This window comes from Parasteatoda tepidariorum, chromosome 6, assembly GCF_043381705.1.
Source record: "Parasteatoda tepidariorum isolate YZ-2023 chromosome 6, CAS_Ptep_4.0, whole genome shotgun sequence".
NCBI lineage: Eukaryota > Metazoa > Arthropoda > Arachnida > Araneae > Theridiidae > Parasteatoda > Parasteatoda tepidariorum.
In genome coordinates, this window is record NC_092209.1 from 81,761,999 (window position 1) to 81,870,706 (window position 108,708).

The 108,708-nt window shown below is 28.9% G+C and overlaps 6 protein-coding genes across 10 annotated transcripts; 3 read left to right on the forward strand and 3 right to left on the reverse strand.

Annotated features, from left to right (window-relative positions):
- Window positions 1–4,015: 4,015 nt before the first annotated feature.
- LOC107455330 (ribosomal protein L6) lies at window positions 4,016–10,371 on the forward strand (the record flags this gene model as incomplete). Its single annotated transcript, XM_071181644.1, is given in 6 exon segments — window positions 4,016–4,086; window positions 5,173–5,404; window positions 5,482–5,625; window positions 7,098–7,146; window positions 8,071–8,258; window positions 10,177–10,371. Coding segments are annotated over 5 exon segments (774 nt in total). The 3' UTR covers window positions 10,339–10,371.
- A 4,932-nt stretch (window positions 10,372–15,303) lies between these two features.
- LOC107455325 (epoxide hydrolase 1) lies at window positions 15,304–34,616 on the reverse strand. Its single transcript, XM_043052899.2, has 7 exons — window positions 34,361–34,616; window positions 30,710–30,996; window positions 28,031–28,199; window positions 27,219–27,351; window positions 22,244–22,443; window positions 17,934–18,165; window positions 15,304–15,896 (listed from the first exon to the last, which is right to left on the reverse strand). Exons 1-7 carry the CDS (start codon window positions 34,509–34,511, stop codon window positions 15,695–15,697), a joined length of 1,374 nt encoding a protein of 457 aa, XP_042908833.1. The 5' UTR covers window positions 34,512–34,616; the 3' UTR covers window positions 15,304–15,694.
- Window positions 34,617–34,662: 46 nt separating this feature from the next.
- Window positions 34,663–47,730, forward strand: LOC107455326 (HAUS augmin-like complex subunit 1). Of its 3 annotated transcripts, XM_043052900.2 has the most exons (9): window positions 34,759–34,911; window positions 35,268–35,330; window positions 38,458–38,632; window positions 40,675–40,798; window positions 42,872–43,006; window positions 43,117–43,240; window positions 44,105–44,170; window positions 45,118–45,189; window positions 47,484–47,730. In XM_043052900.2, the coding sequence occupies exons 3-9, from the start codon at window positions 38,473–38,475 to the stop codon at window positions 47,610–47,612; spliced, it is 810 nt and encodes a 269-aa protein (XP_042908834.1). In that variant the 5' UTR covers window positions 34,759–34,911; window positions 35,268–35,330; window positions 38,458–38,472; the 3' UTR covers window positions 47,613–47,730. The 3 variants fall into 3 exon arrangements, with proteins under 3 accessions (XP_015928331.2, XP_042908834.1, XP_015928332.2); XM_016072845.4 differs by lacking the exon at window positions 35,268–35,330 and having other exon boundaries at window positions 34,663–34,911; XM_016072846.3 differs by lacking the exons at window positions 34,759–34,911; window positions 35,268–35,330 and adding an exon at window positions 34,971–35,021.
- Window positions 47,731–56,421: 8,691 nt separating this feature from the next.
- Window positions 56,422–57,619, reverse strand: LOC107455327 (PHD finger protein 7-like). The gene has a single exon (XM_071181646.1). It carries the CDS (start codon window positions 57,427–57,429, stop codon window positions 56,446–56,448), a length of 984 nt encoding a protein of 327 aa, XP_071037747.1. The 5' UTR covers window positions 57,430–57,619; the 3' UTR covers window positions 56,422–56,445.
- A 109-nt stretch (window positions 57,620–57,728) lies between these two features.
- On the forward strand, window positions 57,729–84,582 carry LOC107455322 (endoplasmic reticulum-Golgi intermediate compartment protein 3). 2 transcript variants are annotated; one of them, XM_043052901.2, is made up of 13 exons: window positions 57,729–57,953; window positions 60,753–60,911; window positions 63,700–63,819; window positions 66,634–66,662; window positions 68,914–68,981; window positions 71,924–72,089; window positions 73,238–73,295; window positions 75,617–75,648; window positions 76,771–76,867; window positions 77,880–77,944; window positions 79,599–79,735; window positions 80,943–80,998; window positions 84,205–84,582. In XM_043052901.2, the coding sequence occupies exons 1-13, from the start codon at window positions 57,854–57,856 to the stop codon at window positions 84,279–84,281; spliced, it is 1,164 nt and encodes a 387-aa protein (XP_042908835.1). In that variant the 5' UTR covers window positions 57,729–57,853; the 3' UTR covers window positions 84,282–84,582. The 2 variants fall into 2 exon arrangements, with proteins under 2 accessions (XP_042908835.1, XP_071037746.1); XM_071181645.1 differs by lacking the exons at window positions 57,729–57,953; window positions 60,753–60,911 and adding an exon at window positions 63,218–63,409.
- Window positions 84,583–87,289: 2,707 nt separating this feature from the next.
- Window positions 87,290–105,229, reverse strand: LOC107455324 (tribbles pseudokinase 2). 2 transcript variants are annotated; one of them, XM_016072843.4, is made up of 4 exons: window positions 105,036–105,229; window positions 103,383–103,840; window positions 95,514–95,806; window positions 87,290–90,491 (listed from the first exon to the last, which is right to left on the reverse strand). In XM_016072843.4, exons 2-4 carry the CDS (start codon window positions 103,653–103,655, stop codon window positions 90,038–90,040), a joined length of 1,020 nt encoding a protein of 339 aa, XP_015928329.1. In that variant the 5' UTR covers window positions 103,656–103,840; window positions 105,036–105,229; the 3' UTR covers window positions 87,290–90,037. The 2 variants fall into 2 exon arrangements, with proteins under 2 accessions (XP_015928329.1, XP_015928328.1); XM_016072842.3 differs by having other exon boundaries at window positions 104,742–105,195.
- Between the last annotated feature and the right edge of the window lie 3,479 nt (window positions 105,230–108,708).

Genomic DNA, 108,708 nt, shown 5'->3' on the forward strand with positions numbered 1-108,708 from the left:
ATATAAAAAAAGTTGCTTAATGTGCATTATCTATCTGTAATACTTAATTATTCTTTATCTGTTAAGCCAGGTTATCTGAATGATTAAAGTGATCAAGGTTGAATAAGTGGACTACGTCACCAAATTAGAATTCCTAAAGTTATCTGAGGCCGCATGTTTATTATTTTTTTTTATATAGTTTGTGTTTGTCTTACGATTAAAAATTATTTATCTTACTTTTAACTTATTTATTCCATTTTGGGTTATAACTTAAGAAATCAGCGAAATAAGAGTAGCATTTGTCTGAAAACAACTTATACCAATTGAATTTCGCCAATTGAAATTGTCATCATTTTCAGGCACAAACAAACTGATACTAAATTAAAACGAATAAATAATAATAATAAAATAACCATTTTTAAATCTGTATCTTTAATGTAAATTAAAATAGAGAAAATGATTTTTATTTGACAGACCTGCGGTAAAAAAACTTTGGTAATGAACTTATTATTCCCATTCAAAAGTGATGACCTCTAAATCTGACAAAAATTAAAATTATTTTCTCCTTTTAAGTCTATCCGAAAAACAAAGTTTTTGAAATGTTTATTTTAAGACGTTAAGTTTTAATCAACTCACCCACTTGCATAAGTTTTCAGATCAGCCCTGAATTGTAAAGGTACATGTGACATGTTTCTCAAAATCTCAATGATTGAAAGCCTTGAGGCATGTTTTCCCTGTGCAGCATGTAATGAAATAAAATCAAATCAACATTTCATCTTGTATCTCTAAAGAAGTGTGCTTCTAAAGGAAGGATAAAGAAAAAAATTAAGAAATAATATTGAGAAATTAATAAATAATCTAAACGCAGTATGCAATGAAACAAAATAAAATAAAATCTAGATTTCATCTTGTATCTCTAAAGAAGTGTGCTTCTAAAGGAAGGATAAAGAAGAAAAAAATAAGAAATAATATTAATAAATAATCTAAACGCAATATGCTATGAAACAAAATAAAATTAAATCTACATTTCATCTTGTATCTCTAAAGAAGTGTGCTTCTAAAGGAAGAATAAAGAAGAAAATAATAAGAAATAATATTAATAAATAATCTTAACGCAATATGCTATGAAACAAAATAAAATAAAATCTACATTTCATCTTGTATCTCTAAAGAAGTGTGCTTCTAAAGGAAGGATAAAGAAGAAGAAAATAAGAATATTAATAAATAATCTAAACGCAATATGCTATGAAACAAAATAAAATAAAATCTACATCTCATCTTGTATCTCTAAAGAAGTGTGCTTCTAAAGGAAGAATAAAGAAGAAAATAATAAGAAATAATAAAATTAATAAATAATCTAAATGCAATATGCTATGAAACAAAATAAAATAAAATCTACATTTCATCTTGTATCTCTAAAGAAGTGTGCTTCTAAAGGAAGGATAAAGAAGAAGAAAATAAGAAATAATATTAATAAATAATCTAAACGCAATATGCTATGAAATAAAATAAAATAAAATCTACATTTCATCTTGTATCTCTAAAGAAGTGTGCTTCTAAAGGAAGGATAAAGAAAAAAATTAAGAAATATTGATAAATTAATAAATAAGAGCATCAATTAAGAAATAAGATAAATTCTGAGTGACCTCATTTTTTGCAAAATAATAAACTAAGAAACGGAATTATTGAAGTATTCTTTACAATAGATGTAGGTAGGTCATATAAATACCCAGATAAGGTAGGGTACACATAAATGAGTTATAACGTGACCCCTTCCTTGAATAAATACCCAAAATCAGAATATCTACAATTTTCAGTCATTTGTTATGTCACATGTTAGAACATAGAATATAACCATGATCTGTCTTGATTACACTAAGAATAATATAGGTATACAGGGGTCTGTCCAGGCCAAATTTACTACTGTTCAGTAGTACCTTAACAAATTCAACTTTAGAAAAAACAGAAGTTTCACAAAATTTTATTTTTGTATCCCATAAAAAACGATAGATCCATATTTTTATGTTGATTTTTTAATATAATTTTTAATTTTCACAAATTGTCTAAATTTTCACAAAATAGGTACCTCTTAGAAAAACCTAGACAGAACCCTGGTATATACTGTTATGGAATATCCAGGGGTCTGTCGAGATTTTTCTGAGAGGTACCTATTTTGTAAAAATTTAAGACATTTGTGAAAATTAAAAATTATATTAAAAAAGCAACACAACACAAAAATATGGTAAAAATATGGATTTATCGTTTCTTACGGGATACAANTTTTTCTGAGAGGTACCTATTTTGTAAAAATTTAAGACATTTGTGAAAATTAAAAATTATATTAAAAAAGCAAAAATATGGTAAAAATGTGGATTTATCGTTTCTTACGGGATACAAAAATAAAATTATAAGAAAAAGTATTTTGTAAAATTACCCTTTTTCCTAAAGTTGAATTCATGAAAGGTACAGCTAAACGGTAGTAAATTTGGCCTGGACAGACCCGTGATATCATCGTACTAATTTATGCTAACTATGATTGCTAAGAACTTCAGTAATCACAAACAATTTTTAAAAAGTATGCGGTGGCTTGGTTGCAGTGAGTTAAACCACTCAAGTTAATTCTCTACTGTGAGGGCTTCCGTTACTTCAGGGCAGTGCCCCAAAACAGAAAAGTATTACAAAAGAGGCTCAATTTGAAGAAGTTATAACTTAAAATCATCCCGCCCCCAATAAACTACTACACCCTTGTTTTAAGATATTTACTGGTTCAAAAACTCATAGATACTCTGGTGATTGTATTTGAAGTGAACAAGTAGGGGAGATTTCCGTATTGTGATCTGTGGCAGAATAATCGCAAAGTCTAGGAAATTTCCAGGTAGTGGCCAGCGAGAAACTAAAAAAAACATCACAGAAAGGGACTAACTCAAAAGGTATAACTCATAGCCACCCCCGGGCAAACATCAAAATTCTTTTTTTTTTTTTTTTTTTAAATTCGCAAGTTTAAAATATATTTAGCATCTTGGCGATTGTAGTTGGATACAGATCAAGATCACCTAAAAACTCATAGGCCCTTTGGTGACTGTTGCCGTAAACAAGTATACGGAAAACGATCGACACAGAAACTATCCTGAGGATAAAAAACATTTTCACACATACAGTAAACAAAATTATATGAATAATATATTGTGATTGCAAATGTTTACTTTAACGTTATTTCGTCTCCATCTTCTTAAAATAGAATTTACTTCTTGAATATAAGCTCCATGGTATTCAAAATAGTGCATTTTAACTGTTGTTTCGTCAATATAAGGCTCCAATTCGTCAAAGGTATACAATAATGGTGGTAATTCATATTCGAGAACAGGGCGCTCCAAGCCATAAAATGCGGGAGCTATTTCGCTGCATTTTACAAAATTATGAACTAAAATTACGAAATTAAAAAGAAAAAGCATATCTAGGCACATCTACAGTGACTAGGTTTCTAGAAATAAACCATATAAACATAAAGTTGCTCATCAAATCTTAGAATTAAAGGCTCTCATTTTAAATTGCGTTGCAAGGAATAACTGCTGCAACTAAAATCAATTCTGAATAATAAAAAAATTTAAATTTATAAAATATATATCAAAACTATTCTTTTATAACAGTTTTTTTAACATTTGAAAACAAAGTCAGAAGCAGAAGAAAAATAAAAGACACTGTTGCCATTAGCAACCAGAAGACAAAAATAATGGACGAATTCGTGTGTCCACGTACACTGGCTGCGTGAAATGCATATGCGCTGACGACGAAATTTCTACGCCGCAGCATCGCTCGTGCATATGCGAAACACATGCAGTGAGAATGCTTAATTGGATCTAGAGATTACAAGCGATTTGTTTCTCGTCGCAGCCTAGATACAACTCTACTTCCACTTTATATATGTTTATGGAATCGAGTGTGTAAAATAATTTTCTGGTTTGAGCAGGTAAGGTCTCAATTTTAAATGTATGTTAATCCTTTTTTTAAAACATTATTTGATCTATGTAATTTTAGTTTCTAATTTATTAAGCTTTTCCTTTTGATAATTTTGTATTATTTATTTACTCCTTTCTAAATTCTCGTAAAGTAAATTATCGGCAGTTTTCCTAATAACTATATTCAATATATAAATTGCTCATTTAACTAGTATAATACTAATTAGTTATGCTTGTGTATAATGAATGAAGCAATTTTCTGTAAAGTATTACGGATGGAATTATTGCCTTCATTATGTCTAGTTTTATATATATTGTGCTATGTTCATGTGAAATATGTCAATATTTCGAGTCATAACCTGAGATAGTAGTTAGCAGTTTATTGTCTGTGTGTGCTGTTAAAAGCTAACGATGCTGTTTCTGTTCTTTTACTAGAGAAATTAGAGTTGATAATTTAGGATTTGTTATGACTATCAATATCAGAGAGTTAGTTCTTTTGGAAGCAAAGTTAATTGACAAAACATTTTTGAATGCTGCACAGATCGAATGTTTTTGCGCCTTAACTATCTTAAATTTGCTAGTATTTTATTTTATAACCCGCATTGAACAGCTGACCAATTTTTTTGGCTTATGACTACCCATGTTCCAACTGTATAGCCTTGTAATTTAGAACTCTATCCAGAAGACAAGGGACTCCTAACTGAGACTGGGTCAAGTACTGGGAGAAATTTATCCTAGTGGAGGACTATTTTGATGGTACCAACCCACATATGTGTTACATGGAGAGGAGTACCACTAAAACCTCCCATGATTAGCCTGATAGCAGGGGGACTTTGATCTATGATCTGTCTACCAGTGAGAGTATTATATGTCAGCACTGTGGTTGGTTCTAGCCAGATGCAGGATCAAACCCGGCTCGTTTGTTAGCAGCAGTAATTTTATATGTAGCAGTTAATTTTATATGATCTGTTGTGCATGCTTTGACATGCACGTCCTAGATTTCTGCCTTTGTAATGCATTCCATTGTAATTGGGCTTCCATTGTTTTTCATGTTTTGTAAAAAATTTAAATAGGTTAGGGATCTGCTTTTACTTAAGAAGAATCCTGGCTTTTCTATTATATCTTAAGCTTCTTTTTTTTTATTTGATTTTTTTTTTTCCTTTTTTAAAAAAAGATTGATGCAGACTAGTCAGATGTTTTTAAATCTTGTGACTGATTAAATGTGAAATCTTTACAGGATGGCAGAAACAAAAGTAGCGACAAAGAAACCTCACAAGCCAAGGAACTATAAACTTCCTGGCGGGGTATGGAGGTATTCAAAATCAACTATGTACAGTCGTAGACGATTGATGAAAGTAAAAAAAGTGGCTACCCCAAAAGTCAAGTCCACCAAGAAACCAAAGTTCGTGAAGAAGCCTATTGGTGGAGAAAAGAATGGAGGCTTCCGAATTGTTAAATTGAAAAAAGAGGTAAACTAGTGGATAATCTGGTTCAATTTTCCTGATTGTGTGTAAATTTATATTTCAACTTTTATTCTTTCTTTTAGAGGAAATTTTATCCAACTGAGGATAAACCTAAACTGAAGCATACACGAAAGATGAAGGCCTTTAAAAATCATAAGAGGTATTTGAGGCCAAACATTACTCCTGGCACAGTACTCATTCTTCTGGCTGGTAGACATCGTGGAAAGGTAAGTCTGCTGATCACTGGAATATTTTGGTAATGATATCCAGAGTTTTCACTACAGCTCGAGAATCACGCATGTTTTTTTCTTTTCACGCAATAAAATTTTATTGTGAGAAGTTCGCGCACTCTATTAATCAATTTCAAAATTCACGAATTATGAGGAAAAGATCCATCTTTTGCCATTTTAAATAAATTCCGTTTAACTTTTCTTCCCTGATCTTTCATTATTTTGAACATCGGACCTTGTTATCTAGCTTCCCTATTTACCGTAGGTAATCATTAAGGTTTCTTCATCTAAAATGTTTACATTTATTGTGCATAAATGTAAGGTGGACAGATACCTTGTTAAGGCGACATCTTCTACTCCTTGATGGACAAGTGAAAATTAAACAAGTGTCGGTGGAAACGATCAAAACGAAACAAATACAGATATTTTTCAGCCAAATAAATATAATAACTGGTGAAAAGGTAGGTATAAAACACTTTCCACATGATGATGCAGCAAAAATATTAAACTAGAAGATGTTAAAAAAGTATTATAATTAAATAAGTAATTTTTTCCAAGTCTCACTTAAATCTCACTTAACTTTTTGAAATCTCACCCTGTTTTTGAGAAGGGGTGAGGAATTCTCTCCCATTTTTTACTGTATTGAAAACACTGCTTATCCATAGCTGCCAACTCAACTGGATTTTTCCAAATTCTCCTAGTTTACTGGTTTAATAAAAGTTAGCCAGATTTTTGTACATTGAAGGAAACTCCTTTAAATTTAGCAAGTTTTCTATAAAATCCCTATTGAAGTAGAGTTTCTACACTAAGTGTTGCTTGTTTGAATATTAAAATAAGTATTATATACAAAAGCTAGATTCATTTATAAAAATCAGTTTTAAAACTGTTTTTGTCCTTATAATTTTGATTGCTATAAAATTCCTTATGTGTAAAATATGTAATACATTATGCAACATTTACAATGTTTATATTTGGTAAAATCTGCTAGATTATTTTCCTATCCATGTTGGCACCTATACTTATTAATAATCACATGTTGAACCCTGCTCCTTTGATTGCAACAAACTTCAAAATTTATAAACATAGTTCGCTCAATAGGATGATTGTAAATAATGGCTATAGAGTTAAATGCGCCACATAGTGCGGCTTTGAGCAAAACTCCTGCAGGCTAAAATCTGGGGCTGTCTGCTGCTATGGTAACAAGTGAGAGCACATTTCTACTGGTGGAATGAAGATGTTGATTGGTTTACTCGCGCTGACCTAAGCCAAGATCACGGCGAAGCTTTTTTCCCGCTCCCCTTTTCGAACCCTTTTTCTCGTGGCCTTAGTTCCAGCCATGGCATGGGACTGATGTCTGAAGGAGTTCTGAAATTCGCATTATATTAAAAATTTATTTATTATAAAGAGTGATTTTTATTTGATTCACATTCTTAACTATTTAAGGTTAATCTTGTTTTTATTGTTTACAGCGTGTTGTGTTTTTGAAACAGCTAGAGACAGGTCTTCTTCTTGTCACAGGTAATATTCAAATTTGTTATTTATTTAACTCTTTAATTAACTTTAATATATCTTTTTACTTACCAAGGGCTGATTGTGCTCCGGATTTTATGTTAACCATGATCCGGAGATCAAAGGTTCAGACGTTTCAAATAATCATTGATCACAAAGGTTACCGGAAATCAAATTTTCAAAGGTGGAACTTTAAAACACAGTTTATTTAATTTGTTTGTAAAGGAGAGCCAGATACTTTATAAGCTTATATTCAAGATTAACATTTATTTTTTATCGGTAAATAGTTATTATAATCATAAGCTCCAGAAGAAAAAACGGCTTTTTCGCTAACTGCGATTCGAAAGTTTCTGGAAATCCAAGTCCAGACTTTTCAAGAAATCATCGATCACATTTATGTATAGAAATTCTTGGATATTTTATTTAAATTATTAGAGCTAAAATTTATACTTGGCATTTCTTTCATTTGATAATATTTTGTTTGGTAGAATAATAAATGTGATTCGAGATAAAAGTAAACTTATACATGATTATTTGTTAAATTATTTTGCATATAATTTATTTAGAAATTCATAGTTTGAAAATTGCAATGATTTATCTTTATACAGACATAAATTTTTTCAAATGGGTCATTAATGATTTTACTCGAAATTTTCAGGACTATTGAGTTTGGGTCACATCACACCTGATTATTTTTGTAGATTTTCTTTTTATTTATTTTTCTTTTAAATTAATTCTGGTTTATTAGGACTTAGTGTGCATTATGCATATTTAATACCATTTAGTGCTTCATATCTGTTTAAAGTAGAAAAGAAATTTGTGTGAATAATAATTTTTCTCTCTGTGCAACAGAGGCAACAAGTTAGTGTATTAATTCATTGAAGAAAAAAGCAATGCAGTTTTGATTGATGTGTGCTTTTTATTTGTTTGTAGGTCCCTACCAAGTGAATGGCTGCCCCTTGAGGAGGATAAATCAAATTTATGTCATTGCCACAAGTACTAAGTTGGACATTAGTAGCGTTAAAATTCCAGATCACGTGAATGATTTATATTTCCGAAGGAAGAAGCCACAAAAGAAGAACAAGAAGGATGAAGAAGAAATATTTGATACTAAGAAAGAGGTATAGTGTGCTTTAGTTTTTTCTAGTCTGTGGTGCATTTGAAGGCCATGTCCAGTTTTGCTTTTTAATTGTTTTGGCTGTTACAACTAAATTAAAGTGGCATTTTTAGTCTATTTTTTAACAAAATGTGTCCTTAAATGTAGCACGAAACATCTAAGGAAGTCATATACATCAGGATTAAAATTTCATAACTCAGTGAGGGGTAATTCTCGTAAATGGGAAGTAGAAGATTAAATCTGTTGAAGAATAGGAACTGCCCCTTTTTAATGAATACCTCTTGAAGTGCAAGAGAGCATAGCATTTTTAAAAGGTGCTTATTTTTTATTCGGGGTTTGTAAGAAGTGCTTAATTTTGCTATCTTTTTTTTTTTTTTTTTTTAAATATTTTTTCTTTACCGCATCGATTGTTCTAAATTACAAAAAAAATGTGATTTTTCACAGGTGTCTCTGCAATATTTATCAGAAACTGGTTATTTTATCATGATTATGTAACATTTTTGAAAATGTTTCTAAATTTTATTGTTTTTATGTTTATAAATTAAGAACTTTAGACGATAGAGGAAAAATAATTTTTATTACTGCACATCTCTTGATTATAATTTTTTTTTCTTTGGTTGTGTGCTTAAAAAGTACTTAAAAGGTGTTTATTTTTTGTTGATAAAATTGGCTACACACTCTGAATCACAGCATTAAAGGATGATTTTATTAATCATCTTCCTTAACTTAAATTTTCTTATCTGCTGTTCAGCAGCCAGGGACTGAGTAATCTCTTTTTGACATGTAATTTCGCACATATGTTTTTTTTTTTTTTTTTCGAGTTTTTCCCACTTACTACGTGCTGCTTTTTACGACTTGCGAATTTCAAATTTGAGTTTTCATGTTTGACGCATTTGATTTCGTTGTAGATTCATTTAGATCCGTTTTATCAGTTATGTTTGCTTGCTTTTTTTTGTTGTTGTTGTTGTTTTTAGTTTATATTTAATCAATGCAATGTCGTTACGTTGATTTCAGTAATGACTGGTTGTTAATGATTGCTCTTGGGGTGTATTTAATTCCATCATAATTTCTGTTTTTTCCCCTATCCTTGACGTGTGTGTTAATTGTAAAAGCTACATGTACAAAAAACTGCTCCCAAGCTATTTTTTCCCCCTTTTTGAAGTAATAACTTATTTAATGTTTCTTCAGCTCTCCTCATCATGTATTACACCATTTTTAAGCTCTTAAAAAGTCTTCCCTAATCAGGGTTGGAAACACTGATCAAATATGTGATTCAGCACATACATTTTTTTTTAATTTTTAAAAAAAAGAAAAGAAAATCGTTCTGTTCAGAAGCTTTTGTGGCCGCACACCAACAGTCTGCGCCCTCCTATATTTTATGAAATTCACTAAAATTGCGTAAGTTTTCTGAACTATATATATTTTAAGTATAACTAATATATAATTAGGTGGACCTCATTTTTAATAATCAGTTTAAAACTTTATATTGATCAGTTTTTTTATTCAGAGCTTCCTTTATAAATTAATCATTGAATCTTTTTACTATCAACAATGAATTGCTTGTATATCGCTGTTTATAATTATAATTTTGAAATATTCAAATTCAGTGAAAGTCAGTTATGATGAATGGAAAATATTGCAGACCATTTATAGTTCTTAGTTTAATAAATTATTGTTAGTGAAATATTGATGTCTAAAAATCACCGAAATTCATTCCTTTAATGGTTCTATAGTTAAGATAGACACAGGAAGGCAAACTACATTTTATTACTACAGATATTTATTTTGTTTGGTTATTAAATTTGTTTGATAGCATGCTGTAAATGTTTTACTGTGCATAATACGTAAAGAATAAATTTGGAAGAAATTGAATTTATTAACCCAGTTGAAGGAGGTTAACTGAGATTGTTTTATTCTTTCAGGAGTATGCTGTAACAGAACAGAGAAAGAAAGATCAAGTAGAAGTAGATCGCCAGATTCTAAATGTTATCCGCAGCCACCCTGAAAAGAATGTGATGCTACACTATTTAAAAGCTTTGTTCTATCTACAAAACAAAGTATATCCTCACAAGATGAAGTTCTAGCTTTTTCCGTCAATAAAAGAAAATTGAAAAATGGTTGTCTGTTTTTTTTTTTTTTTTTACTTCTAATGATCTTGTTCTCATATTTACCTTGGATAAGAAGGTTCACGGTTAATCAAATCTTCACTTCCGTGGGTCGTCACCTCCCAATAAATCTTCGTTTTCAAATTATTAGGTTTTATCTTTGAAGAAAAAATTAGACAATTATTTTTTAGTAAATAAATTTAAAAAATATTACTTTTTGTGTAAACATTGTTTTTCATAATTTTTGCAAAATGATCAATTATGTTGTCACACCCACAGTGAAAGAATGGGACTAACCTCTATTTGTCTTAACAGAATTACTTTTGTTGAATCTGAATTCGCTTGAGTTTGTATTTACACCTCCAATATTTTAAAATAATGGGCTAAGTTGGTTTAGAGTTATTTTTTAAAAAATCAAGTTTAGGACAAATAATTTATAATGACAAATGGTGAAAGTAGAAATATGAATAGCTCCAAGGAAAAGTTAGTGGTGTAATTAAGGTATTGGTTCAAAAAGATATACAAGGTCAGCTATTTAGTCATTCATTTTGAGGAATGCTATTTCTAATGTTCATGATCTTCGTACCCCCACTCGGAAAACATTTTGAGTAAAGAGGAACTTTGCGTACATGAGGAAGGAATCATTAAAGAAAATGTGGAATCTTAAATGATGATGAACATAGAGAATTTAGTAATTCAAGCAAATTTCACACTTTTTAACTTTTAAAATAAAAATACAGAATCAAGGAGTTTCAGTTTTCAATCAAAGGAAAAGAGAGCCCTTATTACTATTTCTACATCTAATTTTTAATGGTGTTAGTTAGTTTTATTACTTGCAGAACTTTTAGAATTGATCCCCAAGATTCCTTTTTTAATTTGATCCCTGAAGCCCCTTTTTTTTAAAAAAAAAAATAAATATATAAAACGACCAGTATATGTTGGTGCCAATGTTCCAGAAGAGAAGTTGTTCCATTTTAGAGAGATTGATTTTGATGTGATTTCGAATCTCAGGCCAGTTACTGCAAAAATTCTTGTAAAGTACTTACTAGAATATTTTTCTTTTGCATTCTAATCATTCAGTTATAATCAAGTTAGCAAAGGCTTGGTCTGAAAGATAATTTTAAGGGGGACAAGGTTTTTTTAATTTAAAAAAAAGACTGTTTGCTTTATTATATATATGTACGGTGCGAAATTTCCAATGTTCAATTTCATTTTCTCCAAATAACCATGGATGTGCCACTCTTCAGCCTTTGGGAAAAAGTTTTAAGGAAGATCTGGACTGAAATTTTCTTTTTTTTTCATTTGAGATTAAACAATTTTTTTTGTTGTTAAAAATAAATAAAATAGCATTTTTAATGAAAACAGTATTTTTTTACAAGTTGGTACTCACACATGTGACCCATGACGTCAGCACCAGCTAGTCATTTTTAAGCGAAGTGACAAGTTTCTTCGCATAAATTATGTTATTTAATGTGAAGCTAATTATATACAATGCTGTGATGCACGTAAAGTCTTAGGATTGGTTAAACTTTAACATTTGCTTGTATTAAAAAAAAAATTGCCCACAGAATCTTAATAGTATGCTGGAGTTTGCTTCAGAACAAAGTTGTTCAGTGATTCGTGTAAAAAGATGCATAAGGTTAGTTATCTTTGTTTTGTTTGCTGAAAAATTTAGCAAAAATAACGAAGTGATTGATTAAATGTGTAGGCTGTTATCAAGGAAAGGTAAATTTTGGTTTCAGTGAGCTATACATTTGGGGCCGTTCAAAAAGTACGTACACAAAAATGGAGAAATTTTAAACCCCCCCCCCCCTCCGTACGCGTATTGACAAAACATACCGTAGATTATAAAAGGGTTGGCGAAACTTTCAATTGGCGTTAAACGAACGTTCTCGCAAATCGCCAAACAGCTGTGTGCTTATGTTTTTGTTTTGTTTTTTGGTATCATGTATCTATCATTCACCAAGTTACATATGGGTGTGACACTTCAGAGTTTCAAATAAGCTGATCTTCATTAGATTCTTCTGCATTATATGAAATATAAAGCGCATTTTTTTGTTATAGCTCCGACATAATCGTTTGTATCTATTGACATAATTGTGTTTATTAGCGTTTTTTAGAAGGTCGTAATAAAACTAAGATAAAAAATTTTATATTATTACCTCCATAATTCTGTATTTTCATAACTTTCATTAAATGTATATCGAGTAGTGAACTTCTTTACCTACTCATCCACTAATTAAAATTAATAATTTCACAATAACCTCTAATCCTTAATAATGAAATGATTATTACAATAAAGTTTGTTTACTTAAAAGATTTTTAAAAAAATTATTGTTCAGCAGAGACTTTGTTACTAATTCTGTATTCATTAATTAAACTTAATGGTTCTGCTCGATAACCATTTACAATTTTTTTAAAATTTTATTTAATTTTCAGTTATTATGGAATTTCTTAAATATTTTTCGACGTAGAGATTATTTAGCAATTATGCGAAAAGCTGAAATTTATAAATGTATAATATTTATAAATGTTTAAGAGAATTTTTAGCAGCTATTTTGTACTAATTATTTTAACTGAAATGTTCATTATTCACAGTTTTATAAAAATAATCGTAAAATTCATTGAACGATTGAGTATTACATTTTAAAATGCAAGTAGAATTCAATAATTATTTCATTTTATAATTGTAAAACGGTAGATAAGTAACTTCGCCATAAAGTTTTACATGATACCAGAATATTATGCGATTGCTTTATAATGAAAGAACAACATTTTAAGTTTTAAACTTTTTGTGGAAAAGGAAAAAAAAAGAAATTTTTTTCCTGTCATCGGTTTTAGTGATTAGAGAGTGTTTTATCGTATAAATATTCAGTCAGCACTGCTCCATTTTAAATAAAAATGCATTTTGCTCCGGAAAAAAAATTATTTCAATTTGTCAGTAAAAATTCCTTAATTATCGCAGCAAGAACTTTTAAATTTCTAATCAAACTTTCCTTTATTATAATTTTGTGCAAATAATTATTATTAATAATATAAATGACTATTAAAAGGAATTAATTGAGAATATCCAATTTTAATAAATTAACTGTTTACGCAATCAGATTAATAACTTTTTTCATAATTTACAAATGGAGAAAAAGTCTTTTACAGTTTAAAAGTGAAGAGAAAAATAAAGTTGAGATTAAATTTATAAAGTAAGCATAACTCGAAGGAGGTTGAAGTAAGGGCATTAAAATCAAAATTTCAAAAGAAAAAAAAAATCACCTTTTAGTGTACAGTGAGCAATAAACGAAAAATCTAAAACTAACTTTTGATCTAATGATCAGATGTTTACGTTCTAGGACTCAAACTTTAGATTTAGAATTTCCTTAATTCCCTACCACTATTGTAGATATTTACTTTTCACCTAACTTGTAAAATTGTAAAGTTTAGAATTTCTTACAGAATCACTCAGACGAAGTGATTGTGTTTTATTTAAATATTATTTAGAAAGAATTTTTCTAAAAGTATTTCTTTTAAAGTTTTTATCAAACTTTTGTTTTTTATTTATCTATAGTTATTGAAAGTTAAGTTGATGATTTTTAAGTTGAAATGAATGCCGCCCTGCTTTGCATATTTCAAATATTATTTCTAAAGAAATGTATAACTTAACATTAAACACCCAGGACCTTACAATTGTAAATCAAACAATCACTACATTTATTTATTAAAAAACACTCTTATGACCTGATAATAAATTGATCTAAATCTTAAATGTNCCCCCCTTAGAGTACGTACATTTTTCATAAAAATTAAAATAATTATGTTTTAAATAAAATTAAATATTTACTTAAGGAGTGTGTAGGATAAAGTCAAATTTAAATTTGGTGTATGTTTATAAAGTACGTACTTTGTATAATACCTCCCCCCTCCCCATCGTACAAAACCGTACATAATAGCAAATCCCCTCCCCCCCCCTTCGGGATGTACGTACTTTTTGAACGGCCCCTTTCTAAAAGCTCTGGTACATAAGGCTAGACTAGGAGTGCATGCATATTTAGTCATGGTGGCAAATCTAATAATTTTTATCTCAAAATTGGTGCTCTGAACAATAAACATTTTCCTAAAATTAAATACTTTTAATTATTAAAATTCAGTCAATAAAAAAAACTAATATTTTTTTTTCTGAAAATATTTTTCTTTTTAATATTTAAGGAAAAGAGATATTATAAACTCTAACAAAAAAAAAAGTATAAAGCTCATAGATAAATATGTAAAAAAAACTACATATTTTAATGAATAATATAAATTTTAACTAAATATTTTAAAAGAAAATTTATAGGGTTTAAGCAAAAATTAAAACTTAACTATTACAGTACATATTATGATTCCATATTTTCTGAAGAGAAATTAAAAAAATTCTCAATTTTTACTTAACAAAAATAAAAATATTTTGTTTAGGAGCTCTCGCGGGTCGCACATCGGCAGGCCGCATGTGGCCCGCGGGCGGCAGGTTGTGCACCCCTAGGCTAGACAGTATTAATTGTTCAAAAATAAATTCTGTCTTGAAATCATTTTAGAGAAGCACCCATTCAAGTAACTGGTTTCAAAATTAGGTTAAAGGTAACTTCATAATTATAATTATGTTAGATTCTCTTTCTTTTTTAAGGATCGCATGAACTGTGTTAAAATATTAAAATTCAGATATTTACTTCTACAAGCATAGAATTCTTATCAAAATGTTGATCAAGAACCAGGTGTAACACAGTATAATTGATAAAAACTTTTTTGAAGAATATGAAGATGGAAAAGTCAACATGTTGAAGTAGATGAAGTTTTTATATTTTCACTTCAGTATCTTGGGATTATTCAATTAGTAATGCAGTTTTCACTTTAGCCATACCATTTTTCACATTTAAAATAGTTACTTTTCTTGTAAATACTGTAAATTATTCCCAATCCTTAAAAGAAATTTAAATAATTTTATTTTAATAGAAAAATACAATTATAAATATGAATATAATAAGTAGCAAGCCTTACAAAAATAATACTCAGTAACATATTCAACATAAGTATACAATAGGAATCACCAGTCTTATAAAATTTAAATAGATTTGTGACTTAATGCAAGAAACAACCCATTTTGAGGCTGATGGAAACTAAGTTTCAAAATTTCCAGATAAAATATTTTCCGTTGATGACATAGTAAACTGTTAGATGAAATGAATTTTTCTTCCATCATATCCTATTCTGAGTGTTTTTTCTTCTTGAAACAACACCCATTTGCTATTCATCTCAGATTTTTTTCTTTACGGAAATGGCGACATTGATTGTTGCATTAAGTGATATAAAATTATGATTTTTCCACTGCTTCCACAAATCTCCAGACATCCTTTGCAAAGATTTCTGGTTCTTCCATGGCAGCGAAGTGACCTCCTTTAGGCATGTGGGTATAGAAGAGTAGATTTTTCATCTGTTGGGACATCAACAGCTTTGGAAGCATTAATCCTTCATTAGGGAAATGGGCGACAGCACTTGGAACAGTCACTGGTACTCTGCAAAAGAATTCAAATTATAAGTTATGCATTTTTTTTACTAGCAGTCAATCACAGTATGGGGAACACATAAGGGTGCTTTATGCATGGGGAACACATAAGGGCAATGCCCGGGGGGCTTGAGAATCTTAATTTTTATAAATTGTATTAAGAATAAAAGACTAAGAATAAACAACATTGCACTATGTATTTTTTTAAAAATATATTCTTGTGTAAAAAGTATTTTTTTCCAACAAAAGTGTTTGATTATCATGCAAACACCATTAATTTGTATAGTTTATCACAAGGAAAAAATTTAAAGGGCAACCGAAATCTAGTTTTCTATGTAATAATAAGTTAATAAAGTAATGAGTATAATAAGTTAATAATATAATAAGTTAAATAAAGTAATGAGTGAAAGAGTTTAGAATTACACAGCACTATGAGACAGCAACTTTTAAACTGGTTATGTCTAATGTGCATTTAAAGATGTTTAAACAACTGACTTTAATAGTTTGCCGAAATAATTCATACATTTTCAATTTTTTTATTTTGTTATACCCTTATGTTTTTTTTTAAATTTAATTATCTTAATTTGCGACTATTCCATGTTGCTTTTTAAAAGTTTTACCAGCAGCTATTTTTCATTTTTGCACACCCTTTTCATGTGGTTTTCCAAACTAATAAATAATCACCATTATGTATCATACTTTTTTATCATATTGTAATATATCTTAGCCAAAGTTGCATCAATAATCATAAACTAAATGATCACCTTTTGATTCACTCAATTTAAAAAGATTCCGATCGTTTCTTGCTTTTTCGTCTGTCTCCATATGTTTTTTTTTTTTTAAATAGGTTGTTGATAATATGACACATGAATTTTAAATTTGTGTAATCACTTTTTGTCATGCTAAATTCGTGATCATGCTGCCGTAAATGATCATTTTCCAAGTTTTGTCGGCTTTATTACAGTTAATTATTTTTCTTCATCAGCCATTTCCATATAATTTTTTAAAATTTCTATAGTTTATTTTTTATTCTGTCGTTGGCCTACCTTTGGCGATAAGAGGAATATAAAAAAGATAATAGTTCATAAAAAGATGATAGTTCAAACTATGTGCATTGCACAAAGAATGATAAATTGGTGAAGATAATACAAAAAAGAAGATTGCTTAAAATTAAGAAACAATTTAGATTCAAATATGGGCCAACCGATCTGTGTAGGGGTCAAAGAACTGGCCTTGTTCTGGGCTTAAATCCCAGGCAAGGCATGGATGTTCTTTCATTCTCTATACTATCTATCCTTACTGCGGGAGCAACGTTGATCCACCTAATATGATGCCCCTGAAAGAGTGGTAAAAAAAAATCTGCCCTGTAAATGCCTTAATTGACAAAATGTTAACAAAAGAGGGCAATGGAAATACAAAAATAAATATATTATTAAAATAAATAAAAAATTTACCTAACTCGCAATGATGTCATTCTTTTTCTTGCCTTCTGGAATTTTTAAGGTTTAGAATGAACTGTAATCTGTGATTCACAGTGTGGAGGATGTACAATGGGGGGGGGGGGACATGCGGCAAACTTAATTTAAATTAAGTGAAAGTTAAATTTACTTCATTTGGACAAATCGTTATTAAAAAGTTTTTGTTAAAATTCTGAGGGTTTAAAAAATTTAAATTTCAAAAGTGAAACAATACTTTCAATATCTGTGGCGTTATATACCAAAAAATCATACTTTTGATGTCTCATATATATCATACTTTTTGATCATATTGCATTATATTTTAGCCAAAACTGCATTAATAAGGAAACAAAACATTTTTTTTTCTGAAACAAAACCTTTTTTTCTTGAAAGTGTCAAATTAAGCGCATAATTTTGGTTTACTGAAACATGGTTTACTTTTTTTTGTTTACTTATCCTTTAAAGTTACAAATTTTAATTAGGTAGGTCTTTGATTATTACTTTATTGAAATATTTTTTCTAAGTCAATATATTAATATTATTTGTTATTCACACTCAATGTTACATTTTTGATTAAAGAAAATATTTACTTTTCATGTATCACTTTAAACATTTCAGGTACATTTTCTTTGTAAAATCTTGCAGCAGAAGTGAAATTGTTGTTAACCCAATAGATCATGACTAGCGTAAGAAGTTCATCGAGAGAAAATTTCTGAGTCAGGCCACCATCAGGCAAATCCAAATTCTCTGCATTTGTTGCAACAGAAAACTTCTCCAATAAGTAAGCGGCCGCTCCTATCGGGCTATCCGACATGCCACAACCTGCAAATAAAATGCAACCAATTTTATTTCCTTCAGATTAATAAGTAAACATTACAAGTTACCCACAATCGTCGTAATTGCAAGAAAAAAAATATATTTCCAACTGTCTTTTAAAATATATAAAACATGATGTAATTTACTTCTGTGGAATTGTAATGGTTTTAAGAATTTCTAAGTATGCCATTTTTTTCCCCCCCAATAAGGTAAAAAAAAAAAAAAAACATTAGCATATTACATTCAACAAATTTTTCTACATATAAAACCGTTTTATGTGAAAGATGGGTACATGAATGAATGATACAAAAGTGAGGTTGCAGTGCTGGAAAATTTTCACTCATGATAAAAAGTAAAGTAACAAATAAATTTGAACTGTTGTTATCAGCTTTCGTTTCTAAATAAAAGGTAACCTAACCGAGAAAATGAACTTCATTCTTAAATGTGGGTTATTTTGTAATTTTTTCAAGTCATTTTATATTTTTATCACTTTGAAATTTGGCATTGATTATTAGGATCTTCAAAGTAGTGAACTGTAATCTTTACTTCTGCTTACTTTAATCCTTAATTTGGGCATTACTTAGTATACAGGCTGGCCACTGGGCGAATTTTATTAGTCAGGAAAAATTTTATAAATAGCAGGGAATCTAATTAATACAACAACAAAAAGCAAGAGAAAAGGAATTAATTGTAGTTTGAAGCATAAGTGATATGCAATAAATTTTACATTATAAATGATATAAGTGATATGCAAGTATAAGTGATATGCAATAAATTTTATATATAAGAAATGACATAACTGAAAAATCAGTAATAAAATGTATGCCAACATATACAAAAGTCTAGGAAAATCGATAAATCTTTTATCAGCACTATTATCTCTCTGTCATCATAACATCAATGCTGCTTTCATTTAGACAACCCTTATGCATCAGATAAACCTTTGTGGTTTTTCCTTCTTCTGAAGCAAATCTTGATTTTGTACTATCAACTAAATAGATCTTTCAAGGTATAATGCTAACTGAAAAATATAGTGTGATTGCAACAATATGATTAATTTATCAAATATATATAAACTTTTAGCTAAGAAATGAGAATAGGCCTTATTCTCAACATTTGAAATAAACATAAATAAATAGTTTCTCTTCATGCATAATTATATTTGAGGCATCATTTGAATGCCGCATTTGCAAACTATTGCTCTAACTTGTAACTTCTACTACAACTTTCGAAATTTGATGTAATTTGTAAATTTTTATCCTGCTTGTAGCATAATTGATCATATTATAATTAATAATAATTAAAAACAACTACAATAATTACAAAAATTTAAAAAGGATCTCTGCTAAGCATGAAATTAAAAATTTTACGATCAAAACATTAGTTTAAAATCATATGTTCCATTTTTGGAACAGTGGCATTTCAAGTGTAAGTTTTTTTTAATTTTAAGTGATTCGTTGAGTTATGTGGTGAGCATTTTGTTCAAATGGTATTATGTTACTTAGGTATAGTGATGTTTAAATGGAAAAAGGTGGTGTACACATTTAGATTCAACTTTTTTTACATGAATTTGCAGTAGCTGATAATAGAGTGATCAAAACAGAACACTTAGAATTTAGCAAAATATGTAATTTTAATACTCAGTGTTTTTCTCTTTAGTTGAAATTCTAACTTATGAAAAGAAATTCGTTCTGACCAGGTAATTACTTTAGGGGATTGTTAAATTCTAAGTTATTTGACTCTGATTGGGTTAAAATTTAACATCAAAGAGTTTTTTCAATGTGTTCGAAATGTGTGTTTTCAATCGATTTTTGACGATAGTTTTTCCTTTCTAATTTTTGGATTTACTTTACTTCCCTGATAAATATGTTGTTACTGAGTGAGTCGAAAAGAGTGTTTCTTTTTTATTCGTCTCATTTATAACTTTTGCTTATACTTAGTCTGAGATAAGCATAATGATACATGATAATAATGGCCTTGTTAGAAACATATTTCGATCTAGATTTGGAAGATCTAGAGATTTGTCAGCTAGAGCCTGAGAAACCAGGAGTTTTAATTGATACAGAAAACATAGATGAAAATAACTTAGAGCCAGTAGAATTTTGTTTTTAAAAGTAATATTGGGGAAGACGAGGTGAAAAATCTTACAATAAAAAAACCAGGGATGGGAGCAGTTGAAAAGTAAAAAAGAGGAAATTCAAGAATGAATATATATATATATATATATATATATTACAANCAAAAAAGTGCAATTTTTAAACTTGTAAACCATGTGATTATAAATCCCGATGATTTATTTTAAAATTGCATGAATATAAAAATATGAATCACATGCATGATTTTAAATTAAGAGAAAATGAATCCCGAAATGAGGCTTTTAAATCACGTGAATATGAAACTCTATATCGAATTTAAAAATTGCGAAAATACAAATCATGATGCGTAATTTTTAGATCACGTAAATACGAATCACGATGCGCAATTTTTAAATAGCGCGAATACGAATCCCACTGTCTAATCTTTAAAGCACGTATATATAGGAAAATCGATATTTGATATTACAACCGCAAAATTTTAAGATTGGATTTTAAGCTCGCGTGAATACGAATCGCTACATAGGGTTTTAAAAGGGCGTAATTACAAATCGCGATATTGGATTTTTAAATCTCGTAAATAAGAATCGCAATGTACGACATTTAAATCGCCTGGTTAAGAATAGCAACGTTCAACTTTTAAATCAGGTAAATACGAAAATCAATGTTTGAGGGGGGAATGAGGACTTCAATACTTTCGCTTCGCGGAAAATTTAATTCCTCATAAAATATTTTAACTTGTGCAAAAAAAAAAAATAATAATTTCAGAGGAAATTTAGCGGGAATAATCTGAAAAAAAAAAGCGGAAATCCGCTAATCCGCGGAAGAATTACATCCCTGATAAACAAAGGTAAAAAAAAGTTAAAGCCCAATTATAAAATTGAATAAGAAAGTGAAATTTGATGAGCAAACAGAATTAAAAAGCCGAAAATAATTTAGTAACAATATCAAGAAGGGGAATCAATATATAGTCATTTTATGCTTTACAATTTTTTTTTAACTATTCTGCATTTTTTAAAATATTTCACAGTTTCATGATCTTCTAAGAAGATAGCGTTTTGTCTTGAACATAGGAACATAGGTGAAGCAAATGTAGCAGCCTCCTGCCAAACATCTATAAAAAATGGAACATTACAAAAAACATTAAAAAAATTTTTTACCTTATCTCTTTATTTTACTGTTAGATGCTCTTAAGTAATAATTTATTAAATATAAAGTTATTTGTTTACCCTTTCTTAATTTGGTATTCAAATGGTTAAGAGCAATAAGGGCCCAAAAAATTTCTCTACTACCCTATTGTGGTATTTTGAATTATAGTGCCCTTTTTTTTCGGAAAAAGTGCATTTTAAAATATATCCATGTGGTAAAGTTACCATTTTTTTTTTTTTTACTTCATAGAAATTTAAATATTTTTTGCTTCTATGATATGAAATTTGCAACAATGGATGGTTGTATTAACCACATCAACTAATAACACAAAATATTCTCAAAAATAGTGGGATTGTTCTTAAGTTTAATGAAGGAAAATTTTTCAGTATTTTTTGTTCTTACGTTTTATTTCAAAGGGACTACAGATGGCAAAGCATGTGATTACAATTTCAAAATACTTCATTTGCTTTTACAAACAACTTCTTAATTCTGTCAATTTTAAAGTCCAGTGAATACTGACATGAGAGTGGGAAAATAAAATAAAAAGTCTGAATATCTATTAACTCAAATTACGAAAAAGAAAAAAAATCATCAGAGAGTGAAATTATTTTGCACAAAAAGGAAATACTAACTATTGGCATACTTTTTTGCAAATTTTCTTTTACTATATGTGTACAATGACAGTCCAGTGAAATGTAAAGCTTTATATATAAATCCTGATTAAAGAGAACCAAATAATAATAAAATAAAACAACAAAATAATTTAGAAATATTAAGAAAAAAGTATTTTCTTTCATTACTTTCTCTATGAAATTTTTTTATTTTTTTAAAATATACTTTACCAAGTGTATCAGGTTTAGTAGCATTCATGTGAAAGTAACCAGTTTCCCCTAAAAAGAAGCGCAATGTTTTCTTTAATGGAAAAAGGAGTTTGTATTCCTCACGACTCATCAGGAAGGGAAAAACAAAGAGCAGAACAAAATTTAGCTTTTCGAGAGAAAGCATGTTAAACAAATACATATTCACATGCAATCCAATGATCCTTCAATAAAATAAATGAACATAATTAGGAAGCAAAATTATAAACATAAAAAAAAGATATTAAGAAACCATACAGGGTAAAAACACTATAATATATTATTAGATTAAATATGAAACACTCTAAAACGTGCTATTAGGATGAGAATGAAACATCATTGTGACATATTACTAGGATGAGAACGAAGCAATACTGTTACCTGTTATTNTTTGCATAATTTCCTCTATTTCCAGCTCAGTTAAAAATTTTCGACGCTTCGACAGTCTAACGGTAAAAAGAAAAAAAAAATTCAAGCCTACAAGATCTAATTATCCACTAAAAACTAATCCGAAAATCGAAAGTAGCGAGAGAAAAAAAAACTCCCTTACTTACTGTAAATAAATATCACGTGCTAATTTAAAAAGCCCTCATAAAACATTCCCCCCCCCTCAACTCCTCCCCCTAAAAACCACGTGAATGTACTTTCATCTTGAGTAGAAGGTCAAATCTACATGTATCTGAAACCATATGGACATACAATGCCATCTTTTGCAAGAAATTTCATTTTTTAAAACGTTCCGAAACGCTGGCACAAATAAGTGACGGTCGGGGGTGAACGAGAAAACTCTCTGACACGCGGGTGTGTCGGCCGGGAAGTGAGCGCGTTTCTTGCTGTCACATATATGTGACAGTCGGCTCGAAAGGGTTAAATAGGAAACACTCTAAAACGTGCAATTAGGATGAGAATGAAACATCATTGTGACATATTACTAGGATGAGAACGAAGCAATACTGTTACCTGTTATTAAGATAAATTTGCAACATGTTATTAGGATGAATATGAAACTTCACTGCAAAAGGTTATATGAATGAATTGAAACAACATTGTAATATTTTATTTGATAATGGAAAAACTTCGTTAGCTTCAAAAATTATTAAGAAGGAAAATTTCGACATGTTTGAAGTACTCAAAATGATATGAAATAATATTTTTTTTATTTTATTTCTAATGACAGATTATGAACTGTTAGAGCAGAAAACAATAAAAAGAAAGAGCATAGAGAACAAAAAATGCTGAAACAGAGTTCATTAATCTAACATCTTTAGTGTCCCAATAACGCTCGGTGAGAAAAGTCGTGCCCAGAGCAGGAGTCCAAGAGCTCTCCAGAGCTGCACAGAGTGCATATCGGGGAAGAAACAATTTTGAGACTGTAAAGCAGCCATGTCCAGTAGCTAGGTGGAATTCAGTCACTGCTCTACGCCTTGGGTCATTACACAAATTTGAGATGGCATTTTTCCCAGACTTGTGGGAAACACGGTTATAGAGGTCTTCCTAAGCACGGGCTTTAATAGATATATTTTAATAAGATTTTTAATAGTACGGAAGAGCATAGGATGAGAAATTCTTTGCATAATTAAAGCACCCTCTTTAGCCTGGAAGTCGGCTTTTTCATTGCCTGAAACTTCACAATGGGCAAATGTTGAATTCCAGGCCATTCAGCATCATTGTAACTGAAATTCGTTCCATTAAAATGATGCTAAATGGCTTTGTTTAGTCGAAGTGTAAGTTTGAAACAATTTTATTCCCGATAAAATGAAATCCACCTTAATAATTTTTAAAGCTAATGAAACATTTTACTTATTAAAAAGAATATCTCAGGATTATTCATTTCAAAACAATAACAAGTTATTAGATTAAATATGCGACATAACATTGTAGTATGTTATTAGGTTGAATATAAAACAATTTAACATAAGATATAATACTCCCATACATATATTAATTTAATTCATCGTCAATTAAAATATATTCTGTTCTTAATCAATCAGGTCTATCAAATTCATGATTTAATATGTCAAGAAAATCACAAACAGAACAAAGCCATTCAGCAGCATCGAAACAAGTGAATTTTCAAGTTTGATGGAAACCTTCAAAAATTTGTAGAGTAGAAAAAATTCTCAAGTATTTTTGAATAATAAAATGCACGTCTTGGTATCTTGCCTCTTACAGAAATCAGAAGGAAGTGAATTTGCTATTTTTTTTTAAAATCAATTTCTACTAAATAAAATTATAAATTATATAATTTGTACAAAATAAAAATTGTCACAAAACATCATCTACCGTAAACATCTGATAACTATTTCAATCCCTAAATATTGTCGCGAATAAGCATTTAAGCATAATGGAATATGGCTTCATTCTTTTTTGATTTTTGTGCTTATCATTGAGCTGTGACATATGATTGATTAAGTAAAGAAAAAATGAAAATTATTAATAAAAATGCCATTTGAAAGCATAATGTGGGATATCTGTTGAATAGTGTTTTGAGTTTAGTTATGTTACGTATATAATTTGTACTTAATTAAAATGTACAACAATTTTAAAACTACTACATGATTATTTATTGGGAGAGATGAACTAATTAAAACTAAATCTTACAAGTGCCAGGATAAAGTGAATTAGCAATAAGATCTTAAAACCATCGTTCACTGCATATATTTCATAATTATATCAGTCCTGTAATAATGTTTAAGTATAAGTTAAGTTAAACACTCTAGAGTAGGATTTTATCTTTCTACAATTTTTTTGAAGCTAAATATTGTTAAACAGTAAAATAGGGATTAATAGTTAAATTAGTTGATGTATCTGAAAACACAGGGCAAAATATGCAAGCTTTGTATCTTTTAATTTTCAATATTATTCAACTCCAATTATGAGACTAAAAGAATGCACTATTTAATGCAATTTCGGACAAAAAAGTAGTACTTTTTTTAATTTCTAAATAGATTGTTCTTCTCGATCACTCATTCAGTATCTTTACCAAGAGTAGGAATTGAACAGTGCTGAATGAGCAGTGACATAGACAATTTATTTTAATTTAAAGCTAACTCATGATGAAGAATGTCTCCTATTGATATTTTAAAATAATGGAGTATCATCATATGTTGTTTTTCCTCCTTCCACACACATACAAAACTTTAACAACAGAAAGAAAAATATTTTATAAATAAACATTAAAATTATTTATTATTGATTTTCAGCACTAATGTTCAAGTATTATATCATGTTCAAGTATTATCTTAGCTTCATTTCATATTCTTAAAACAGATTAAAAAAACCTTTGCTTTGTCAGAAATGTCTAATATTGCAAGGGATGCAAGGTGAAATTCAAAAAGAATTCTTTTTTTAGTGAGGAATCAGAACATATATATATACAGTAGAGAACCATTTATCCGGTATCCAGATAACCGGGAAACCAGAAAACCGGGAAAAATTTTGCTCGATTTTCCCGCCATTTTAATCTAGAACGAAAAAAGCGGAAATTGGACTCATCCTTGAAGTTGAGTAGAGGAAAAATGTAAGGAAGGGGAAACTTTTTTTTCCCGTTTTCCCAGAGAAACGTCATTTCCTCCGTGACCTTGAAGGCAGGGAAGGGAGAAATGCTTTATTTTTTTCTTTAGGCCGTCAATCAAACTCTAGGGTGTGGCATGCTGATTTCGTTTTCTGCCTGATTTACGAGGGGGGTGGGGAAAATGCATTGCAAGCATATCAGTGAACAGAAAAAGAAAAGAGAAAAATATATTTATTTGACATCGACTAATAAAAATAAAATCTTTTTCTTTTGAATAAATTCTCATTCTTTGGAAGTGCGGTATCAATTGCAAGTTTTTCTTGGTGTGGAATCACATCTGCTGTAATTAAAAATCTTGTTTTTATCAACAAAAAAAAAAAAAAAAAAGGAGAATTGTTTATTAATTTAAACATAGGATTATTTTATGAAGCAGATTACAGTTTTGTTTTTCTGATTCCACTACGTTTGATTTTTTTTCTTTTCGCGATAAATTTCGCACTCAATAAATTAATTCTTTTTATTCATAAATTTTATCATTAGGTTTTTTTTTTTTTTTATTCTGTTGATCTTGCCTTGTTCCGGGTTTTAATATTTATGCTAGTGCCTTTTTTAACTATCGTTTCGGTTCGATAATTTTCAAGTGTTTTTATTTAGATTAATAAGTTTTCCTTTTATTTTATCGTTTCCCCCCGTATAATTAGGTATGAAATATATTGCGTTATTTAATCATTGGTTTTGTTTATATTATTTAATTTAGGAATTGTAATTATTTTTAAAAAATAAATATGAGAATTTTGTATTTTTTAAACTTGATTTTCTTGTCTAAACTTGCAAATTTTTTTATTCTTTTAAATGTTATATTTCTACCATTTTTTTTTCTTTTTAAAGTTAGGAGTACCTTTCTTTTTTCTCTTACTTTATGCATTACACTTTTTCCTTGTACTTCGGGTTCGATAAAACATCGATTAACGACACTTTTTGGTCGATCCAGAAAACCGGAAAATTCAGATATCCGGGATAGCGATGGTCCCGAGCATCCCGGATAATTGGTTCTCTACTGTATATCATAATAAAGACAAAAAGGATAGAAAAAGAAAAACGAGAAAAAATTATAAAGTTTTATTCACCGTGCATAAGCTGCAGGTATATAGAACTCATAACATAAGTTCAAAATACAGGGAAAACATGGAAAATATTAAAGATTAATTAAAAAAAGAAGAAGAAAAATTATTAAAATAAAATATAATAATATTTTAATAATAATTAATATATAAATAATTTAATATATAAATATATCAATATTTTATTTTAATAATTTCCATGCTTTCTCTATATTTTTAACTTATATACATGTATACATATTTAAAAATAGAAATAATACATGCAAATACATTAACATGGAAATTATTTAAGCAACTTATTAGAAAAGAAAAAGCTTTTTGTTACCTTTCAGGGTAGTATCTCGCCATTAGAGAAGCAATGCAAGAGCCCCAATCACCGCCCTGAACATAAAACTTTGAGTAACCAATTCTTTCCATTAAAGAAATGAAAATTCTAGCAGCAGCACGAGCATTCAAACCTAAAATAAAATTTTTTAAACATTTAATTTCAATATGAAATCTTAAATATAGATAGATTCAATTGCAAATAACAAATAATGCATGAAAAATATGTGTAATAATATAAATTTAAGGTTTTGTGAAAATTTAGACATAATTTGTGAAAAATAAAAATTACATTAAAAAATCAACACAAAAATATGGTAAAAATATGGATTTATCGGTTCTTACGTGATACAAAAATAAAATTTTAAGAAAAAATATTTCGTACAACTACCGTTTTTCCTAAAGTTGAATTTGTGAAAGTACCGCTAAATGGTAGTAAATTTGGCCTGGACAGACCCCTGCTTAAGCAATGTTGAACACAACAAAGAGTGAACTAAAAACAATCTTATTTACAGTTTAGGCATAGTTTTCTATATACAGTTTTTATAAGTATTCTAAAAGCACAGATGAAACATCTTGCCTCAGTGCATTTCACTAAACATCTGTCATAACTTTCTCACAATAGCTCGATATTAGCAGTGAATATGTTAAAGTGTGGTCATTTTGGATCAACCTACATATCTTATTATCATCTCTCTAGCAAATATTTTCCCATTTCTTTTTTAATACATCATAAAAACTTGTAACTGGAAAAATACAACAATTAAAATAATAAAAATTACCTGTACTCATTTATACTAGTAATTTACTTGCCTTTTCGATGAGGAGATTCGGAGAAACCAAAACCTGGTATAGATGGACAGATAACTTCAAATACAAATGGACAACCTGGACGTGGTGTGGTTAAAAGAGGAGATACTTTCATGAATTCCATAAAACATCCTGGCCAACCATGAATAATCATCAAAGGTACAATTTTAATCTGTTAAGAAGAAGAAGAAAAACAATAACATGCATATGTCTTCTGAAGCTTGGACAATGACAAAATTGTATCGCAATATTTGAGAGAAAGATTCTGCGGGGTATACTTGGTAGTGTAAATGAAAAGAACTGGAGAAGGAGATTTAACTTTGAACTGTACAAGATTTATAAACAACCTGATATTATTTTATACATAAAAATAAATAGAATGAATTGGATCGCCCACGTGATTCGAATGAGTGACGACAATGCTATGAAAAAGATACTGCTTTTTAGACCCGCTGGAAAAAGAAAGCGGGGAAGGCCACGGTTGAGATGAGCTGACTCAGTAGCCTAATTTTCTCACAATTAATGAAAAAAATTGGAGATCAAAGATAAATCGGAAGTCGTCATGGAGAAATCCTCAGAGGAAGGCATTGGCTCACATTGGACTATCTAGCCAACTATGATGATGATGAAGCATATTTATGAAAAACCAGAACAAATATATACTTGGACCCTTGCGATCCAGTGGACTATGCAAGGTGAGGTCATCCCCGTAGCAGAATCGAGGCGACATTGTCGTAAAACTTTACGAAGTTCTTGCAGAAAGATTTTTCTTTTGGAAAGTAAAAACTTTGGTTTGCTTGCACATTATTTTTTGATACATAAAATTTTAATTACTGTACCATTGATTCCAGCGAAATCTATTCAATTAAGCGGGTTATTTGATTAAAAGGTGAGAGCAATATTCAATCTTAAGTTCTAAATGTTTGCAAAATTTTACTATTAATGGTATTTAATACATAATATATAACGTTTTTATTAAATAAACTCAGTTTTATGATCAATAAAACAATTATAATTAAAACTGTCTGTGTTAGTATCATAAAATNTATTGATTCGCACACTGTTTCCAAACTTGCATGACCTATATGTCCTCCTTTCGTAAAGGTTTTCTTGCCCTCCAACGTCCAAATGTTTCACTGTTTTTTTTTAAATTGGCTTTAAATGGTTTGTTTAAGCATACGTCCAATAGCTGAACTAATAGTGTCAATCCACCCGGAATAACTGCCATATCGGTGTTACATTCTTTCAACAATTTTTTTGTATTATCTGTAAGGTGGGACCTAAACATGTCCCACACTAAAAGGCTTTCTGGTTATCTATTGATACTAGACGAGATATTGCACATGTACAGTCCAAATTTTCGTGCGCGTTATACGAAGAGTATATCTTAAAATTTTAAAAAAGTTATTAGAAATTATGGGTGCGCGCTATACGCCAGGGTGCGTTATGCGCCGGAATATACGGTAGTATTTTTTTATACATAAATTTTTAATTACTGTACCATTGATTCCAGCGAAATCTATTCAATTAAGCGGGTCATTTGATTAAAAGGTGAGCGCAATATTCAATCTTAAGTTCTAAATTTTTGCAAAATTTTACTATTAATGGTATTTAATACATAATATATAACGTTTTTATTAAATAAACTCAGTTTTATGATCAATAAAACAATTATAATTAAAACTGTCTGTGTTAGTATCATAAAATATTTTAAAGTTACATAAAAATAAATCAATGTTAGCGGGAAGTATAATATAGATACTAAAATATTATTTCATCCCTTCTGAAAAAATCTAAAATGTTTTTTATACCCGTTTTTAATCCGTATATTTATCAAAATTAGATTTTCCCTTTCAGTTTCTACTGAGACTTTTATGACTTGCGTATTCCTTTCAAATACATTAGGATTTTTTTTATTTTATTTATTTATTCATTTATTTTTTTCCTTATCCTCGAAACTTGAGAAATTCCAAATTCTTTTGCTATTCTAGTTTGAGATTTTTTGAAATTTATTGTCACTAAGATTCATTGTTTTTTTTCTCAGATTAATTAAAATCAATCCTTTTCAAGCACGGCTCTACTTGCAACCAACTCAGAGTTATTCATTAGATCAAGCAATGATTATTCTACTTAAGAGAAAGACACACTGTACACTAGTGTGTACTTTTTTCTTATCAAAGCTAATAGCGCACAAGGAGGGGACCATAAAACAAATCACTCTGCACCTTTTTTACATTCTAAATGATGTGTGTGAGTGAAGTAAGTCAAAGAGGGATAAAACCCCTTCCTTTACATCAATGTATAACTGGCAGCAAAACTTTATTAATTTTTCAACTTTAACCCCTAACATCTGCTTAGACCAACTGCCTATTGAAATGATCACCTATTGTATCCTTATCTTAACTGAAAAACGGAAATTCCATTTTAGTTGGTGACACATTTCTCAAAAATAATTTTTTATTTTAATTTCAGTACCTCTTCTTTATGCAATTAAGTCGGGGGGGGGGACAACAAATATCTGTTTAATCAGGGAAGTTTAACATTAGTTTCATATAAAATGATTTGGCTAAATTAAACTTTATATGTATAAGCATGTTATTCGACTACCTGATGTACAATTAAACAGAGAATGACTGTACTCAAGTTTAAGCTTGAAATGAGAAGGATGAGAAAGACACTCACCTTAGAACCTTCTGGTAGATTTGGTTTAATATGCATAAAGTGTATATCCAGTCCTTCAATTCTGGTCTTGAAATGTGAGAATTTGTTGAGCTCCTTTTCTTGTTTCCTCCAATCATATTGCGTCTTCCAGTATTCCACAACTTCCTTCATGTAATCTGGATTGAAGCCATAGCGGAAGTTTGAGTCTTTAACGGGCGTTTCATACCTTGGATTTTCTAAACGACGCTTCAAGTCGTTCAAGACGTCATCCGAGACATTTATTTTAAAGCTGTGTATGGCTTCATCCTCTAAAAACAGAAGATACAGTTTACATCCAAAGCCAAACAATTACTTCATTATAAAGTGCTCTCCCTAAATGTTTTTTGAAGGGTGGTCCTTCTTGCTTGACCTTTGATCCCAATTAATGCGCCCTTTTTGTAAAAATAAGCAGACATCCCTTACAAACACTGCCTATTCATTCATAGGGATGTAACGAATATTCGGCCACTATTCGGTATTCAGGCCTCTTGCCGAATATTCGGCCTAGCCGAATACTGAAGTTATTCGGCCAAATAGTGAAGTATATGCTGTTATTAATTATGCTGCTATTATTAATTATTTAGATTTGTGAAAGCCTTATTGTTGGCATCAAGATATTTAAAATATTACAAAAAATACATCAAGTTGTTAAATTTTTTTTAAAATATGGAAAGTTTAAAAAAGAAAAATTTTTAATATTTATTTCATTTTTAATTTAAAATTTGAAAATTATTTAATTACAAAATTAAAATTTCAAAAGTGAATATTTTTAAAAAGTTCTTAATTTTCTGAGTTTTAATAATTTTTCTGACAAAAAAGAAAGTTAAGAATACACTTAACAGTAGTAAGTAATGAGTTCTTATCTTAAATAAAATAGCATATAAATTACAAGTATAACTATAACTAAAATATGCTATTATTAATTATTTAGATTTATAAAAGCCATATTGCCTTGTTATTGGCATCAAGATATTTAAATTATTACAAAAAATAAATCAAGTTGTTAAAATTTTTTTAAATATACAAAGATTAAAAAAGCAATTTTGTTAATATTTATTTCATTTTTAATTTAAAATTTGAAAATTACTTTAATTACAATCAAAAGAGAAATTTTTAAAAAGTAAGTATTCGGCCTAAAATTTGGCCGAATATTCGGTATTCGGCCCCATCACTATTCATTCATATTCCAATTTGAAAAAAAATTAAATCACTATTCAAGTAACAATTACACACTGGCCCATAAGCAGAATATTTTCAAATGTTCTGCAACAGGACTTATTAATTTATAAAAATGTTCTGTAAGCATTTCACAGCAAAAAAAAGTAAACTTTACGTTAAAATACTATATTTTCATTTATTAAAATACAGAATCATACACAGATACACTATATTATTTTTTAAACAAAGGCAAACATTCCTGATTTATTAGTTTTTCAATCACTTTTAAAGAACAAAATTTTGTTAATGATGATAATGATGATTTGAATGTCCGAACATTAAAATAAGGGTTGCCTTAAAAATCTGTAGAAGAATGTATAAGATTAGGATTCCGGATTGTTCTGCAAGACCACCAGAGGCAGATGGGCGGGGAGGGGGTTTCACAAGAAAACGCTGACACTTATTCAAGTTACAAATTGTTCTGCAGGATTTCGTTTGTTCTATGACATATGTCACAGTTTCAGGCACTTTCTGTTTCCGGGCACACTGGTGAAAGTTTATGGGATTAATTCTGATTAATATTTACTTAGTTAGGATCATTCTCAGCTAGTTTAACTCTTACAAGTATATATATAAATATATATAGTACAGAACCCGTTATACGGAAATCAGAAAACCGGAAAACCAAAAGACCGGAACGAAATTCGATAAATTTTCCCGCCTTTTTTTAAAAAATATTTTGTTTTCCTCATAAGATTTTAGGATTTTTCTTTCTTTTTTGAAAGATGTTTACCTTCCCATCATTTTGGAAATAATCATTAGTGTATTACTTCATCGTTTTTTCCTCATTTTGAGATTATTTCCAAATATATATATTTTTTTAGTTGGGTTTAACAATAATTTAAACGGCTTTTTCAGAAAACCGGAAAAATCAGTTATCCGGAATAGCGATGGTCCCGATCATTCCGGATAATCGGTTCCCTACTGTATATATATATTTTTTTTTGGGGGGGGGGGAGTTATATTAATGAATTTTTGAAGAGATTTTAAATTTTAAAAGTATTTTTTTAATGTATTTTTTTTCATTAAAAAAATCCACTTTTAAATGTTTATCTTCTTTTAATTTTCAGTTTAAATTTAAGAAAAAAAATTCAAGTTTTTTAACAATTCATAATTTTTTGTTAGTTTATTTATTTATTTATTTTTTTCCTTGAAAAAAATATGCACAGAGCCTTTTAGCCTCCTTTAGTTATTTTCATAAACTACACATTCTTCTCTTATTTTGATAATGAGAGAAATAATTTTAAAAATATACACATAAAATAGTTTAACAGGGTAATTTAAAAATTGTTATGCTCTTCAAGTTAGTCCCTTACAGTGCTTTTTTTTTTTAGTTTCTCCAGGGCTACTAGAAACAAAAAGAAGCATTATAGAAGGGGACCAACTTGAAGACGTAACTTGTAGTGTAAATATTTCAGTATCATGATTTGTCTTGCTAACTCTACAACTGCCAAACAGATTTTAAACTTACAATTTATAAAAACAAAGGGGAGATTTCTGTATCGTGATCTGTGGCAGAATAATCGCCAAGTCTTGGAAACTTCCGGGCAGTGGCCTGCGAGAAACTAAAAATTTAAAAAAAACATCGCAGAAAGGGGCCAACTCGAAAGGTATAACTCATAGCCACCCCCTGGCAAATATCGACATGTTTTTTTTTTTTTTTAAAAATTTCAAGTTTAAAATCTATTTGGCATCTTGGCGATTGTAGTTGGCACGATAGATCACGATACGGATATATCCACAAAACAAAACACATCAGGGGTGACCCTAATGTTTTTTTTTTTTTTTTTTAAAGTTTCTCGCGGAGGAGCGAGGGCCTAATTGGACTGGACTTGGCAATTATTCTGCCGCTGATCACGATTCGAAAATCTCCNAAAGGGGCCAACTCGAAAGGTATAACTCATAGCCACCCCCTGGCATCTTGGCGATAGTAGTTGGCACGACAGATCACGATACGGATATATCCCCAAAACAAAACACATAGACGTTTGCTCAGGGGTGACCCTACTGTTTGTTACCCCTGATGTTTTTTTTTTTTTTTTTTTTTTTTTTTTTTTTTTTTTTTTTTTTTTTTNTTTTTTTCTTTCTTTTTTTTTAATGTTTCTCGCGGAGGAGCGACGGCCTACCTGGACTGGACTTGGCAATTATTCTGCCGCTGATCACGATTCGAAAATCTCCCCAGTCTGTTGTCAACCTAGTAAAAACCTACAATATAATAAAGAAAAATATTGGAGATTTCCGTATCGTGATCTGTGGCAGAATAATAACCAAGTCTGCGCTACTGTGGGTAACCACCACTATAAATATTGGCAATAATATACCAGCCCATTACAATTTCTGGGCAGTCTGTTGTAGTTGGCGCTACAGATCAGGATACGGAAATATCCCAAAAATATTTCTAGAGAAAGTGCATACCACTATCATCAAGAAGTGGTTCTTCCTTTCCAAACCATCCTTTATCATAACCAAGATCTTCTTTCCAAGATTTCTTAGAAAAATACTTTGAAATATATTTAATAACAAAGACAGCCAAAGCAATGGATGCACTAAGAATAATGAAACACATACTTGAAAGAAAAATCAATTTGGGAATACTACAGTTTGACTCATATAAGCAGTAAAGTATGGTTAGTTCCTCTATGAGCTGCTTGACAGAATGTAAACTTATAAAGCCGGAAGAAATTTAGAAATTTTCCGGTGTATCCTTCCGCTTGTTTGACATTGCCATTCCGTAATAAAATCTATGGAAACAAAAGAACTAAAGCCTTTCGTTCGGTTCTTGATGTTGGCAAGAATAAACAACAGGAAGCGTTGATAAATTGAATTCAAATTTAAATTTATCAAAACCAAATAAAAACTTTATTTAATTAATTGTTTTAGTATTCTTTCGTAGTGGGTGTATATAAGTCCGATGAAAAGCAATGTCTAAGTTTGAATTTAATACTCACAAACGTGTGTTAAATTATGTATGATTTTGTTTGCTTATATTTTACAATTAACTAGCAATTTCTAACTTGTCTTTAATAACCAGTATAATTTTATGTATCTTACACGCCTTCTATTTGTAATTCAAACAGTATAGTATCTTTTGATAATTATTATAAAATATAATTGACCCTAAAATAAGCATTGTATTATATTTTAATTACTTATTTTAATTTAGAATCATCATGAAATGAGTTATAGTTTGTGCTCGGTTTATACACAATCTTTCTTTATTTTAGGAGTTAGCAGATATACTTTGTGCTAATTTACTGTAATTGCATGAACTCTGATCAACTTTCACATATCATAATAACCTATTATCTCTCATCTGTTTCAGAGTACATTAACATGTATTCAGCTGAAAAATTTCACAGAAAGGCTATCTTCAGACTGCTCATAGGTTAGCCCCCACTCCAATAATTTTCCTAAACTTTGGACTTTCTTTAAAAGTTTTTTAAGCCCCGAACAACTTATGTATTAGACAAAATGCTTTAAGAAATCAAGAATGTTCTACAGTTTATGTATAACTAAACCAAATTATTTTATGATTATCACTTTTTTGTGTAGGCTATCTTTAAAACTAGTTAAAGATTTTTTGGTACTTTTCTATTCATCAGTGCAAGTAAATTGTTCTTTTTTTTAAATTTATTTAGTATTTTTTTTAATAAAACACAACCAAAAAATTTAAAACAGTTGAATTTACATTAACTTTCATTGGAGACTTAATCGCTTAAGTCAGCTAAATAAAAAATATCGATTTTTTTTTAAATTTTTAGAGTTTACAGTTAAACAATTTTTCAATTAAACAAAATTTAGTTTTTTTTTTTTCAGATTATATTTGTAGGTAGCAGTTATTAATATTATTTTTTTTTTAGTTTTAATTATTATTTAACAACAGTTAAGACTACTGTCAAATGTTTTTTAGTATCATTAAAATAATCCTATTAAAACTTAATTATCTTTATATGCTATTAAAATTAATATACTAGGAGGCCTTAAAAATCTGTAGAAGAATGTATAAGATTAGGGTACNAATATTATTTTTTTTTTTAGTTTTAATTATTATTTAAAAACAGTTAAGACTACTGTCAAATGTTTTTTAATATCATTAAAATAATCCTATTAAAATTTAATTATCTTTTTATGCTATTAAAATTAATATACTAGGAAGCTTCGTTTACCAACCATCGTTGTTGCCTTTCAATCATTGCTGTCTTTTATTCTCAAAAGTTTGCTTTTTTTTAAAAATTGTTTATGTAATCTATAAAGACAGTTTTGTGTGTTAATCTCAAAAAAATTAACGATTACTTGGAATTAAGAAATATTCAACTGTACATGAAAGATACAAAATGTGTTATATACCAGAATAAGAAAAAATAAATGTAAAGTAATTTTGCTTGTTAATTATATGCAATATATTACAGAGGTTGGACAAAAATGCAGAAATAATTTTTTCAGAGTTTGGTTTTTTTATGTTAAAAACAGGTTTTTGACATGACATGTCAAAAACCTGTCATGTCATGTTGACATGGCAAGTTTCTTTTTTATCATTAAGGAAATTTTATTCGATAATAAATCATGCACAATACTTTCATTATATACTACAATTATGATTTTTATTATAGACCATTAATAAAAATATCTAACCAAAATTATTGAAACTATTAATTGGTTTTTCTGTAAACATGATAATCTTAATACTTTAAGATCAATGTTATTTTCTATATTATAACCGCTCAGTTTATTTTACAAGTAATATGTTAATTATTATAAATCTTATGATTTAATTCCTTTGAGCTATAGTTTAGGAATTTTTTTTTTAAAATATCGCCATAATAGTCGAATCTCAATTGATAAAATTTTATTTTGATTCTCAATTTTTATTGTAATTACTCATAAAGAAGCAGAATTTGTTTGATTGAACAGGCAGCCATGGAGAAATTTGCAGTTTGAAAAAATTATTACAGAATTTTTTAATCTTAAGAAATGTGTCACTTTGCTAAATATTTCCTTGTTATGAAAACAAATTATATAAATTTGTGTATTTATTAGTTAAAACTCCTTAAGTTCATGAAAGGGATTTCAAATTTAATTTAATAAATTATTTCAATACATTCTACTATTTTTAACTCATTGGCTCATTTATTCAAGAAGTATGGAAAATCAAATGAATTTCTTCCTTATATAAACTTTAATTTTCAAAAAAAGAGTTATTGTTCTATAAAAAATCAAAACTTAAAAATTTAAATTTTAGAGAAATTTTGATTTAAAAAAAAAACTTCATTTTGCGGAAATATTAGGCTTTTAGACTTTTCTGCAGTCTTGCTTATATGTAGATAATAATCATGTTATATGTAGGTACATAATTACCCATGCTTATAGTACCTACTTATATGTAAGCCATCACTATAATTCATTCCCTTTTAAGTAAATTAATTATAATTTACATATAGGGGTGCACAATCTTATGGAGTGAAGGACCACTTACACAGCAGGTAGATTAACGAAGGGTCGCATGGAAATTTAGTTATGTTAGCAGCAAATAATTTTTTTTTAAACAGTGTTCTAAGCACTAAATATTTTTATCAGTATACATAATAACATATATTTACAGAAAATTAATTACTTTTAATTATTAGAATTTATTTATAACTAAAAAAATTTATACATTTTTTAAATTTTTTTCCATTTTTCACAATAATTAATTTACTATTAATAATTAGTTTATTATATACAGGGGTCTGTCCAGGCCGAATTTACTACCGTTTAGCGGTATCTTCACAAATTCAATTTTAGGAAAAACGGTAGTTTCACAAAATACTTTTTCTTAAAATTTTATTTTTGTATCGTAAGAAACGTTAAATCCATATTTTTGTGTTGATTTTTTAATATAATTTTTAATTTTTTACAAATTATGTCTCAGAAAATTACCTCTCAAATTACCTCTCAGAAAAACCTAGACAGACCCCTGATATATAGGTATACATAAATATTGGGGGATGGATATAAATTCTAACCAAAAAGAAGCTTACAGAATGAAAGTTCAGAAAATCTACACATTTTATAGAGTAATATAAATTTTAATTAATGAAAATTTATAATGTTTAAGCAAAAACTAATTTTTTTTTAATATCACCCCTAATTTACAGAAAATATGTTTAATTGAGTAAATAATTTTTAAATCCTTCAATGGTTTCATTAAGTTACTATCAATATTTAGTTCAATTTTTAGAATCAATTTCTTAATTGTTATTTAATTATGTTATAATAGTTTTAGTAGGTCTACATTTTAGTCTATGCAACTCAGCATTACTTGAAAAAATAGTTTCAAATTTCATTCTTATTCATACAAAACTGAAAATGTAAATCTTTTATGCTATGTCTATGAGGATGCTTAATTAGAAGACGAGTATTTATGGCATAGTTTATTATGTTTTGCATTGTAATTGGTTACATCTTTTAGTTAATGTGATAGTTAATATTAGTTAATGTATATTTTATTAATTAATTTTTAATATCTCTTTAAGCTCGAAAATTGGCTGATGCAGTTACATGGGGATGAAGTGTGTTCAAGTCTGCAACCTGATGCTCATGACTTAGAATATCTTTTATCACTTAAATCACAAAATGAAGAATCAGAAAAAAATGTGAGAGAGGAAATTAAGTTGAAGAGAGCTCGTATTCATTCCTTCAACACAAACAGTATTTTTTTTTCAACCTTTATAAATAATATTTGTTCTATCTTTGATTATAATTTAGTTTCGAAATGTGTCATCCAATTATTGTGTTCTGTGCAGTGACCGCTAAGTATCTCAAGAGTGGGGGGCTCTCTCCTTCCCTGTATGTATATATGTATACCCTAGCAGCAAAATAGCATAGACCTTCAATGGACCAATATTCACGAATCTTGGCTGAATAAGGATTCTAATGGCTGATATTTTTCCGATATGGGCCACGTACATGGGTGCAAGTCTTCCATCCCCAGGACGGATTTCCGTCTTTCGAAAATGTCTGCGGACGGAAACAAGACTGACTCGAAGACGGAAATCAGAAAAAAAAATTTCTGTCCTTATAAATATTTTTTAGGTCTACGTTATTGGTCTACTTTCTTATGTCCTGTTGTTATTTTATCAAAAGACAGATGAATAAATATTTTTTGTACAGTACTTAAACTTGATGTATTATGGTCAAGCTTTCTTAGATAGTTTGCATATGTCGAGGGGGTATTGTGTATGTTAGGTATTTCAGTCAAAAAAATTTCAGTCTTGGCCTTTTTTCCAACTTGCACCCATGGCCACGTATAGAATGTTCGATTGACCCAATATTTTACTGCCACTTTACAGCCAATATCAGCCTTATATAGAATTTTCAGATTCACCCGATATTTTGTAATCATTATTCAGCCAATATAAGCCCAATATTGACCCTATATAGGCCAATATTGACACTGCATAGGACCAATGTTAAAATCTAGGCATCCCAATATTGGTCCCTCGGAACATGTTCATTGAGCCAATTTTGAGCCCAACTTGGACCAAGGTATAATTGTTGCTATGGTATATATACAACAACTGGGTCCAAATTATCTGAGCTTCACAAAATAATGTGAACTTGCAATTTTAACTTCTACGAATTGTTTTTGTTTATCAGTAAATTATTTATCTAAAAGAAATTGTTTACCTGTTAATTATTTATCTCTCCTTTAACGGTATATTTTTTTTATTCTGTTTTACTGTTGCTTGTTTTTTATTCTGTTCGCTGTGACATTTAAAACCAGGAATTTACCCCATCTGTCAGCAATAGGGACGTGTACTTCCTCTGCGAGGGGGATGAGTAAGGGATTATTTGGTAACAGTTTTCACGAAGGACACATTAAAGCTCACTCGAAATAGACATTATTTTTTAGAATTCAGACACAAAAAATTTTTGTTGTTTTTTAATTCTAAATTTAATTACACAAATATTGTGAGTTAAAAATATTAGTCTTAGAAAGGGATGTGTGCCTTCATTTATAAAATGTGAGGGGGCTAAGGCCCTAAAAAATAATCATCATGTACAAAGATTGTACATGAGTGTTAGTACAAAGATTATACAAGAGTATTCAAATAGTTTATGTAACAAACTTATAAACATAGTCAGGACTTGTAATTTAATTTCATTCTTTCCAGAATACAGAGAATTTCTAATCTACTTGAGAACATTTTATGATGTTTGAACAAATTCGAAAATACATTTACTTAGTTCAAACATTATTATATTTAACATATTAAATTAATTCTGTTAAATTTTTATGATTATTCTGCTACTGATGATGATGTTTTCTGCTAGAGCTGTTGTTTTTTTCTTTCTAACAACTTCAATGATTGCAAGCTGTATCATTATGTTCTTGCTATAGTACGGCTTTCAGGAGAACTTTTCCAAACACCAGGTGCACATAGTGGGGGGGGGTGCCAAGGTTACGAGGAAAAGTCACTTCAAATAGCGGTGTGGGGTGAATATTTTTGTCTTGATCTTTGCATAGGTCAGCATGAGTTAACACTTTCATTTCTCTATTGCACCTCCATTAGAAATGTGCTCTCAATTGTTACCATAGCAGCAGACAGCCCCAAACTTTTCTTCTGGAGGAGTTCTCCTCAAAGCCGCTCAATATATTTCATCTTATCTAGTCTGTCACTGTGAGATAAATAGTAGAGAAGTCACTATTATTATTTATATTTATTTAATTATTTATTTATTTCTAATAGTTGGGAAACTAAAAGCTCTTCTTAATAGTGAAGATGCATCTCTTAGTGAGGATACATGGAAACAAATTGACTGCGTAGCAGGATTGGCTGCAAAAATGAATATAGAGGAACTTGACTTAACAAAGTAACTTACCAATCCAAATGAAAATTCTTATTTACATTTAATATATATGTATATATGGCATTCGTGGGCAAATGCTGGGTGTATAAGGAATTAAACAAAGTAGACAGAAGGCGCTCTTTATTTAGATATTATGATGAAGAAAGTGAAAATCCAAGTCGCACAGATTTGAATTGCCTCCTTTTTTAAAGTTAGGAAAAATCCTGCAAACTTGTCACGAACTGAATTTTTAAATCACATGCAAAAGAGAGTTATATTTTGCATTCGTTGTAATTAAATTTGGTAGTTTTTTTTATCATCTTTTTTTTTTAAAAAAAAATAAAAGTTCTTTCAATGCATTTATGTCTAATAATTTTATAGAATTACATTAAAAAAATTAAAATAAATCTTATATTTATTTTTTAGACTTTGATGTAGGGTTGCCACTTGTATCTAAAAAATTACTGTTTGCGAACTTCCTTTGACTTTTTTGAGCATTTGAAAACAACTATTTTTTTTTTTAAAAGTCGCGACTTTTTGAAGATTTAGCCTACTGTTTCCTTACGTATTGTGGTAAAATATAATCAGCAATAGGTCCTTATGCCTCTTTTAATTCCCCCCAAAACCAAACGGTTTTTATCTACAATAATTGAAGTATAATAGTTAAAAGGGTAATGAAAAAGCTAGTTGCTGCAATATGATCTGCATCTGGTCGACAGATTTTTTTTATTATGCTGATAACCTTAATCAATGAAAATGCATCATAGTTAGCGGAATTTCTCCCTACTAATTGCTGTTTTTGCTCATAACTGATATTTTGAATACTTAACTGTTAGTAGGGCACTGGGCCCATGTCCAAGAGTTCATGGGTTTGATCCCCGCTGACCAATGACTTCCCATGTAGTAAATGGTGACTGATGCACGCTAAATCTGTTGAGTTGCAAAATTCTCCATGTTCCCATAACAAAGCAATACCTCTGGGGGTACTGATCCAGGAATTTCCTTGTCTTCTGGATTGGTTCAAAAATTACAAGGCTACGGAGTTGAACATTAGTAGTCATAAACCCAAAATTGGGTCAATGACGGATATAAAATAAAATACTTAACTGTTAGTCCAGGTAATCAAGGATTTTGCATGAAAATATTTGATAAAAAATTTCATTTTTTGTACATTTTAGTTTTTTCCTTGTTGACTTAAAGTTCCGCAGTCTTTGCCTCATTTTCTAATTAAGAAAGAATCTTTGAAGAAATCTTTTTTTCTTCTTTCGAAGTAAGAATTCTTTGAAGAATTTATAAAGATTTTCTTAAAAAATTTAATAAAATTGAATCTAATAAAATTGACTAATATAAAAATGATTAAATCTAATAAAATTGAATCACCTAATCTTCTTGAAACATTAAATGTTTTGTTTTACCTAATTTTAGCTTTATCTTAGCTTTGCCTAAGTTTTAGTCTCTATACATGGTGCGTAGCAATTTTAAAAAGTGCTTTTTTTCAATTTTCGTCTTTTAAAAGCCCTTAGAGGTGCTTTTTTCATTGGGCATTTTTAAAAAGTGCTCAAACTTCCCTTCTCGAAAATTAAATTTTTTCTGTTCCATGTCAATTTTCACCACATATTATGCAAAAGAGTGCTTTTCACATTGTTCTATTCGACCTTTTCACAATTCATTTAACTACAATCTATTTTAGCGTACCGTCGGTCCATAGCGTATGAAGGCGCCAATCATTTTGCGTGTTTGATGAAATACTCGGGAGTACACGTGTGCATCTACTGGGTTCGGTGAGATTCTTGCCCTCTCGCGTGCAACTCTGCTGCATTTTGCATGATATTCTCAATTTCAGGCTTCATTTTCCACCGGCTGATATCGTACCGAAAAACCTCTTCATCTTTTTATGATGATTAATTTAATCAAGAAAAGAATTCTTTATCAGAAACTGGTTATTTTATCATGATCATGTAAAGTCTTTGAAAATTATGTTGCATTTTGTTAATGTATATAGTGCTTAAAAATATTTTTTGAGTGCTTAAAAGGTGCTTATTTGTTGTTGGAAAATATGGCTATGCACCCTGTCTATATATATAATGATTTTTTCAGTTTCCTACTGGCGATTTGTGAAATGAAAAATGAGAATTTTAAAAATGAAGAACAGAAAATGATTAACTGTGCCTTGATGTCTTCGTATAGTCAAAAAAGCTTAAAAATAAGAAATTCTAATGATATTCTTAAAAGGTATAATTTGTTTAATATTGTGTAAATAAGCATGTTATCCTTTACCATAGAATTTCGAAAAAATAGTTGTGTATAAATCGTCTTTTTGTGCTAATTGTATTGTATTTCAGTCAATTAAATGCTTTGACAGAAGTAGTTGACACTCAAGAATCTAATAAAGAGAAGATGACTGGAAGAACAAAATTCTTCAACACCAAATCTGCAGAGTATGAAAGGGATATTAAATTATTTAAGGTATTTCATTATGTTTTTTTTAGTTAGCATTATAAATATCAAAATTTAAATACATATCTGCCAACATTGGAGAAATAAAATAACAAAGACTAGCCACATTTTTGAAGCTACATGTAAAGTTTTCATACATGTGCATAATCATTTAAGTCGAAATTGGTAATAATATGAGCAATTACATTTAGTGAAGTAAAAAATATGTATATAAGTTTTAATCTAAAGAAGTTTTTTTTTAAACCATAATTTATAATTACTTTTAAAAAAAACTACTTTTTTTTAATTGTTTGGAACTACCAAAATGTACTTGAAATTGTACTTATTACAAAATGTACTTTGAAATTTTTATACTCCCTCACCCCAGTTTTTAAGCTCAGCATATTTGTTCACCATATACAGTAGAGAACCGATTATCTGGAATGATTGGGACCAACGTTATTCCGGTTACTGATTTTTCCGGTTTTCTGAATCGCTACAAAAAGCCTTTTTTTTTTTATTGTCAAACTCAACCAAAAAAATATATATTTAGAATAATTTAATAAAACTCTTACTTCTTTTGACAGTGTAGGGAACTAATGATTATTTCTAAAATGATGGCAAACATCTTTTAAAAAAGAATTCTGAAATCTTTTGTGGAAATTTTTTTTTTTTTTTTAAATGGCGGGAAAATTTATTGAATTTCGTTCCGATTTCCGGATAAGAGGTTCTGAACTGTATTTATTACTTTTAACATATGGTGACAGTTCAGAAGAAATTTAATATTTATCAAAATTAATAATAAATTGTTAATTTCTCATTTATCAAAATATTGACATTTGGAAACTTTAACTTTTTCAAACATAATTTTTTATAAATCTTTAATTCTTTTAGGAAAGATTGAAAGTGGTCAGCTTTGAGGAATCATTACAACACAGCAATTTAGTTGAATCTTTAGAGGTAAGTAAAGGTTAATTTCTTTACAATTATTTTTGAGATCATTATTGTAGTAGTTATTTCAGACAGGGGTGATGGAATTCTGGGTTTTTAGTATTATCCTTCCGGGTCTAAAAATCAGAAGCAGAGCATATGATTTTTCTGGGAATATTGCGTAGTTTCGTGTTTCTCAAGACTATTGGTTCGCTGACTTTCGCTTATCAGAAACCTATAATCTGAAGAAATTTTCACAATCTTTCCTCAATTTAATTTCGAAACTTTCGCCAATTCCTGTTTTACATACACGCGATTCTTCCACCAGTGGGCTGAAATCCGCCAATTTGATTCTTTTGGTTTAGCGGATTTTTGCCTTTTTGGAACTATGCTTGATGATTTGCTTGGGTTTTGTTTGATAAGAAAAGGTTAGTTTAAAGTGACAATACCCAGCTTTTGAAATTGCAGGATGGTATGTTGATTGCTTCAGAATTTATATCTTTCGTCAAATCCAATTGGTTTGATGCAAATATTAAAGAAAAAGCTAATAGGAAATTTCTGAACTGAAATACTAGATTTTTATCTGACAATTATGTGCCATAAAAGACAGGGTATTCATATTCATTTAGCATTGCTCATAAAATAAGTGCTTCTTAAAAAAAAAATTTCAATTTCAACACAATTTCATGTATGACAGCTTTTTTGAACTGTTATCTTATTATCAATCATGATCTTTTGTAACTAAATAAAATCGAACACATTTTGCATCAATAGATAGGTTAAAAATTGAGTAGTTAGAAGCTCATTTTAAGATATTTATGAGCAAAAATATGTATGCAAAATTTTTCTTTGGAAGACTGTAAAATAAATCTGGCTATTGAATTAAACCAAGCATATTGTAATATTTGATTTTCTACACTGGGAAAAGAATAACTGCTTCTCTAATGCCATTTTTAAAATAAATGTTTATATTTTAGGTTATTAAAGTTTTAGAAGAAAAACTAAAAGTTTCAAAAGATAAACTGAAAAGTTACATAAATCTTCCTCCTGTGAGTATTTTTTTTTTCTTCCTCCTTTTTACATTTTTTTCAGTAAATCATTTCAAGTTCAGATCTGTTTCTTTCAAAAGCATGTCATTTGCAGAAAATCTATGTTTTTTTTTGGATAAAAATAAATATTAATAAAATGTCATAATCCTTTTTTTTTTTATTGAATTAACAATTATGATGAAACTCCTGTTTCAATTTAAGTATTCTGATAATGCAATTATGAATAGTTTAATGCATTTCAATTCATGTTAAATTGAACTAAAAGTCAAAGAGAATTAAAAGCATGTTTCAGTAAATGTTAATAAATTCTGTGTTAAATTGATACATAAGAAAAGATTATAACTTGCATGAAATCTATTTAATATGTCAAATAATGTGTTTTGAATTTTCTGCAATTTGGTATTTCAAAATCTCCTAAATGTTTTCATGACTCTATATTAAATATGCAGCAAGATGTTATTTTTCATATTCTTTTCGCTTTATTGTTTATATTGTTCAAACTTTAAGTATAATTAAAAAAAAAATAGAAAAATTCCCATTTTTAGCCATTACAAAAATCTACAGAACTACCTAGAACAATGCCCTACAAAGTAAGCAAGAATTCTTTCTTCAGATCTCCAACTTAAAATTGAAGGAAAAATATGACATATACTTTTTCATGAAGAAACAAACAATGAATTTCAACCTCATCCGAAATCACCTATCTACTGCCCCACAGAGATCATAATATATATATATAGTTAAGAATCAGATTTAGCTGTAATCACCTAAACAATGTAATTGAAATATTCAGTGATGGCTCTAAATTGATTAATGTACAAACAGGATGCACATTTGTTGTAAATTAAAACCGGTAGATCATCAAAACAAAACTGTTCAGACTAGTCTTCAAAGTAAAGCTCCGGGTCATTCTCCAGTTTATATACTAGATTAAAGGTCACAACATCTAACAGAATATTAAAATTTTTTGACTCCATGTCAGTTTTATGAAAGACTAATGATGTAGAATTTCTAACCACCACCATAAAAATTGTCATAACCCCAAACATCAATCTGAATTGAATGGATGAGAAGAGATTGGATGGATGAGTTAGATAAGGGTAATGAGAAGACTGACAGACTAGTTTAACTGGACTACAGGAAACTAGCTTACAGGAAAAACAACCAAGAAAACAATTAGACAAATTCTCTTAAAACAAATGAAAAAAGACTGGCAGACTAGATATAGCAGCCCTGATACCAGAGTAATGTATTTACTAATTTCCAGAAATAAGAAAATATACAACCTATTTTATTTACAAATTCCTTACAAATCAATAGGGCTTAACATTGCACCAACATAAAATGTATCAAAAACTATAAGAGTGCAGAAACTGCAGCCTAATAGAGAACCTTGAATGCATATTAATGTACAACCAAATTAGAAACTATTTTTCTAAACATAATTTTAACTTACAATATCATGAAACATAAAATACAGGGAATCCGATCTATCATGGAAGCTATCTTCAATAACGGACTGAATATCCGTATAAATTTTTTTTTTGAGTTTCCTGGCCTCCAACGAACAATGTTCAGATTTTTATTTTTAGCAATTTATAATGAGCTTCTTAAAGTAAAATGTATCTTAAAGTAAAATGTAGAAAACTTCTTATCATCAGTAACACATATTCTGTATATCACTAGAAAATTATATGAAACCAAAATTTCATTGCAATATCTGTACTGACACTTCTAATCATCACAATTATACATTATTCTATTGCAATCAGTACATTCAAATTATAACCTACTTCAGTAAACCTCAGGTGCTCCCTAAGGGGGCCAGTCGAATTTAGGTTAGAATTCTTGTTCACAAGCTCTAAATTGTGATAAAAATCTCTTTTTTTTTTAAAGGAAATCACCATTCCTACATTGCTTAGAAATACATTTATTGTTTTATAGTAATGCAAAGCATACTACAAACAGATTGAAAATAATAAAAGTTTGATTTGTAATAGATGAGAATTAAATTTTTAATAAATTTTCAATAATTACTTAAAACAATGTAAATTTTTTATCATATTTCAACACTTAGTCATCAATGAATGACATTACACTCACCATGTTAATAATGAGTGATAAAAAAAAGACTGCTGAATATACTATTTGTAGTAAAAAGTTATGTTACATTTTTCTAGATGAAAATACATCTCCTAGGTGTAGAATGTGGAAACTGATCGCCTTTTCATTCAGAAATATTCTGACTTTTTTTTTTCTAATCTTGCACTATCTCTTTTTTCTTTACTTTTTAGAATGAAAGCCTGACAAGATTAAAAGTTGAAGAGAAAAAAGAAGAGTTAAAACAATTGGAGTTGGAGTTTATGTCTCTATTAGAAAAGTGGGAAAACCGTAATGATAGTATCAATAATACTGGTACTTAAAAGTTTTAAAGTGGTAGATTTTGTAAATACTTGCACACACACCATTTAATTATGTTCATCTGTTATATTAAATAATTCGTATGCTTAAGTTTCTTTAATAAAACAAATTTTTATTAAATTTTTGCATTTAGTCACAGCATTATTTCAATTTATATCCAACTAGTTATCAGAAAAGGGACTTTTTGTTTGTTAAATATTCTTCCAAAAATTAGTTACAACCTATTGATTTTAAAAGTAAATTTTTATCTGTTATGAGAAAAGTAGTTCTTAGTGAAAAATTAATGACAAACTATCTGACAAATGATCTAGTTTTTGATAAGTCTTTCCCTTGATCCTCAATAGTGATTTGCTTTTTATATAAATTTATTAATAACCTTTTATTTCATATTAATTAATCTTAGTATCAATATTTTCTGGCACCACTGCTTATTAAATTTTTACAAAATATAAGTAAGTATAGAATAGTAAATAAATTTTGGAGCGCAATATGTACAGACTAAAAATAAAGTATATTAATGTAGTTATGTAAATGAAGTTTATTGATGCTATGAGAGTTATTTTTTTGATATAAACGAAAGAAAAAAAATTATATTAACATAAAAGATTACCATCTCATCAAAAAATTTGAGTCTTTTTCAACATTTTATGTATGTGAGCAAGTTATTATTACTTTATAAAATTAGACATAAAAATCAAGTTTTTTAATTAGATCTCTTAAATGTAGTGTGAAATTAAGTAAATTATTACCGTCCAGTGACTAGTAGTAACATTTTTAATAAGGGCCACTTTTTCCAAAATTCTCAACTGTTAAAAAAAAATATTGATCTAATGCATTTTAAAGCATTTCTTATAGCATGAAACACTAAAGGTTCATTTGTAATATGAAAAATTAAGTCTGAATTTTAAACTAATAATGCTATATAAATTTACATTTTACATAAACTTTATAAGTTAAAAAATAAATCTGAAATAAAAATATTGTATGTAGTATAGTAAATACTATAATATAATGATGAAATTACATTCATTAGATTATTTTTAATTATTATTTATCATAAATTGAAAAAAAAATATTAAATTTAACTTGAAACTTTTGATAAGTTTTTTTGAATCATCCTAAAATAACCTGAACTTTCCAGAGATGATTACAGATATGAGAATTTATTAGCACATTACAACAAAAATATCTGTTGACGATAAATATTATATAGCTCATACAAAGAGACAAATCATCGCTCAGTATAACAATATTATAGACTTGAAATTAATTTTATTTATGAATTTTGAATTCTGCTTCAAAAAGGGTGGACAATCATATGCAATCACCAACCTTGATTTAAACTGTATTGTGCAAAGTTATGTTTATATTTGGAATCATGAAAAAGAAACATTATTTAAAAAATGTTTTCAGGTGTTCTGTAATCTAAATCTTTTTTTTTTTTCTGCACAATTTTACGAATAAGTTTTGTTATAGAGCGGCAAAGCACCCATATTCATAGTGGGAGGGGGTAAGAGAAGAGATAAAGCATCAGAAAATCACTTCTTAGGCTTTTCCTTATTTTCAAAATAATTTTAATTAATATTTATACAATGAAAAATTTATTTAAAAAGAAAACTCGATGTTTTAACATATTTTATGAGTAATAATCACCAGTGAAATTTTGTTTCTTTTATAATATTTATGAAAATGGGTTTATTTCTGAAATACTATTATTGCTTCTCAGCCCACACTTAATATTAATTGTTCATAAAATAAAAATGAATTTTTTGCCAAAAAAAATTTTTTTTTTTTTAAATATATTTTCTATTTTGAAACAGTTGGAATTATAATTTCCTTAGTTAAAAGAAAAAATTAGAAGATTATTTACTTCAGGCTATATTTAAATAAAAAATCAGCAGCTCCATTTTGATTATACTTGTTCTTTTTAAAAACAACACTAGCTTAAATAATCACTTATTTACGCTTTCCCCTTTATTTATTTTAGATCAAAAATCTAAAAATGCAGGTATATCCAAGGCAAGGTCATGTCATGACCATTAACCGGTCCTTAAATTCGTCAATGTCATTAAACAGTCAGAAAAAATTTTAAATTCTTCATATCAAAACTCAAATGATTCTCTTTTTTTTTGTAGTATTGCATAGATTCTCTTCTGATGCTTTTTTTTCTGTCGCTTATGACACCTCAGAACTACTTTCAGTTTTTAATCCATATCACTTTACCATAGCTGCCAACTCAGATAGGAAAAAAAAAAACAGAAGATTTTACAATATAATTTAAATTTCATAAGTGTTGCAAAATATACTAAATATTTTACACAAAGGGGATTATTATTATTATTGAAATAGAAAAACTGCAATATTTTCCAGTCATGATTTCACATTAAATGAACTAGAAATGTTATGTATTATTATTATGTATAATTTTGGATAGTAATAGGCATTTAATTCATCAAAGATAGTTAACTAAATTTCATAAATGAAGCTCGCTTTATAATTATAAGCGAGCCCTGTCGTATTAGTCACACTCTTTTAAATATTTAAGCAAGAAATAATCTGCACAAAAATTCTATTTCAATAGGGATTTCAGGCAACTTTCTCAATTTTAGGGAATTTTTCTACAAAAATCAGAATTTTTTTTAAACCAGTAGAGCAGGAGAAACCCTGCTAAATCCAGTAGAGTTAGCAGCTATGATTCACTCATTCATTTTTCTTAAAATTAAAAGTCCCGCAGTGGACTGATCGTTAAGACACGGTTCCCAGCAGATCACTGAAGTCAAGCATCACTGGCTACGGTCAGTGCGCGGGTGGGTGACCACTTGGATCAGTCTGCGTAGGGACCGAGAGTGTGCGGTATTGGTCCTCGTTAAACTGTGCTACCGCAAAGTGTTCGACTTCGCGCGCAGGTCGTCGGGCTACCGAAGCGGGGGTGCCATCCCCTCCGCAGAGGATCAAAATTGTGATGGCATGTCTTCGGATCATCCTCCGGGATGTTTCCCAGACCGTCGCCAATAGCCCATTGTGCAGCTCTAGTGCGACGTAAATTAACAACAACAACAAATCTTAAAATTAAAATAACATTCAAAATGAAATAATAGTAACATACATTTATTTAGAAACTAAAAAGGGAAATTTACATCAATAAATTGTTATTTCTTTTTCATTTCTTTAATTTTTATTAGATAGTAAATACATTTAAAGTATCAAATTCAACTGTGAGGAAAATTTTAAATAAGGTATGTATGTTTAAAAATTCAAATTGAAAAATAATTAAAGAAAAAATAACCTGACCTTCTCACCTGTGTGCAGATCAGAAGTGGAAAGAAAAAAGAGATCAATAGAAGATCTTTTGATGTAAATGTTAACATCAAAACTCCTGATTAAAATATTCCCAGTCTTTTCTTAAAAAATAAAAAGAGAATGTATGGCTTTAGTTTTGTGTAAAAGACAAAAAATATGCATATTTTATTACTCTTTCAGGACAGCGTAACATATATATTACTGATAAATTTAAGCTTTCTGAAATTTATTTGCGCCAAAACTAATTCAAAATTTTAAAAAGCTTTTTATCAAACTTTAAAATGATAATTTTGTTATTAATTTCATGTTGAGCCTGCTTGGAAAATTAATGGTTTTATTAAACAGAAAAGTTTATTTCAGAGACAGAATAAAACATTTTATAGCTATAAAGTCAATTCAGAGTTGGCAGTATCTATTTTTAAAGAGAACAGCTGTGTAGTTTTAAATTTTTATTTTTTTTAAAAGAGAAAAATAATAATTTGCTTTTTTTAAAAAAACTTTAGATGTTTGCAGGGCTGTCAACTTTCTACGCTTTTTGTAAAAAATTATTTTTATCCAGGCAGCTAAATTGATGTTTAATTTTTTCTTTAAACCTATTTTTCACACTACTACATATAAATGATTTAAAAGTTCATTTGCAACGCCACTTTGTTCCAGATCCTTCGCGATGAGGCTTTTAAAAAGGTGACAAAATTATCAAAAATTCTGAGAAAGCTTTGGTTCTAAATGTCTACCATTTTATAAAGTATTTTACAAAAAGCACAGTAGTTGGCAGACCTGTTTTTGTAACTTTACATCATCTAAATTTCTTACCTAATTTTTTTAAATTACATATTTTGAAAAATCATCAGTCAGCAAAGAAATTTCACTTTTAAATAAATATGTAGACTCTTTGCAAAAATGAGAAGAAAAAAAACTAGAAAATAAAAAGCTGATACAAACGTGTATGATTTTGACAGATATAATTTGGTTTTAAAATTTTTGTTTCGCACATGAGTTTTTGAATAAATTTGAAGTTTTTAATCATTTTGTGCTCATGACCGATTATCTCGCTTTCCATCTCTCGAGTAAAATAATTGCGGATTGTGTTGGGACAGTGCTTAGACTTTCAAATTTATTCTAATGTTTGTGGTTTTAAAGAGTCTTGGAAGCAATATTGTCCACAAGGAAAAAAATTTCAGATTTTTATTATCAACATGGTGCCTCTATCTATCAACGTTCTCTTTAATTTTATAGACCATATTAAAATTTCAAAATCATTCAGAAATTAGTTCTTTCTTACATAATTTATCTTCTTTGTATATAATTTTTTTGGGGAAGAGAGGTTTAAAATAAGGATAAAATCAACAAATTAGAAATTTAGTATTTTTTTTCCTTCAAAGTATGGATAATAACTAAGTATTTTTTAACTGGAAATTTTTTTTTTCATCTAATAGGATGGAGAGACACTTAAAAATTTGCTAGATTAAAAATTCTTTTCGGATCGGATTGAGAAATTCACATATACAATATTGAAAGTTTAGAAAAACACTGCTCTGATGAAAAACATATCGCTCAATTGAAATCTAAAGAAGTTTGAGTCACTTCTGAGAAAAAAGAACTTTTCTCAAAGCAGAAGATTCCAGACATTAAGTGATGCAGCATTATTGTTTTTTGAAGGAGTTAGCAAAGGAGACAAATGGATTGCTCTCCTAATTTTTCACCCCCTCATTCCAAAAAAAAAAGAGGCCAAATCCACGTGATTTTTCAGAAGTGACTGACTCTCATTCTTAACCCTTTGACGGTTAGGGAAATGAGCAGTTTCCGTTTCACTAATTCGCACAGTATCACGAGCAAACAGCAGTTGAAATAAGCAGCTGTTTTCCCCCGCCATACTTCCGAAAATTTCACCCTTCTCTGGCGATACCGCAGATAGCTCATCTCACACATTTTAAAAATTTCTTAAAGTATTTGTAGTACATAAATAACACTTTTTACGTACTTAAAAATAATTAATAAATGATAATTAGTAATAGTAAATTATAAATGATCATAATCAATTATATAAATAGCTAATTATAAATATAAGACAAATTGAAAGGACTAAATAAATACAGTTAATGTAAAACTTTATGAAGCATTTAAATACAGTAATTACCTAAATACTCTGAACAAAGTCTTCATCAGACTCAAAACTAGATAAGCTTTCTATATCATAATTATGTAACTTTCGCTTTTCAGCCATTTTACTTTACAAACACCTTAAAAAATACGCATAAAAAGAACAAGGTAAAAAAATTAATTCCCCCTTCATTATGAAAAAGAATTTTATGGAACCAGTACTGCCATCTGTAGGCAGTGAAACTAACTACGCTTCGCAAGTATGATTCGTTTTTAACATGATCAATGTAGATTAATAATGGCAAACGAGCTCAGCTCGTCAGCGCACACTGGGGAAGAATTTCACTATGCGAGCAGAGCTTATTACTAACCATTTTGGTCAAAATCTTGCTCCCGAGCGGAACTCGTTTGTGTGCATTATGAAGCACGATTTGATTGTGAGCCGAACTCGTTCATAACCGTCAAAGGGTTAATGAAAAAATTTAAATATATTACTAATAGAATTTTAAACAAAAAGTGATTAAATTTGAAGAAATATAACAAAGAAAATCCAAGCATTTTTCTCTTTTGTTACATAATTGATTGAAAATAAACTACAACATAAGTACATTAATTTAAAAAAACAAAATTTATAATTAAAATATCTTAATATTATATATACATGATCAATAAAAACCAAAAAACACATCATAACATCATAAAAACAATCATAAGTAATATCAATTTTTGAATAAAAGAGTTAATTAAGTTAAAGTCAGTTTAGTTAACTGTAGTTGAAATGAATTAAAGCAAATAGCGCAAAATTTTATAAAACAGAATTTTTAATAGGTCAATAAATTTTAGCAACAAAATTAATTCAATTGATCTAAATTACTTGAATTTTTTTTTAAACAAAGAAACATTGATTTCTAATAAAACATAACATAATTTTTTTTTTAAAGTCATAAATAATCTGGAAGTTTTTTTAAAAACTGTAATTAATAAATATATTATTTAAGGTGAGATTCTTTTAAATTTACTTTTTAATAATCTAATTTCAATGATATTGAAAGTTCTTTACTAAGAAATATGAAAAAATACATTTAAATCAGCTGAGCATTCCGGAGTATCTTGGAAGATGATGCGGTTGCGATGCTCAGACTTTGTACCCGGCATGACTGTCTGATTGACATCTATTTTTCATTGGTCTCCTCCTGCCCATCTTTTGTGTTTTCTGTGGGGATCACATCATTCTGGATGGTCATCACACTGCATAGCGCTGTTGGGAGTTCCTTTGTGGAGTGTTATTAGGAGGCTCGAGGCTGAATGAGACAGACTTTTTTTACTTTCATGTCTTATATCCCCTTTATTTCAAGTTCTCTGCCATTGAAAATGAAAAAAATATGAAAAAGAAAGGCCTGAAAATCATATTTCAAAATAATCTAAAACAAGACCAAAAGTAGATAAGAGTGACATTAAATCTATAATTTTTCATTAAGAGTATGTAAAATAATTTGCTGGTTAATTACATATTTCAATTTTACCAATTTAGTCTTAATGTTTATTTAAATACCATAACCTTTTTCACACTCATAAAATCAGAGTTGGGATTTCGGACGCCCTAAACTGGTTTTGGACAAGACACATGGGTTTTACTGTCTTAAAGTGTCAAATAAACATATTTCAATTTTACCAATTTAGTCTTAATGTTTTCTTAAATACCATAACCTTTTTCACACTCATAAAATCAGAGTTGGGATTTCGGACGCCCTAAACTGGTTTTGAACAAGACACATGGGTTTTACTGTCTTAAAGTGTCAAAAACCTCGAACATTGGTAAAAGGTAAAAATCCTATATGTGTAACCATTGTACATTTAATAATAAATATTTGTCCTACTTTTTTATACAATTAGCTTAAAATTATTAAAGGAAAATAATATAAAATAATTTGAAAAGATTTATAACTTTAGAAGTCCCATATTCATTGAACAACATAAGTGAATACCTTATGCCTTAAATATGAATAAATATGCTTTTAATACTGATAGATTATGTTTTTGCATAAGTATAGATAAATGCAATTTTAAAAATTATAATAAGCTTTTTTAATAAAAGAAAAATTGGTCTTCTTTCTTGTTCAAAAATTAACCTTTTATTTTTCACAATATTCTTTTTAAATTGTGACATAATTTAAATAAAAGGGTTTCGGACAGGACAGTTTAAACTGTGAATTAATCCATTCTGCCCTAAACCTTGCCAACTCTGCATGAAATAAATGGCAAGACTTCCATATCGTGATCAGTGGCACAATGATAACCATGTCTTTCAACTTCCGGGCAGATGCCGTCAAGAAATTTTGAAAAAGGAAAAAAAAAAAAACACATCACAGAAAGGGACAAACTAGAAGGGGGTGTAACTTCCACCCCAAGTCAAATCTTGAAAAGTTTTTTTCTTCTTTAAATCAAGTTTAAATTCCATCTGGGATGCATCTTGGCGATTGCAGTTGAAGCGACAGGTCACAATACAGAAATAACCCCTAAATAATATATATCAATAATGAAGGGAGACTAGTACTGTCCAGAGTAACTTGGGGGAGAAAAAAATTCAATAGTTTTCTTCATAGGATATCTAATTGGCAAATTATCTGTCAATTTTTAACATTCTTTTGCAAGTACAGTTTGAAGAAAATAAACTTTGATTTTGTTAATTCATTTATTAGTTTGCAGTAAATAATTCTAACCATTTTAGCCAGATATATTTAACATTTTAGCTATACTATGTTTTAAGTAATATTAGCAGGGCTGGCTTTTTGCCGGCAGAAACTGGTTTTTGCCATGCCAGTGGTAGAAACTGGTTATAACCGGTAAAAACTGGCAGAAACTAAAAAAAATTCTGTATTAGTTCTAGTAATTGCTTAATGACATTTTGTTTCAGTAAACTGAAAAATTTAACTCCATGTAACTGTAACAAACTTTTTAATTCATTGTTTGTAAATATATATTATTTTGTTTATATTAAATATAAAGAGTGCAGTATATCAAATATTTATATAAAATAAGGAATAAAGTATTGTAATAATAAATATAAATATTAGATTTTAGTTTACCACATTAAACTCTGCAATTCAGTAATTATTATCATTTAACTCTTAACATAACTGAATAGAGTTATTTTCAAATAGTTTTTTTCTTTTCAAGACATAATTTGTATGGCAACAATCCAATTATCATAATAGTAACAGTTTTAATCTTTTGTGGATGGCAATGCCTGGTAGTTCTGCTGGACTTGAGAGAATCTTCTCAAATTTCTCGTTCAAAGTATAGCAAACTGAGAAATTGTTTAGGTTTAGAAACTGCGTCTTTTGTTATAGATTACTGCAGAGTGCAAACAATGCAATATTTGATTTTGAATGGTGATAATTTTGTAAATAAATTGTAATTTGCTGAACNTACAGGTCATAATTTCATAATTTTAACTATAGGTCTGCGCCTAAGGAGCTCATGTAAAAGTACTGAATCACAAGTATAAATGAGAGACCCGTCCTTGCATTCAGAGGGTTGTTTGTCAATGGGTTTCTTATTACATTTTATTTCAGCTTGAAGTAGTACACAGTCATTACACATCCATGATTCAATATTATGCAAGCCTCTGCAAAGCGGATGCGTTGCGTGACTCCCACACACTGAACAAGACAACAATTTCCAACCCCCAACTCCGTCATAATCTTTGCCCTTCAGACACCTGCACACTGATGCATCGCATCCCGGGCGAGAGTAAAGTTCTTCGAAAGCGTTATTTTCCAATTCCCATTCTGCATCTTTATCAGGAATATCAATACCCAACTCTAACATTCTATCCAAAAAATGAGATACATTATTACAAAGAGGGCACTTGAAGAAATAACGGCCAGCACTCAGGGCATATTGCTGCAGGCACAATCGATGGAACCAGTTGTTTTTGCAACAAGGTGAATACAAGCACTCCTCAAGATCATCTTTTGAAATGGGTGTGTAGCAAATGTAACAGAAAGGATCATTCATAGGACCGCTTTTTTGCTTTGGCTTATGCGACGCACAGTAGGAAGAGAAGTTACCAAAATATTGATGCAATGAATGATACTGAACACCACAAGGAAAGTGAAAGACTCTCCTACACATTTTCACTATGCATCCAACTGTAGCCCCGATTTTTTTACAGTAAAAACATTTTAATCTCTTTCCACGCGAAGCTTCGGCTTGAATATCACTTAAAAGAAAACCAAGAATCCCATTTTTACTAGGTTTTGAGCGCTGAACCAGCCCGCTAGTAAAAAACATACACTTATGATGAACTGATAAAGCACGTCTGTGGTAAAATTTACCATACAATAGCTCATCGTCGTCTGTTCTTCTACATAAAATACAAGCCTGCATTTTTGAAAGTTTGTCTTTTTTTTCCATCACAAAAGTAATGAAAAGCAAATAAATTCATCAAAACATCGATACACAAGATCGTCAAAAGTTAAAAAAAAAACATAAATATAGAATTTATAACGCTTTTAAAGCATTAAGGATACATATATTTTTTGTAAACACTACATATCTACTTATTTTGAAAATCTGCTCTTGTTGCATTGGATTGGCTGGGGCTTTGTATTTCCCGGTCAAAGCTTTAACAGTTAAGGAACTTCCTAGCAGAATATTTAAAGAACTAATTTGGCAGCCGCTCCATTACCTAACCTTTGCGCTTGCGCATTTGCTCTGCCAGTTGTAAGCGGAGAGACTGGCTACGGATAAGGACTGGCAAGGGATAAACATTCATCCTGTTGGGTTGTGGTCTTTTTTAGATTTTTAATGATTGGGAAAATTGTTTATCGGAAACATAATGTTTAGGTTACATAAATTTTCTGAGCAAATTAGAAAGTTTGACGCCTATCCTAAAACATTGGAAGACTTTCGAGTGAAAACATATTCTGGTGCTTTAAGTAAGCTTGAGACAAAAAATTTCCCTGGATGTTATTTTTAAATTTATTTGATATGTTCTGTTATTATTACCTAATCTGTTAATATTTTAAAAATATACAGAGTGTAAAGCTGTCTGCTTTTCTCATTAAATTGGAAATTCTGTGTTAAAAAAAGTTATCTTTACACTTTTAATTTAGAACATTTTTATCAAAAATGTTTTAAAAGCCATACTACCTAGTCTTTTGTACTTCTTTTCAATATGTGTCATAAGTATAATATATAAATAAAAACTGTATGTTTAATATGGTCTGCTTTGGGAAATAGAGCAGTGAATTTTAACTGCAAGCATTTGATTCTTTAATTTTGGTTGGTGTTCTCCATTTGCACTATTCCAAACAGTGTAGGAATCAGCTAATTTTATTCTTCAAATTCGGTATTTAAATTTTTTTTTTGAAATTTTCCGTAAAGAACTAATCTGTGAAGTGATTGCACTGTTCATAGGATGTTGCAGTTTCGCATAGGCGATACTCATAAGAAAGCAAGAAATATTTCAGTTGTAATAAATTAAAAATAATTATTCTTCCTATTTAAAATGTCATCGTCCTGTAAATAAATTTGCTCTTGTCTAAAACAACCTGTTTCTTCTTGTGAATCATAGTCCAATATTGGTATAAAATTCAAAGTTCGACTTCGCAACATAGGAGATCCTTATCGCAGAATTTTTTCGAGCTGTCTGTGACAAAACTTTTTAGCACTAATATTTTTCTGCAAGATACTTTGAAAAATAACAAACATATATATTACTAATTTAAAATAACAAAAGCGCTATGTTTATAGAAAAAAAACTTTTTAATTGAATGGGCAATAATTTTTTATTCTAATATTATGTGTGATGTTCTTGCATTTTATTGTGGAAATGACGCACAAATTATTTCTATCTTCGCATTTTGTAAATAATCATTACAATAGGAAAAAAATAATGAAAATCATTAAATCTGTAGTAGTAATTGCCGAAAAAAAGATCAAAGACGTTATCATACGAATCATACTCCTCAAATGCGTATTTCGTTTCGAGATTAGGTTGTTGTAATAAATAATATCGGATTTAAAAACTATAGAGAAATTTAAAGCAATAACTGCCATTGAATTATTGCCTTTAAAAGTAAATACACAAATACACGATTTGAATTTTCCATATTGTTTGAAATACATCAGGATATAAAAAAAAACATGCGAAAATCAATATCAATAACTGCCGAAAATACGATCAGAACATTACATTGATCGCGCGTCAAAAAGTGATTATCTAAATGCATGATTCAAATGTTACCTGTAAAATTCTGTAGAAATGAAAAGTTATTATTTTTTTATTCCCCTTTTCAAAAGAAAAATCAGTACTTTTCCATTATACCTGCGCAAATCTCGCCAAGCAGACTTTTTAGCGACCACACTCAGTCGCTGGAACAAATCACACGAAGCAGACTTTATTGGCCACAGCATACACATAAAATACAGTTAATAAATGATTCAAAATTTTTTTTTACTTTGGATGCTTAAACATTTTAATACAGCTTAAAATTTTTCAAATCGGTCCTCCGTTTGCCTTCTCCACATAAATTCTGCAAGATAACTTTCGAGATGATGGCGTACAGTTTCTCTTTGTTTCTTATTTCGCCATTTAACGCTGCCCCTCAGTCACTCAATTTTTTGCTTGTGTGTTCCAGTTTCCGGATCGACTAAGATGTACTTATGGTTCACTTCAAAATGTTCGAAACTTTCATCTTCCAGCTTGCTAGTCAGTATAATTTCCATGAATTGGAATATATTATAGTTTCTTTTTCGATATTTTTTCCTTTATTTCCAACTGCTTTTCACACTATTTAACTGAGGTTAATTCTTCGCTCCAACAATAAATAAACTTTTCAGAAAGCTCAATTTCGATGACTGAAACCATGTGCATTTACGGATGCATTTCTGTTACAGTAGACAAGATGAAAGGTTGCAACGCCATTGAATTTTATCATCAATATGCAATTTCATTTCATGATTCTTATCAGAAATTGCAATTTCAGCCGAAACGACTTTCTCTTGAAAGAATCTGACCGGTTCTTTCTCTGTTTTGGGCAAATCCCAAATTTTCATTGCTTTTTGCGTAAATTTTTCATATTAAGAAAAAGACGTTACTGATGAGGGGGAAAAGGCAGCAACTTGTAAGTAAATGTAAGCAAACTAAGTTTTGTCTTCGGCAGACGCTTCTTCCTTTATTCGTCTGAAATGAATATTCTTTGCTGAGCAGTATAGGCTAAATACTAAATATTTGTATGTTGCATCTCTAATTTAATAGCAGCAGTTGCTGTTTATTTTTTAAAATTTAATTTTTTTTTATTATAATTTTACTTTGTTGGGCATAATCTTGTATCTATTTACAATTTAAAAACTCCTTGAAAAAGTTTTTTGTACTAACAGAACCCTATTTGCACAAATTCACAAAAGCAGGACCCTGGTTGAAAGAATGTGACTTAACGTTTATTTTATATTCACAAATTATGAGTAATTTTTTCACAATTTTACAAAAACGGAGCTTTCACAAAATGTCTGGACAGACCCCTGTTAATGTATATAGTACTTAAAAATATTTTTGTATAAATATTTTTAAAAATATAATTTTGTTTAAATATTTTTGTAAAAATATTTTTGTTAAAAGTACTTAAAAGGTGCTTATTTTTTGTTGAAAGATTTGGCTACTCACCCTGTATAAATATAAGTTTCATTATTTGTTTTGAAGTTTTACCTACTTATGCTTTCTTTGTGTTTTCCAGTTACAGTCATCAGTGCAGTTATCATAACTCTCCTCTTCATATCAGAATTAAATTATTATATGACTCCTGAAGTGGCAGAGGAACTTTTTGTTGATGTTTCTCGAAGTGAAAAGCTGAGAATCAATATTGACGTTATATTTCCGAAAGTAACATGTGATTGTGAGTTTCATTTTATGTATATTTAAACCTCTTTATAGTTTTTTTTTTCTTCTTTTTTAGAATATAATAAGTGTGATTGTGACCTTGTGCTTGCCATCATAAAATTAATTGGCGAATTAGAAAGTTTTTGAATATTTTTCCAACTAATTTCAATTAAAAGTGATAAAATTGTCATAATAAGAAAAGTTAATATTGCTCTTATTGTACAGAGAGGTAGCAATAGCAGCACGCATTTAATATTCACAACATAAAACAGTTGTATATTCTATTCAGAATTTGATTTCTCAGAAACTATTCTACTTATATTCAAATTTTATATTTAGTCATATAAAATTACATTCTTTAAAATGGTGTAAAAATTTGTAAATCTTACAATTCAAAATTTTTCGTATATTAGGTATTAAAGTAAAATAATAACAAATAAATAAATATCAAATCTAAATAAATATTAAAAATTATTTTTTGCCTGAAATTATCTGTACTTAAAGGAATATTGTAATTGTATGCAAACATGACTCAATACCCTTAAAAAAATCATCGAGATATGGTGAAAGACGCAAAAAGTATAATTAACGTTAAAGGGTCCAAACTTTTTACCGCTCCTCTCTTGATTAAATTTTACGGATTGCAGTCAATTATCCCTGAGTTTTTGAGGATCAGAAATTCAAATTTTTTATTTTATTGGGGGGGGGGAGTATATTCAGAAAAAGCACATTTTTGTGTCTGCTTACGTAACTTAATATTTTGAACACTAATTTGTAAGCATATTTGAGGTCACCTCAGTTGAACCATTAAGTCTGAATCTCTAGTACAGTAGAAAACCGATTATCCAGAACGATCAGGACCATCGCTATTCCGGATAACTGATTTTTCCGGTTTTCTGAATCGCTACAAAAAGCCGTTTTTTTTTATTGTTAAACCCAACTAAAAAAATTTTTTTTTGTGGAAATAATCTTAAAAAGAAGAAAAAACGATTAAGTAATACACTAGTGATTATTTCCGAAATGATGGTAAGGTAAACGTCTTTCAAAAAAGAAAGAAAAATTCTAAAATCTTATGAGGAACAAAACTTTTTTTTTTTAAAAAATGGCGGGAAAATTTATTGAATTTCGTTCCGGTTTTCTGATTTCTGGATAACGGGTTCTGTACTGTATACGAATTCTTGATCAAAAGTTATTCAGGGTGTTCCTTTTTTTTATGCTAAAGGTATGTAATAATTTTCATTTTTTTGTACTTAGCCTAAAATTACCGATCTGCAAGTCATTGTATACAAAGACAAAATTTTTGGTGGTGCCAACTATTACGATTTATCTGCAATTGTTACGGTCTTATGATTGAATAATAGAAATTATGGTTTTTAAGAATTTCTGTCAGATATTTTTTTTCTTCTCTTAACTACCAAGTGTTGTGAAATTTTGTTGCTTGCAATTAATCTACGCTATTTCTTTTCTACTCTTTAAAAAATTCTAAAAATAATAAATTAAATACAAATCACTTAATAGAAACAAGTAAGAATGATTTGATAAAAACATGTAATAATAAGAGCGAAGAAAATTTTTTGCTGACTGTTCCGAAATTTTATCTTCTCTCTTTAAAGAAAATCAAATCTTAAATTCTGTGAACAAAAATTTTTATTGGTTCAAATTTGAGATAAGAAGGAAGTAAGAACTTCTAATTTAACCAAAATCTAGAAAATTAATTCCAAATAATCAATTTAATTATTTTATAATGAAATGTAAAATATCTGTGTTGTGTAATTCATTTAGTACCCTAATATAAGTGTTATTTCTTTTAATTTAATAATAAATTCATGCTTAATTTTATTATATTTTATAGAATTATCTAGTGTACTCCTTAGAATGTTGCTAATTTGAATTTTGTAAACCCTATCTATTTATAATTATGTGTTATTATGCTTCCTGATAACTAATACAGTTAAGCTCTGCTATAGTAAGCACGGTTTATAGTGAACTCCCTGATATAATGAACGAAATGTTCGCTCCCGTGTATTGCTACGCACGGATAATGTTATTGTGGATATATGAACCAAAAAAAAAAAGAGAGGTTGGATATTATGAACTTTTTTCTGTCTTCGACTGATTTTCTTCTTTTTTGAAATTTCTACTTCAAAATAAATACATATACTGATTTTTAAAACCATCTATAGCATGGAATGTAGTAACAAGCATTTTTTGTTTTTGTTTGCTTCATTATTGAAAAGCATTATTGAATTGGTTCAGCATTCAAAGAAGCCGCAATCTTCCAGTATCTGGACAAATGCTTCAAGTAAAAGCTGGTGAATTTGCTAAGCGATTTGGCGAGACTACTTTTATGTGCTCGAATTTCTGGCTAACCAGGTTCAAAAAGCAGAATTACATAAATTCAGAAAAAATTATCGGAGAGTCGGGAAGTGTTTCCATATCTCATGTTGAGGATTGTTCGTGAGCTAAAGATTATTCTAATTTTTTTTGTATGCAAGACGAAGAGTAATAAAAAATGTAAGTTAACACATTTTTTGATACTACGTATTATTTTTCAGTCATTTTTGTATTTCATTTTATTGATCATTTATTTAAATAATGTGTAATAAAAGGGGGGAACCATTAGTTAAAATTGTTTGTGAAACGGACATGGTGAAGTCCCAGTTATAGTGGAGCAAAATAACGGTCCCTTGAAGGTTCTCTATAGAGCGGGGTTTGACTCTAGTAAGTTTTGATACCTTTGCATTTCCTACATTGCATATACTTCCTATAATTGCATTTTTGTTGAAAAGAGTGTTTTATTTTAGTTCTGTCTATTGATGCAATGGATGTGTCTGGAGAACAACAAATTAATTTAGATCACAATATCTATAAGCGCAGGCTCTCTCAATCCGGCGAACCATTGGAAGAAAAACCTGAAAAAGAAAGAAAGTATACATTTTTTATTTCTTATTAGATGGTTCATTTTTTTTTCTTATTTATTTATCTTTTAACTTGATACTTTTGACATATTGAAAATGTGTTTAAAATAAAATAAAGACTTTCAAATGATAGAAGAGTTGAATATAAATTGTACATATGAATTATGATTTGGTAAAGATGCTCAGAATATTCAACTGTCTTTTTCTTCCTCAGAATCACATTGTTACCAAATTTTTTTTCTCCATTGTTCTTCATTGCATTGAATTCTGTTGAATTATATTCAAAAGATGCCTTTCTCGAGCATCAGTAGAGAGAAAAGTTGAAGTTATAACAGATATAGTTAAAGTGATTAAAACTTTTTTTTTCAAGGGAAATTCAGGCAACATGGAAAAATTTTAGGTCTTAAAAAATTTCTAAGAAATTTTTTATGTTTCTTAAAAAATTTCTAATAAATTTTTTATGTTAAAAAATATTTCTCTTTGCACAATTTTTCCTTGTGAAAAAAACGTGTCAACTTGTGTATTTATTAGTTTGAATTCCTTAAATTTGAGTGGGACATTACATTTTATAAATTATTACTATTTCAATATATTTTGATTTCTATTATTACACATATGCTTATTTATTCAAGAATTGTGTACAGGGTTCCCACGGTCCTTGAAAGTCCTTGAATTTTTTTTTGCTAAATTCAGATCCTTGAAAGTGCTTGAAAAACGTCTTAGGTCCTTGAAAAACTTGATAGGTCCTTGAATTTGTCCAATACTTCCGGCGGCCCTTTTTATAAAACACCCGCGGATCTTTCTCGTTCTTTCTGTTTTGTTCCCGAGNATTAAATCTTTAGATATACCTAAGATTTAGCTCTGTCTTTCATGCAGCCTTCACATGGAAATACACAGGATTAAAGGACTTCACCATTAACACCTCATTACCATTAGTTATAGATTGTGCTGAAAATGATTTTGTGAATTAATATGTAAAACCAGTAGGGTTGTTTTTAAAAATATATAAATTTTAGTCCATAATACATATACATATATACATATCCATAATACATATTTGAAATTAATTATTGCCACAACAAGCATTGTTGCTTCTAGTAAAATAGAAGAGAATAATTTTTAAAATTGGTCTTAGATTAAGGTCCTTGAAAATTTTGTTGAGGTCCTTGAAAAGTCCTTGAATTTCAATCTCATCATAGAGTGGGAACCCTGGTGTAAAATTAAATGATTTTTTTTCTTATATAAACTTTACCTTTCAAAAAAATTTGAAAAAGTTATTGTACAAAAAAATAATAAAGCTACAATTTTTGGGGCAACTAAAAAAATACTAAAGCTACAATTTTTGGGCAACTAAAAAAAATAATAAAGCTAAAATTTTTGGGCAGTTAAGTTTTGAGCATTTTCTGCACTCAAATGTACATGAATATTTCCAATAAATCATGAATATTTTTCCGTATAAGTTGTTTTAATTCCATCAATTCATGATTTAATTGAGTATAAATTTTTAGTATAGTTATAAAAATAACTGTCCTAATTACGTGTTTTATAACTATGTTATAATAGTTTTAGTACGTTTACATTTTAGTTTATGTCGCCCAGCATTAATCGAAAGAATAGTTTTGAATTTCAGTTTTATTCGTACTAAATAGAAATATGAACATGACGTCCAGAGCACTTCAAAACTTTTTTTTTTAATGGCATGCTTCCGGGAAAAGAGGAGTTAAAATGGAGTAAACGAAAATTTATTTTACGTATAATCAATAAGATGATTGTTGAGAGTTTTTTTTCTCTCTAAAATGATTTTTATTATTTTTTCTTTCTTCCCAAGATGATTGTTGAGTGTTTAAGAAAAAGTTAAATGTCAAAATAATTCAAAAATTGATTTAAATGCTTCATATTTATAATAGCTAATAATTATAATTACACCAAAATTTTGATTGTTGACAATAGTAAAAAACTATGCCAAAAAGGATTTCTGTCATGACGGTTAAAACCATGGTTAAAACAGTTTGTAACCATCAATTGTCAAAAACTTGCCATCCGTGCTTCTAGAGGGCATATCATATAAGGAATTGTATAGGAGTTAATGCCCAAAAAAGTTTTTGTGCAGATAGCTTCTTTACGTTTCTTCTTGTGCCTTTGAATAGTTACTTTTATTTATCTTTTGTGTTTTCTTATTATAGTGAAAAATTACAGATGAATAGGTTTGACGTTTGATTTTTAATTCTAGTTTAATCATGAATTATTTTGCGACTGGTTTGACAATTTCGCCAAATTATTAAATTGTTCTAAAACTGCTATTTTTGCCACAATAATTATTAAAACAACATAAAATTAAGATATAATAAAAGTAACTGTTCAAAGGCACCAAAAAAAGTTCATAATTAGGAAGCACCATCAGCTGCGTATGATGACGTTTCTGGGCATGGGTCTTTATGCAATTCTTAATCCTTATGATGTGCCCTATCTTCCCTAGAGGTTTTTCACTACAATTAGGGTACACCTTATATAGGTGTATATATCAGGTACAGGAGATAGTTTTCTGCTACCGCTAATTCGTAACTGATTTTTAAAAAATGGACATCAGAAATATTTTTACCGTCTCCTGAAAATAAAAAATCCACAAGAAAACATTATTTTGAACTTTAAATTTCTACCAAGTGTTTCTTAAAAGGAAAATAGTCAGTTGATCCAGGCATATCATTCAACTGACTGCGTTTAAAAGTGAAACATGATTAACTTTCTTTTTAAAATACTTTTATTGTATTCATAATGAACTTTAATATTGAATTCACTAATGAATTATTATTTTTTTTACAGAAGTTGGAGAGTCAAAGGTATTGAATATGGTAAGTGTTAATGGGTTTCGATATATACATTTATATATGTGGTCTGGAGTGACCCGCTGGTTCGATTTACAAACTTGTCCCATCCTTGTATTACATGTCCTTTGCCTGTGGTTTTGAACCCTCACCGTTAGTATTTAACAGCAGATCAAATGGTGAGAAATCTTTCTCAAATTTGCCTGCGATGGTCAGTTAGTCTAAATAAGAAAATAAACTTTGTATTACGGAAATAAGAAGCTAATTGAAACATTTTTGCTCCTTTCATAATTGCTTTTCAAATTAATACATTAAGAAAAAATTATATTCCACTCAAATCTGTTACATAAAATTTATGACATATTCGTAAGACCATTGAAGAGTGAATTAGTTATGGTTACAACCAATTAGGCTTTTCTGCATAATTTTCACGCATGTTATTCAATATAAAAAACTAGTGGACTGCGCCCCCTGCTCGCTAACGCAATCTTATATTGTTTGCTTTGCAAACCAAGCTCACTTCGCTCACTACTAACTTAGGTACATTGCAAATGCACAAAATTCTAAGAATTCAAAACAATCATTCAAATCCATATAAAAACTTTTTTTTAAAAAATTACATCTTTTTAGTAAAAACTAAGTCATTAAAATAAATTTCAATTCAAATAAATGACATGTAATTCGTGCTATAGTATAATTTCTATTAGAAATGTGCTATAGTATAATTCATGATACAAATAAAAAAACTTCAGATAAATTCGTAATATATAAATGCGTGAAAAAAAGCGCTTTTGACAAAATACTGAAATAGAGATCTATCGACAGGGACTACTCTCTTCTGCCTAGCTTAATAGTATGAGATTGAAGCAGCTGATGCTCTCTGGTTATTTCAGTTTCCGTTTTTAAAAGCGCTATATATTGAGCCACCACAGCTAGATTTGGGACATTTTTAGCGGCAATCATTGGTCAATTCGCCGTGTAAGATAAATAGTAAGGTAAACAAAACAAAGCATACATTGCTACCAGCAGAAAAGAAATACAGCCAAAATTTGGGAGCCACGAAAGAGAATTGTATATATTAGATGTGGCAGAGGAATGATAAGTAGCAAATCAGTTGAAAGATTAACAAGGTTGCCACAGGCAACTAAAATGCAACTATTTTCAACATGAGGCGATTAAGGACACTTTTTTTGTCTGAAAAGACAATAAAAGCAATTATTTTCAGGAAAAGGATACTATTGGCAGATTTTTTTGTACTCCTAGCAAGGTTTTCTTTTAGCATAAATTGAATTGAAAACCTGCAGCCCGCGGGAGCTTCTGAACACTCTGAATTTTTTGTTTTCTTAAAAAAATAGACAATTTTGAATTCAAAACTTCAGTCATCACTTTTTACTTTGTTCAATTTGCACAAATTCCATTGTAAGTCTATTCTGTTTTTCAATCGCCTTTTCAATGGTTATTGCTACAAAATTCCTCTCTCTATATCCGATAACTATCTATATATAATTGCTACAGACAAATTTGCTAAATCAATTATTGATAAAAGGTAAATTTTCTTTTAAAAAAGTGTTTTTTCCAATTAATTTTAGTAATTAAAAGTATTTAATTTTCTGCAGATAAACTAATTTTTTTGATATAAAAATTTAGTGCTAGAAAATTTATGTTTATATAAAAAATATCATATTTGCCACCAACTTGACAAAATGGATCATGGTTGATGACAATTAAGTGACTTAATAAAATTTTGTCCCGCAGTGGACTGATCGTTAAGACACGGTTCCCAGGAGATCACCGAAGTCAAGCATCACTGGCTGCGATCAGTGTGCGGGTGATTGACCCACTGGGATCGGTCTGCCTAGGGACCGAGGGTGTGCGGTATTGGTCCTCGTGAAACTGTGCTACCGTAAAGTGCTCGACTTCTTGTGCGGGTTGTTGGGCTACCGAAGCGGGGATGCCATCCCCTCTGCAGAGGATCAAAATTGTGATGGCATGTCTTCGGATCATCCTCAGGGATGTTTCCCAAACTGTGGCCAATAGCCCATTGTGCAGCTCTAGTGCGACGTAAACGAACTACAACTACAACAACTAATAAAATTTTAGCCATATTTTTGAGGAATTTTTGTTCTTATTTTGGCAACTGTTTTCATGCTTTTGGCTATTAAAAGCTACTATTTTGTTCCTTTTTTTTTCAAACCTGTATCTTTAAAAAGATTTTGAAAGATGCTTAAAATTGTGTAAATCACTCATACTAAATATATTTGTGTATTCTTTAATGCAGACCATTCCACCCGTATTGGATCCAAATCGATGTGAAAGCTGTTATGGGGCAGAATCTCAAGCTTACAAGCAAGTTTTGTTTTTATATCTTTTCCTTCTGTCTATTCATAGCTGAAACATCGCTACTCTACTGAATTTTGTCTATTTCTTCTGATATAATCAAAAAATGTTTTGTTTATGTTTTTTAAAAAATATCCAAAAATCAGAGAGCTTTATGAAAATTTCTAACCTAACGTTTCCACTTCATTATTTTGTTTTCATTAAGGATTTTTTATTTTATACATACACCAGAACTCTCCTTAGGAATAGAAAAGGGGCGGAGCGCTTCCTCACAAAAAAGTACATTTTGAATTTTGAAAGGACACTCACTTAACACAGCAAAAATTTATCATGTTATGTAATATGTAATGCCTGATTTTGATCCACAAGAATTTTTAAATACTCTATATTTTATTTATTACATTATATTTACTATACTATAATATATTTACTATACTGTAATATATTTACCATTTTATGTATATATTTCAAAGAGTAATTTTCTCGCATTATCAAAGCAAAAGAAAAATTTGTAGTTTATAAAAAATATTTAAAGGCATGCTAAAAGACAATCTCTGAACATAATTTTTGTATTAAAAAAGTAAACNATTCGGATAGAGAATATCAGATCCTTATGAAATGTTTTTCTTTTTAATTTTGTTCTTGTTTATTTTACTTCTAACACTTTTTTTGACGTAGGGGGTAAGAAGGGTTACTTTTCTTCTGAGTTCAGGGTCAGGTTGAAATCACTCGGTGATGTGAGAAAGCAGTGATTGTTTCGATTTACGCCCATTTCTTTCTTCTTTTTTTTTTTTTTTTAACGCTAAAACTGTTCATAAAAAGTTTTTGTTTTTCAATAATATAATTGAATGAATATGAATTTTTTGAGTGCTTGAAAATTTTTGTAAAGTGCTTGAAAAGTTTTTAAAAAGTGCTTATTTTTGATTCAAAGATTTGGCTATGCGCCCTGTCATGTTATGTAATATGTAATGCCTGATTTTGATCCACAAGAATTTTTAAATACTATATATTTTATTTATTACGTTATATTTACTATACTATAATCTATTTACTATATAGTAATGTATTTACTATTTTATGTATATATTTCAAAGAGTAATTTTCTCGCATTATCAAAGCAAAAGAAAAATTTGTAGTTTATAAAAAATATTTAAAGGCATGCTAAAAGACTATCTCTGAACATAATTTTTGTATTAAAAAAGTAAACGCTTAAAAATGATTGCAATTGATATGCAACTTGAAAGTTTTTTTCTACAATTTAAACTGAAAATAAGAACATTTAAAAGTTGGATTTTTGAAAAAAGGTATTTATTTAAAAAATAATTTTAAAATCACTTAAGAAATATTTATACTACACTTCGATCCTACACATGCAAACTTCTAAAAAAAGAGAAACTTAACGAGTTGAGAATAACCCTAACCAAGGAAATATTTGTAATGAAACCTATGAGCTCGGATAATTTTACCAGTGTAAAATTATTTTTGAAACATTGATTTTTTTTTAGTGGAATATGAGTAAAAAAAGCAGTGTTTTTAAGGGATGATGGCTTATTTTTACAAAAGGGCGCATTTATAAGGGTCAAAGGGCTGAAAGGTCGATCCCCCCTCCTAAAACCGCTTAAGGAGAACACTACACAACAAATATTCTATAAGTATTCTCATGATTTTTTTTAAGAAATAGATATTATTATAACACGCACATTTGTTCATAATTTAACTCCTAATTTGACGATTTCACCGTTTTTTAGACTTTTCTAAAATGGTTTTAATGTGTACTGAGTACATTTTAAAATTGTTAATGGTGAAAAACAGCATAAAAGGATTATACTAAAGTTTATTTCTTATCCATCACAATTATGAAATATTTAAATTCATAGTCACTTGTGCAACATAGTTTTTGTATTTTATTTATCTGTATTGACTTTAAGGCAGGGTTGGGTTTTTGCCGTCAAAAACTGGTTTTTGACATGACAGTGGTAAAAACCGTGTTTTTACCGGTAAAAACCGTCAAAAACCTACTGTTTTCTTTAATTTATGGCATATAGCGGACAATATATTATTTTCACATAATTGCCTTTATAAATGAATGTTGTAAATGATTGCTATTGATTTTGCAACTATATACATGTATTCTTATAGAAGGATATACATTCATACAGAAATATTGTAATATACTTATTGAAAATAGTGATACTTACTTTTATCATTATAGCTTGATTTGCAAAGGATTCAAAATTTTGCACTTCTTAATTGTTAGAAATAAACAAACAAACAAAAAAGCTTGGAACTATTAATAAATTCAAGAACTAAAAAGAAGAATTTAAAATTTGGCATTTCTTAAATATTAGAAATAAGCTAAACAAAACTTTCAAAACTTGTAACTACTAACAAACTCTAAGTCAAGAATGACTTGACATTCTTCAGTAATGTAATATGCCAAACAAAATGATGCTTGGAAATGTTGAAAATTTTGTTTAGTATCCTAATATTTTACTTCAAATAGTATGTTTTGATATAATCATGTTGGGAAAATGCAAGAATCTGTTCTTAAATATCTTTTAACAACTTTTTTTCTAATTTTATTGCCTAAAATGAATTAATTTTAAATTACAAGCAGTTAAACTCAAATAAAAATACAGTTTTACCAAAACTATGGGTTTTTGACAGTTTTTGACGTTTTTGACTGAGGGGTTTTTGACATGACGGTAAAAACCATGGTATAAACCGGTAAAAACCGTCATGTGTCAAAAACTTGCCAACCCTGCTTCAAGGATAGTTTTGTATGATCAGTTATAATTTAGATTTACAATATTCATGCAAGAAGTTTCTAGCAAAAGTTATAAAACATGTATGTCTTTAATGTAAAAATGTGTCTCAAATTAAATGTCTTTATTTTGAAGTATAAATATACTTAACCTAAAGGGAACATTGAATATTATTTTTCATTGTAGCTGTTGTAACACGTGTGAAGATGTGCAGAATGCGTATCGCATGAGAGGTTGGGCCGCTCCTGATGCAGATAGCATTGAGCAGTGTAAGAGGGAAGGTTGGAACAAAAAGTTAGAGTCTGTGGATATTGAAGGTTGTCAAGTATTCGGTTACTTAGATGTGAATAGGGTGAGTGATTTCGCTATTTTTAAATTAGTGTAAACCTAATTTTTAAGGTTCCTTTATTGGAAAAGAACCTACCCTCGAATGTCAGAGTTTGTTATGGAACCAAAGATTTGACGGTCTCGAAAAGAAGCCTTTTTTTATCTTTGAAAAAGGCACTGTTGGTGTTGTCTCACTGAAATAAAAACCACCTTGATTTTGTGCCATAATAGAAATTGCTGCAGACCATTGAGAATGAAACATGTATATTAAGAATGCGTATATGGCAGTACTTGTACTTCGTTACTTTTTAAATTTTGTGCTTTTACTTGTTTGTTTGGTTTTTTTTGGGGTTTTTTTTGTGAAAAAGTGCAAGTATTTGTAGCGAAATTGTCTAAAGAAATCATTACCTTTTCCTAAATTTTTTTTTCAAAATTTTTCTAAAAAAGTTTTTTTTCTTCAAAATTTTTAAAATTAATTATTTTTATTTATAAATTTAATATATTATATGTTCTTTAACATCTACCTTCTTTTTCCAAACACCCTTAAAGTATTTCAATTTCCTGAAAGAGATAGGGTCGTTCTCTAGAGCACTCAATGTTTTTGCAGACATCATTGAATGATAAATTTTTCCTATAGCATTGGTACAAGCTTTATTAATTTTTTACAAATCAGTTGTGATGTATATCAAGCAAATTTGTGTATATCAAGCAAAGTAACTTAAAAAAATTTTTTTAGTTATGTTTTCTAATCTAAGCTAATTTACTCTTCATTAGTCAAATAGTTTTCCTAATCTTTAACATTTATTAGCAAACTGAGCTTGAAAAACATAACTGTGATTCTATTTATTCAGTGATAAGTTTTTAATAATTAATTAATAATTTTAACCATTTTAGTAAGAAATGTGTTAGCTATTTTAGCTTTAGTTTGTTTTAAAATAATGTTAAGTATTACTAATACATATAAGATGTTTTGGTTGATAAATGTAATAAAAAAATAAAAAATCGACTCAGTTATTAATTAATTTTTTTCAAATTTTTCAGGAGTAAAACTCAAATCCATTCTTTTAAATACACATCTATATGCATATTAGCTAACTCTTGAGATATATGGATTTATTTGTTATGGTTTTAATTTATGCATTGTTACTATATAATGCCTATTTTGAATCTTAGGTTGCTGGAAACTTTCATATTGCTCCAGGAAAAACTTACACACAACATCATGTTCATGGTATGACTTTTTTTCTTGACTTAAGTAATTTTGAAAAACTAAATTTTGCATCTCTTTTTTTTTTATCATATTTTTTTTCTTCATTTTTCGTATTTATACATGAAAGTATGTGAATTTTATGTATTCACCCCTTTTCATTTCTTTATTTTTTTATCTTGACTATTCAAACATTTTAAAAGTAATGAAGCATTTTAACATTGAAACATTAAATAAGTAATATAGCTTAAAGAAAAATAACATATTTCCCAAACTGAAAAAAGTAAAACATTTTTATTAATGTATATAAAACTAAACTCTGTGGTGCGACAACCCATAGAGGACCAAGGCCTACTGTGCCCATCTCAGTTTTCTTGACCTTGGGCTCTGGGGTGCGGAAGCAGATGTTCCGGTTAGGTGGTTAGCTGAATGCGGAACCCCCAGTGTTTAGTTCCCAAGCATGCTTGGTACTCATTTATCGACCCACTGAAGGGATGAAAGGCTGAGTCAACCTTGCCCAGCCCTAGGATCGAACCCAGGACCTGTGGCACGGGAGCGGGAAGCGCTACCACTCAGCCACCAGGCGTCATTAATGCATATAGCCTGTGTGAAATGACTCATTTTTCTAAACATTAGGAATTTAATCAAGTTCGCTAAATGCGGAGAAAAAAATTTTTTATTTTAATCAAATCAATAATTGCCTGGTGACATGTATTCAAATTTAACTATGCCATTTGTGTAAAAATTTGCAACATGGTGCAAAATTTGTTTCACTTTTGTTTAAAAAAAAAGTCCGCCTCTTCAAAGAAATGTGATTTTTCTTACCATTGCAAACATGAATTAAAATAACATTCATTTGGTTTAAAATTGCACATCTCAATTCCTGTTCACGCGATTTTAATCTTGCATCCTATTTCTTATTTTCATGATTTTATAACAAATATCGAGTTTTGTTTTCACACGATTTAAAAGCCACTATTATGAATTGTGGTCAAGTGACTTAAAAAGAGTATATCAGAATTCGTATTCTCGCAATTTTAAAATCAAACATCAAGATTTTTTCTACGGAAAGATGTTTTATAATCTTAAGTTATTAAATTTTAGTTATTAATTATTTTGTATGTGTCTGCTTTTTTGAATTGATCTTATTTTTTAAATTTCTATTATATATTGGCTATTTCTANAGGACCTGTGGCACGGGAGCGGGAAGCGCTACCACTCAGCCACCAGGCGTCATTAATGCATATAGCCTGTGTGAAATGACTCATTTTTCTAAACATTAGGAATTTAATCAAGTTCGCTAAATGCGGAGAAAAAAATTTTTTATTTTAATCAAATCAATAATTGCCTGGTATCATGTATTCAAATTTAACTATGCCATTTGTGTAAAAATTTACAACATGGTGCAAAATTCATTTCACTTTTGTTTAAAAAAAAAAAGTCCGCCTCTTCAAAGAAAATGTTTCTTTTTCAAAGAAATGTGATTTTTCTTACCATTGCAAACATGAATTAAAATAACATTCATTTGGTTTAAAATTGCACATCTCAATTCCTGTTCACGCGATTTTAGATCGTGCATCCTATTTCTTATTTTCATGATTTTATAACAAATATCGAGTTTCGTTTTCACACGATTTAAAAGCCACTATTATGAATTGTGGTCAAGTGACTTAAAAAGAGTATATCAGAATTCGTATTCTCGCAATTTTAAAATCAAACATCAAGATTTTTTCTACGGAAAGATGTTTTATAATCTTAAGTTATTAAATTTTAGTTATTAATTATTTTGTATGTGTCTGCTTTTTTGAATTGATCTTATTTTTTAAATTTCTATTATATATTGGCTATTTCTATTATGTGGGGATCATATGTATTAAAAAATAACTCATAACTTGAATATACGAAAGTTTTCATTACATATTGAAGTAATCAGAATTCCTCTTAGCGGAATGCTGTTCATTGTTTACTAAAACTTATCATAAAAACAATACAATAATACTTAAAATACTGATTTTCCTTTGTTTTGCTTTTTTAGTTCATGATTAACAGCCATTTGCGATTAAATTTTAGTTATTATTTATTTATTGCATAGGTTTGCTTTTCTGAATTGATTTTACTTTAATGAATAAAAATTTCTATTAAATATCGGTTATTTCTATTATATGGTGATCATATGTATTAAAAAATAATTCATAACTTGAAAATACGAGCATTTTCATTGCATATTCAAGTAATCAGAATTTGTCTTAGCGGAAGGCTGATCCATGTCAATTGATTAATTACTTATCATAAAAGCAGTATAATAATACTTCAAATACTGAGTTCCATTTGTTTTACTTTTTTAGTTCATGATTTACAGCCATTTGCCGCTAGTCAGGTAATTATATATATATTTATAGTTATTATTTAATTTAAATTGTATAGTAATATTTAAATATGTCAATTATGGGCTACTTTCATAGAAATCGCCAAAAAAAGTTTCTTATACGAATGTATTGATCATTAGATATCTTCAAAAAATTAACCGCATGATTCGAACTTTCCAATCAAAGATGTTAAAACAACTTTTTTTAAGATTTAAAAGAAAAAATGTTTTTTTTAATTGTGAGTCTCCATATTTAATATCCTTCCAAATAGCTTAAATAATTTTAAACTCATTAGTTGTGTTATGTGTAAAGGTTTTAGAGATAATTTCTGCAAATATGATTACAATAAGAATATTAACAGTATTCTTTAGCAATAAAATATTTTTGAAACATAAAAACGTTATGCTTAAAAGTAATTTTTAATTCTTAAACAGCATTTTGGATAGAAAGTTTTTGTTTTTCTCCTCAACATTAAAAGCTCAAAGCTATTTTTGATTTCTCATTTATATATATCTTATTTTAGTTAAGTTTAAATTTTTTTCTTCATAGCTCAAAAGTTAAACTCAAAAGTTTATGTGCATCTTTCAAAAAAGTATTTTTGTATTTTTATTCCTTACAATTTCACCAAAACTGTTATATTTAAATATTACTAAAGCATGAATATTGCAAGAATAAAGAAAACTAAATTTAATTTTAAAAAAACTTGTTTCTCTCCTCCTTATTCTCAACTTTTATTACTATGGTTGCTCTTTTTTTTAAATTTTAAATGCATTTCAACATAAGCCATTAACCTTTTTTTCATTCATTTTGAAATTAAGCTTACACCAATAACAAATTCGGAACTAGACTAAGTGCTACATCATGAGTTAAAATGTCTACTGAATTACTGTTGATTCTTAACATTTTCAAAATAATAGTTGCCTTTCTTCATTTAATATGTTCACAATTAATAAATGCTTTTGATGCTCTAAATAATCAGGTTATTTTTTCCAAGAAATTAAGTGTTAACCCTAAAATACACATAACCACTGCACATAATATCACATAAATTTAGTTAAATTCTTCTGCTTTTTGAGTCCTGTGTATGTATATGTATAAAAATTTATGTTTTTTTTTCTTTTTTAATTCCGCAGTTTAATTTGACCCATATGATAAAGCATTTATCCTTTGGGAAAACTATACCTGGCAAAACTAATCCCCTCGATGGCACTACACAAGTGGCTAATGAAGGTATGTTTAAGCAAAATGAAATCTCGTTTAAACTTCATATGTTTTTAACATATTTTTCAAATATTTGAAATGAAACTAGGTTTTGATTATTTCTAGTTATAAGCTGTACCCATTGACCCTTACATATATATATATATATATAATATATAAAACAGTTGTTGCCGAGTGGAAGGATAAAAACAGGTCTAAGGCAAGGAAAAAGGGTTACAAAATTTATTAATTATTAGACAGAGAACGGTTATCAAAGTGGACACAAAATCGTTGTGCTTCTCAATAAAAGTTCGAGGAAAATCTTGCAAAGTAAATCCGTAATATGTTTCCTTTTAGGAAATTAGGGATAACTTAGTACATAATTGTAATTGGTTTATCAAATAGGTCGCGCGACTCCCACAAAGAGCAGAGGGGGAAATGTCTTACTTTTAATTGATGCATACTTGAACCAAAAATAGATTAAAGGACAGGATGTGAATTTAAAAGTGTGAGAAAGCGTTTCGATTTTGAATGATAAATTAAGAAAAGAATTTACAGAAAAGGAATAACATAAAAAGGTTAATTGAAGCTCTTTATGTTACATATATATATGTATATAACGTCGTTGCTAAGTGGAAGGATAAAAGCCGGTCTTAGACAGGGAAAGAGGGCACAAAATTTATTTAATAATTATTAGAGACAGAACAGTTATCAAAAAGTGACCCAAAATCGTTGTGCTCCTCAATTTGTGATATATTTAATGGTAAAAAAATGCTCATAAAGATTGCAAAATAAATAATTTTGTCATTCGATCGCCAAATAGCAACCTTGTTCAGGTTTGTCACGTCCTTCTCCCAAAAATAGCGAAATAGTATCGTCAGATAACACGTAATGGGGGCGGAGCCAAGTGCCAACTCCTGGTGAACAAAAAATAACTCAGGCTCTCACGAGATTTTTATCTTGTGCTGCTATCTAGTGTTCTTTATGTTAGCTAACTATTTGAAATTGCATTTTATTACATGATGTGCGTATTATTTTTTAGGCTCTATGATGTTTCAATATTACGTTAAAATTGTACCAACAATGTATGAACGTATAGATGGTTTAGTAAGTCAATTTTACTTGTTTAAAGTATTAGAATTCGTTAAAGTGACCTTGTGTTTATAGAATTTAGTTGTTTAATATTAAATAAAAAAATATATAAGTTTTTAGAAACAATTTATTAATCATAGTTCATTGCCATCTACACATGTTTTAGTCTATTTAATTAATTGCAAAAAAAAGGAGTTAATAAAAACCAAATTAAAAAAAAATATAGTATCTTTCAACAGTAAAAAAATTTATTCATATTTAAAAAAAAAAGATTTTATTACCTGGTTGCATTTTGAGCAAAAGAATTTTATTTATTATTAGTTTTCAGCTTTCTTACAGTTCAAGAAAATGTTTTTTTTTTTTTTTTTTTAAATTCATCTATTGAATTTTCAACTCATCTCTGTTCTGACTGTTAATTCTGATCCAAACTGCTGAATAAAATTTACAGACAAACAATTTGGCTTAAAAAATAGTCATTTCATTTCTAGATCAAGATTACTTAAAATTAATTGTGGGTATGCGCTAGAATAAATATATTTTTAATTAGTTTTCTATAACATTCAAAATTTTAGGCTTGTTTATTCCAATTTATAAATTTTACCTTGAAAACAGGGTTATATTGAAATATTTTCATATTTAAAGCTCAGAAATTCAAGAATAAGTTGCAAAAATTTTAACGTAATTTATCTTATAGAATAGCGTAATTAATCTTATTTATTTGTTACAAAAGCATATAAATTTTAATAAAATTCTGTATTTAAAAAACTTAAGTTCTTTTGTAGCAAACTTTTAAAAAACACTTTTTATTTTTTCCTCTTTGAATGCAAGCAATGCATCACAGAGCTCTGCCAACTGCTCCAGATTGGACAAAATATTTGGGGGGGAAAAAGGCTTAAAAATTAATTTATTGAACCAAGAATCATACATTTAAAGATTACCACTTGAAAATATTTATCCATTGTCTGGAGCAAGTTGGAATCCCTGGCATTATGACACATATGTAATTTCCTTTTAATTCTCCTTATAATTTTTTATTATTAGTTTATCACTTATAATTGAGCTTTTTTTTGTAAATGAATCAAAATTGTCTACATAAAACTGGAATTATTTTACTGTTAATTTATCTAATTTATTGATATTAACATATTTATTAGTGTTATTTAAAAAAGTAGACTCTTAAGTATAAGTTCAGTTTTCTAATTAGTTTTAAAGCCCAATTTTATAATTAATTTTGATTAAATTTATATTCTCAAGAAAGAAATACTGATTTTTGCATGAATTTCAATATATATGTGTGTGCATGTCTAATACATATATATAAAATACAGAATACATATTACATTAAAAACTATTTGAACTGTCAATATTCTGAGGGTGGGGGGAAACCTAATTATGTGGATATTAATTATTCAAGAAGAAATAAGAATTTCTTCAAAGATTCTCGAAGATAGTCTTGGCACTTAATGGGTTAAATAACTTCAAATTAAAATTAGAACTTAAATTATTTAGTGGGAAAAAGAAAGTGTTTTAATTACTCATAACTCTGTAGTTTAGTGATAATAAGTGAATTCAATGTTATCTAAAAACTATTCTGTGTCTTTTCCCGTGACTCAAATTTTAATGAAATTGTATCTTATATTCTTTTAAGAAAAATATATATTTATTGCAGACGTATCACACTAATCAGTTTGCTGTAACAAGACATCAGAAGCAGGTATCGCCCATCTTTGGAGAGCAGGGTCTTCCCGGAATGTTTGTCATTTATGAATTGGCTCCTCTAATGGTGAAATACGGTGAAAAACAAAAGTTAGTATATTCTTTTTCACTTCAAAAGTTAACTAAACTAAACTGGATGAATTCTTGATGCTGTATTGAAAATTCGGACTAAGTTTTATTTAAATCCACTTATGTCAGAATCTTCAATAGCTTTCTGTCAACAACATTAAGTGTTGCCTGATTGAAAGCTTCATTTGCTTCAAAAATAATAAAGAAATTTTATAAACATTTTTCCTTAAGAAATATAAAAAATAATTTCTAGAGTTTTCTCATGTTCATATAATTTAGTTCTGATTATTCATTTGCTTCTAAATGATGAATAAATTTTGTAAAACATTTTTCCTGAGTTATGAAAAATAATTTCTATTTCACTCAAATCTTTCTTATTTTAAGTTTTCAAAGACTTAGAATTTTAGAGTTTCCTCATATTTATATAATTTAGTTTTGGTGATAAACTTGTGTTCTTATTGTTGTACTATAAGCAAATTTCCATCAATGTTTTCTTTTACTCTTTTCTGATTTTATATCTTAAACAAGAATATAATGATTGGTTTAATTTTTATCTGTTAGGTTATTAAATAAGATCGTTTTAAATTAGATATTGAATGTGCTTCAAATACAGTTTTCTTTTAGTCTTTCATTTATTTCCTACTTTCAGGATTTATAGTTACTAATCCTTGCAGTTCCAAATTTTTTTATTTGTATCTGCATTTGATTTCAAAATTGATTCTTATTAATTCGTATTATTAAGAATTATTAAAAATTCAATGATCACAGAATTTTTTAATGTTAAGCTGATGGACCATCCACAAAATTACTTTTCACAAAGATGTCTCAGTACATACTCATTGTGTTTTTTCTATGGAAATAATTAAAACTCTAAATATTTTTCTAAAAAAAATAATTGAGCTTAATTACAAATATTAACAAAGTTAAGTGCTTATTAACAAATCTATGATTTTCTGTTAAATATTCATGTTTCATTATTTTGTGACTTTTTAATTCTTAAGGGAAATAAAACAAATTAATGAAATTTCAAAACAACCAACTTTTATCTGAAATCAGTTTCTTTTCCTATTTTCCATTATTCGCAGAGTTGAAAATCAATAATGGTAATCTCAAAATGAGCCAGCTGTTCAACACCAATTTATAAAATAAAATTTAAAAATTTTTTTTTCCTCTCTCTTTCTATTGTTAATATTTATGAATGCTAACATTAAAATGTCTCTTTTTTTAGGTCATTTTTTCATTTCCTTACGAGTGTATGTGCGATTGTAGGAGGTGTATTTACAGGTAAGACTTTTTTTCCTTTCATCTTATGCCTTTATTTTTATATTTACTTTTGTTTTATTGTATGTTTTTTTCTGATACTCTTTTAATTTTGCAATATTAGTTTCAACATTTTCTGAGCCAGACATCTCATAATCCTCTAAAAAAATCATGTGGTTATAAAAATAATGCTAAATCCCACTTTTTTTTTTTATTGCCAACGTATTTTTGTAACGTCCGAGCATCAAATTCTTCGAATATTTTTACCAAGATTATCCCTAGCAGAATAATTTGGGCTCTCATTGGACCAATATTCACAAATCTTGGCACAATAAGCTTTCAAATGGCCGATATAGGTCCCATACAAAATTGCCCGATTCACCCGATATTTTACTGCAACTTAACAACTGATATCGGACCTCTACAGAATTGTCAGATTCACCCGATGTTTTATAATCATTATTCAGCCAATATAAGTCTTATATAGGCCGATATTAACACTGCATAGGACCAATATTAAAAAATCTAGACATCCCAATATTGGTCCCTCGGAGCATGTTCATATAGGACTCGGACTTATAGCACTATAAGGCTTCAAATGGCCGATATGGGGTCCTTTGTAGAATTGCCCGATTCACCCAATATTTTACTGCCACTTAACAACCAATATCGGCCCTTTATAGAATTGTCAGATTCACCCGATATTTTATAATCATTATTCAGCAAATATAAGTTCTATCTAGGCCGATATTAACACGTCATAAAACCAAAATTAAGAAATCTAGACATCCCACTATCGGTCCCTCGGAGTATGCTCATATATGACCATATTGAGACAATTTTGAGCCCAACTAGGGCCAAGGTCTAATTGTTGTTAGGGGTATGAAGTATGGAAAAACAGTAAAAAGGCAAAGTGAACTTTAAATTCCTCGTTTACTAGATAAAAATAAAATATTTGGTTACTTAAAATTAATTTTATCCAGCTCTAATGAAATATATTTTGCTATGCATTTATGGCTGACCAAACAGAATAAGTGAATATTATTCAAAGGTTCTTGCAAAACGTTTTGTCTAGACTAAAGGATCCGGCGAAGTTTAACAAGGGCATTATTGATTATGGTTTTTGTTTATTTAACGAAATGCATTAATTCTTGCTGGTGTTACCATTTATTTGTTCGACCAACATTTTAAAAAAAAGTTGAGGTTTTTCTTGGTAAAATTTAAATTTAACTGTTAAATTAGTCTTCTGCTGTAAAAAGTCTTTGACTGACTAATTACAGCTCACCTTTTTCAAAAATTTTCAGCACAAGTACAGGATTGCTTAAACTTAGAGGTTGGGCTGCTCCGAAGAGCAGGGCACATCGACCAGAGGTCTATTGTACCCAAACCCTAAATCATGATTAGCATGAAAGCCCTATAGCTGAAATAAAATTCAGCAAGCACCTTACAGGAACATCCTGCAGTTCCCAGGTTTTAATGCAATGCTGCCCAAAAGGCTCAAATCTTTGAGCAGAATAGACCTCACAATCACAAGGTATATGTCGTGATGTCTCTTCTTCAAGACGACAACCTCGACAAAGAGAATTAGATTCAATTTCCATTATGTATAGGTGTCTCCTGAAGATGTCTCCAGTAAGAAGACCAATGATCTTCCTCAAACTGTTTCTATTAAGCTTTAAAAGCTCTCTTTGATGTACACCAGGACAGTCACAATTCAGCTCCTTAGCTTGACCGTCAGCGACGCGCCATTGCTCATGTGCAATTTTACCATAGAGCTTGAATATAGATGTCCTAAAAGACGTGGGAGAAATTCCCAATGCAGGTTCAGGGCCCCAGAAAATTGCACTAGAGCCAGCCCGTGGTACAGGGTCGCTACTTCACATTGAAAATCTGGAAAATATAGAGAATTAAAAAATCACCTAAAATAACATGGAAAATGCAGAGAATTTTGTGATTTTTTTTCTTAGTCTCTTAAACAATGGTGACCACTTAAAGCATACTCTATGGGATATTTAGGGATGATATTTCATCTATACTAAACTATTTCATTTACTATAGCATTATTTAAGTATGTTCAACTGTACGTTTTTTTAATTCCTACCATTAGTTCACACTCTCCCTATATGTTGTTCAAATTTTCAATCGTCAATAAAATACTTTTTATTCATAAACTCAAGTTCAAATACATTTTTTTGAACTTGTAGTGGATGATACTTGATGTTAATACAGTTTTTCAAATATTAATTCATTAATTAAATACGGATGAGCGAAAAACGAAATGGAATTTTCTGATTGGTTAAGCGTTAGTCGTTTTAAATTTTACTATTAGTGATTTAGTTTTTCACATATTTTAAAATAGCAGTGATAATTTCTAATCTATAGCCCTATTTGAACAAAAAAATAGTTTATTGTGAACATTTAGTTCCTACTATTAGTTCTCACTCTCCCTATATATATTTATATATCTTGTTCAAATTTTCAATCATTAATAAAATACTTTTCATTCAAGTTCAACAACATTTTTTTAAACTTGTAGTGGATTACGCTTGATGTTAATACAGTTTTTTCAAATATTAATGCATTAATTAATTTTATATAGATGAAAATTTTTTTTAATTATTTGTTGTTGTTGTTTCTAATGCTACAATGCCACACAAGCAAGCATGCTTGGTGAAATCGAGCAAATTTAAGGCAGAGTGTGCATTTCTTGTTCTTCAGTGGCGCCATCTATGGCCAAGAATTCGACTTCTGTCGCACCATACGTCTCACCCGTTTGTAGGGCGGACCCATCCATTCATTCATCCACAGAGTGTAATTTTGACCTGAATCAGAGAACGATCGATCTCCAATCCAGTACCCCCAGAGGTTTTAATTTTTTATGGGAACATGGAGTACTTTTGCGACTCGACAGATTTAACGTGCATCAGTCACTTTACTACACGGGGAGTATAGTTATTTAATAATGAGTAACTAAAATTAAAAATTTCTTTATTGACCTAAGTTGACATTGACTTTAAATTTTTGTTTTTATATTATTTGTTTTCCTCTAAGTTTTTCCAGCAATTTAAACTAATAAATATAGTTAACCCAATATCGCACAGTAATTGTTTTCTCTTAATATATTGTGTATAATATGTACAGGGAAAACATGGTGCAAAATGTAATTAGGATTTTATCTTTTTTAATTGTCTTTTGATGTGCAACAAATGTTTTTTTTTTTCAATTTTTAGTGGCTGGTATGATAGATTCAGCTGTTTACTATTCTTCCAAAGTCATACAAAAAATAGAGCTTGGTAAGATAAGCTGATGATGTATAATATTATAGATCTAATTTAGTTTCTCCTTCTGTGATCTTTTTTATTTTGATATTTTCTTCCAACTGAATGGATTGCAATAGATTGTGATTGCAAGTTATAATTTAACAAAAGATATCTTCCTAATGAAAATGCACAATTCCATGTTTGCATTTAAGAAAAAAACAAACTTGCCCTTGTATAAATAAACCCTTTTATAGATACATTTTGTTACTTATAGTGTGTTGTTAATAAACTTTTGTTGTTGTGGAAATTATAAATTATTTTTATTAAAAATAATATTTTTTTTTCAAATTGGCATTTTGTGTCTTCCATTGTTTATGAACAAAATTTAGTGAATTTATAATTTTGAGTGAATTAACACAAAACAATTATATTAAAGCAATCAAACTCAACATCGTTCTGATAGTCTAACTGAAACTCTATAGTCTTAGATAATAACAAATTAAATATAGGCGACTTTTTTAAAATCTAAAGTATAGAAAAAGTGATTTTAGGTAAACCTTAAAGTAAGGCATGGTTTAAATTGCTGAAAAAGAAATTTCAAAATGCCAATAAATTATTGGGAGAGAACTTCTCTATTGCATTATCCTAAGTTTGCGACTCATAATTTGCTATCATTTTGATATTTTCTCCTCAGTATTTGAAATTTCCTGACTTACTCTAGGTTTGCCGCTTTTTCTATACTTAAAAGTTTCAATTACTTATGGAGATGGAAAACAAAATTTGCAATAAAAAGTTTCTCACATGGTGTAGCATCCTCTTAACCTTCCTAAACAGGCAACACTTAACATGAACTTTTAATTGCAAAACTTGAACTTTTAATTCAAGAACGGAGCGTTTGGTCTAACTAGCTCTAATTAATATTGGAGCATTCCTTTTTGTGATATATTCCAAGACATTCGTTATTTTCTATAATGATTTTCCTTGGTTTATTGTAGTGATTTGCAAAAATTTTGATAGAAACACAGAAGAGAAAAATATAATTTTCCATGTATTCCCTAAAGTAAATGAACAACTAAGTCAATATAAAATATACAGTAAGCATTTCTTAAATGAAGATGATATGAGAAATCGTTCGCTTGGATAACCAGTTAGAATGATTTTAAAATCTACTGCAATACCGAGAATAAATTTTCCATTTTCTACTTTACAAATACAAACAAGTTCTTCTCTGCCAGAAAGATTGAATAAATGCAAAGTGTTGGTTCGTGCATTGGACAAATTAGAAATTCTAACCCCAAAGTAAAGCAATTTAAATACTAGGAATGAAAATTTTTTAAGTACAGCAAATTTTGATAAATGCTGCAAATTAGAAACAGAAGTTAAAAGTACTGAAAGAAAGAGAGAATTGAAACTTTAGAAACGGATTTGAAAAATAAAAATAATGAAGAAATAAAGTTTAAAAAATATCAGTAAATATGATACAGTGGAACGCATCCAGAAAAAAAAATTATGAGAAAAGAGAATTTTTTAAATTAGAGCAAGCTTAAATAATAAAAGCTTTAGTTAAAATTCTTCTTATTTCATAACATATTTTTTAATGTAGTTATTCTAATTTTTTTTCTTTCAATTATAGTCTCTTAAATTTAAATATCTATAAACAATTGTAAAATTTCTAATATTATGAACCTAAATTATTTTGTTTCAGTAATTAGCGTTAAGGTTGTTGATGTTTCCTAATGATTAAGAATAAACAAAATCCCATTAACAGTATATTTTGAAATCAGGATTCTAAATTTAACCCAACTTTACAAACTGTTAGCGAACAATATGTAGCTTAAAAGTGTTGATGTACGCTTTAATTTTTTTTAATAATAAAAGTTAAAATTGAAAATTTTAAAATAAAGTATTCATAGTGTCACTCACGACAACTAGTTAAATATTTGTATTAATTTAAAATGGTATTTTTTATTTAAATTATGTTCAAGAAAATTTTTTTGAACGGAAATAATGTGTTGTTTGAAAGCTAATATCAAGAAAAAGTCTATTTTTAGAGAGAGAAGGATGCATAGTTTTAATAATATCTTTGTTTGCGATCTCCGAGATCTGTGTGTGGCGTGACGTCATGAGGAGGGAAATCGTACCTTCAATTCTAAGAGAGGAATTAATGAACCAGCCTTTCTCCTTTCTTTAGCCCTTCTATTTTCTAGCCTGCATTTCATATCTCAGGGTTGCAGGAGCTGACAATCAGTTTTGTAGTGTCCTTTGCAGAAATGAGTAAATTCCATGCCTCGCCAGCTATACATGCAAGTCACCTACAGATAAAATCCTAAACTTGCTCAATCTGCGACATATCCGGAGAATAGGCAGGCCACAGAAGAAGCGAAACCTGGGGTGTATTGAAAAACATTTGTGTCGTCTTAGAAACATGTGCACAGGCATAATCCTGCTAAAATACAGTACCTGAAATTACATCGAAGAATGGGGAGGATCTATGGCTCCACAACTTGCACTAGAGACTAGACAAAATAACGAAGATTTTACTTGCGTCATTTTTTAGGCTTCGAGTAAAGTTTCGATACAGCATGCATTATCATATAAGTCAAAAAGAGAAATTCAAAATAATATAAGCACTTACGTTTAGTGATGAAAAAAATATGTATATAAATCCTTATCTAAAGATTTTTTAAATCAATATTTATAGTTTAACTATTTTATTTCATAAACGTTGTTGAACAGGCGACCCAATTTTGGGTTTATGACTACTATAATTCAACTCCGTGGCCTTGAACCCAATCCAGAAGATACTGTAACTCCTAGATCAAGTATTGGAAGAAATTTGCCTTTGTGGAGGACTTTTAGATGGAACCACATCTTACATTACTTTACATCTCATGTAAGCTAAGTTCAATTTGCATAATTATTTCATGGTGTTGCAATTTTTCACAAACATGAGTGATTATAAACTTGTTCCACTTAAATGGTTAAATTAAAATTTTATTGACAAAGGTGGGTTTCTGCTACTGGGGGTGTCGCATTACTTCGAAAGAAAGACAAATTTTGCTCATGTCACTGAAAAATTTATTGAATGTCTAGGTGAAAAAAAAATATGCACAATGGTAATGAACTGACATGATTTTCATCCACATGGAACAAATACTTGACACACAGTATTTAGATTTGAATTTTACAGTAGGTTTTATCATAAGATGTTTGGCAGAAGTAATGAAAATGCAGTGCATAAGTTTTTACAATAAATATACAAGCCTAATCCACATACAATTCTTACTTATAAATTATACATAAAATATATAGTACATTTAATTTTGAAGAAAACTTTAATCAGGATTAAAAGATTTGATTGACATAAAGGAAATGATTTTATTCTAAGTACTCTTTTTAACATACATTTCAATGATTTGTATTACAATGTTAAGAGATATGCCAGCCATCTAATTAATGCTGAACTTATTACAAGAGTCTAGTTGTATACAGATAAATAGAATGACATGCAGAACACATACCAAATTTTGCTAAAGGGTTTTACTATAATGCACGTACAGCGATTCAACTTTCGTATAAAGACAATGTGTATTACCCATATAAGACCAAATTTACTTTTGAACAGAAAATTATAATTAGTATTTATTAAGAAGCTTAACTATTTTAATAATATATTAAGATTCAACTGCTCAAATTAAAAACAAAAATAGTAACTAATAATGTACTTTAAAGTTAATTACTGCATAGCTGCCAACATGGATAGGAAAAAAAATCCAGTAGATTTTACGAAATATTAATTTCACGATAATTGTTACACCATGTGCTAAATATTTTACACATAGGGAACTTCGTAGCCATCAAAATAGAAAAACTGCAATATTTTCCAATTATGATTGACATTAAACAGACTGGAAATATGTATACCCATAATTTCGAATATTAATAGACTTTTAATTCATCAAAGATTTCTTTTTAATTAATTTAAAAAGGGAGTTCTGAATAAAAGTAAACTGAACATTTTAGGACAAAAACAGTTTTAAACTGATTTTTATAAATGAGGCTAGCCTTATTATATATAATACTTATTTTAAAATTCAAGCAAGTAATAATCTATGCAAAACTTCTTTTTCAATAAGGATTTTTTATAAAACTTACTCAGTTTTAGTGAATTTTCTATATGTACAAAAAAAAGGAGAAACTGGAAAAATCCAGTTGAGTTGGCAGCTATGAACAACTGTATGTAACACTCTAGACATATTTAAATTTCTAGAAACCTAAAAACATTTCTTGGGCTCAAATTTTAGGTAAAAGAAATTACTGATTTGTATTTTGAAACAAAATATATATATGAAATTAGTTATCTCAAGTTGGGTAAAAAAATAAATTTCGATTAAAGAAGTTATTGCTTGATGCAACAATTCACAAAAAAACATCTCATGTTCTAGTCTGAAAAAAATCAATTACTTCAAACACATTTTTTCTTTTGAATTTTAAAGGCGAAATATTGACTAAAGAACTGAGAAAACTATTTACTGACAACTTGAAACGACTTCCGCACCACAAGACATTTATGTAACTTTCCACCAAATGCAGAAATTTTCTTACAGATTGCACAGTTACACTCAATCAAATATGAACACAATTTACAGTTACAACTACATTTAAAATCTTTTTTTCAATTTATTGCACTGATTTATGCCATATTTTAATAGAAATACAGAATGAAAAATACACGTGAAACTCTAGTAAACTGAATGGCCATTAAATGACAATAAAAAATTTTTAAAAAAAAACAAATCTGCTGCATCAAAAATTTTAAGATTCTTAATAGAAGTGAGCTCTTGCCAGAGCAATTTTAATAATTCTATTTACATTCAAAATGTAATAACTTATTTCCATAAAGGTCTGAATAAACAAAGCTGGAAAGAGTTCAGTAAAACTGTCACTGATATAAACAATTGAACACAAAGAAAATTTCAAAACAGTTAACGTTAGAAGTCTTAATTAACTATATCTTTGTTGATCTACTGTAGTTCTGTTTTTAAACGGAAAGAACTAATTCTTCTATCTGATAAAAAAAAAAAAAAATTTCATGATAGATCAACTTTTAAAAAAAAAAGTCACTCTTTCTTTTAATGTCCTATTTCAATATCTTTAAATACATTTATAAAATATTACATGATTTTTAGAAAGATTTGAACAGAGAATAAAAATTTAATTTAATCATATTATTTGAGTGAGGAACCATCTACAATGGTACATAGAAAAGTAAACTATTTCCTAAAACACCATTTTACAACTACCTTATACATACCAGAAAGATAATTAAAAAAAACTAATCCAAATATATTGAAAGATAGGTACCGAGCAGTAAGTGCACTCTTCTAACTATTACTACTATTACATTTTACTTATAAAAATAGAACAGTGAATTGCTTGGTAATTAATTATTACTAAAAACACAAATTTTCAAAACTTAATAAACAAAAACTGTAACAAAATATAACTTTTTTGGGAACAATTGGCAGTGTTACAAAAATGCTGTCATATCAAACTGGCTTGTCCCACAAGGAGATTTCTCATTCATTTATAGCAGAGGTACACAGAGAAAAAAAAAATGCTTGCATAGAGACTTAGAGGCACACATTGAATAAATATGCAAGAAAAATTACTGCTAGCTTAGGAGCTAACTAGAGAGTCATATTTTACACAATTTTTTTTTTCTTCCTGCTATTTCTCCTTGAGGATAGAACAATAAAACTAAAACTAGTAGCTGCCCTAATTGTCAGAGATGTCCGAGGTGTCATACAAAAGGAGCACTGACCATGTGTTCGAAATCTGGTACCATTTGGTCAGATGGACAAAGAGACAATTCATCGGTGAATTTTGCTGATTTGAACCAGGGGTGGTCTAGTACCTCTTCGGCTGTTAGCCTCTCAGATGGATCCATTCTAAGCAAGCTTCTGATGAGGCATTTGGCTTTAGAAGATAAATGTTCTGGCACAATGTAGCAACCTCTTCGTATTTTGCTAAAAAGGCCACTGGGTTCTGTGTCATGAAAGGGGTAACGACCTACCAGCATTGTGTAAAGCATAACACCAAGGCTCCAGCAATCAGCAGCTTTGCCAGAATAATTACTTGTAGGACTTAAAATTTCAGGGCTGACGTAAGCAGGGCAGCCATGTTTATCATTAAGCCAGTCATCATCCTCATCCAGCAGTACAGCATCATCTAGGGTTTCTAACTTTAACTGAGTCCTAGAAATAATATATACCACTGTTAACATCTTATGAGACATTTAAACATTCAATGTCTGAAAGGAAATCTATCTTATAATTGACACATTTAAAAAAGAACAGTATTTCACTAATAGATCAACGTTAATTTTGTAAAGAAAGACCTGCTAACTGCTTTTTGAACTTAAAAGATATATATATATATATAAGTTTAAAAGTAGAGAAAAAATTGCAGAACAATGAAAAAAGAAAAATAATAATTTGAAAAAGAAAAAAAAAATCCTTCTTTTCCCCTTTTTTTATTGTTCTGTAAGTTTTTCCATGTTTCCTCGACTTTTGAACTTATTGTACAAGTTCTATTTACTTACAGGTTATGCACAGTAAATAAAACTTATTGTTTTTCTTAATTTTTTCTTTTGGTCCCTCATGTATTTATTTATTATGAGATATATATATATATATATTACACACATAATTGACCCACTTATTGTGAAATGATTGGTTAACATTGAAACTGATAAAAAGTATATATCTAGAGTTCTTTACAATAATGAAACAACCATGAAATACCAAAGAAGAAAAAAAACAAGGTTGAAATTCTTAAATTGGTTGTGTTGTATTGTTACTAAGAAGTTCTTAAATTAATCAGAATTTGATTTTAACGCAATTTTGGAAAAGATAAACCTTCACAAAAAAAAATTGTGGTCCAGAATTCAAATAAAAGGATATATATATATTAGTTTTAGTCAAGAGTTTCAAGTTTTCAACAAGTTCTAAGTGTTACTTAATAATTAATTATATTAAAATCTCAATGAAAAAATAAATAAAAAAAATGGTATCTCTTCCAAAAGATAAAGAGTAATTTTATCTCTTTTTCAAATCCAGAGCGATGCGGCTCTTCCTGTCCCATTACATAGTATCAAGAGAGAGAGGGAAGAGATTGCGAAATTCAGTATGTTGCAATACTCAGAACACCCATCCAACTGCAGCAATCAGATAATGCATTTCAGGAAACGCCACATGAAACTTACGCAATACTCTTCCCTTCTTACAACAATCTAAATTTTTTTTTCTCCATTGGCATTTAGCCATTTACAACCAAGTTCAGTATGCATTACAAGAAATACATACTTCCCTGTAGAATTTACAGCCCTGTTAATCATAAAGTGAAAGTAATAGAGATGTCTAAGCTAACGTCACTTGAAAGTAACTTTAATCTATTCATTCCCAATATCAACTAAAAGATGCAAACAATTAGTGATGGTCAATCGATCTAGTTTAACCTCACGTTGTGGAACACTTCTATGTAGTCAATGCAAAATTTAATATTTTCGAGACTAAAGATCCACATCTTCCTTATATATTATAACCATGCCAGAATTCCGAAAAACGATACAATTTATTTTCCATCGGTTTTTAAAGTTAGCAACTAGAACTATTTCCAACTAAAATGGTAAGGGAATTTATTTTAACATTTAGATCAAATCAGCGCAGAAAATAACGGCCGAAGATTTAATTAAATAACGTTTTTATTTTTTATTATTCATCTTTTGTTTTTAAACTCAGAATTCTGGCTGCCATATCTTTCAATCCACATAATTAAATTTAAAAGTAGCTACTAGTTATTATTTATCGGTTGACTCCTTTTCAGACTAAAAAACACTTCAAATCAAGCAGGAACTATCAAAAAGTATGATTTCAACACTGAAAATTGCTTCCTGATTAGCTGCGGGGCAGGCAGTTCCAACTAACGCCGTAGCGCAATCAAATGAAATTGAGAGAATTATCGAATTTCAAATTTCGGACAAACAGCCTAGTGAAACGCATTGGGGACAAGTTGATCGCCCTTAATGTGTGACCCACCAGAAAGGATGAAAAGTAAAGAGCGATTAAAATGGGACAGTTTTCAAAATACTATCTAAAATTTTAAAATTCAAGCAGTTTTAAGAAAAATATTAGAAGCAATTCCTCGCATTTCAAATATAAAATTTTAAAAAAAAAAATCATTTAAACAAGTTTATTATTTAAGTCACATTTTAGATTAATTTTAATCTCTTATTTCAAATCCATGACTTAATAGCTTACATCAAATCCATGAATAATTTCACATCTATTGAAATGATATGTAAAAACCAAAACTCTGCCTTCTCTTATTTATTGATTTTAAACTTAAAAAACGGTAAAGAAAGAGTTGAAGCAACAAAATAGCTGAAAAAAATACAAAAGCAAATAACTAAATACTGTGAGATATATGTAGTTATTTAAAGCTGTTTTATTTCTTCTTTAAAGTGTAATATAAAAAGCCTAAACTAGAATTTTAAATTGATAAAATAAAAAAATAGAAAAAAAAATTCTGAAATCACTGTTTAAAAGATAATTCCCTCTAGAAATGATGTTCTTTCTTTAATTTTTTGAAAGAACACCATAATTTTTAAAGAAAAGGATAAAAACATTCTATATTTTACTTGAATATGCCTATGAGTGGGTATTCTACAACAAATTTAGATATTTGGAACACTGTGAAATTAAGAGGGATTCACAAATTCCATTTTAAAAATTAGGAGAGATACACAAATTCCATTTAAAAACCTAGATTTCTTGGCGACCTAAACCCATGACTTTCCAAGTTTTTTTTACTTTTTTTAAACAGTTAAAATCGTGACATTTCATGACAAATTTTGTTCAATACGGAAAGAAATCCATGACTTTCCAGGTGCGCAGATACCCTGGTTGTCGCTTTGTTAAAGAACCATTCCAATATATTGTTCCTTTTCTAATACGAAACCCTTATTACAAAAATTGAATTTCCTCAGAAACTAACTTTAATTGTAACTAAGCAAAATTTTAAAAGCATTTTACACAAATAGATGCATAAAATTCGTGTGTGAGAAAAAGAAGATAAAAGAAATTAACTTTTAAAGTTCTCTGAACTGAATTATTAATATTTTATTTGTAAATAATGAATTGTTTACATTTTGTAAGCAATAATTTCATAAAATAATTTTACTTCATACGGAACATTAACAAAATTAACTTTTAATGATTTTTTTTTAACTGAACCACAAACAGGAATCATGACAATTTGACAAATGATCCATGTAAAAATTAAACAAGTATTGAATTAACCACCACAGTTATAAATGTAAAGTAAAATTAAGAAGTTTTTCATGAAATGGAATTCCTCTTGGCTTCAAAGGAAAACGAGATAAAGAAAGAGCGCCAAAGGAAGGTCGGTCTTTCATCCGGTTCTTATTGCCTACTTGAGGACGTTCAACGCGAGAAATCCGACTGGAAAAAGAATAGGAAACAATCATGGACAGAAGAAAATCAGCAAAAAAGAAGTTCAAATGAAGGCCATATCTTTGTACTTAACGAGTTCAAAAACTCACTTGAGCGAGCAAAAATGTCAGTATTAAGATTTTTTTCTTTCCCCACTGCTTCATTGAAAAAGGGGGATGAAAAAAAAACTAGCTGAGCAGGTTTCTAACTAAGCTGAAGAACATAAAGGGTTGAATTTGAAATCTCTAAGCAAAATAACATGGGAATTTAAAAAATGACGCACACTGGGAATGTTTTATGTTTATGTATAATATAGATGAACGCCGCGGTAATTTTTTAAATATAACTTTAAAAAAACGTAATTTAAAAAAAAAAAGGTTTTATGCAATTTAAAATTACATGCAATTAAAAATTGCAATTTAAAATTACTAAGTTTAACACATTCCCAGATCTAAAATCACACATCGCGATTCGTATTTATGCGATTTAAGATCGCATTTACGATTCAAAATAAAAAAGTCTCGCTCCGTATTCCGAGATTTTAAAATTAAATATCGTATTAGCACGATTCAAAAACCACACAGGGATTTATATTCACACAATAAGTAAAATTTCGCATCGATCTTTTTATTAAAACGTTGATAACATTCTGTCAGGAAAAAGCTTCCTACATGCACTTTATTCTTGCTGAAATTTCAATTATTTAAAGTGTTTGTGTGCACATAACATTTTTGATCTCGATTTTCAGCATCCCTATGGTATGAATTCAATATTAAAGTTTTTTTTAAAAAAAATTTTAACTTTTAAACTAACTTTACCAGATTGAATTGCCGACGTACAGACAAAAGAAAAGAAAACATTCTTTTAAAAAATTGAGTCAAATGATTAGTCTTCCAAGATAAATATATTAAAAAATAGACAGGAGAATAAATATTTTAATCGTATCGTATATATTAAATTGTATTAATAAATTCTGTTGCGATAAATTTTAAAATTAATATCCTAACTCATTGTGAAATATCTTCTAAATTTAAGAGCATTCAATCGATTACTGAAATGCATACTAGCAAGTAACTGCAAAAGAAAATCTACTATGTTCATTTATGATGGTCATTTTATTATTTTTAATAATCATTTAATTTGTTTTTTATTTATTTTTGTTATAATATTTGGATACGAGAAAGGGAAAGATAAATTTGCAGATGAGTTAAACCAAAAGAGGATGCGAAAATAAAGCAGAAATTTCAGCAGAAAAATCTAATTCATATTTTTAGACCATGTTCTTATACAGAGAACAAAACCTCTCTGTATCCTCTTCTCCATAAACATTGGAAATCTTGGTTGAGAGGATGAGTCAGCCATACGCACAGAAGTTGGGGAAAGAAATCAATTGGCACCACCCTTAAAATGATGAGTTTATCCCATGACTAGCCGCACTTGGATGCAGACGATTTTTAGTTGTTTCCATCTCCAAAACCATAAATTAAATCAGCTGTTCCCAATTTTTTTGGCTACGGAACCTTAAATAATCGACCTTCTTGGGCGAACCTCGATTTTCGAAATAANTAGACAAGAAAGTCAATAATTAACTTTCTTAAAATACTTTTATCAAATGCAAAAGCATTTTTCTGCATAATTAAATTTTAGAATGATTAAAATTAACTTTTATTTTCCAAAATGGAGTAATATCAAAACGTATGACAAACGTCATAAATTTTTTTGGTTTTATGTCGCATACAATAATTAATAAAAAACACAACTTACTTTTCTTGATCTTTAAAAACGAATTTCCTGAGTTTAAGGTCCCTCAAAACAATTCCAGCTGAATGACAAGCAGCCACAGCAGATGCTACCTGCTTGAAGAGAGAAAGGGCTTCACTTTCTCGGAGGTTTCTTTTGTTTCGAACATAGGAATGAAGATCCCCGAAACATTTAAGGAACACAATATATGTACAGGATTTTCCCACCAGTACTTCTTCAACAGTATTGATATTGGGATGAGAATCTAATCTAAAATGACCACGAAGAACATCACGATACCTGTCATTTGGCACAACCTGTGAAGTACAAAAGAAAAGCTTATAAATTTTACATTAAATTAAATTAAAAGATAAAATTAAAAATTCTCAAAATGTTTCGCTCGGTTAAAAAAAAATCCGTTGTAATAAACATTTAAAAAGAAAACAATATTTTAAATTTTTTACCAAATCATATAACTTAAAATGTCAAACGATTATTTGAATGACTATTTTCAAAATAAATTAAAGATGGCAGCACGAAATAATTCTAAAATTGTTCACTGTTCTAGTAGTAAATATGACCTTTCTTTTCTTCTCTCTTTTTTTTTACTTATTTAAAAATACAAAATAAGATTATTTTTATTGACCTCTGCAGTTGGAGAATGGATATTAGGAACTCTCCATATTTAAAAAGTAGATACTATACAGGTAAGATCAGTTTATTATTCTTCACACTATGAATCAAAATAAAATTGTGATTCAACAGAGAATCTTAATAAATTAACTATGTTTTTCTTTGTTCCAAGTAATTTAATACCACTTCCATCAAGACTTCATATATAAGGTAAAATTTTCATGCATAAAAGAATTTCAGTATTAGTACATAAAAAATATTGCTTATCGAAAATATTAAACTGGGTCCAAATTGGACTTTTACCTTTATACAGTTTAGAATAGTTTTATAATTTGGTATCTATTTTAAACAACTAAAAACTTGAATAAGAATTCAAAATTTCTGAAATTATGTTTATTACAAAGTGTTCTTTTTTTTGCTTTCACATCTAAAAAAATCTGTAATACGTTTTGATACTAACCAAATGTCTTTTTTTATTTGCTTATAAATTGTTAGAAAAATATACATTTGTTTATGAATCTACTGCGAAAAAGTTTCAAAGAGAAAAAAAAATAATCAATAAAATAAATTCTCTTAAAAAATAAAAAATTTCGATTCATTCATGTTTAAATTTTTGTTACGAATTATTTAACTGAACTTATTAGTTATCCAACGCTTTAGAAAACACACAGATTGGAATCTTCCAGAAAATCTTAATTGCGAATTGTAGTGAAACTATAAAAGTGTAAAGAAAAACTAATATATACTAAGACTGACTTGAGAAAAGGATTTGCATTTTTTAAGGTATTCGGGGGGGGGGAGGGTTCACGTATTTAATTTTGGCGACGTTTACTGGCTTCCTCGTTAATTTGGCATGTTTCACAACTTTTTGAGGATTTTGAAGAGTCGACATAAAAAGAAGGAAGATTGTTTTCCTTCTAGCCAGTAGGAAAGGAAATCAATTATTTGATGGAGGGGGAAACAGCTGAATTACAACACAGGAGAAAAGTAATCAGAAAGATTATTATCATTTCAAAGGATGACTATATTTTCACAAATGTTTATTTAACCTTTTCTTGGCTACACTGAAATTAGTGTAGTGAATCAGGATTAGTCAATAGAAGATTATTATGATTAACGAATATTCCTCCTACAATTCACAGTTAACAAATTACTTTAAGAAAATTTTTAAGTTATTTATTTGTATGTACATTTAATGGTATTTTTAAATGTTCAAGTACAGACAAACCCTACAGTGTTAACATTCAAAAATGATCAAAACGTGAAATTATGCATTAAAATTTTACACAATTTATAAGATATTGCTATAAGATAATTAGCATATTATACATTGTGCTCGAGTGCATGAAATTTAACTCACAAACAAATGCTAAAAATTGATAATTCATAATTAAGAGGTGCAAAATTTTTTAAGAGACTTCAAAAATAAAAAATAAATATAAAAAAAAAGAAAATTTTGGATCATTTTTCATAACAATTCGTCTTAAAAAGCAATTTTTATTGATTAGTTGCAAAATATAATTTTAATCAGTTTCGCACGCCTTAAAAAAAATTGGCCTTAAAAAAAAAAAAAAACAGATTTTTAACCTTCTCAGAAGAAAAACTAATTTTTAATTATTTCTTTTACTGTGTATAACATAACCATGCCGTTAATTTTGAAACAAAACCTGGAATTACACTATTTGTTTCTAACATATTTTAGGAAAAGAAAATAATCTTAGAACATAAGAAAACCCTCTATTAAAAAATTCGAAAAAACAATTGATATAAATCTTTGACACACCTTGAATGAGAACCTATGCCCTTCGAAGTGTTAATGTTTAATTAGGCTATTTTTTCAAACTTTATTGAAATTAGTTTTGGAAAAAGAATTATAAAATACCTTATGCTAATTATGAAGTTTTACCAAAAAACGTGAAGTATATTAATGATTAAAATTTAATCTACTACATAAGTGAAAAATTTTCATTTTTAATAAAGTACATTTGTTTTAAAAAAATAATGATAGAATGTTCTGTGGTTGAAACTTAGGGATAAAATAGACGTTGACGATAGAGAAGGAGAAAATAAGGATCATTGTAATTAGTACGTAAGTTGATAGAAACATGTGACAGATGTCTTCAATAGCTTGAACAAATTTTGTAATAAAGAAACATGTAAAAACCAATTTCGTAACTGCCAACACGAAATAATGGGAGAAAAAATTCAAAACAGTTCTCAAAACTTTTGCTTAAGACAAGTAGGAAAAATTCATCTCATAATTAACTTAATATTGATAATGAAGCAGAATTTCAGTTTGTTTTAAAATGCGTTTTAGTTTACGGGGATAGTAATAACAAAAAGGGACAGCAACGTCAATTAATTGGGAAAACATAATTATTTGTTTATAATTTTAAGATTTTTTTCTTAACTACACCATTTGCTTTATAAGAATTTAAAATTTACTTAGGGAGCATTTTTTTTAAAAAATTTGCCGTTACAAAATTTTGTCTTTTTTTTTACTCCTTATGAGTACTGTATGCAAAAAAATACTATTAAATAATAAAAATGAATATATTAATAAGAAATATTACTTAAGGAACCAAAAGTGAAAAAAAAACTCGTTACAACTCTGAAATATATTATGCAAACTATTTAGAGTAAAAATATTCCTCCAAATAAAGAATTTTAAAATTAATAATAGAAAAATGAAAACTAAATTAAACTATAGGTAAATTTAAATTGAGAGCAATATTTTCCATTCAAAACAGACTAAGTAGATATAAATATAATAAGCAAACGTGTTTATAACATTCTTAAATTTATAATTTTGTTTTTTATTTAATGATTTCTTTGAAGAAATAGCATTTTTTTAAAAAAATTTATTTCTTAATATATCTCTAACGTATTAAAAATTAATACAGTCAATGCTCTACATTATAACCTCTATTACTGCGGCCCTTCCTTCCATATGACCCTTACTCTCCAGTTTGCTATTCCAGGATTAAAACATCCAAACTGAACCTTTTATTCCAATATTTACCAAAATTTTGTATTTTTTTTTTTTAACTCCAAGAAAATCACTTGTAAAATAGGTTTTACAACAAACATTTTCCCATTAACAATGAATCAATGGATAGCAAACGTATCAAGGAAATTATTCAAACCACTAGTTCTTTTAATGCTATCACTTAATATCAAAATGAGGCTATTCTCATATAAATCACTCAATATCAACAATGAATGATTTCCCCCAATATCACTCAATCGAGAAAATATTGTCAAAACTTAATTCTCTAAAATAGGGGTGCACGACATGCAAAAGCTTTAGAACACAATGAAAAATTAATTTATTTTTGGAAAAAAAATTTCCAAAATTTTAAACCGCACATTAAGTTATCATTTTCTGACACACTTTATTTGCGTAGATTCTATTGTAATTCTACGTTATTTTTCGATCGCTTTTTCAAAGATTATTGTTTCGAAATTCGGCATGGTTTTAAAAATCTCAATATTTTTAATATCTAATATATATAATTCTCTTACGTGGCTCCCAAATTTTTGCTGTATTTCTTTTCCGTCAGTGGCAACGTTTGCTTTGTTTTATTTACGTTACTATTTCTCTTACACGGCGAATCGACCATTGATTGCCGCTAAAAATGTCACATGCCAAATCTAGCTGAGGTGGGTCAACATATAGCGCTTTTAAAAACGGAAATAACCAGAGAGCATCAGCTGCGACAATCTCATACTCTTAAGCTAGGCAGAAGTGAGTAGTCTTTGTCGATAGATCTCTATTTTAGTATTTTGTCGAAAGCGCTTTTTTTCTTGAATTTATATATTACGAATTTATTTGACTATTTTTGATTTATATCACGAATTATACTATAGCACATTTCTAATAGGTTTAACGAATTACATGTCATTTATTTGAATACAAATTTATTTTAATGACTTAGTATTTACTATAAAGATGAATTTTTTTTTAAAAAAAAGTTGTTACATGGATTTGAATGATTGTTTCGAATTCCTAGAATTTTGTGCATTTGCAATGTACCTAAGTTAGTAGCGAGCGAAGCGAGCTTTGTTTGCGAAGCAAACCATATAAGATTGCGTAGTAATTTTCGGGGGTTGGCGAGCGTTAGCGAGTAGGGGGCGCAGCTCACTAGTGATATTATGATATGCAAATTACTAAATTAAGTAATCGCTTTTTTGACTCGCTTTATTGTTACCGATTTCATCATAAATTCAAGTGACGCGGCAATCGTTTTTTAAGCGTTTATAACTAGCAAATTTTTACTAGGTTTTTAAAATCCCATTACATCTATTACGGTATTAAGACTCAAGTCCCGCATTTAATTTCTTTTTTACATGTTTCATTTAAGCAGATTTCATTGTAAATCTAAATGATTTTTGATTTTTTTTAAATGAAGTTATTGCTGAGCTTTTCCATATGAATTTGAAAATTTCATACTTTAGTATATTAAGACACGAGAGTTTCAAATGGCACATTTAAATTTCACTTTTCGACACACTTTGTTTTTGAGGATTTTATCGAAAATCCAAGTTATTTTTTAATTATTTTTTTCGGCAGTTTCTACGATGCAGTCCTAATAGTTATAAAAATTCAGATTTTTCTTTTTATAGATATGCGATTTTTATGAATAATTACTAAGATGCGCTTTATTCGTGCTGTTATCATTTCACTTTGTTTTCCTCCTAAAATCTTAACCCGAAATGTTTATGTTGCAAACATTAGTAGGCAGCCACTAGCTAAATAAGTCTTAATCCCTATAAGAAAAATACCTCTGCTATTTTTGGAAATTCTGCTGCATACTTAAAAAGAATGCACTTTTACTTTTGTTGATCACAACTATTATGCACCCTATTTTCTTCCTTAGAGCTAACTAAGAAGATCAACATTCAGTCAAAACCCACTGCACTTCATCTTATTTTTTCCTGCAAATACTTTTTATGTTTGGGGAATTTGTTGTTAGTTATTAGCTTATTTGAGTTTTAATGCTAATTTAAGAGTAGTTTGTTGAAGAGAATACAGTGTGAAGGAAAAGAATATAGTATTTATTTTTCTTTCTTTTTTTGTATTATTTTCTCCCAATTTTCTGTTGAAACCACCATGAGGCCTGTTTTTGCTATAGATATTTTTTTTTAATGTTTATTATATGATTTATAAATTAATCTAACCTTTGGCCAAAATAAAACATTTGTGTATTTAATATATTGTCACTAGTCTTGTTAATAATATAATAATCAGTGGTCTTGAATATAACATTTTTATTCTAATTTCTAATGTATACACATCATTGATATTCATTTTTGTTGCTCTCCTGATCTTTAAAATCTTAATACATAAAAAAAAAAATTTTAAATTGTTAATTTATCAGAACAAATGATTATTTCGGAAAATTTTGATCTCATACAAGTTGAAATAAGTAAAATAATTTTCTTCCTTACCTAATTTTATAAAAATAAATGACAAAAGATAGGTAAGACGAATCTTTACATTAGTTGGATATTCATTATTTCTCAGCAATTTTTGGAAAGTTTCATCTATTTATCTTTTCTTTCTTTTTTGGATAAATAAATGATACTACAAATTCTTTAAATTCTATACACTTGATTAAAAATGGCATTTAAATAAATGTTTTTTGAAATATTAGAATTTCATTTCATTAGTTTATGTTAAATTTTAAACCGTATAAATCAATTTTATGAATTCTATATAATTGCAGCTTATGCACAGTAAATAAAACATATTTTTCTCAATTTCCTTCGATTTTCACAGTCCCGCAGTTATTACTATGAATTTCTATTCTACACGATTTTTTAAATTCCTTTTCTCATGACAATTTATCATTATAAAACATGGTACCAGAAGTCTGAGTAATACATATCAGTGCAAAGATAAGGGGGGGGATTCTTTTTCTACTCCAATTGTTGAAAATAGGGGCGATAATAGTTAGAAAATATCATATGAGCTATATTTTTAAACCAATTTTTTATTAGAAAAATTAAAATATAATGTTAGTTTGCAATTAAAAATATAGTCGCCACAAAAAATTTCTTGGTGGCCAATCCTGGCTAAGCGACTTTACAATGACCGTATGTATAATTTTTGTCCATTCACAAGTTGAACTTTTAAGAAGAAAAGTTAAAATTATTTCTAAATAAACATGCTTATATTTTACAACTAATATCAGTAAATATATTTATAAACTCATTTAGCCAAATCTTGTTTTTTCTTGAAAATTCCTGAAGCTTATCAATAAAATTAGCATTACCTCTAAATAAAACTAAACTTTATTTAAGGACTCATTACAGGAGATTTAATTACTATAGATGGATTTGAACAGCTGTTTGACTTTTATGGATACTAAAAATTTATTGCTTTATTTATTAAGAGAACAACTAGGAGTGGGCAAAGTACTTCCTTTGGAAAATCCTGAATATTCTACTAAATTAATATTGCATTCTTTTTTTGAAAATTATTTACATTTTTTAATATTGTTAATAACAAGATTGACATACCGTCAATTAATAATGAGTGCTTTCAACATACGAAAACGATTGTTAATCTTATATCTAAATTTTTTTAAATAAAAGCATTTTAAACAGAACATTAATGCTATTTTGATTTATCGCAAATGCTTCATGATAAATTTTTCAGGCAAAAATAATTTTCTTACAACAAAAGTTTAAGCTGTGAAACAAATATTTTTATCTTAACTACCTATTTAATAGGAGTATATAATAATAATGGAACGCAGAATCTGTGCCTTGTGAATAACCAATTTAAAACACACACAAATCACGATTCCGAGTCAAAAAAATTAACAAAAATTTAAAAGCACTGAAATGATATTAAAATTTCAAATGGAAAGATACTAATTTTAACAATTTAAAAAATTTTTAAAAATTGTACAAAAAATTTCTTTAACTAAGACATGTTTAAAAATTGTAGTTCAGGGGAAATTTCTATATCGTGATCTGTCTCGCCAACTACAATCGCAAAGGTGCCAAATAGATTTCAAACTTACAATTCGAAGAAGAAAAAAAAAACTGTAGATGTTTGCCCGGGTGTGGGTTATGAGTTATACATTTTATATTTCTGTGATGCGAGTTATACATTTTGAGTCTCGCAGGCCGCTGCCCGGAAGTTGCCAAGACTTGGCGATTATTCTGCCACAGATCACGATTCGGAAATCTTCCCAAACTAAACTAAAAGTCATTAAAAGTAATAAGAACACAGAATTATAGACTTACTTTGCATACATATTCTTGTTGACTCTGAATATGAATACAGCGTCTTAGATTACTGCCATCTATTCTATTTAAAAGCACATACTTTTCTCCTATCTTGGTGGCTGTGAGGGGTTCTTTGTTAATTGGGTATGATGGTGGTGACGGTGGTTGTAAATTAGGACTGAGGCTTCCTCCACCACTACATCCAGATTTTTCAAAGTTTGTTTGCTTATGGTTTGCATCTCTTAAATCAAGACGCAAGTTTGTTTTAGCGATTCGAGTGGCTACACTCATCGATGTTGATAATCCAAAATGATAGGGTGGCACAAAAACACTTCACTTATTTAAAAAATGGTAATGAGAAGAGCACACATACAGTTGGTCATGTAAACTGGAAAGACTAGGAAATATCACAATGTATTTTAATCCAATATTAGAACAACTTTAGAATGTTTACCTTTCGTTTAAAGTCGATTTACCTGCAAATTAAAGAAAATACTTTAGTTAGACAACTATGTAAATTATATTTTATTACTAATAATAATTCTGGTAGTTCTTCACAATATTTTAGGTAACTTAAATCTTAGAAACTAGGTTCATGATTATATATTGGTACAAATGCATATAACAATAATATTTCAACATAAGCACCACTCTTTTACAAAGTAATCTGCTTTAATTCGTATCGCAGAATAGTTCAAAAATTGGCAATTCTTCCTGAATATAAACAAATCAACCATAACTTTATAAACAGTAGTTACAGGTAAAGTTTATATATTGATAGATTTCTTCAAAGCTACTATTTCAGGAAACTATGTTTTTTAAACTTCTTGCATTTTTAAGGGGAAAAAAAAAAGAAAATATTACGAAAGAAAAACATAGATTTTGAATAGAAAATAAGGTTAAAGGGGGAAAAAACAGCTTTTAACAAGATTATATCAACAGAAAATAAATTTACGTCAAAACATGTCAAATTACATCTAAAATTATGTTTTTAAATTTTCCAAACTCAAGTTAATTATTGTATGTTTTAAATCATTAATAAATTTCACAAAGCATCATGATATAAATTCGGAAAATATCTTTTAGTACAAATATAAAATCAAAAACACATTTCATAGGGAAACAGCAGGAAATTTCATAGGGAACGCGGACCTGAGAAAGCGGATGTAATGCTATCGATCAGAAGTGCAACATACATGCAGGTCATTATTACTTTGGGGATTATTTAAACAAGAAATCACATTTTTACGATCACATAAGACACAATTACGTTAAAAAATAAACACATTCAATTAAATAATTGTACAAACACACACTATCAATCAATTAAATAATGATATGTTGGCATTTCCTGATGACAAAATTGCATTAACTCACCCGACGAAAAGTATAATTCCATATGAAAGGGAATATAATTTAAGACGGGTTCGATACTTCCAAATTTGGGAAGTTCAAGAAATCGAAAACAAAATACTGCTTTCAGTGCTAGGGACCGGCCGATGTTTATGGCCTACCCTAGTCAGAGAGCAGTACAAATAAGTTCAATTGTCAAAGCAATATTCTCCATTGTGCAACGGATTCAAGAGTGCGTTTTAGCAAGCAAGCGAATTGCATCCGCGAATGTCAACAACCGGTGTTTTAGACATCCGCCCAGAAACTAATTGCACTTACCTTAAAAATCACGCATTTTTATTCATAATCGAAAACGGGTGATAGATAAAGACATTTTCCAACATAAAAATATTGTTACAGCAATATAATAAACTCTTAACATGAAATAAGTTAAGAACTCTTTACTTAGCGGAAGAATATTTTTCTGAATGAGGGCGGTTTCGAAAAGGCAGAATCATTGAAGGATTTTCAACGAGTGACGCAAGCGGCGTACGTAGATGTGTCGTCACCCTACAACAGATACTATTTCTTGCTGCATAATCACGCAACTACTTTTAGCAGAAAATAAAAGGAGCACCAAGAAACATCAAATTTGGAATTAGACGTATTTGAACTAGTCGGTAATTTCGAAATCTAATTGAAAACAATGCTACCAGAGGGGGGGGGGATGAAATCTCCTCAACATCGAATACGTGTTGAGGTAAAGACTAAAACTAAGTAATTAGTTTAGTTAAAAATTAGTCTTAATATTGTTTCGTTTATAATTAGAAAATATTAATTGATATTTCGTAAACCAATTAGCTAGCTTATAAAATACCTGATAAGCTCAGTAGAGTACTTTTGTTTGGGTTTTCTTTATTTCCCTATCATTTATTTGCCTACTGTATTGAGGAATATTCTTCAGAAATGCTAAAAACTTTTTTTCTTCTTTTTAATTGATCGTTTGTCAAAACATGTTATAGAGTATATTATAAGAGAATGAAATAAAAGTGTTGAAAAATACGAAATGTATAAAAAGATCCATCCTCTCCACAAACTTCAAACTAATCCTTGTGTATTAATTAATTTTAAAATAATATTTCATTAAATTATAAACAATTAATTATTTAAAATATTGCTTAATAAATTCGCAAGATTCCATTAATTCATAATATTTAATAAATTTGAGATCATTTTTGCGTTGCGATATTCTTTTACCATGCTTTTTTTCTATTACTTTTTTTCCCACTTACTGTGAGAATACAAACTCTAAAACAATGACGGATTTTTTAAGTTTTATTATAAGTCTACTTTTTTTTTTAAAGTTTAACCTTGCTTAGATTTCTGCTGAACAACTTGTAACATTTAATATTGTCAGCAGTTGACGAAATAAAAAGGGGTCAAGATAATTGGTTGACTAAATGAAATGGTTATATAAAAACTTTTTTAAATTAACAGAGCTCTCTATTTTGCTTCTAACACTCCTTCATTATATTCAGAAAAATCTTTTTCTTCTGCGGCCCTTATTATGACATAAAGATCCTTTACGTCATCAGTTTTAACATTACTTTCGAATTCTTCTTAAAATGGTACGGGAGGAATTTAATTCTTGTACCAAAATTGGAGGAATTTAACCTGTGAAAGGAGACTTGTTAATGCTGTAGTAACAAGATCTAAGGATATGTCGAGTAAAAACTTTGATTTATTTTGAAACTGAAATCAAATTCGATTTATTTTAAAACTTTTTTTCGAATATAAAATAAAAATGATCCTAAAGAAGTAATAAAAATTATCAAAATAGCCCCACCAAAATAAATCATCTTCAAAAATAATAATAATAAATAAATAAAAATGTTTTAGTTCAACAAATGCGCTGGTTGTAAATGCACTCTTCTAAGAATATTGGAATTATAAACTGGCTCATGTAAAAATGAATATATAATTCTCAATTATTCCCTCATATTTAGTGTAAGCCGATTTCGTATTCAAAACTATTTTGAACTAGGCGCAAATTAAGTTCTCCCGCTAAGTTCGTCTCCTTCGTCAACAACGCCCGAAAATAGAGTCACTAAATTTTAAAATGCATTTTAAAATAAAATAGTGAATTACATTGAATACTAAAATAGTGAATTACATTAAAATAAATGAATTTGTAATTTGATATTATAAACTAAAATTTAAGGAATAAAAATTTTATTACAGTGCATTAGTGAAAAATAAAATATTTTCTGGCTGAAAATCGAATTTTGTTGGGGGATTGTTGTTCCTTCAACCCCTGAACTTTTAAATCAGGCTTTGACTGGCTAATTACATCATTGATAATGATATAATTTTATCATTTCTTTTTAATTTTAAGTCAAAAGATGCTTGCAACGAAATCTAGTCTAATATGTATATACTTTTTTATGAAGGTGTCCAAAAATTAGTGAATTAGCAGATCACACTTTTTTTTTTAATTTCTTTTTCCTTCAAATAATGCTTCTTTTTCCGAGTTTTTAGGATTAGGAAGTTTTGAGCATATCAAATTAATCGACCTTAAATTTATTTCACCTTCGACTACTTTTGCAAGGAAAACAACAATGAAATGAACGCGAATGTCATTTCCGGTTGACTAGTCTCCGGCGTCCGGAAATCCCTCCGCAATCTGCTCTGAGGTATTTCTCTTTTTAAGAGAGCGCTGAAATTGTGGCCGAGAATTGCATCATTGTTACTGAGCAGCTTTTCTCTTTTATCTCATTTAGTATGATTTGTCGGGTTAAAAAAAAATATATATATTGAAATAAAATGCTTAGATTTTTCAAGGCTATTTTTGACGCAGCTTCTCGATTCACCTGTTCTCCTCGGATTCTATTACTTTTCCCAATCGGTTCATTAGTCATTTTCTGTTGTATAACCGCCATCCAATAAGAAATTTAATTGCACGAACTAATTTGCATCTTTATGCAATCCAATGCATAACATGACGTGCCATATTTATCTATATAAAGTTCTGAGAAATGTGTAATCATTTTATACGAAATTTAAAAATATGCAAGCGAGTTTTTTTAATGTACTCAATCATGTATGGAAAACTATTGCACGATAATTACAAAATATTCCTGGTTAACGGCTTATACGAATTTTAAATTTTAGTAATGGAACAAACACTTCAATCAGTGGCGTAGTTTTGGGGAGGGTTTGGGGGGACAAAAAAAAAATCAATAAGTTTTATTTACTCTGCATAAGTTGCAAGTATCTAGAACTCATAAAATAAGTTCAAAATATAGAGAAAACATGGAAAAAATTACAGAATGATGGAGAAAAAAAAGAAAATTATCTGACAAAGATATTAATAAAAATCCGGAGAAAAAAGATATAATCTCTTCATCAGCTCACACGATTATATCCGCAAAAAAAAAGTGCTTTCTAATATTGTATCAACATAGCCAAAGCAAAATATATCAATACTATAGCGCGAGGAGCACTAAAAAAAAATTTAACAAAATAGAATACATTAAGTAATAAATATCACGTAAAAAACAGAAATTAAAATGTAAAGAAAAAACAGAACAAAACATAAAACGAAATCTATAAAGCGAGTAGCGAATTCAAATGAACTTACATGAAGTGGAAAATATTCCAGAATCTGGCAATCTTATTACGAAAACATTTTAAATCATTCTTGAATCTATATCTATATACACTGGTTATCATAAATTAAGGAAAAATCACAAAAATAGCGATAACTCTTTCAAAAGTAAGCCAAACCGTGCAAAATTTGCATATGTTGTCCACTAAGAGTAGCTGAGTAAAATTGCAATATGCAAATTAGTGGCGCTGCACTCGGCTTACGTCATCTGCCTGGAGCATAAAAGTCCAAGTTTGAGAGAAAGCACACAAATTTTACTGTGATTGCGACATTGAAAATCTGAGATAGCCAATTCGTAATAATGACCTCTAGGCATCATTTGCCTGAAGAACTACGATGGAGAGC

Bases quoted from the DNA above. Each gene is read 5' to 3' on its own strand.
- LOC107455326 (XM_016072845.4), top strand. From the start codon at position 34,867: ATGTCTAAGTTTGAATTTAATACTCACAAACGTGTGTTAAATTAT. The intron at 38,633-40,674 runs GTATTTTTTTTT...TATTTCTAATAG, and splicing joins TCATTCCTTCAACACAAACA to TTGGGAAACTAAAAGCTCTT. The intron at 40,799-42,871 runs GTAACTTACCAA...TGATTTTTTCAG, and splicing joins GAGGAACTTGACTTAACAAA to TTTCCTACTGGCGATTTGTG.
- LOC107455324 (XM_016072843.4), bottom strand. From the start codon at position 103,655: ATGAGTGTAGCCACTCGAATCGCTAAAACAAACTTGCGTCTTGATTTA. The intron at 95,807-103,382 runs GTAAGTCTATAA...TGTACTTCACAG, and splicing joins AACAAGAATATGTATGCAAA to GTTGTGCCAAATGACAGGTA. The intron at 90,492-95,513 runs GTAAGTTGTGTT...TATTATTTCTAG, and splicing joins GTTTTTAAAGATCAAGAAAA to GACTCAGTTAAAGTTAGAAA.
- LOC107455322 (XM_043052901.2), top strand. From the start codon at position 57,854: ATGTTTAGGTTACATAAATTTTCTGAGCAAATTAGAAAGTTTGACGCC. The intron at 60,912-63,699 runs GTGAGTTTCATT...GTTTTATTTTAG, and splicing joins TCCGAAAGTAACATGTGATT to TTCTGTCTATTGATGCAATG. The intron at 76,868-77,879 runs GTATGTTTAAGC...ATTATTTTTTAG, and splicing joins TACACAAGTGGCTAATGAAG to GCTCTATGATGTTTCAATAT.
- LOC107455327 (XM_071181646.1), bottom strand. From the start codon at position 57,429: ATGGAAAAAAAAGACAAACTTTCAAAAATGCAGGCTTGTATTTTATGT.
- LOC107455325 (XM_043052899.2), bottom strand. From the start codon at position 34,511: ATGTGTTTCATTATTCTTAGTGCATCCATTGCTTTGGCTGTCTTTGTT. The intron at 30,997-34,360 runs GTATGCACTTTC...TTCTGTTTTTAG, and splicing joins ACCACTTCTTGATGATAGTG to AGGATGAAGCCATACACAGC. The intron at 22,444-27,218 runs GTAACAAAAAGC...ATTTTATTGAAG, and splicing joins GCGAGATACTACCCTGAAAG to GATCATTGGATTGCATGTGA.